The following is a 144,179-nucleotide window of genomic DNA, read 5'->3' as shown; positions in this document are numbered from 1 at the left end:
TCTCTGTGATTTACAGTGGACTGAAAAGTCATAGATAACAAGAACTTCTGCGGAAAACGTGGTGGTGTCATCTTAGTGTAATCATAGTTTTATACAAGTAAAACTTGGCACGTACAAAAGGCCACAAAAATATTCTGTATTAGCGATTTATGGTTGGCCAAAAATGTGAAGAGATACAAAAGCAGGAAAAGAACATTAACAAGATTGCAATTAGTTTAATTTTATTAGAGTTCCAGTGAAAAGCTTTTATTTTAGGCAAGAGTTGTCATCTGTATCCCTATTGCTTAGATTTCTCCAAACATCCTGTCCCAGGCCATATTTAGTGACCCAGGCTTCCTGAATGCCTTCCCAGAATACATTCTCTGTAACTTGTGTTGGAGAAGCTGTATATACTGTATATTTAAAATATAATCAATCCAAGAGAGTCAGTGCACTCCAAAATAATTATTGCTTGATGTCCGAAAAATAAATGTATTTAGTTAAATGTTGTACCTTCATTAAATGTAACCATATTGCTACACTAAGGCCTCGTACACCCGACCGAACATGTCTGCTGAAACTGGTCCGCAGACCAGTTTCAGCGGACAGATCCGACCGTGTGTACAGCCTAGCAGACAGGTTTCCAGCAGACAAAAGTTTTAAAGCAGGCTTTAAAACTTGTCGGCTAGAAACCCGTCCGTCCGACATGTCCGCTGGTTAGTACACCTAACCAGCGGACAGAAATCTCCCGCATGCGTCAAATGGATTCGACGCATGCGTGGAAGTATTTTACTTCCTGGTTTGCGGACGTGGCGGCGTCAACGTCACCGCCACGTCACCGCGCTGTCTGTCCGCGGGGATTTCGGTTTGATGGTGTGTACAACCATCAGACCGAAGTCTCCGAGCGGACATGTCCGATGAAAACGGTCCGCGGACCGTTTTCATCGGACATGTCCCCTTGTCTGTACGGGGCCTTAGAGGCGCCTCTCTTCTCTTGTATACTCAGTTTTGACATGACGATACTTGTATATCATGTCAAAATGTATTAAAACATTTTTGCTTGTCTTGCAAAACGCTCTCAAACCGAGTTACTCTGAGGCCTCGTACACACGATAGGTTAACCAGAGGATAACGGTCTGATGGACCGTTTTCATCGGTCCAAACCCATGGTGTGTAGGCCCCATAGGTTATTTAACCTTAGGTTAAAAAAAAGACAACTTGCTTTAAATTTAACCTATGGAATCCTAATCGATGGGAAAAAAACGATCGTTAGTAGGCATGTCCATCGGTTAAAAATTCACGCATGCGCAGAATCAAGTCGACGCATGCTTGGAAGCATTGAACTTCTTTCAGCACGTCGTTATGTTTTACGTCACCGCGTTCTGACACAATCGTTTTTTTAACTGATGGTGTGTACGCACGACGGACCATCAGTCAGCTTCATAGGTTAACCTATGACAACGGTCCTTCAGATCGTTGTCCTCTGGTTAACCTATCGTGTGTACGAGGCCTGAAACCAAGGGCCAAATCCACAAAGATCGTGCCTAACTTAATTTTTTCCATTTAAGTTACACTGCCCTAAAATTTCTACCTAAGTGCCCGATCCACAAAGCACTTACCTAGAAATTTTGGGCTGTGTAACTTAAATTCCGCCGTCGCAAGGCGTTCCTATTCAAATGGGGGCGATTCCCATTTAAATTAGGCGCGCTCCCGCGCCGGCCGTACTGCGCATGCTTGTGACGTCATTTTCCCGACGTGCATAGCGCGAAATTACGTTACGACGAGCTTTGTGGATTGCGACGGGTCAATAAAGTTGCGTCGGGAAAAAAAAAAGATACGGCGGGAAAAGAAAATTCAAAATTTAAAAAAAATTGCGTCGCTGGACACGAAGGTCTGCTTTTACATGGTGTACTAACTTTACACCATGTAAAAGCAGCCCTAATTTTGCGTATGCAAACTAAAACTTACGGAGAAAAAACGAAGCTGAAAAGCTTTGTGGATCTCCGTAAGTGCTAATTTGCATACCCGAGGCGGCATTTCGACACGAAATGCCCCCAGCGGCGGATGCGGTACTGCATCCTAAGATCCGGCAGTGTAAGTCCCTTACACATGCCGGATCTTCTGCCTAACTATGGAAAACTGATTCTGTGGATCAGTTCCATAGTTAGGAACAGGGATACGACGGCGTTACAGCAATTACGCCGTCGTATCCCTTTTGTGGATTTGGCCCCAAGGTTTTACTGTATTGCTGAATTCATATACATACTTATATGTTAAACTGGCATAGTACTTTATAGTAATGATTTGTAACACCCTAAATTCTTGGATCCTGACGATGTCCCCAGTCGACCTTCAGTGTTCCACGACATCTGTTTATGTCTGCAAAAATGGAAAAGGACGCAAACCTTTTCTGTTTTTTTTTCTGAGAACATATAGGCTCAGAACTTGGTAGTAAGCAGATGTAATTGGACTTCAATCTGTTATCATCCACCTTCCTAGAAACATACATTGTGCTTCAGTTTGGATCCAGTGAAAAAACTGATAGACGGATCCAGACTGAATGCCAATGTGAAAGAACTCTAAATCATAACCAAATTAATGATCTCCCTTCTATGTCTATGGTCGCCCTTAAGAACCACCTCTTTATTATTCTTCCACCTGACTAGCTCATTTCTGTGTATTAGAAAGACCATTTATCAAGAACAGAGGAAAACCGCATCATTATTGAGAGTGGTCTGCGGTTGTGCAGCTTGTTGACCAGACTATAACACAAACCTTTGCTGTCTCCTATTTGGCAGTTCTTGAAAAATGGTCTTCATTAGTCGATGTTTTGCTATTAAATGAGAAAATTATTCACTACAAATCAAAGGCACTTTTTCGCAAATGTAACAACAGTGCTAAGTAATGTGATAATTGCAGCCGTAGACCAGTCATGGCTGAAATAGTAAACCAAATCTTCAGGGATTTACAGACAAACATACCTGTGTAGATGAATTATATTACTAAACGTTACATTTTAGCAACTCGGAGAAAAGGGTATTGTAGGAGAACTAGAGAATTTCAGCGGTTTACTATAATGTTCCTATTCCTGAAATTGTGGATCAGAAAGGGCAGGATAGCAACCATGATCAAAGCAAACCCTGGGGTTATAGAAAAGTTATTTCAACAAGGCATACCCGTGCCCCCAAACACTCCTCCAGTTCTGTGAAATAGTCCACCAAAGTGTCCTGAGAAACCTAGACTTTCAGAATCATTCATCTTCTGGGTCAACTGCAGATTTTACTGGTCCTTTATTTTGACTTACCATATCCTGTAATGAAAGTCATCAGGACCAGGGTCGTCTTTAAGGGGCAGCTGCCCTGGGCCCTGTCATTGTTGTGGGGCCCAAAGCAGCTGCCTCATACCTGCCAACTATCCCAGTTTAAATTCCCTTGTCCCTTGAAGTTTTAGTCCTGTGCTGTGTCCTGATATCTCAGTGTGAAGTGCTGTTACTAATGCTGCCCAGCTCTGCCCTATTGTTGTGTACAGATGACTCACCTGCAGATCCATGTAAATAACCATCATTATATATGTAAATAACGGGAGCATTCATATGTAAATAGTGGCAGCATTTATATCCCAAAAAAGTACGCTTGTAAGACCGCTGCGCAAATACGGTGTGACAGAAAGTATTGCAACGCTCGCCATTTTATTCTGTAGGGTGCAATGCCGCGTACACGCAACCGTTTTTGATGACGAGAAAAATTTAATTTTTTGAATTGGTCGCCAAAAACGATCGTGTGTAGGCTCCAGAGCGTTTTTTTTGGTGAGAAAAATGGCCTTTAAAAATTTAGAACCTGCTCTGATTTTTCTCGTCATTTTTCGCATCGTCGTTTTTCTCGTCGTGAAAAACGGTCGTGTGTATGCGGCATTAGAAAACATATATATAATGTTTGGGGGTTCTAAGTAATTTTTCTAGCAAAAAAAAATGTTTTTAACTTGTAAACAACAAATCTCAGAAAGAGGCTCGGTCATTAAGTGGTTAAATTGCACCGCAACAAAACGAATGCATGCGTGTTAGTAGGGTGATCTGAGGTGTTGATTCATTAATTCATTAAAGTGGCACCGCTACGTGTCTACAAAAGCGAAGAGAATTTTTGTGCATTGCGGGAATACATGCCATTTTTTGTGCGTTCCCACATTGGACAAACATGAACCTAGCCTTAAATATTTCACCATGAGCTATATTTTTTTTAACTGTTTTATGGGCCATATTAATAATAAAAAAAATGCCCAGAATTGGTCTTTATTGCAGAACGGAGGAGACTGGATAGATAGAAAAGCAATCCTAATTGAAAGCAAGAATCCTGCAAAGCATAAATCATGCATTAAGTAGATTATAAAAGGATTAGACAAAAGATAATATACTCCATTAGGACGCAAATAATGAAAAGCTTGTTCATAAAATGATAAAGAAACCATTTCTCCGCAGGCTAATCTACAATTACCATCTTCCTCTTTTATTTATATTATATTTTATTGATGGTTTGATCATTTAACATTTTGTAATAACAGACTTACTGACGTTAATGTTAAAATAGAATGCGTAAACAGTTATTTACTGAAGACGTTCTCAGTTATTTTTGCAGAATCATTTTTTTCTTACTTTATCTTATCTCCCTGGAACATTACTAGACAGATGTTTATAAACTTGGAACAGAGAATAAAAGATGTGATTTTTTTTGCTTAATTTCACATTTTAAACTGGCCATACATTCGTTTTTATTATTATTATCTGCTTGCTGAACCGCCCGCCGTCGTTTAATGCCAGGCAAAAACATACTTGGGGGGGCACACCCTAAAAATGCAATTTTTTTTTAGTCAGGATGTTGCACCAAACGTTTAGTTAGTTCTCCGTATGGTGTGGGCATTTTTGTCCATACTCAAAATGGCGTCTTCGCTGCCGCTGTCTTGCATCTCACAACGAGGTCTGGACCTATAAATAAGGTGATTCACTACTACGCCCCATCCCATTGAAAACGTCTGTCTTATGACGAAACGCGGCTGGGTGGACATGTAGTGACGTCACCACGCCGAGGAGGAAGGGCTCTGTTCGCTTGCCGGCCGGCAATTTTTTACATGACTGATTTTAACTGTGTTTTTGTAAGTACAATTTACTTTTTTAAAATAAAATATGTTATGCGGAGTTACGCTATTTTGCATCCTCTCTGTTTACACATGACCATTTGGTGGAGCTTGTGGAAGTGAAGGAATCAGTTCCAGTAATCTGTAACCTGTGGGTTCATTACAACGCTAAAGGTCGCGGCTGGGCTATAGCCGACTGCAAACTGAGCTTGCCCCGTCTGGTAAGCGGTTTGATACCTGGTGGCGGATCTTCACCAAGAGTGTGCATTATTTATGAAAGTCACGGTGGTGGTTATGAGCATATCGCACAAGATCTACAGTGAAAGTTCCCCCCCCCCCCCCCGAGGACTGTATATACATGATTAAGAACTTTTAGTCTCAGTGGACTCTAAAAAGTTTTGGTGCATTGGCGCAGCTTTAACCCCTTGTTGTCTATATTTGTGCTTTGCATGCTAGCTGCTGACTATACTCAATTTGTTTTTTAACCTGCTGAGTATTTTCTTTGAATGTTACTATTTGACTAGCGCAGATGGTGCTGCTATAAGACCAAAAACAGTACAAAACAGATTATAGCGCACACATGCAAAAATGACATTTATCCTGCAAGGCTAGTTAACCACTTAAGACCCGGACCAAAATGCAGGTAAAGGACCAGGCCCCTTTTTGTGATTCGGCACTGCGTCGCTTTAACTGACAATTGCGCGGTCGTGCGACATGGCTCCCAAACAAAATTGGCGTCCTTTTTTTCCCACAAATAGAGCGTTCTTTTGGTGGTATTTGATCACCTCTGCGGTTTTTATTTTTTGCGCTATAAACAAAAATAGAGCGTCAATTTTGAAAAAAATGCAATGTGTTTTACTTTTTGCTGTAATAAATATCCCCCAAAAATATATAAAAAACGTTTTTTTTCCCTCAGTTTAGGCCGATACCTATTTTTGGTAAAAAAAAATCACAATAAGCGTTTATCGATTTGTTTGGGCAACATTTATAACGTTTACAAAATAGGGGATAGTTTTATTGTATTTTTATAAAAAAAAAATGTTTTACTACTAATGGCGGCGATCAGTGATTTTTCTTGTGACTGCGACATTATGGCGGACACATCAGACAATTTTGACACATTTTTAGGACCATTGTCATTTTCACAGCAAAAAATTCTACAAAAATGCACTGATTACTGTGAAAATGACAATTGCAGTTTGGGAGTTAACCACTAGGGGGCGCTGAAGGGGTTAAGTGTGACCTCATATGTGTTTCTAACTGTAGGGGGCGGGGCTGGACGTGTGACGTCATTGTTCGCCTTTCCCTATATCAGGGAACAGACGATCAATGACAGCGCCACTGTGAAGAACGGGGAAGGTGTGTTTATATCGGCGTTAGGCGGTCCTTAAGTGGTTAAAAACACCTGAACATATTCAAAAATACGGGGGTTTGGTCACACTATATGGTGATATAGTGCTAAGCCCACTTACTGCGACAAAGTACCCTAAATTAGTGGGTCCTAACCTAGTAATAACCTAGTAAACTCCTCTATATGGGAGAACTGAAGGGATTCCTCCTATACACTGGTGGCCACTAATGTGAGGTAATAAAGGGGGAGGGGTGCTCCAGCCCAAGAGACCTGGTCAGAGTCTATACAACATACAAAAACATACTTGGGGGGCATACCCTAAAAATGCTATACATCTAAGTTGGTGCTGCTGTAACGGTCACCACCGTTTACGACCTTCCATCCATCAACCACGACAGCTTATCTGACACTCCAACCAACAGGACCCGATCCATCCCATTTCCCAGAATAACCGAGACACACAGCTCTGGGTTCTGATTTCAAATGAAAGACATCTTTAATGGTACGCTCTCAGGGTTTTATACAGTTCAAGCATGAAAGGAACAAAGAGACTCTCCACTCCCCTCATCACACACTGGGGGCTTCCATACAGATTTTAGAGAGACACTTTGGCACCAGTCTATAATTAAGATGACCTAATTAGTACACCTGAGAAGTCACATTCCTTCTTAGACAGACGTTCTGTCTCCGCATACAGCTTGACAAGTTCCATTCCACATCTTATATCAATAGAATTCACACAAAGCAGCATCACACAATGAGAGGTCTTTCAGAAGCAGACTCAACTAGCATGTCAACAGTCTACACAGAGGAATGAGTCACTATTGACCGATTGGGTCAACATTAACCAACAACTTGCAATATCTCAAGATCCTGCAATATGAACTATCAGTAATGTCCCTTCTCATGTAATTTCTAATTACTATTTCTCAGTCACCCTATGCCCAAAAGGGACACAGGGTGACCCTAGACACAAGAGTGATTAGTGACGCTGGCACAGGAGTACCCCTCATCCTTCCAAAGTCTCTGTTTGGGACGGGTCATTCCGTTACATCTCTCCCCTTTCGGTGGGAGACTGACACAGGAGGGAACCCCAAACAGGTTGACTCCGAAGTTAGTCAGTAGTTCCAGTCCTCCAATGCTGATATCCATACCGGGCCTGATGAGATGACCTTCTTTGGGCTACAAATGGTCCACACGCTGCTGTATTTTATCTCTGCATCCGGGATGACTTGCGTGACTTATCTGCCACCAACTAGGGTTTAAGCCTCAATGTTTTAGTGCACTTTCTGCCTGGAAAACATCAATTTTTCTGGCCGCTGCTACAGCAGCAGCTGCAACAATACCTACTTTTTCAGGCATGTGTACATGCCTAATTTTTCTGGCCTCCGGTGCTGCACTGTGGCTGCAAAAACAAAACCCCCAAAAAAGGCACATACATGTGTCAATTCCCCTTCATGATCGTTACCTTGTTGTGGTGAAGAGGCTTGCGTATCACAATGAAGCGACCACCTCTATAAGTGTGTTGGCAATGGCAATGTTGGCACACCCCAGATGATAAGGTCGTTGCTTCATTGTAAACAGACCAAAAGCGATCAGCTGGAAAATTTTGCATAGAAAAAACATTAATTTTCTTTGTGATCATCTAAGGCAGGGGTCTCCAAACTACGGCCCGCGGGCCACATCCGGCCCGCCAGGCCATTTCTTCCGGCCCGCAGCGTGACTCCTTAGTCCACCTGTTAGTTGTGGAATCTGCGCTGCATATTCGCCCCAGGCAATATGCAGCGCAGGTCCCGCAATCCCTCCCGGCATCTCACTGTGTGTGTTGGCTGCTGGGACCACGGCATCCCAGCAGCCAATAAGGTGTTTAGGGCAGACCCGTTGCCGCCTCCCTGCTCCCGCCTCCCGCCTCGCTGTTAACCAGTAACGAGTGTGCAATACCAGCGGGGCGGGAGTCGGGAGATGCAGCAGGTCTGCAGTGCACAGCCAGTGATGGAGAGTGGAGACGCGCTGGACACATGCAAGGAGGGGGGCTGATACACTTGAGTGGGGGTGGGTTGAATGGCGCTGATGGGGCACAAACATCTGGGGGCTGATGACTCTGATGGGGACACACGTGGAGGGGGTCTTCAGACCGATTTGGACACAAATTTTGGGGGGCTGATGACTCTGCTGGGGACACACGTGGAGGGGGGGTTGTAGACTGATAGGGACACACATTTTGGGGCGCTTATGACTCTGATGGGGACATACATGTGGGGGGGGGGGCTGATGACTGATGGGGACATAAATGTGGGGGGGGGGGGCTGATGACTGATGGGACATAAATATATATATATGGGGGGGGGGGGGGATGAATATCTGTGGGGTCTGATGGGGACACAAATGTGGGGGGCTGATGATTTTGATGGGGACACAAATATCTGTGGGGTTTGATGGGGACACAAATGTGGGGGTGCTGGTGGCTCTTATGGGGACACAAACATGTGAGGAGGGGGGCTGATGGCTCTAATGGTGACACAAATATGCAGGCGGGGGTGGGCTGTGATGGGGACACAAATGTGCAGGGAGACTCGGATAAATGATGGGGGGGGCTCTAATGGGGACACCAATTTGTGGGGATAGCCTAATGAGTGATGGGGACACAGATGAATGGGGAGACTGATGGGGACACAGATGAATGGGGAGACTGATGGGGACACAGATGAATGGGGAGACTGATGGGGACACAGATGAATGGGGAGACTGATGGGGACACAGATGAATGCGGAGACTGATGGGGACACAGATGAATGGGGACACAGATGAATGGGAAGACTGATGGGGACACAGATGGATGGGGACACAGATGAATGGGGACACAGATGAATGGGGAGACTGATGGGGACACAGATGAATGGGGAGACTGATGGGGACACAGATGAATGCGGAGACTGATGGGGACACAGATGAATGGGGACACAGATGAATGGGAAGACTGATGGGGACACAGATGGATGGGGACACAGATGAATGGGGACACAGATGAATGGGGACACAGATGGATGGGGACACAGATGGATGGGGACACAGATAAATGGGGTCACAGATGAATGGGGACACAGATGAATGGGGACACAGATGATGGGGACACAGATGAATGGGGACACAGATGATGGGGACACAGATGAATGGGGACGCAGGTGGATGGGGAAACTGATGGGGACACAGATGAATGGGGACACAGATGGATGGGGACACAGATGGATGGGGAGACTGATGGGGACACAGATGAATGGGGAGACTGATGGGGACACAGATGGATGGGGAGACAGATGGATGGGGAGACTGATGGGGACACAGATGAATGGGGACACAGATGAATGGGAAGACTGATGGGGACACAGATGAATGGGGACACAGATGAATAGGAAGACTGATGGGGACACAGATGATGGTGACACAGATGGATGGGGAGACTGATAGGGACACAGATGAATGGGGAGACTGATAGGGACACAGATGAATGGGGAGACTGATGGGGACACAGATGATGGTGACACAGATGGATGGGGAGACTGATGGGGACACAGATGATGGGGACACAGATGATGGGGACACAGGTGGATTGGGACACAGGTGGATGGGGACACTGATGGGGACACAGATGAATGGGGACACTGATGGGGACACAGATGAATGGGGAGACTGATGGGGACACAGATGAATGGGGACACTGATGGGGACACAGATGAATGGGGAGACTGATGGGGACACAGATGATGGTGACACAGATGGATGGGGAGACTGATGGGGACACAGATGATGGTGACACAGATGATGGGGACACAGGTGGATGGGGACACAGATGGATGGGGACACAGATGGGGACACAGATGGATGGGGAGACTGATGGGGACACAGATGATGGGGACACAGATGATGGGGACACAGGTGGATGGGGACACAGGTGGATGGGGACACAGATGGATGGGGACACTGATGGGGACACAGATGATGGGGACACAGGTGGATGGGGACACAGGTGGATGGGGACACAGATGGATGGGGACACTGATGGGGACACAGATGAATGGGGACACAGATGGATGGGGACACTGATGGGGACACAGATGAATGGGGAGACTGATGGGGACACAGGTGGATGGGGACACAGATGGATGGGGACACAGATGGATGGGGAGACTGATGGATGGGGAGACTGATGGATGGGGAGACTGATGGGGACACAGATGATGGGGACACAGATAAATGGGGACACAGATGAATGGGAAGACTGATGGGGACACAGATGATGGTGACACGGATGTAAAGCCTCATGCACGCTGGAAGTTTAGCCCCGCTGCATGATGCTCCAGCGTTTAGGTGCCAGCAAAGAATATAGGAGCACCATCCAATCCTGCTGTCAGCAGTAAGTCAAATTCTATTCTATTCTTCTTCTGTGGATTTATTTATAAATTATGTTTCCGGCCCGCGAATATGTGTAAAATATAGAATGTGGCCCTCGAAGTAAAAAGTTTGGAGACCCCTGATCTAAGGTGATCATTAAAGCCTACTAGGCCAACAATGGGCCCACACTGCATAATCATTGTTTTCTGGGTCACTTAACTGTCACTGAACTACCTCAGCAGGACCATAGGCTTTGAAAAAACCCCATCACCTGCAATCTCCAAGACGTTCATTGACGTCAGTGAGGACAAGGAACGGGACATGGCTAGCTTGGTATCCAACCTTGTGTAAATGGGGAGTTTGCGGTTGTGCAAATGGACTGTTTGCGGTGCGTTAAACGGGGAGTTTGATCTGTCAGAGTTTGGTCTGTCACTGTGAACCCTAACCCTATTACAGACAGGGTTACAGATAGGGTTTGGGTTACAGATAGGGTTAGGGTAGGGTTAGGGTTACAGATAGGGTTAGGGTTAGGGTTACAGATAGGGTTAGGGTTACAGTCTGTAACCCTAACCCTATCTGTAACCCTAACCCTATCTGTAACCCTAACCCTGTCTGTAACCCTAACCCTAACCCTACCCTAACCCTATCTGTTACCCTAACCCTTACACTACCTGATCGATATAACATCATACTTGATGTTTTAAAGCACGTTATTCCAAACAATTTATGAATGTTAGGTGATTTATGCCCTTTATGGATTAAAAACGGACTTTACGACAACTACGTACCGTATTTATCGGGGTATAGCACGCTCCCGCGTATAGCGCGCACCCCTAAAGTTGCCCGAATTCCTGTGGAAAAAAAGATGTTTTGTACTTACAGTTTTGGTGTCTTGCGCGGCGTCCATCGGCGGCCTCGTCGGGTCCGGCGTCCGTCTGCGGCTTCAGGTGACCTCTTCGTCGGGTCCGACGTCCTTCTGCGGCGTCCTCGCGTCCTCCCCGCTCGTTTCCCGCGCCGAGTTTGAATACTACGCCGACTTATACCGAGCGCAGTACACTCCTGTATTGTCGGGCAGGCTCGGCAACTGTCGCGCTGACGTCCTGTACGCTCAGGACGTCAGTGCGAGAGGCGCCGAGACTGCCCGAAGATACACGAGTGTACTGCGCTCGGTATATGCCGGCACAGTATTCAAACTCGTGGCGGGAAAGCGGGTATCGGCGTATATCGCGCACCCACGATTTTGCCCTGATTTTCAGGGCAAAATAGTGCGCGGTATACGCCGATAAATACGGTAATTTTCCATGGGAGTTTTGCCATGGATCCCCCTCCGGCATGTCACAGTCCAGGTGTTAGTCCCCTTGAAACAACTTTTCCATCATTATTGTGGCCGGAAAGATTCCCTGTGGGTTTTAAAATTCGCCTGCCCATTGAAGTCTATGGCGGTTCACCCGGTTCGCGCATTCGCGAACATATGCGCAAGTTCGCAATCGCCGTTCGCGAACGCTAAATTTTAGGTTCGCGACATCACTATTAGTGATGTAGCTGGGGGCTAGTAGAATTTAGTTGAAAACTTTCTGTTTTTGGAACTTTTTTTGTTCTAGTAGGGTCAAATCGACATTTGCTTTCAACTGTTGTAACAAAAACTTTCAAAGTAGCAAAAAAAAAAAAAATTCTGACTGTGATTGTGTTTTTTGTTTGGGAAATATCAGACATACTGTAATAAGACCTGTTTATTACATCTGGGATTCCATGCAAATAGCAGGTCTGGACAAAAATTCAGGGTATCCGAATGAAATTAAACTACTCAATGGTGGCAAGCGAGAAATGCTTTGATGACAAATATTTCAATTTCTGTATGAACATTCAAATTAATTCCTATTGGTTTATGCCCTGGTTTAGTTTTCATTAAAGATGAATTCAAGGTACAGTGGAACCTTGGTTTACGAGTAACGCGATTAACAAGCGATTTGAAAGACGAGCAACTTTTTTAAAGAAATTCTGACTTGGTTTGCGAGTGTTGTCTCGCAAAACGAGCAGAATTCAAGCTAATGTGGCCTGCAGTACGGAGCCGGAAATGCACGGAAAGACCTGAGGACAGCTTGGCTGACCTTGGCAAACCTCAGAAAGACTCATGAACGGGGTCTTTCCGAGGTTTGCCGAGGTCAGCCGAAGTATTCTCTGGCCGTTTCCGAGGCTCTCTAGCGCCCCCTCGCCTCTGGCCGCATGCCGTATTGCATGCCATTGAAGTCAATGCGGAACAAATTATTTTAGTTTCCATTGACTTCAATGGGGGAATTCGCTTTGATATGCGAGCACTTTAAATTACGAGCATTCTCCTGGAATGGATTATGCTCGTAATCCAAGGTTCCACTGTATGGATATTTTTCCATAGTTACATTGGCCCAGCTTGGACCAATGTAACTATGCATATAACATAACTGTTCGATGCTTCTGAAAGCTGGAAATCATTTAAAGAGGATGTCCCCTGAAAAAAAAATATTAAAAGCCAGCAGCTACAAATACTGCAGCTGCTGACTTTTAATATCGGCACACTTACCTGTCCTGGAGTCCAGTGCCATCCGCAGCAGAGGACGAGCTATCGCTCGTCACGCTACTGCCCCCACCGCCATCCTCGGTGAGGGAACCAGGAAGTGAAGCGCTCCGGCTTCACTGCCCGGTTCCCTACGGCGCATGCACGAGGTTCGCTGCGCAGTGCTGACTGGCTCCCGCTGTGTTCTGGGAGCTGAGTATTTCCCAGAACACAATGGGGGAGGGGGGGGGGGGTCTGACGTCCTGCCCGCAGTCTACTCGCAGACTGTGTGGCCGGAAGTGGGTGCAAATACCTGTCTTTAGACAGGTATCTGCACCCCCCTCCCCCCCTGAAAGGTGTCAAATGTGACACCGGAGGGGGAAGGGTTCAGACGAGCAGGAGTGGAGGTGGAGGGTGGAGCTCCGCTTTAAACAGACACCGCTACTCCAGTGATCTCCACTAGCTTCCAGGTCCTATGCTGAGCTGCACCGAGAACACAGGAGGTCGACCACTTGGTACAGGTGCCATTCAGAGACTGCTTTGCATTTTCTTAATAAATGCAATGGGTTCTGTCATTGAATGAGGTGGAGAGGAGCGGTGTTGATGTCAGGCCTTCCTTCTCATCCAATTAACAAATGCTTTGCATCTATTGAGAAAATGCAAATCCTTCTCTGGGTGGTGCCCATGCCATGCAGGTGACCTCTTGTGCTCACAATGCAGCAGCTCAGTAGTGGTGTCTATTACTGTTATTTTCAACTTCTAGAAGGAACGCACAGGAAAGGCACATACACTATATTACCAAAAGTATTGGGACGCCTTCCTTTACACACACATGAATTTTAATGGCATCCCAGTCTTAGTCCGTAGGGTTAAATATTGAGTTGGCCCACCCTTTGCAGCTATAACAGCTTTAACTCTTCTGGGAAGGCTGTCCACAAGGTTTAGGAGTGTGTCTATGGGAATGTTTGACCATTCTTCCAGAAGCACATTTGTGAGGTCAGGTATTGATGTTGGACGAAAAAGGCCTGTCTTGCAGTCTCCGCAATAATTCATTCCAAAGATGTTCTATTGGGTTGAGGTAAGGACTCTGTGCAGGCCAGTCAAGTTTCCTCCACGCCAAACTCGCTCACCCATGTCTTTATGGACCTTGCTTTGTGCACTGGTGGGCAGTCGTGTTGGAACAGGAAGGGGCACCATAAAAAATTCCTGTAAGAAACAATAAAAACCCCTGAAGTGTCATTTTACATTTGTTCTCTCCCCTGGATATTCTGGCATTGCTCCTTCATGGAGCGAAAAAGTGTTTAAGATGCTAATTTGGCTTTAGTTCATATTTGTCGGAGAGACTTTAACACTGTCCAGAGATTTTTCTTTTTTGCATGATTACAAACCACAGCAACAAGCCAGAACGCCAGCTTCACATTTCGTTAACTTTACACGTCTGCATATATGAATTCCTGACATCTCAAAGCATAGAAAACACAGTATCATTTTTTAAAGGTTCCGTTTAAATTTTTTTTTTTAAAGTAATCATTGAGCTCCAGTCCAGTCCAATGATATTGCTTGATGAACAATGCCATTAATTTGCTGCAGGAAGAAGAAGACGTTTACTCTTGGCCAGATTCTCATACTTTTTCCGCGGCCATAGCGTAAGCCATTTACACTACGCCGCCCCAACTTACTGGAGCAAGTGCCATATTCCTCAAGCACCTGCTCCGTAGTTTGTGGATGCTTGGTGTAAAAGGCCCGGCGTATCCCCGCGTATTTCAAAGGGGGCGGCTTATATTTAAATGAAGCGCGCCCCCATTCCAATCGAACTGCGCATGCGCCGGGCTAAAAATCGAAGTGCGCATGCTCCAGTTCTCGGTGGAAAACTTTAATGACACCGACGTGTGCGTCATTGACGTAAAGTCGTATTCAAGAACGACTTAGGAAAACGACGTACCCGACGGGAAAAGACGACGCGGACCCGACGCCATACTTAACATGGCATACGGCGGACTGGCGTAAGGTTACCCCTCATATAGCAGGGGTAACCTTACGCTTACGCAAACGACGAAAGCGACTGTTACGCGACGCGATTTCGTTCGGGAATCGGCGTATTAGGCTCATTTGCATAAACAAATGAGACCTGAACGTAAACGCCACCTAGCGGCCGGCGGCGAATTACATTTAAGATCCGACAGTGTAAGTGACTTACACATGTCGGATCTTCAGCGTATCTATGCGAAAATGATTCTAGGAATCACTCGCATAGATACGCGGGTCAAAAAAGAGAGATACGACGGAGTTTCCTGAGATACTCCGTCGTAACTCTTCTCAGAATATGGCCCTCTGTCTCCTCACCTCCCTCTTTCCCTGTGATCACAATGGGGGTTATTTACGAAAGGCAAATCCACTTTGCACTACAAGTAAGTGCACTTGAAATTGTGTCCACCTGTGTCCATTAATGCTGCTTAACCTGCAGCCTACCTGTACCCATCAATGCTTAACCTGTGCCCCCCTGTGGGGTTTACATTAACTTTAACTTATGTGATGGTGATGATCATAGCTCCTCTTGTTTGTGTAAGGTTGTCCAAGTGCTCCTTCTTCATTCTAATTTTGTTACAAACTGTTAAAACACTTTGGCTAATTTTATTAGATATTCTCGGAAAGCAATGGCCAGATGTAGTCGTGTCCTGGAACAGCTCCAGGAGGAAACTTCTCGGAGAAAGTTTTTAGGGACTTAACCTACTGCACTCCAATCCCGGGAGAGAAACCACATTTTCATTTTAACCATTGGAGACTTTTCCCATTAGAGATTAACCAATACATTATTACCATAGCTAAAAGTCCATAGGTAAACCTCAAGTTTCAACCATATTCTCAACTCACACTTAGCATAGTAATGATGCATTGGGACTGATTTACTAAAATTGGAGAGCGTGAAACCTGATGCAGCTCTTCATGGTAGCCAATCAGCTTCTAGCTTGTTCAATTAAGCTTTGACCAAAAAAAATAAAAAATGGAAGCTGATTGGCTTCTATGTAGGGCTGCACCAGATTTTGTACTCTCCAACCCTAAAGCCTCGTACACATGATAGGTTAACCAGAGGACAATGGTCTGAAGGACCGTTGTCATAGGTTAACCGATGAAGCTGACTGATGGTCCGTCACGCCTACACACCATAGGTTAAATAACCGATCGTGTCAGAACGCGGTGACGTAAAACACAACGACGTGCTGAAAAAAATGAAGTTCAATGCTTCCAAGCATGCGTCGACTTGATTCTGAGCATGCGTGGATTTTTAACCGATGGTCGTGCCTACTAACGATCGGTTTTGACCTATCGTGAGGAATCCATAGGTTGATTTTAAAGCTATGGTTAAATAACCTATGGGGCCCACACACGATCGGTTTTGACCGATGAAAACGGTCCTTCAGACGGTTGTCCTCTGGTTAACCTATCAGGTGTACGAGGCCTAAATCAACCCCATTGCAACATAACTGTGATAGGAATGGAGAGGGCCTTGGAAGGGCACTGCAATCTACAGACATAAATGAGTCAAGGGTAGAATACCATAAGGTCCATTGGGTTAACAGCTAAGTGCACCTTGCTTATGCAGTCAAGGGGCCCCAGTAGATATGAAAAAAAAAACTGTATAGCTTTGTAAAATGTTCATTAAGACCCCTTTCACACTGGAGCGTATTCCAGGCGCTATAGCGTTAAAAATAGCGCCTGCAATCCGTCCTCAAACAGCTGCTCCATTGTCTCCAGTGTGAAAACCCGAGGGCTTTCACACTGGAGCGGTGCGCTAGCAGGACGGTAAAAAATTTCCTGCTAGCCGCATCTTTGGAGCGGTGAAGGAGCGGTTTACCGCTCCTCCACCGCTGCTGCCCATTAAAATCAATGGGACAGCGTGGCTACAACAGTACATTCTAGGGAGAAAAACCATTCAAAAAACATTGTTAAAGTGGTTGCAAACCATGCCTAGATTAAGGCTTACCTGTAGGTGTTTGCAATATCTCCTAAACCTACATGGTTTAGGAGATATTTGCCAAAAAGAATGCACCGATGTCTACAGCACATGCGCGCCGTAGACAATAGCGCAGGCGTACTGAGAATGCCGATTTTGTGAATGGGTAATGCCGGCTTTGCCACTCCGGCCAATCACAGCACCGGAGCAACAATACCTGGAAGTAACCTCCGGGGGAGATGCCTGCGGCCGGAGGGGGAGACAAGGACGGCTTCGGGGGATTCGATCTAAGGTAAGTAATTCATAATGAGCTAGTATGCTAGTCATATTAGCTCATTATGCCTTTGTCTTTCAGGTTTTTTATTTTTTTTATTTGAGGGTTTACAACCACTTTAAGTTTGGGCAGCACAGTGACTAAGTAGTTAGAAATTCACCCTAGCAGCACTAGGGTCGTTGGTTTGAATCCCAACTATGGAACTAACTGCATGGAATTGGAATGATCTCCTTGTGCCTGCATGGGTTTCCTCCCACAATCCAAAGCCATGCTGGGAGGTTAATTGGCTCCTATCTAAATTGGCCCTAGTATGTGTATGTATGGATGTGAGTTAGGAACCTAACATTGTAAGCTCCTTGAGGGCAGGGACTGATGTGAATGTACAATATACCATATTTTTCGGACTATAAGACACACTTTTTTCCCCCAAATGTATGGAGGAAAATGTACCTGCTTCTTATAGTCCGAATACTGACTGGACAGCCCCCCCTCCCCCGTCACCGCCATTTAACATACCGAGTGTAGCAGAACAGCAGCGGGCGGGCTCACAGGATCCACGGCGGCATGTCAGGAAGCGGGTGGCATGTCATCAGGGGAAGCGGGCGGCATGTAGGCTCGTGAAGCGGGCGGCATGTCGGCTCTGAAGAGGGCGGCATGTCGGCACTGAAGCGGGCGGCATTTCAGCTCTGAAGTGGGCGGCATGTCGGCTCTCAAGCAGGCGGCATGTTGGCTTGTGAAGCGGGCGGCATGTTGGCTCGTGAAGCCCCAGGAAGCATTGCGCCAATCCAGTGCACGGCGTCACTAAGTATTCCTCCGTGCTCCGTGCTCTCCTGAGTCAGCTGACCCCTGAGTCAGCTGACCATAATAGATTCACCTCATTGGTTGCTCCTTCACAGGCATCTGTACAGCATCTGGCAGCATACGGACTGCACTACACTTACCATACTCTATTAGTGACATTTAAAAAAACGAAATTACGATAATTTTCAGTAGTTAGGAATATTTACAGTGAACTGAATTCTGTTAACTGTTATTAAATATTTCAGTAAACCAATTGGGTCAGAATCTTTTTTTTCAAATTTTTCTCCTCTAAAACCTAGGTGCGTCTTATGGTCCGAAAAATACGGTATATGTAAAGCACTGTGTAAATTGACAGCGCTGTATAAATAACTGTAAAAAATATAATTAATTAAAGCAGAGCTCCAGTAATTTTTGTCCTTATTTAAAGTTAGCAGCTACAAAAAGTGTAGCTGCTGACTTTTAATAAACACACACTCACCTGTCCCAGGATCCAGCGATGTGGCCACCCAAACCCTTTGTTTTCTCCCGGTCTTCTCATCGGCAATACAACAGTGGCACCCACACACAACTGGGTGAGCACTGCACATGCGCGAGTCATGCTGTGCCTCCTGAATGGTTGGCCAATCCTCTGGGACCTGATGTGCCACAGAAGACTGCAGGGAGGGAGGGGGAGAGGAGAACTGTCAAAACTAGGTATCCACTCCCCCCTAAAAAAAATTACATTCCAAAAGTGGCATTGGAGGGGGAGAAGTGCTTAAAGCGGAACTTCTCCTCATGGGTGGAGCTCCGCTTTAAGTTTCTACTCTAACTGTAATCCTCTTTCATTTTGCTGACAACCAAATGCACTATTAAGTTGGGAATGTTGTCCTTAAGGCTTAAATAAAGGAAAGTCCCAAAATGGACATAACTTGAAGTTTTCAGAATGTGACCTAAATCACTGATACATGGAACCGAACACTCGGACCAATGCAGACAACTTTCCTGGCCTTTAGTAGGCTACGGAACATAAAGAGCCATCCTGTGGACCATTCAATGGCCAATGTTGCAGAACACCCTTTTAATTACTCTAATTTGAAAAGACAAGTAAGTCGGATAAAGCGATTATCGCTCCATTATCTAAACTGAAATCAGCAAAGTGAGACCTTCAAGTCATTGTTATAAAGCTGTTCAAATTGTCCTACTATTGACTAGATTGCTGGTTGAGTGGACAAATAGTGCAAAAGAGCAACTTTGTAATGTTCAGGTTAAGCTAAGTTTCCTTTTTAACTTTTAAGTCTGATAAACTGTTATATATTGTATACTTTCATTGAAGTGATTGACTCCTTTGAAGAGCCTTTGAACTGCCTTTTCCAGAGAGATTGGCAGGATAAGAGGAAAGAGCTGCATTTTCTCAGACTGTACAGGACACAGCTTCATCTTGCCGTGAGGGAGATCAGAGAGTGCACAGAGCTGTCCAGTGTGCACCATCACTGCTGCATATTGGCAGCCTGAGCAGGATCCCGAGTCCTGAGTTTAGAGGTGCCGACAGCCAGAGCCACTTGGGTGCAGAGCAGAGAGTGGACTAATCGATGTGTGTGACTGGATGGTGAGTTGCCATATCCCTGGGACTGGCGAGCTACTGCTGAGGGGATTTACTATCTGCTGCTAGAGAGACTGAGCCCTTTAAGAACTGACCATACAGACTAGCCTTATTGCTGCCTGCAGGCTTGAATGGGACTATTCTCATGTATACCAACAGTACAACTGGGCCCCAGCGCTAGCTGGCTGAAGAGGTAGGACTAAAGACTGTTTAATTACAGCTGCTTCACAGAGACCTTCACCTATTGCTCATGCAAAGAGGTACATCTCAGGGGACATTACACCATATCCTAGCCATTCTGCTAGAGTGCAGTCTAGACTAGATATAGTATTATTATTCACATTGCAGTTAATGCTTCTATGCACTCTTTATTGCTGACTTTGCTGATTCATGAGTTAATCCCAGTCTAGTGGTACATAACTCTATTCTAAGTTACTTGGCATAGTGATTATACTGTCAGTGTCTAGCAGACAGCCTACCCTCTGTGTGTTCATTTATGCTCAAAGTACTATTTATTATAACCCGTACCAATACATTGAGCTCATTTACCACTAAACATAGTTGGCAAGGTTAAATAAAGACATCAGTCTATCCAGGTCAACCGGTGTGGGTGTGTGTTCATGTCAAAAATCATTTTCTGTATCCCTGTATACTCTGTTTGTTAGGATACCCATCCAATAGTTTTTTTTAAAACATCAATACTTCCCGCTGACACCGATCATGGAAGTAAATTCCAATTTTATTGTGTGACCCCAGGTCTTCTTAAACTCCCTGAGACTGAATAGTTTATTAACTATGCCAGAATCATCATTACGGAATTTAAATATCGCTATCATATAACCTTTCAAGTGTCTCTTCTCCAGAGAGAATACATTTAAAACGGTTCTATACCACTGGCCTTTTTCCCCCCCTGCAAGGTAAAGTAATGTGCTAGTATGCATTGCATACTAGTACAATATGTAAAACTTTCTTTAAATAAAGCTGTTCCAGCTCCGCAATGTCAGCTCTGTAGCCGCTTCTCTCTTCACCCGTCTTGCTTCCTGGTTCACAGGCTCTGGCTCTGTGACTGGCAAGAGCCGCGATGATGTCACGCCCACTAGTTTTTTTACAAGATTGGAATACAACCTAATTTTTTTTATTTGAATATTTTGGTGTGGTGCTCCAATTTTTTGTTAAAACTATTACACTCACAACACGTCATCACAGATATCAATAAAATAGAACGAGTCCAGAGATAGATAAAAATGGTGAAAGGTCTGGGGGATAAAACATAATGAGAGCGACTTCAGGAACCTAATATGTACAGACTGGAGGAAAGAAGGGAAAGGGGAGACATCATTGAAACCTGTAAATACATCAAGGGGTGATTAGGGTTCAGGAAGGCAATTTTTTCCATATGAATCCAAAATCAAGAACACGGGGACATAACTGGAGGAAAGTTCAAAACTAATCTTAAAGGGGTTGTAAAGATAAAAAAAAAATTCCACTAAAGCTTCCTTTACCTTAGTGCAGTCCTCCTTCACTTACCTCATCCTTCAATTTTGCTTTTAAATGTCCTTATTTCTTCTGAGAAATCCTCACTTCCTGTTCTTCTGTCTGTAACTCCACACAGCAATGCAAGGCTTTCTCCCTGGTGTGGAGTGTCGTGCTCACCCCCTCCCTTGAGGGGGCGAGCAGGAGAGTCAGGACGCTCTCTACGTTGCTGATAGAGAAAAGAGATGTGTGTTAGTGGGCATCCTGACTCTCCTGCTCGCCCCCTCCCCCCTCAAGGGAGGGGGGTGAGCACGAAACTCCACACCAGGGAGAAAGCCTTGCATTACTGTGTGGAGTTACAGACAGAAGAACAGGAAGTGAGGATTTCTCAGAAGAAATAAGGACATTTAAAAGCAAAATTGAAGGATGAGGTAAGTGAAGGAGGACTGCACTAAGGTAAAGGAAGATATTTAGGAGAATTTATTTTTATTTTTACAACCCCTTTAAGCCTTGTACACGCGGTCAGACTACAAACAAACTTTTCCGTGGATTTTTGTCCGAAGGGAGTTGGCCGTAGCATACACACGTTTGGACTTTTCTGCAAACATTCCCAAAATGTTCCCAACATCACGTGGTTTTTCTTTTCTGCTCTTTACCGCCCTTTGGTCAACTTCTGCTATTGTTGGTTGATTTTAATATTGGTTCAGGGAATGCATATTTGTACTTCGGACAAAAGTCCGATGGATTTCTGTACATACGGTCGGACTTTGCACCATCTGACTTTTGTTACCGAAAACTTTGTCCGTTGACAGAGTAAACTTTTGTCCGTTGAAAACCTGAAAAAGTTTGTCCGATGGAGCGTACAAACGGTCGGATTTTTTGGAAAACTTGCTCATTTTGAAGTTTGTTGGCAAAAAGTCCAACCGTGTGTACGAGGCTTAAAGTGGAAGTAAGCCCTCCTATCGTTTTCAGCCAAGGAAGCTGCCATCTTGGCCTGTGTTTATTATGCAACTGCCATGATGCTGCACATGTGATCAGTTATGAAAGCAGCCATTGGATGGCTTGACCGTTAGGTTGAGAGCACAAGCAAATGTGACAGCTAGCATTTCCAGCATGCCGGGAATGTTAACTGTTTTTTGAAACTATCAAATCGATGGGTTTACTTCCGCTTTAAGAAAGTATTATTTTACTGAATGGGTAGTTGATGCTTGGAATAAACTTCCAGAAGATGTGGGACAGTCAAGAGTAAATGGCTTAAAACATGCTTGGGACAAACATAGATATATTCTCAGACAACAAAGTTAATAAAAAAACAAACAAAATCAAAACCAAAAAAAGACAGGTTGGAGCACTCTGTCTTTTTCTGCCGTTACTTTTCAATGTTTCTAACGTGAGATTTCGATGTGTGGAAGTAGCCCACATATCACCCTGATGCCCCATTGGAATACTATTTGTATAATTTTCAGAAAACCATTTGCATGTACTGTACCAGGTAAAATCCATCAAAGGCCCCTTTCACACGTGCGGACCGTATGTCCGCTTTTTCATCCATCCGTTTGCGGATGAAAAAGGGACATACATTGGTCCCTATGTAATTGCGGGTGTCAGCGGATTAACATCCGCTGACACCCGTAATCGTCCGCCTCCGATTTTGCAGACGGAAGAAAATCCTATTTTTTCTTCCGTCTGCAGAGCGGATCGGATGAACACAGACATACGGTCCGTGTTCATCCGCTCCCACCATAGGGGAGAGTGGAAAAAAGACAGGGCGGTCCCTGCACAGTGTGCGGAGACCGCCCTGTCATCCGCCGGCTCAGCGGGGATATACGGAGTGATCCCCGCTGAGCTTACGGACATACGGAGGCGGATCATTACTGATCCGCCCCGTGTGAAAGGGGCCTAAGGCAGCCATTCTCAACCAGGGTTCCGCCAAAGGATGCTAGGGGTTCCTTAAGCTATGGCTGATTGACTTACCATTTGATGGTGCCTGCATAGTCCCAGGGTCAACACCACTTGGTAGACCCAGTTGCATGAAGCCAAGGACCTTTTAGCAGGCAGTAGGGGTTGTATTCTGACCACCACTTTAAGGGTTGCATTCTTTCTACTGACCAGCAATGTAAAGATCATTTTTTTTCACTGACCAGTGACCACAAATGAATTGAATTTAGCAAGGGTTCCCCTGAGACCTGAAAATGATTGCATGGGTTCCTCTGGGGTAAAAAGGTTGAGAAGGGCTGATCTAAGGTTTCAATACCATCAAATCCACTACCCCCCCCCCCCCCCAGTGTACATTGCAACTTTACAGTAAGCCCCTTGGTGACAGTCTACAGAAGATGATGCCTGCATTGTGTGCAATTGCTTGTTTCTGACCCATAGAAGTAGAACATTGTCTCAGATATTTATAAAACCTATTCTCTTTAGTTTTGCAGTTCGTTTTTAAGGAAAGTTCCCTATTGCTTTCTTGGAAATCTGTGACCGCCGGATGTGGGGTGGAATGGGATACATGCTTTATGTATAACAGATCACATGTGTACTGGATTGGAATACATTAGATTAGAATACCGGAGTTATAGTCCCCCAGAGGAAAGCTGTTTCCCTGGGCTGTAATGTCCTCTAATTGGCTACCCAGCTGGCTGTAATTGCTGCCATTTTCGAAAAATACAAACTTTGCAGAAAAGGAGAACAGCTGGATTTCCTGGTTGCTAAACACTGCTAGTGGCTGAACAGTGACATACAATATAAATATGTTCTATGTACTGTATATATAATATAACTATATACAGCAAAAGTATGTAATCAGTCCAGGAACAATATTGGCCTTGGAAATTATTGTTATATATCAAAAAATATATATTTGTTTGCATTATATGTTTCGCAATAATATCAGATGTTTTAATATACATTTTAGATGCATTTTTTATGCAGTCAGAGTCACATTTAAAGCTGAACTTCATTTGGATATAAAAGCCACAAAATCATGCAGCTCTATATGTATTAATACAACATTGAATTCATTTTTGCAAATGCAAACAAAGAATGCATCTGAAAATGACTTGTTTTTAGCCTCTTGCAGTCTACTATACAGTTTGTACAGCAGAGTTGTGCTGCAATGCAAGGAACATGCTGATAGGTGGATAAAGTAGAGTAACAGGGAGATACGATCACCAGTGGACTGCTTTTTCTTTTTACTGTCCTACTGTCCAGTAACAGGGTAGGGGTAGGAAAGGGACATGTGAGTGCAAGTGAAACTGCAACAGAGAAACTTCAGTTGAGTTGAACTTTAGAGCCGGTTCACACAGGGGCAACCTATCAGGCGACTCAGCCACCTGACAAGTCGCGGTCCGCTCTATTCAATGGAACCGTTCTAATAGGAGCGACGCAAGTCACTCCGACTTAGAAAAAGGTTCCTGTACGACTTTGGGGGCGACTAATTTTCCAAGTTGCCTCTCAAGTCGTCTTGAGATCGCCTTGCCGATTTGCCCCCAAAGTCGTGCCGCCTGTGTGTGAACCGGCTCTTAAAGTGCATGTATACCCCAAAAAAAAATTGTTTTGGATACAGTAGGAAGGGTTAAAAACCTTACCAGTTTGTTTTTTGCTGTCTGTGTGCAATGTGGGGAGATTTCCCTTTACTTCCTAACCCAGAGATACAACAGGAAATCAGAAGAAATCTCCCAAAGTGTTCCGAATTACCCTGCTTAGAACAGGAGTCTCCATTGGAATTGTTTCCTGTAGCTCTTGTTCTGGGGAGCCAACTTTATAATTTTGACTTTCAGCCATGTTCATTCTCGGGAACAATAGGCACCAGTACAAATGGAGGGGTGAATCTACCAAATGGGGAGACAGAATTAAGAAAAAAATTGACAGAGTCTACCCCGGTGTTTCTCAACCTTTTATCAGTTGCAGCACCCTTAAAAAGTAGAGAATCTCAAGGTATCCCAGTCTAAAATGTAAAAATGAATGGTTCTTATCAACGGGCATGTAGCACCCTCTTGGGTAGGTGCTAGAGAGAGAATGGTTTTTGGGTTTCCCTGTCCAACAGGGGGACTGTTAGGTAAATGTAGGTGCTCTCTGCCTAACAGGGAGCAGTGATCCATTGATAGGGTCTGCTCAGTGTACTCAGATGCTGCTCATGTTGTCTGCCTGTTTTACACTGGTCCAATCGGATGGGGCATATTGGATAGTAGGAGGAAACCTGACAAATGGGAGCATAGGCATAGTTACAGCTCTGGCCATTGGCAGAGGAAGATGCCTCAAGGCATGCTGGGTGACTGTATATATGCCTAGAGCACATATGCTCGGGGTCTTCGGGTGGGAGAGCTGGGTCCCGGAGGGAGGGGACTGCTGCCCCTCCTATCTTCAGGCTGCCATGTATCCTTAGGTAGTTGACCTGAGGGCCAGAGCTGCAGAAGCTGCAACCCAGATGTCCTGCAGAGCTGACTAGGAGGAATACACGTCTATAAGGATCTGTTCCTGGCTACTATGAGCACAGATCTGCGTCTAGGGGCCTGTTCTTTGAGGGCTATCCCTTTAAGAAAATAAAGTCAGTGGACCAGTGTCAGCCAAAGAGGATACTGGTGAGGTGTCCAGAAGAAGAGTAATGCATTGAGTCTGCTGCCAGAGCAAGCAAATGACTTATTCTTCCACACACTATAGTGTGGTCTAGAAGGAAGTCAGCTATCCAATTTAATTTAATGGGGTCAAGTAAGAGTTGTCCTCATCTGTGCATACAGTAGTTCAAGTTGGAGTATCCCACTAATCCCTTCTCCTATCCACGTTCTACCAATAAATACCAAAAAAAAAAAAAAACTGTAGACTGGTCATTGGATAACGAGCAGAAGAATGTGCGGGTGAAAATACCCAAGTGTCTGGCTGCAGGATAATCAGAGGGAGGCCCAAGGAAGACTATCCTCAGCAACCCCTATTGGGGCAGTACTACAGGCAAACTCAGTTTGGGATATTGCAGATAACCAGCTTGATGAAATCAATTATACTTTAGAAGCCCCGCTTCTATCATAGGTCCCCCATCACATCACAGTCCCCCCTTCACATTAGTGTCCCCTCATCGCATCAGAGTGGCCCGTGAACATCAGAGTCCCCAAATCACAGAGCACCCTAGTCACACAGGGGAAGATTTACTAAAACTGGAGAGTCAAAAGTCTGGTGCAGCTGTGCATGGTAGCCAATCAGCTACTAACTCCAGCTTGTGCAATTAAGCTTTGAAAATAAAATCTGGAAGCTGATTGGTTTCTATACAGAGTTGCGCCAGATTTTGCACTCTCCAGTTTTTGTAAATCAACCCCACAGACCCCCATCACAGAGACCCCCATTTACACAGTCTCCTTTGCACATCACAGTCCTACCTTTTGGCTCCAGAGGTGCGAGAGGTGGAGGAGGTCTGGAAGAGTTGGTCTTCCATCCTCTGCTGAATGCTGGGAGTGGCCATGCGTGCCATCTGCCCTGGACCAGACTTATGTCTTGTCAAGGTGTGGGTGAGCTGGCTGCCATTACCATAGCAACAAATGACACTGTGCATCCTGGCTCTAGACTAGAGCATCGTTGATTGTTATAGAGCTATTTTTCTGGCCCACTGGCACCAGTGCATGCTGGCCCAAGGAAAACTGGGTTCTGTGCTCTCAAGGACCCAGATGGCACCCTAGAGTGCCACAGCATCCTAGTTGAGAAACACTGGTCCAACCCATTCCCACTCTATCCAAAGCTAAAAAAAAAGTTTTGCCCAGGAATGTACTTTAGGTATTTTTTGTCCATATAAGGCAAAGTAAAAGAGTAACTTAGCTTCACCTTCCTCGGTAGCATGTGCTCACCTTTCCTTGCTTCAGTGCCGCTCTGCTTGGCTATTAATGCCAAAACTAGAAAGTCCTTCATTAGCCTCAACCAAACATGTCGAAGTTTACATAGGACAACAATAAAGTGCCAAAATACTTTGACTGCATCCCCAAGAGCTTCTGCTCCCATTCCCAGAATACAAGAAAAAAATCATGGTACTGGGGTGTGGGGCATGGCATCCCAGGCAGGTGCCCACGTCTAGTCACTGCAAAAGAAAAGGTGCCAGTAAATTCCAGCTGATCCCACCACTCTACTAGAGCCAACGAGTTTGAAGTCTGTTAACATTAAAATGAAATATGTTATGATTATTATGTAGCACTCAGGCGGGTGAGTGACTTTACTAAATAAATATTCACTACAAGTAAGAAGTAAGCTTGCCCTTTAGGGCACAGAGTTTGCATGCAGTGCCCTTTGGGAAACGGCTCAGAAAATCAATCTGTATATCTCAGATTATATGTTTCTGTCACTTACTAAATATATTTCAGTCACGTCTTGGAGGGAGCATGGAACTGCAATCTGATCTCTGAATACCAAGTTAGTAAACAGGCGACCAGCCACGGTGTATGTTACATGGAACCTCGGACCGAACTTCAGAACTTTCAGATCCCACTAATGTTAAATTGTGCTGTGCAGAGCAGTCACGGTATGTAATCATAGTTAGTGTATCAATTATCTAAAAAGGGTAAAAAAAGTGATGATGCTCAAATAATAATAAAAAAAAATCATCTCTCTGTGTGCAACTGTTTATTCCTAGAATGTCAAAAGTTCAGTTTGCACAAAGAGCTTATTTATTGTACAAGTGAATGTAAACTCTGATGGTTAAATGTTTTTGGTAAAAGTTGTAATTGTTAATTATATGGTTCACACATCATGCAATGTCTTATTCTCTTTTTCTTTTCTTTCCTTTTTTTCCCTTTCTTTCCTTCCTTCCACTTACTTTATTTCTTTCTTAGTACGCACTATTAGAAAATCAGATGAACGATGTTCGTACAATGCTAAAAACAAGAATGCCATTAAAGAATGTGTAAACCCAACATTTCGTATTCCTGATATGTGTCTGCTGTGCCATGTACTTGAATGAGAAAGTATCCTGTTCTCTTTGTATTGCTTCCTTTGTGTGAAATCCCTGCTGTCCTGCCAGTCCGTCTGCTTTCCTATTATAAACTGACCACACAAAGCAGGAAAGAACAGCATGGTCAGTTTTCTAGCTGTGTTGAGAGCTCAGTCTGCTATCCTCCAAAGATCGAACCTATCCTGTCACCCCTCCCCCATAATGTTTTTTTTTTTATACATACACAAATGTTTTATAATTAAAAATATGTGCTGCTATGTTTTGCTGTTGAGTGCTATAATGCCTAGTACACACGAGAGGATTTATCCGCGGAAACGGTCCGGGGGACCGTTTCCGCGGATAAATCCTCTGGCGGATTTTGATCTCATGGTTGTACTAACCATGAGATCAAAATCCCAGCGGAATTCCGTCAGCGGTGACGTGTCGCGCCGTCGCCGTGATGATGACGCGGCGACGTGCGCGACGCTGTCATATAAGGAATTCCACGCATGCGTCGAATCATTACGACGCATGCGGGGGATGGATTCGGTCGGATTGATCCGGTGAGTCTGTACAGACCAGCGGATCAATCCGTTGGGATGGATTCCAGCGGATAGATTTCTTAGCATGTCAAGAAATTTTTATCCGCTGGAAATCCATCCCCGGGGACAAAAATCCGCAGGAAACAGATCCGCTGGATCGTACACACCAGGGGATCTATCCGCTGGAGCCGGTCCGCGGATCAATTCCAGCGGATCGATCCTCTCGTGTGTATGGGGCCTAAGACTACAAAACGTAATAAGCGGATCTCTCACACCTATAAACACTCTCTAAACATGTATTAATGTGCAAATTTATATTCAAAAAGTGGTGCTGCGCTCCCAAACACGAATGTGTTAGTATCCATTAGATATGTGCACACTGAAATATTTTCTTTCGGAATTTTGGAATTTTGGTTTCGTCCGAAAACTGTTTCGTTAAAAAAATGCGTTCGTCCGAAAATCAGAATAAAGGTTGAATCTGTCAATTGAAGGCTTATGGTGTCTGTCGAATGTTCTAAGAAGATTTGACGAAGCAACTAAACTGTACGACGCCGCAATCATTTCTAGTCGAATGCTCCGCCCACAAGCTATAGTAGAATTCTAATGTTGTATGACTAGTAATAATTATATTTATAAATTATTATTACTAGTCAACCAACATTAGAATTCTTCTATAGCCTATGGGCGGAGCATTTGACCATATAATGTCTGCTCGCGGCGATCGTGTCTTTTAAGCTGCTTCGGCAAATCTTCATGTCTCTATAATGTCGAATCTTTTCTCTCTATGTCGAATAATCTTAGACTAATAGAATTAGGTTAGGCACATTCAACCGCAAGTTCGATAGACACAGATCGCTATTGTCACCGTCATGTCGAATCTTCTATCTATATCGAACTGTTGTCGCAACTAAACGAAAATAAAGCATTTTTTATGTCGGATCTTTCAGATTTCGGATTCTGGGTGTGCGTTATCGTTTGTTAAAATTAACGTGAAAATCCGCGAAATTTGGACGAAAATGCATTTGGACGAAAACGAATGCACATGTCTAGTATCCATTTAAATCTGCTTGCATAGCAATTTTACAAATCAGCATATCATGTCAAACCATATATAACATTAACAAAACAAACAATGCATCAGTCCATAAAGTGTCCTTTGGTTTGCATATGCTCAATCTTTCATACAAAACAAGTTTGTGCTCACATATCCAAATGACTGCTTCCTTAATTAGTATTCGCCACTATGTACGCCAATCTTCCACATGCATTAGTGATAATCCCCTGATCCGATGTGCCCTCACCTGGGGGATAAGACAATCAGACAGTATTACCACGGATATCCTCCTGAGGAAGACACGTGACCCTATGGCGTAACGCAGAGGGGAGAAGCCAATCTGTCGTCACACCGAGGAGCGCATTGTGAGCATAATGTGGTAACACTGTCTGATTGTCTTATACCCGCACTGTGAGGACTGAATCCTTTTTGCAGTTTGGTGCCCTCTAAGCAGGGCCGGTACAAGGGGTGGGCGGAAGGGATGGATGCCCTGGGCGGAGCAATTTATTGTAGAAAGGGGGGAGCAGTGCTGGCAGTGTGCTGTTAATCTTTCTGGGTAACAAGTGACTGTGGGTACCGCCAGCCACCCCTACAACACTGCAGAGCTGCACCTGCTTGCACAGACATGCCAAGTGCGCTCCTGCACCCTGGTACAAGCAAAGGACTCGGTCTTTGATCCCCTGTCAGGCGGAGCCACAGAGTAATCTCCGCCCGACAGGCGCTTCCGAGTCTCAGCGAGGCGTGACAAGACGTCACTGAGAGGCTGGCCGGAAGGAGAGAAGACCATAGAGAGCTGCCGGGCAAGAGGAGAAACCAACCAGGCAGTCAATAACAAAGTAAGCACATCGGCATCTATGAATGAATGAATCGGCTAACTCGGGCAAAGAGGAGAGAAAGCTGAGGGCATTTCAAATCCCCAGACCGGTACAGCGGCGATACGAGCTGTCAGTGCAGGGGATTGCTGGACTCCAGGTTAGCAGGCCTGGGGGGTGGGGAGGGTGTCCAGTGCTCAGTTTGCCATCTTTGCCCTGGGCACCAGATGGCCTTGTCCCGGCACTGACTCTAAGCACCAGGAAAATTTGATTGTTTATACTTTGTGTTTAATAAAGATAAAGCACTATGTCCAGCTTTCTCTCTTTATGATTTGGGGGTGTGGAGATAAGTGTAAGGTCCCTTTCACATGGACTTCCCTAGCTCAGCGGGGGATCGCTCTGTTAATCCCCGCTGAGCAGGCCAATGACAGGTTTGTCTTTGCTCACTGTCTATGGAGAGATTGGATGAAAATGGACAGAATGTCCAGATAGCAGAGGAGAAGACATCAGGGTCTCTGCTGGCTGACTCATTTCGAAGGAATACCTTCTTCCTCAAAGGTCCAATTGACCTCTTTACTAGTTCATCAAAGAAAAACTGACAAACCAAAAAAGGGATAAAAGTAAATCTCTCTAAAGCTAGGATAAATCAACTCTTGGACAGTTGTCATTGCAAAGGGATTCCATACTGAACCATATCTCCTTCCCTCCTGTTCCTGTGACAGAGCTAACATTTTATATACTAATACTAATAACTAATTGGCACTTGCAGAAATTAAACATATCACATGCCAACCATCTCATGGCAGTGGGTATCTTTGTTGCATCATTTCAGGTAAGAATCCTTGGAAATGACTTTGAAATTAAACTATTGGGACCCATTCAGACTTAGCGTATTGTAGCCAGGTTGGCAATTTTTCAGATTTTTTTTTTACCTACCATACTTACATTGGACCAGCTTGACTCAATGTAGATATGCATATGTGATATATGTGTAAACAATACGCGGGGCGTGTCCGCGTCGTCGCCGCGATGATGACACAGCGACGTGGGCGGGCCTGCCATTTAAAGGCTTCCACGCATGCGTTGAAGTCATTCGACGCATGCGAGGGACGGCGGGCACTCGGACATGTACAGTAGGTCTGTACTGACGACCGTACATGTCCGAGCGGGCAGGATTCCAGCGGACGGTTTTAAAACACGTCCATGAATATTTGTCTGCTGGGAAAAGGCCCGGCGGGCAAATGTTTGCTGGAATTCGGCCCGCTCGCGCCTACACACGACCGAACATGTATGCTGAAACTGGTCCAGTTTCAGCATACATGTTTGGTCGTGTGTACGGGGCCTTAGGCGAATAAATGTATACATGAGCCCGGGGACCGGCTTACTTGACCTAAACTCAAGTGTACATATGCCCATTGAGAATAATGCGATTTTTTATCCCCAGCATTGATGGGCTTAGACAAAATGCTTAGATGCTGATCGGGGGCTTAAACCAATTTATTATTGATATCTACAACTTTGAAAATGGCCCTGGCCTAACCCTTTCTCTTTTTGGCAACCTAAGCTAAATCAATCAAAGACATTGGGCCAGATTCAGGTAGATTCGCGCAATATTTGCGTGGGCAAAGAGCAAAAATTTTTCTCTACGCCCACGCAAATATTGCGCTTTGTCCGCGATTCACGGAGCAGTTGCTCCGTAAATTGCGCGGGCGATATGCTAAACAGCCGGGCGTAAGGCTGCCTAATGTAAATGATCCCGCCGGGGGCGGGAATCATTTAAATTAGGCGCGCTCCCGCGCCGAGCGAACAGCGCATGCTCCGTCGGGAAACTTTCCCGACGTGCATTGCGGCAAATGACGTCGCAAGGACGTCATTTGCTTCTAAGTGAACGTGAATGGCGTCCAGCGCCATTCACGGTTCACTTACGTAAACGACGTAAAATTTGAACGTCGCGAGCGGGAAGCGCAGCTATACTTTAGCATTGGTTGCGCCTGCTATTAGCAGGAGCAGCCTTATGCTAAAGTCGCCGTACGGAAACTCCGTACCTTGCGTGCGCAGGGCCCGCGCAACTTTTGTGAATCGGTGGTAGTATGCAATTTGCATACTATACGCCGATCACAATGGCCGCGCCCCCTAGCGGCCAACGCAAGAATGCAGCCTGGGATGTGAAGGCATAAGGAGGCTTATGTCTGTCACATCCTAGGCTGCAGTCGGTGTAACGAGGTTCCTGAATCAGGAGCACTCGTTACACCGGAGCAAGTAAGCCCTTGCGCCGCGCAACCTATGGTTGCGCGGGCGCAAGTGCTTCTTGAATCTGGCCCATTGTTTGGCCAACAAACGTGGCTCAAACCACCTACCAATCTTAGCAAATAAACGTATTGAGCCTGGAATCGGCTTGCTTAACCTAACTTTTATGACACGTACACACGACCGTTTTTCATGATGAGAAAAATGTAATTTAAAAAAAAATGTTTTTTTAAAATGGTCGTGTGTATGCTCCAGAGCATTTTTCTCGACGAGAAAAATGTCCGATTTTTTTTTAGCACCTGCTCTATTTTTTCTCGTTGTTTTTCACGTCGTTTTTTTTTCACTTTGTGAAAAACGGCCGTGTGTACGCTTTAACGAGGGCGAAAAAACGTCCATGCTCAGAAGCAAGTTATGAGACGGGGGAAATTAGCAAAAACAGCCCAAAGGGTGGCGCCATTCGAATGGAACTTCCCCTTTATAGTGCCGTCGAACGTGTTGTACGTCACCGCGCTTTGCTCAAGCATTTTCTTTCCCGAACGTGTGTATGCAAGGCAGGCTTGAGAGGAATCACGACAAATCACGTCGAGAAAAACTTTGTTTTTTTGCATGACATGAATAATGGTCATGTGTACGCGGCATTAGGATTGAAGCCTAAATGCTGCAGCAGTTGGCCATTATAATTTTCTCTTTCTTTTTACAGAAACTATTTGAATTTTGACAATTAATTGCTGATCCATCTTTTATAGGTATGTCTTCCTTCTCCAATACATAATGATTACATTCCTGATTGCATATTAAATAAAGGTCAAGAAGGGTTGGCATGACAACTCATTATAGAAATGGCAGACGGAAGAACCTCAAAGATGTTACCTTGATCTCTTGTATCTTTTTGATTTTATAAAGGATTTTCAAATCTAATTGGAATAATTTATATTAGTGATTTCTGCTAATTTGCCAATTTGCTCTATTTATAAACAATGCTCTTTTGGTTTTTGATAATATGCAGGATAAAAATATGTATGAGCCCATTAACACCGATTACAATAAACAAATATACAGAACTGTTGTTCTGAAACCCAGAATTATAGTTAAAGCAGTTAAAATGAACTTTAACGTTGGGAAGGGTAGAGAGAATTGCCAGCAAAACATATTTTGTAGTTCAATTATAACCCAGGTGAAGGTGAAAATAATTTATATATGCTTTACAAGCCGTAGGCCAACACTTTCCTGTGAATGTCAGGGCCAGCTAATAAATCACTATCATTAGAAGCTTTTAAAATAATTGGAGTGGATTTGAAGAAAGGTACAACATTGGTATGGTACAGTACGTACAGTATGTACACAAGGGTATTGAGAACATTCTACATTAAGCTGGATTCAAATATAATTGTCCTCAAAAGAGAACATTCCCAACAGCCCAAAATAGAAAAAAATAGAAAAAATGGAAAGCCTAATTATAGAAAACCAATTTTTTGGAGTTATGGAAAAAAAAAATCCAAGTTGGGTTTTGTTTCAAAATGTATAGATTGACAACTAGATAAAAGTGAGATATATAGAAGACTGTGTGACAGTTTCAGCACCCATATCTAGTAACAATTAACCCTTAACGCAGCACAAAATGCAATAAAATATTGAGTGGTTTGGTAGCAGAGACGTTGCACATCTCTTATGCAAAATATTCTTCCTCCAAGCTATTTTTAAATTTGGGTGTACACTCCAGTCTATTCCCAGCATCTGTAAGATACCAAGAATGGAGCCCGGTGATGGGAACAATGTAACCCATTTGGAACTCCTCTTTAAGTTCTAGTGGGTCATTGTGCAGCTACACAGTCGGCACAAATTATATACCGTATTTATCGGCATATAACACGCACAGGCGTATAACACGCACCTTAATTTTAAGAGGGGAGTTTCAGGGAAAAAAAATGAATTTTAAATAAAGAACTTTGAAGCAAAAAAAGGGTCAGTGCCCATCAATGCAGCCTGATCAATGCCCATCTGCAGCCTCAAAATTGCCCATCAATGTAGCTTGATCAATGCCCATCTGCAGCCTCCCCATTTCCATGAATACAGCCTGATCAATGCCCATTTGCAGCTTCACAATTGCCCATCAATGCAGCTTGATCAATGCCCATCTGCAGCCTTACCATTGCCCATAAATGCAGCTTGATTAATGTCCATCTGCAGCCTCCCCATTGCCATGAATGCAGCCTGATCAATGCCCATCTCAGGGAGGGGGGCGGGATGAGCGCCATCAGATTACATACAGCGAGAATCTCCTATTTACTCGGCGGCCTCTTTAATGCAAAGTCCCGCCTCCTGGACCAGCTTATATGATAGACAGAACAGTGGTCCAATGCCGGCCCTGGAGACGTGACTTTCTATTACAGAGGCCGCTGAGTAAACAGGAGATTCTTGCTGTATGTAATCTGATGCAGCCCAAATTGCAGTATCGGCGTATAAAATGTACACACCATTTGCAACCAATTTGCAGGGTGAAAAAGTGAGTGATATACGCCAATAAATACAGTATCTCCCCCCTTCCCCGCATTGTGCCAAGAAGAATAAGGTAAGTAAGACCTGTGGAATTTATTTACACATGGCATCCCATCAAGCTTTACATTTCTAGTATAGTAATTGGCATAACTAGGTTACTCCTCTACAGAAACCCGGAATACTGATATTCATTAGTATCTGATTTTATATCAGCTAACAATATGGCACTGACTAAAATTCAGTGTTAGAGGAAACATTAGTATAAAGCAGGGGTCTCCAGACTTTTCAAACAAAGGGCCAGTTTATGGGCCGGATTGTGGCCAGCAGGGGGAAAAAATGTCCTGGGCCCAGCACCAGTAAGAATAAATATGGCCTCAAGGTTGGTGGTCAGTAGGAGGAGGAGTAGTGCCACTATCAGTAGGAGGAATAGTATCCCATCATTGATATCAGTAGAAGAAATAGTGCCCCCTTGTTGGTGTCAGTGGAAGGAATAGTGCCTCATATCATTCGGAGGAATAGTGCTCCAAGGGCCGCATAAAGGCTAGCAAAGGGCCACATCTGGCCCTCGGGCCGCAGTTTGGAGACCCTTGGTATAAAGCCATGCACATCCCATGTGGTTTATAATCCCGAGAACTCCCCATGAATCTAGAATGGTGTTGGCTGGGAGCCGTCTTCTCAGACCCAAACTTGAGGATTACATTGTAACTTACATTTTATGTCTCCATACCCAGATAACAAAGATACCACTAATATCTACAGCTTTGTGAAAACATGTTGGACATTATTTACAAAGGCTGGAGAAATCTCTAAGTGCTTGCTTTGGAAAACATAGTCATCTTATATCAATTCATTTTAAATGCACTGGCTATCCTATCAGGATGCAGGAACCCTGATGGAGAAGGCAGGCAAAAATAAAGCTGCCTGCAGAGTTTAGCAAGCTTTGATGCTTTGCTACTGCCTCCATTCACCACAAACTCACCTTAAACGCACCTATGACATTTACAGTGTGTTTACTGTGCAGTTGCAAAGTATTAAAAGTGATTATTTACCACTTTAGCCTTGTAAAAAAGAAAAGATCAACTCACAGGGCGTTTGAGAAGTGTTGCCTGCCGCAACATGAACGCCTGCAGAACACATCCTAAATGATCTTTAATGCTATAGGTGCGCTAATGCACTTTTAAGCTGCTTTAAAATTTAACACAAGTGTGAAAGAGCCCAAAGTGAGGAAAATGCCAATTTTTTTAGTTGCTATTGGTATACGAATAGAAGCAAAATCTAGCAATGGGGATTCTTGCTCCTGAGACTACAACAGCTATCTAATATGGCTTTTCCGTTTACTTCCTGCTGTGTCTACCAGACAGGAAGTGACGTTAAAGTGGAATTCCACCCAAAAGTGCAACTTCCGCATACTTGTCTCCTCCCCCCCTCTGGTGCCACATTTGGTACCTTTCGGGAGCCATGGCTGTGGCCGTTGACGTCACGGCTGGGGCTTCCTCCTCCTTCCCCTGTCACCGGGCCACTAGGAGAGAGGAGCGGAGCATGTGCATGTACAGTATGGGTTCCCGGGGTGAAGCCGCAAGGCTACACTGCAGGGTTAGGAAAGGGGATATCACCGCTCTAGGTGGGTCAAACAAAGGTAAAAACCTCTCCTCCAGTTTAGGATCCCAGGTGCTGGCAATGCATGTAACAATAAAACAGGAAGAAGTTCTGGACAGCCACACTCCAAAAAAGTTTTTGCCTTTTATTCAAAAGAATTAAATAAAAAATACATGCCACAGCAGAATGGACAGAAGACTGATGCGTTTCACACTGACAAACAGTGCTTAGTTTTGGAGTGCAGCTGTCCAGAACTTCGTAGGCAAGTTACGTCGGTCGGATAAAGCCTATTTTCAGGCGTATCTTAGTTTTGTGGGCACGGCGCACAGATACGACGGCGCATATTTGCACTTACGCGGCGTATCTCGAGATACGTCAGTGCAAGTGCTTTGTGAAGTGCTTTGTGAATCTGGGCCTTTATTCTTTGGCAATTTAGACTAGCACTCGGTTGCTAGTTTTTTTCTATTGGCACAGTTTTTACCTGTATAATATGGTAAAACCTGACAGAGGTTTTAACTAATCCCTACACTAGCCAAATAAAATAAAAAATGTTTTGTATTTAGATATACTTTAAATTCTCAGGCTGAGTTGGTGCAAAATGGTTTTCAGGTTGTTTCTGTAAGCAAAGCTTCAAATATTCTGTTTTTAATAAGTAAACCTCTATATTAAAGTTACACAATGTTTCTGTTGCGCTGTGGTCCTTGTTTGTCAAGGATTCATCTTCATACTTTACCTTAGTATTGCAATTTTTATGCCTGTGCTTTAATAATATTTATCAGATAAGAACAAGGTGCACATAGAAAAGAGGAGGAATATAGCTGAACGTAATAAGAAGTATTAAGGCATATAGCAGCAAATGTACCGCAAGTTGTGACATTTGAAGATACTTCATTCAAGAGGTAATTCTGCCTCCTCCACCATGTCAGTGTAATTGCCTCTATTCTGTTCTTGACTTCAACTGTATTTCTTGAATTGCCACTTCTTAGCACGCCACACTATATAGCATTATTAACTTAATTTTCCACTGACATCAGCTGGTGAAAATTGGATGATTCATGAAATGGGGTAATCATGATTAAAAAAATAATCTTTTCTAAGAAAAGGACAATCAAGTTGAGAGAAAGAACAGCAAAATGCTTTTGAGAAAACGTAAGTGCATGATCTCAAGGTTTGCTTCTATACTGATCTGGACGCAGCCTGCACTTCACACCCTCCCCCTAAAAAGAACTGAGAAATTATGCTCAAATATCTTCTAGACTTCTTTAAGATGTAGCACCCTCTACCATAGGTAGGTGCTAGAAGTGCAGCGTTGGTAGGTTCTATCAGTGCAGGTAAATTTAAGCAGGCCTATGCAAAGCTAGGCCTGTTTGTTTTTGATTTGGGAGCAGGGAGTGGTTAGTGTAGCAGTGGGTGTGACTGACATGTACTTCAGCTTTTAGGTGCCTCCCCTGCTTCCAGTGAGAATGTTCTGGAAGAGGGGAAGGGCTGAAATTTGGAGTGGCATGGAGTACATATGACATGCACAAAATATATAAGTATATAAAAACTCTTGAATGCTGAAAAAACGTGAATAAAATCACTCCGTGATTTGTGACAGTTTCTGCAGGGAATATGTCCTGACAGATAATTGCCACCACCTCAATGCCTGCTCACCTCAAAGGAAGACCCCCCCTTAGGTCTATTGGCAATTTCAATAATACTCCAAACAAAGATCAGCTCGATCATACAAGGATTACAGCTAATGGCTCCAGGATTACCAGGACTTCTCTACATACAAATAGTTTATATATGTATATACTCGAGTATAAGCCAAGTTTTTACAGCTGAAAATGCCACCCTCGGCGTATACTCGAGTCACCTTTTTGCGCCTGATCTCCCGGACTTTGGGGACCCGGTACCGGCTGGCCATAGGTCCCCTGGACCCCAAACGTAGCACACTTGTAGCCCCACTCTTCAAGTTTGTTGTCCGGGGGACCTACGACCCGGGGAGCACCGATTTTTCAAAGCCGGGCACCCCTTCTATAGACTCCCATGTTAAATGGTAATTTCTCAGATGAATTTGGGGACCCAGTACTGGCCGGCCATAGGTACCTTGGACCTGGAACTTGGCACACATGTAGCCCCATTTCTCCTCCAAAGTTTGTTGTCTGGGGGACCTACGGCTGGGGAGCACCAATTTTTTAAAGCCAAGCACCCCTTCCATAGACTCCCATGTAAAACGTCAGTCTAGTCATGGACACAGTGAGGCATGGACACAGTGAGGCAGGGGCACAGTAAGGCATGCACATGGACACAGTGAGGCATAGTGGGGCATGCAGATGGACACCCTAGGCTTATACTCGAGTCAATACGTTTCCCCAGTTTTTTGTTGTAAAATTAGGTGCCTCAGCCTATATTCGGGTTGGCTTATACTCGAGTATATACGGTACTTATATATTTCGTGCATGTGGACTTTTTGAATATTTTTATATGATCACTATTTGTCACTTATTCACTGAAGTTTCTTATGAATTATATATTTGAAGTTAAGCGCACTATTATTAGTTTTGTTAATTTTATATGTGGTGCCAGAACACATTTTAAATAGCTGCAGCTGCTTTTATATATATATATATATATATATATATAAAATCAGTTTATTATTATTTTTGAGTTTTATTCGTATCAGCGCTTTAGTAATCTTAATTTAAATTATAATTCAATATCGTTGTCTTCAAACTCAAGAAATTACGGTGTTTTAGCTCCTGGGCCAGTTTTTAAAAACTTTATCTGATCAAACTCCCAGAGTAATTTTGTTTAAGTCTGCTTAATTGAGTATACACAGGTAGAGGAGAAACTGATAAGAAGATTAATGCTTTATTGAACAGGAAAGGTATTGTGCACTTGTAATGATGTGATCACTTTTCTTTGACCAATTATTGTAAATGTATCACTGTATGGCCAGAGCCTAAGCAGATGTACCCTGGACATTTGTATGTGTAATGCCAGGAACTTACTTTATGTCTTTAAATTGTGTAAATCCATTTTGTTTTTGTTTTGAATTGAACGTGGAAGGGTTAGAACCCCTGTCAACAATGTTATTGTTGTATGTGGGGAGATTTATTCTCTTTAGTGGTCCTGGTAAGCATTGTTACCGGGACACAAAGTAATGGGAAATGCAGAATCTTTGAGTTGTTACAAGGACAGCAAGTAAAGACGAATCGTTTAATCGGGGCAACTTTTTTTGTGAACAACTTTTTAGAAAGGTATATTCCCTCACTGTTAGGAGATCACCTCTTATTTTCTTGGACAAGAAGTAAAAAGAAATCAACCTGACAGGCACAGATAGCAAAAAAATGTATTCCCTACTGTATTCAAAACTGGATTAAAAGTTATGGCTTTGCATGTACATTAAAGGAAACCTGGCATAATACATATTTTAAACCTTTCTAACCTTTGTATGAAAGTGCTGGTTGGCTTCAATACTTTTTAAGTGACCTGGCAGTGAATAATACCAGCATGCATATAATAAGGCTTGCTGCCCCTTTGGTTTGGTCCAGCGTTTTTGAGCATGGAACCTTGTCTGGGAGGTCCTGCCCCTGGGATTTTAAGTAAAGGGTAAGAGGGAGGAGTATTATTTGGTTGGCCCTGGGCCAGTGAAGAAAAAATCGAGTAGTCTGCATGACATTGAGAGTGTCCCCTCTTTGGGGGGGGGGGGGGGGGGGGGCTTGAACGCAGCTGGGCAATGAAAGTTAAAGGGGTTGTAAAGATACAATTGTTTTCCCTAAATAGCTTCCTTTACCTTAGTGCAGTCCTCCTTCACTTACCTCATCCTTTGATTTTGCTTTTTTATGTCCTTATTTCTTCTGAGAAATCCTCACTTCCTGTTCTTCTGTCTGTAACCTCACACAGTAATGCAAGGCTTTCTCACTGGTGTGGAGTGTCATGCTTGCCCCCTCCCTTGAGGGAGTGAGCAGGAGAGTCAGGACGCTCTCTATGTTGCAGATAGAGAAATGAGCTGTGTGTTAGTGGGCGTCCTGACTCTCCTGCTCGCCCCCTCCTCCCTCAAGTGAGGGGGTGAGCACGACACTCCACACCAGGGAGAAAGCCGCGCATTACTGTGTGGAGTTACAGACAGAAGAACAGGAAGTGAGGATTTCTCAGAGGAAATAAGGACATTTAAAAGCAAAATCGAAGGATGAGGTAAGTGAAGGAGGACTGTACTAAAGTAAAGGAAGCTATTTAGGGATTTTACCTTTACAACCCCTTTAAGGGTCCACGTCCTGGCTTAACAACTTGAACAGCATGGATCATCTAACACAGTGGACATCAACCCTGTCCTCAGGGCCCACTAACAGACCAGATTTTATGTATTATCTTGGGGAGATGCAGACTACAATACTGCAATCACTGAGCAGCAAATTATATCACCTGTGGTGTATTTCAGTTATCTTGCAAACCTGGCCTGTTAGTGGGCCCTGAGGACGGGGTTAATGACCACTGATCCAACATACAGCCAGTGAAGTCAGATCTACTAATCGGTATAGCTCTTCCAGGTCTTGGACTCAACAAGTATTGAAAGTAGTGGATCTGAATTATAGCAAGGCAGCTAGCATTTTGAATGGCATCAGCAATGTCTATTTTTTTGCTTGCATTAAAATATTTAAATTATTAGTAACAATAAAAAAAATAATAATAATAATATGAAAACATAAAACATAAAGAAAAAGAGCTAGTTTTTAAATGTAATGGCCAGGTTGCAATACCAGGTTTCATCTACAGGGGGTGCTGTAAGATGAATCTGAACTTCCAGTTGCTGTGATTGTGGGGAACCCTTTTCTTGTTACTTCTTGGAGTAGCATCCACATTTGGTAAAATGCAAGTGTACTTTGGAAAGCACATTCAGTCATATTGAGACAAAAATCAAGCCACATTGGTTGGTCTTCACTGTGTTTGTTTGTGAATTCCAGTAAGATGGGTTTTAAGTGGCTTGTATCTAGCAATTAGCAAACAGCAAGCAATTAGCAATCCATTAGTAGCATACTTAACATTTTATATCTGATTAATGCATTGCAGTGCAGATTAGAACTTAGAAAATACACCAGCTCTCTCTGGGAGTATTAGCCATTGTTTGCAGTGGGATATTCTGAATTTGTTGTGACTGACTTAACTTTTTGCCCTGGAATTAGTCTTGTGCAGTTGGTTGCCTGCTTGCTAAAACTCAAAGACAAGCACTTTCATGTCTATCAGGGGTCAAGTCCTGGGGAAAAAAGTGTGGGAACTCCCACCCAAGATCCACCCCCCCACCAAAAAAAAAAATGATACCCTCATATGCATAATTACTAAACCGCATGTTACTAAAAGCAAGTTCTTTCTAAATCCCGCGATAACTCGCGGCAGACCTCCGCAATGTCTCCTCGGAACAATGACAAAAGCTCCCAGGAGACATTGCGGCATCGAGGAAGTAACGGAATACCCGCACATTACACGATGAATCCATATACAGGAAGCGGCCAGTAACATAAAGGATTACTAAGGTTTGTCTGCCCCTGACAGTGACTCGAGCTGGGCATCGCCACTTAGTGAAGGATTGGCTCGGGCGGCTCGGCTGCTCTAGTCCTGCAAAGGGAACTGAGTTCCTGCTGTGAAAAAAGTGCAGGAACTCCGTTCCCACGTGTTCCCGCAGGACTTGAGCCCTGATGTCCATAGCACCACCCCATGTAGTTCTCTTAAGAGACAAGTGCCTGCATCCCAAATTGACTCGCACACAAGATGAGATCAAACTATACTCCGGTTTAAGTCCTTTACATCATATTTACTTGTTTTTTTTAATTTCCTCAGTTACTTCCTGGTTTCTTGCCTAGGCAAATTATGTCATACATCCCAGGAGTCTTCAGGAGGGGAGGAGAGGAGGAGGGGGTTTCTCAGCTAAGCGCACTCTCCTGCATGCATGCTTGAGCTAAGGGCAGGAGGTAAATGCTCTCATCCCTCTTCACTCTATCAAAAAAACGTTTTCACTACTCCCACCCTAATGAGAGTTACACCCGACCTGACTATATCTTCAGCACGCCTATACTAATAGCCAATTCTTCCTCTGCCTTGATCCACCTATGCCCATGGTCAGACCATAATATAGTTGTCTTTGAAACCTCCCACATAGGACTTGCTCCTACTTCCTTCAATTGACGCCTGAATGACTCGCTCCGGCTAGTTGTTTTAAAATCGAAGCTGTACTTACCGTTGTAGAGAGCGATCTTCTCCGCCGCTTCCAGGTATGGTCTTCGGGACTGGGCGTTCCTATTTTGATTGACAGTCTTCCGACGGTCGCATCCATCGCGTCACGAGTAGCCAAAAGAAGCCGAACGTCGGCGCAGCTCTATTCGGCGCCTGCGCCCCGACGTTCGGCTACTTTCGGAAAATCGTGACGCGATAGATGCGACCGTCGGAAGCCTGTCAGTCAAGAAGGAACGCCTAGACCCGAAGACCATACACGGAAGCGGCGGAGAAGATCGCTCTCTACAACGGTAAGTACAGCTTCGATTTTAAAACAACTAGCCGATTCCCCTAGACAAAATGAGCCTCAATCTAAGGGTAACAATTTTTTTGAGGGGGAACTACCGCTTTAAGACTTCTACTGCCCCAGGCCCTGATGGTTTTACGTCTTCTTACTACAAAAAATGTGTCCCCACTTGGCTCCTAGCCTCACAACTGTGGCGCTGTCACGTATGTGAACCCAGCCTCAAGGTCCACCGTATCAGGTGAGAGTGTGTCCACTAGGTGAGATGGTGGCAGCACTGAATATTATTATCCCATACTATTAGAACATTTATGAATTGAAAAGATTCGTTGATGGATCTTTTTTGCGCATCATTGAATTTTTAGGCACATTATTGAATTTGTTACACTGTTTATTATTTTTTGGGACTTTGTCAGTATACTTGTATTTTTTCACTTGTTTAGGACGTGAACACTGTGCACTTTATATTGATATGTTTCATGTTTATATTATGTAATTTGGTTTAACTGATTAGTTTTCACTTTGAATTCAAACGTACATTGAATGAGAGTTTAAACATAATAACAGCTAATCTGTATTTCTTTCAAAGTGTTATCTCTGTTCTGTCAGGCCTCATCAGTAAGTTAATGTAAATTTGTCCGTATTATCACTGAGAATAAAGAAAATAGTTTTGTGCTTGGCTTCTGTAATTGCCTGATTTACTCCCAGATGGGATGATCAGTATTATTGCAGTAATTAATAGGCCTTACTTAAACTCTCTGGGCCATATTCTCGTAGATCGGCGCATATTTACTCAGGTGTAGCGCATCATAGATGCGCTATGCCGGCTTAACTTGGAGAGAGCTCTCCCATATTCCCGTACCACATGCGTCCTACGTTGCGCTCGCGGAGCTGAAATGTGTCGGCGTAAGTAGGCGCAAGTGACGGTAGGAGGGATGTGGGCGTGAAGAATGCTAATGAACCGTGACCCCATGCAAATGATGTCCAGACCGAACGGAGCATGCGCCGGACGTGCCCTGCCCTCTGCGCATGCGCAAAACAACAGTAGTCGTAAATCCCTGCTGAGTTGGGCCGGCCCAGTGCATAAAAGCGTCACCACATGCGCCCAACGAGTGCAAAGTGACTCCATTTATTCTGTTGGTGGTGTCCGTGAGATTTTGCTCTTTAGCTTTGCAATGCCTGGACCCAGGAAGGAAAGGAGAAAAAAAAATGTCAGCCAAGATGAGAGGGCCATCATAGTCTCTGCCATGGAGAGATACGATTCAAGACTCCATGGTGCTGACAGTGGCAGCACAAGTAAAACAAAAAAGGAGGAGATCCTTAGGAAAGTGACTGCCCAGGTCAATGCCTTAGGCCATGAGGCAAGGACCCCCCAGGACATTCTTAAAAAAATTAATGACCTGCGTGGTGTGGTCAGGAACAAGATGGCCATCATTGCAAAGCATGCCAGGGGCACAGGAGGGGGGCCACCCTGTTCTACCCGGCTCACTCAAGAGGAGGAAGTGATTGCCCGCTGCCTTCGGAGGGAGCAGGTGGAGGGCCTGGAGGGCCATGACTCAAGTGAGCCACCCATGAGGACAGGTAAGTGTGTTTTCTCTTCTATCTGGTGTGTTGCATGTGTGGTGGGGGTGGTGGGTTATGTGACAAATGTGTGGGTCCACCAACATGTGAATGTTTTGTGTCATCCACAGGTGAGCAGGATGAAGCGGGGCCATCCAATGCTGCCAGTGGCCGTCACAGACCATCATCCACTGAGCAGTCTGCTTCTGTGACTGACCTCCTGGGAAGCCAACAGGCCTTGGTGGAGGGGAGTGGTCAGTCCTCCGCGCAGGAGGTTGTTGAGGAGGAGGTCCAGGAAGAGGTGGTCCAGGAAGAGGTGGTCCAGGAAGAGGTGGTCCAGGAAGAGGTGGTCCACAGCGAGCAGGAGGTCTTCCTTTTTTTGGAGGAGTCGCATGTGGTGGCAGGACCATCACAAAGCCCCCGCATCTCCAGCCCCTCAGGGTCCTCCAACACCCTCTCCAGTCCCTCCCATCCCATCCCCCTCATCTCCAGCCCCTCAAGGTCCTCACTCTATGCAAGGGGCATATCTTGGTGGAGTTGAGGCGCCTGTCCGACAGCTTGGCCTCCTCGGGAGCAGTACCAGATGCTCTCCAAGATGTGGCTGGAAACAGCGCAGCCACAATCACCAGCCTGGGTGAGCTGCAGACTACAACTGCCGAACTTGTGGGGGAGGTCAGGTGCCTGCGAAGGGCTGTTCAGGCCCAGACAGCTACCCAGGAGTCATTGCTCACCCGCATAGCACTAGCTTTGGAGGGCAGACAGGCAGGCAGGGAGGCACCTGGGGATGTTCCTCCACCTGGAGATGTTCCTCCACCTGGAGATGTTCCTCCACCTGATGCCCCAGCTCCCCCCAGGCAAGTGAGGGCCAGGAACCTGGGCACCAGGCGTAGCCCGCGCCGGGGCAAGTGATTATTTATTCTTCATTTGCTCTGGTTAAGAGTTTTATTTAATATTTTCTCTGGTTAAGAGCTTTTTTAATTATTTGCTCTGGTTAAGAGCTTATTTTATTATTTGCTCTGGTTAAGAGCTTTTTTTTTAATTTTGGGTGCTGCACACAGGCAGTGTTGCAGAGTACAGTGTGAATGGTGTGTGAATGTGGGGTGGTGACATTCCTGCCAGTAAGGGGGGTCACCCTCGGGCGCTGGTGATAAGTTCTCCCCAGGTCCGTATGAATGACGTATGAATGGACAGCAACATCATTGGGGCCTTGACGCGGCGTTGCTGCTCCTTAGTACCGTGCGGTGTACTTCGGTCTAATCCAATGTTCTGTGCATGTGGGGTGTGTGTTAGGGACCACAGTGGTGTGCATGCGTGCATTTTCTGTGTGCCATGTTTAATGTTTGTGTTTAACGTTCAAAGATTCGCTCCACGAGACATCTCCTGACTGCTGTACCATCAGCAGACGGGGTAGCCTCGGTTAGGGGGGGACATGGTGGTTGGGGGGTCAGGTCCTCACGTAGGTCAATCTGCAGGCCCTTTCTCACTGCGAAGTTGTGCAGCACGCAACATGCAGCGATGATTTGGCACACGAAGTTGGGGGAATACAGCAGGGTACCCCCAGTCTTATCCAGGCATCGAAAGCGTGACTTAAGGAGGCCAAATGTTCGCTCAACCACTGCACGGGTGCGTGCGTGTGCTTCGTTATATCTTCTCTCTCCTGGTGTTTGCGGATTGCGGAATGGAGTCATGAGATGAGGTCCCAGGGCATATGCAGAGTCACCTGGAAGGGAAAAGACAGGAGGATGTTAGTCATGCATGTGCCCCTCGTGATGTCTGCATCATGGGGGGGGACAGTCATACCTGACACCCATGTCACTCACCAACCAGCCAACTGTCCCCATACACATTCTGCTCAAATTGTCTTGGGATGTCACTTTGCCTGAATATAAAGCTGTCATGGCTGGATCCGGGGTGTTTTGCACGGACGTGCCATATGAGGCCATGTGCATCCACGATCACTTGGACATTGATGGAATGCCAATGTTTTCTGTTGCGGTATATGTGCTCGGTCTCGTGGGGGGGCTGTATTGCCACATGGGTACAATCAATTGCACCCACAGTGCGTGGGAAACCATCAATTAGGCAGAAATCTGTCATTGCCTTCAGCCGCATGTCCTCCTGGGTGGGTCTGATTATGTGGTGCGACATGCGTCGGAGTATTGCGGGGACAACTTGGTGCACGCATCTTCTCATGCTGGTTTGGGATATCCCAACCACGTCTCCACTGGTTCTTTGAAAAGAGCCTGTGGCAAGAAAATGCAATGTTGCCAGGACCTTCACCAGTGGCTGCACTGCATGGGATCGTTGTGTTGGGCTGGTGATGTCATTCTGCAGGGCTCTGGTAATTTCAAGGATGGCATCAGGGCTGAATCTATAACGGTGATACACATCCACATCAGCCATGCCAAAGAGGCTAATGCGCTGTGGGTAGATCCTCTCATGTGCCCTCCTACGTGCCCTCCTCCTTCTAAGTGCCTCTTCCTCCTCACACACTAGCAGTGCTAAGACCACGCCTGCCCCTGGCATGTTGGCATACGAATGTGTTGTCCGAAAAATTTGGTTGCTCAGCTCGTCCGGGATGGTGCTGCTGTATTTGCTTTTTTCAAGCTAACTTACTCAGGTCTGGAGCAAAGTTAACCGAGCTTTATAAGGGGTAACTTTCAGCCGGACAATCGTCTTACGCGCACAGCGCGTAGCCTAAGCCGAGCGTAGGTTCGGGAATCAGCGCATCTACATCATTTGCATATTTGAATACTAATTCTATGGCAGCCTAGGATGCCATCAGCTGAAATATACGCCTACGCTGCGTAAACTTAAACTAGTTAAGACGGACAGGAGTAGCCTGATTTCTGGCGGATCTGGTTCTGTGACTACGGCGCATAGATAGGACGGCGCATCTTTACACTTACGCCGCGCATCTCCATATACGCCGGTGTAACTTGTTTGAGAATATGGCCCTCTATTTGAAATACAAGAAATAAAAACATTCCTGAATGCCCTACAGAGAAAATTGTATTATGAGAAAAGTTTAGTTTAAATTGCTTACAAAGCTATATGTTTAGCGTAGATCCTTACATTCACCATTACAATAATTATAGAAACTATAGCCAAAAATAAAATTGCATTAAAACAGTACTGTGTTATTTATTTGTAAAATCCATTTTATTATACTACTGCATGAAGATGTAAGATGGCACAGGCTGTTGCAATTAGGAGTATGGGAAAATGTCCTTTGGTATGGTAATTTTGTATGCATGTCCTCAGTCATGTCCCTTGTTCACTGTTGTAACCCACATCAAGTTCCGCTGAAACTATGACCACTTTTTGGCAGTCATTTAGACGGGTTGAGGTTTGGTCAGTTTGACAGAGTTTATAATATTGTTGCTAAATTTAAAGCGAAACTTTACTGTACTAATAGAGCAACTGTGAGCAGACATCGTTATGTCTTTTCTGCAATAAAACAAACTTACCTTCCTGTTTGTAAGCTGCACATGCCTCATTGCTGAAATTAATGTTTTATGTAATTTTTGCCCGGTTAAGATGGCTGAAATTCCAAGATTAACTACTTGCCGACCTGCCGCCGTCATTCTACGGCGGTAGGTTGGCTCCCCTGCGTGAGAGCTCGTAGCTATACGTCGGCTCTCACGCAGGCCACTAGGCCCCCCGCTCGCCCCCGACACCCGTGCGTGTGCCCGGCGGGCGCGATCGCCACCGGGCACACACGATTGCTCGTTACAGAGCGGGGACCGGGAGCTGTGTGTGTAAACACACAGCTCCCGGTCCTGTCAGGGGGGGAAATGCTAATCCTCTGTTCATACAATGTATGAACAGAAGATCAGTGATTTCCCCTAGTGAGGCCACCCCCCCCCCCACAGTAAGAACACACCCAGGGAAATACTTAACCCCTTCCCCGCCCCCTAGTGTTAACCCCTTCACTGCCAGTGGCATTTTTATAGTAATCCAATGCATTTTTATAGCACTGATCGCTATAAAAATGCCAATGGTCCCAAAAATGTGTCAAAAGTGTCCGAAGTGTCCGCCATAATGTCTCAGTACCGAAAAAAATCAATAAACGATTTTTGCGATTTTTTTTTACGAAAAATATGTAGAAGAATACGTATCGGCCTAAACTGAGGAAAAAAATAGTTTTTTTAATATATTTTTGGGGGATATTTATTACAGCAAAAAGTAAAAAATATAATTTTTTTTCAAAATTGTCGCTCTATTTTTGTTTATAGTACAAAAACGAAAAACCGCAGAGGTGATTAAATACCACCAAAAGAAAGCTTGTGGGAAAAAAAGGACGCCAATTTTGTTTGGGAGCCACGTCGCATGACCGCGCAATTGTCAGTTAAAGCGACGCAGTGCCGAATCGCAAAAAGTACTCTGGTCTTTGACCAGCAATATGGTCCGGGGGTTAAGTGGTTAACAGTGGACAAAGATGTTGGTGCTTTAAGGTGAAAATCCAGCCAATGTTTTTATTTTAAATAGATTAGATAATGTGTGCTCAACCTGTGGCCCTTCAGCTGTTTTGCAAAACTACAAGTCCCATGAGGCATTGCAAGGCTAACAGATACAACCCAGATAGCAAGCAATTGTGCTGCTAATTTGAAAATGACTTGCTAAGCTATTGCTAGTTTTGCCAGGCTTCATAAGTTTGTTGCACAATTGCAGCAAGTCCGCATTGTATCAACTTTCTTTGCAAACAATTTGCAAGTCTGCTGCAAGTTCTGATTCAGTTATTTTGTGCAACAGTCCTCCCACCACAAGGGTCACTGTGTCTAAATTTTCATGCTGTACACTTGCAGAGCTCTTGCTGTAGACTCACCACTGCCACTTTCTTCTTGCTAGAGACTCACCACGCAAATTTTCTACAAATTGGAGAATTGTCAACTAGAACTTGTGCTTCAAGGGCTCTGAAAGTGTACAACTTGCCAATGAAAATGTGCAGCAAGTTAAAGGGTCACTAAAGGAAAAAGTTTTTTTAGCTGAAATGACTGTTTACAGGGCATAGAGACATAATAGTTAACTGATTCCTTTTAAAAATGATTAAAAATAGATAAAAAAACAATCATATAATGTGCCTGCAGTGTAGTTTCGTTTTTGCTGTTGTTTCCTGGTTCTCTGATGTACAGAGAGCCACTAGAGGGCAGTCAGCCAATAGAGAGCAGTGATACTTTGTCTAAAACTCCTCAGCACCAATCCAGTTTTGTTTTACACACAGTAATCACACCTCTTTGATTAGTGACCACCGTGAGAAATCTCCCAGTACTGTGGTTATCAGGAAACAGGCAACCAGGATGTGTCCAGAACAGAGAGGAATTACAGCAACATCAAAGCAAAAACGAACAATGAGGACATGAAACCAGGACTGCAGTAAGGTAAAGGAAGCTATTTAGCTAAAAAAAAAAAAATCCTTTAGTGACCCTTTAACAAGACTAATGCCGCGTACACATGATCGGTCCAAACGATGAGAACGGTCTGATGGACCGTTTTCATCTGACCAAATCGTGTGTGGGCCCCATCGGTTATTTATCCATAGGTTAAAAAAAGCAATCTTGTTTTAAATTTAACCGATGGATACCTAACCGATAGAAAAAAAATGATCGTTAGTAAGCACAACCATCGGTTAAAAATCCAGGCATGCTCAGAATCAAGTCGACGCATGCTTGGAAGCATTGAACTTCGTTTTTTTCAGCACGTCGTTGTGTTTTACATCACCGCGTTCTGACACGATTGTTTTTTTAACCGATGGTGTGTAGGCACGACTGACCATCAGTCAGCTTCATCGGTTAACCGATGAAAACGGTCCATCAGACCGTGCTCATCGGATGGACCGATCGTGTGTACGCGGCATTACAATTCAACACTGCCACAAATTTGTGGCAAGTTATACTTGTTATCTGGGAAGCATGACTCCCAAAGACAGAGGCATGGTGGAACTTTAAATTCAGCAACAGCTGGAAGGCCACAGAGTGCCGGTTCACACAGGGGCAACCCAACAGAGCGACGTTGCAAGGACGATTTGGAGGTGACTTCAGCGCGACTTTGAGCAACTTACAACGCGACTTGAAGTTGCCTCCAGGACAGGCGACTTTGGCTGTGGCCAATCACAGAATAATCAGCTCTGTGAGAGAGAGGGAGGGGTTTGCCTGGGTAAACTATTTTCTATTTTCTTTTTCCTGTAAAGTCACTTCAATATAATCGGAGATCCGACTTGGAGGCAATGTCCATTGAAATCTGTGGGTACAGGTTGCCTAGAACTCGCCTTGAAGTAGTACAGGAACCTTTTCTGAAGTCGGAGCAACTTCAGTAGTGTGTATTAAGACAACTCTTATTTACTTCGATGGCATTTCTTATATGCAGCAACTTGGGGCAACTTGAGCACTTACAAATCGGTTCCCAAGTTGCTGTAGTGTGAACCGACACTTAGTCCCAAAGAAAAATCTAGAAGCAAGAGGAAATCAAAACTTTGATAGCTGTCACCAGAAGATGTGTCTCTATTGGAAAATGTCTCCTTTATTCTTGCTCAGATCACATGTTTAAGAGCCCATTCATATCACAATCTACGGTACCCATTTTAATGTTGATGCGTTTTGGGGTGCACTGCCTTAGATAGTCTATCCAAAGTAAATTGGCTGTAATGCACCTCCATGAATTAAAGAAAAGGTGCTGTTTACAGTTTTTTGCAGTGCGGAGTAAAGCATCTATTGTAGTAGTTTTCCCTGCCCCATTAGTTCCTTTTCGGCCGCTCAATATAACAAGTGGTTTTATTGGCCAATAGCAAAATGTGAGAGAAGGAGTGGGTCAACCCTTAACACTACCTGGAATTGTCAAGACTTTCTTTTTATAGGTGCAGGTATCGGTGCCAGCATTGTACTTTTAGAGCCTTCAAGTGGTTGTAAACCCTTTACAACCACTTTTACCTAAAGGTAAGCCTAGATTAAGTTTACTTGTAGGTGCTTGAAATATCTCCACGGTTTAGCTCATCATTATGCCTTTGTCTTGCAGGTGTTGTTTTTTTTTTTTTTAAGTGGGTTAACTTCCTCTTTCACAATACCATTACACTATTGATAGATGCACTATAAAGTGTAAAGTGCATTTTTTTAAAAATTTAGAATAGAGTAGGGAAAGATAAAAACCATGACAGTTTATTTTTTACTGTCTATGTCCTGTTGAGGAGATTTCCCTTCAGAGGAGGGGAAATCAACTTTTAGACAATTGTTGCTGGAGAAGGTGTTCCCATTAGAAGACGTCCCCTCACTTCCTGTACTGTGAAGACCGAAAAACTTTCCAATTCCCATCACGTTCTGTCTTGGTGAACAAATAGAGAACAGAGGGGGTGAATCTCCCTAGTGGATATATATATATATATATATATATATTTTTACTATACAGCTATGAAGAAGCACTAAGGCATAGTGCGAAACGTCAGCTTTTCTTTTGTTGTGCTGTTTTTTGCTGTGGCATGTATTTTGTGATTTTTAATTAAAGGAGGAGTTTTTTTGGAGTGCGGCTGTCCCAGCTTTTTTCCTTCATCCTAATCCTCACTTAAAGTGGTTGTAAACCTTTGTGTTTTTTCACCTTAATGCATCCTATGCATTAAGGTGAAAAAACACCTTGCAGTGTCTGGCCCCCCAGCCCCCCCGTTTTACTTATATGAGCCCCGAATTTCCATGGACGCGATCCCGCTTCACTTTCTCCACAGCTTCATGGCTCTTCATTTGATAGATTGATAGCGGCGCAGCTATTGGCTCCTGCTACTCTCAATCAAATCCAATGACACGGGCACCGGGGGGCGGGGCAGAGTCATACACTTGGCGGCTATGGGCACCGATTGTATGACACAGGAGCGCGCCCGCAAGGTAACCCCCTTGGGAGAGAGCTTCCCTGAGGGGGTTATCTATTGCGGGGAGGAGCCGAGAGAGCCGCCGTGGGACCCCAGAGCATGAGGATCGGGGCCACTCTGTGCAAAACAAACTGCACAGTGGAGGTAAGTATGATATGTTTGTTATATTTTTTTCTAAACAGGAACCTTTACAACCTTTTTAACGTCTGGGTTCCGTTCCGTATAAACATTCCTAACTACTGTACTGTATTCTGGAAAAAAAGGTCTAAACACAAAACTCCAATGCAATAATGTTGTTTTATTTTGCAGAAGTCCAGAACACAAAAATATAAAACATAAAACAAAAATACTGTACTGTACTGTACTGTACTGGATACATATAGCTAGATTCAAGTACAATGGCCTTAACTTGCAGCGGCGTAGCTTAAGGCATTTAAGCTACGCCGCCGTAAATTAGCTAGGCAAGTACATGATTCACAATGTACTTACCTGCTAAGTTACGGCGGCGTAGCCTAAATCGGAGGGCGTAAGGGTGCCTAATTCAAATGTGTGTTAGGGGGGCGTGTTGTATGCTAATTGTGCTTGACCTTACGTTTTTCACGTTTTTTTTAACTGCGCATGCGCCGGCGCCTACATTTCCCAGTGTGCATTGCGGCTAAGTACGCCGCACGGGCCTATTGATTTTGACGTGGATGTAAACGACGTAAATCCCGATTCGAGGGGCGACTTACGCAAACTACGTACAAAATTTGAATTTCGACGTGGGAACGGCGGCCATACTTGACATTACTATTCCAATAGGGCCTAGCTCTAACTTTACGCGGCCTATCTCTTACGTAAACGGCGTAAAAGTACTGCATCGGCCGGGCGTACGTTCGTGAATCGGCGTATCTCCTCATTTACATATTCTACGCCGACCGCAATGGAAGCGCCACCTAGCGGCCATCCAAAATATTGCAATCGAAGATAGGATGGCGCAAGCTGGCGTATCTTAGATATGTTTAAGCGTATCTCTGTTTGAGCATACGCTTAAACATAAGTCGGCGTAGATTCTGAGTTAGGTCGACTTATCTACTGATAAGTCGGGTTAACTCTTACTGAATCTACCTAATAGAGTCTACGGTGCCCAAAAAGTAAACCTATACTGTACAGTAGATATTTAGAGTAACATTTTGGTCATCAAATCCTTCAAAGGGTGATAGTGATTCAGGGTCATCAGTGTCATCACTGAAATTGAAATTACCAGCATGGTCATCAGTATCATCATTGGAGTTACCAGCAAGGTCATCAGGAGTTGTAGATGAGGGAGAAGACAAGGAAATAATACTGCTTGCAAGAAGAAATCTGTTAAGCCCTGTACACACGATCGGATATCTGATGGAATCTAATCTGATGGATTTTTTCATCGGATATCTGATGAAGCTGACCTTAATCAGTCTTGCCTACACACTATCAGTAAAAAATCCGATTGTGTCCAAACGCGGTGATGTACAACACTACCACGAGCCGAAAAAAATTAACTTCAATGCTTCCAAGCATGTGTCGACTTGATTCTGAGCATGCGTGGATTTTTGACCGATGGAGTTCCATACAGACGATCGGATTTTTATCCATAGGAAAAATGTAAAACATGTTCTAATTTCTTACACCGATGGAAATAAAACCCATGGGGCCCACACACGATCGGTTTGTCCGATGAAAACAGTCCATCGGTCGGTTTTCAGCGGACAAACCGATCGTGTGTACAGGGCTTTAAGGTGCTCTGCTTCGTAATTTTCTTTTTTCGTCATAAAATTCACAATAACATTGCACAAGTTCCTTCATCTGACATTCCACTTTAGAGAACCTTTCAACATTTGGGTCCATACTCTCTAATTGTAATAAAGCTGCATTCACTTTTGAGAAAACACCAGCTAACCCCTTGACTGTGAACTTCTTTTGTACTTCTTCCACCATTTCCTCCTTTTCTTCCTCTTCCTGTTGTAAGTGCTGCTGTTAGATCTTTGATACTTAGCTCTCCCTCAACAAATTCCACTAATTCTATAATTTTGGTCACTTCAACATCTAAGTCAAGCATGTTAGCAAGTTGCACACTTTTTTGAGTTATAACTTCAACATCTGTTTCATTAAACTCTTTGCTATGTTTCATTAAACTCTTTGCTATTGTTCACAAAACCCCTTAAGCATTTTTCCCATATACCCTGCATATACTTTTCTGTTACTCGCTCCCAAGCTGATGCAATTTTTTTTACGCAATGTAAAATGTAAGCTTTCCTAAAATCACAAAGGGTAACTTCATAATTTTCAGTTGCTGCTACAGCTTTGGAAAAGGTTTTGTGCAAATAGTAGACCTTGAATGTTGCTATTGCACCCTGATCCATGGGTTGTAGGATAGCAGTTGTGTTTTTAGGCAGATACACAGACTTTACATCTCGTTGTAGGTGATCAATATGCTGGGGGTGGCCTGGGGCATTGTCAAGCAGGACAATAACGCTTGACCGAGGGTATGAAACAGTTGGTTGGTCATAAAATAAAGCTTGTGTCCTCCATACTTTGTTATTTGCATGATAATAAACTGGCAGTGTGTGCTTACTAACCTGCTTCAATGCATGTGGGTTCTGTGAACGATAGATGAGGAGCAGCTTTAACTTGTACCTAGCAACATTTCCTCTCAACAACAACAACGTGACCCTGTGTTTAAATGCCTTAAAATCGGGCGTTGTTTTATATCTTTGTGTTTGTAGGACCTTTTGTGCTTTTTTTTAAAAAAAAAGTCCACTTTCATCCACATTAAATATCTGCTCTGGACAGTAGCCACCTTTTTCGATGATTTTATCAAACTCCACCATAAATTTTTCAGCTACTTCCACATCTGCACTTGCAGCCTCCCCACTGATACTCTGACTAGTCATATGGCTTGATAACCTGTCAATGCTTTTACTGCCTCTTTCACTCTATCTTTATCCTTTAGGATTGTTGAAATGGTAGAATGTGCAAGTTCAAATTCACTTGCTATTTCTTTAACTTTCTTGCCAGCCTCATAGTCTTTAATGTTCTTATTTTTCATATCAAGATCAATAGATCTAGATTATTATTTTTTTATGTGTACTTACCCCCCCCCCCCCCCCCCCCCCCGTGGGGTAAGAGATTTTTTGCAGGCAATTTGTCAGGGCAATGGCTGATGTTAGTGCTTCAATCATCCCGGCACCATGGTTGGTATGGTGTCAGGATGATTGAAACACATTATTTATATCATTATATTGTAATATAAAATGAAATAATCAAACTCACCATATTGCAGAATCAGTCGGAGCCTTGAGTGTGTCACTTGCCCCCGTCGCTTGTCACTTGCCACTAGATGTGGATGTCACTTTCCACACTGCCTGCCACCAGATGGGGATGTCACTTGCCATGCTGCCTGCCACCAGATGGGGATGTCACTTGCCATGCTGCCTGCCACCAGATGGGGATGTCACTTGCCACACTGCCTGCCACCAGATGGGGATGTCACTTGCCATGCTGCCTGACACCAGATGGGGATGTCACTTGGCACTATGCTTGCCACCAGATGGAGATGTAATTTGCCACGCTGTCTGCTACCAGATGGGGATGTCACTTGCCACCCAGTCTGCTACCAGATGGGGATGTCACGTTCCACGCTGCCTGCTACCAGATGGGGATGTCACTTCCCACGCTGCCTGCCACCAGATGGGGATGTCACTTGCCACTATGCCTGCCACCAGATGGGAATTTCACTTGCCACGTTGCCTGGCATCAGATGGGAATGTCACTTGCCATGCTGCCTGGCACTAGATGGGAATGTCACTTGCCATGCTGCCTGGCACCAGATGGGAATGTCACTTGCCACGCTGCCTGGCACCAGATGGGGATGTCATGTGCCACGCTGCCTGCCACCTGATGGGGATGCCACTTGTCACACTGCCTGCTAGCAGAATGGGGATTGCCACAGTTACCTGGCTGCCACCCAAAAATAGCAGTTTGTCACTAATTACTTAAAATGTAAAATCAAGCTTCACCCCCCCCCCCCCCCCCCCCATAGGCACATGCGAGTGAGAGATGAGAGTGAGGACGGGCGGTGAGAAATTACTTCATTCTCTCTTTTCTGCACCTCTGTGTAGAGCAGTCTTTGCGGTCCTGTAAGTAAGGGCAGAACAACGGTGCGGGCAATGAGAGATGATGTAATCTCTCTCCCCGCCGCCGCACCGCTGGCATTACTTGTCTCCTCCGTGGCCCGGCAGCAGAGGCACCATGGCCCAGTGTTGGGCCGTGGCCCACAGGTTGGAGGCCTCTGCTGTACAGTACAGTAAGACATAAGACAAGCAAAAAGGTATACAGTATACAGAAGGCTAGAAGGGGCATTTAGGAGAACAGAGTATAGTACAGTACAGTGCATACCTGTAAAACAGCAGGCCGGGAGTGAGAACGAGGCAGATGCAGAGTGATGACATGACGTCATAAGTCTGAGCGGTCGCGGGAGAGCTGGTCGTAAGTCGGAGCGGTCGTTAAACAGGTAAGCCGTTAAACGGGAAGTATCTGTACATTAAAGGGTCACTAAAGGAAAACATTTTTTTTGATGAAATGACTGTTTACAGGGTATAGAGACATAATAGTTAACTGATTCCTTTTAAAAACGATTACAAATAGATAAAAACCTATCATATATTGTACCTACAGTTTAGTTTCGTTTTTGCTGTTGTTTCCTGGTTCTCTGATGTACAGAGACTCAGAGCCAATAGAGGGCAGTGAAGGTTTTGCAAAACGAAACTGGATTGGTGCTGAGGGGTTTTAGACACACCTCCTTGATTAGTGACCACAGTGAGAAATCTCCCAGTACTGTGTTGATCAGGAAACAGACAACCAGGAAGTGCCCAGAACAGAGAGGAATTACAGCAACACCAAAGCAAAAACTAACAATGAGGACATGAAACCAGGACTGCAGTAAGGTAAAGGAAGCTATTTAGCTAAAAAAATAATTTCCTTTAGTGACCCTTTAAGCAGTGTTTTTGTTGGACATTACAAAAATCATGGCTCCTGTTCCCTTTCTTTATTTAACAAAAAAAAATATCCTGGATCCCTTGAAATTTCCTCATAGAATGAAAGCCAATAGCTATTAGTAATAATGTAGGTGATAAATCACACTGGACAATATAGCTAAGGCTCCAACATTTCAATTACACGCAGGACCTCTTTATCGAGGTGAATACACACAGAAGAATGTGATGCAGTGTCTGATCACTGTATAGAAAATACAAGCTGTCATCAGCATTTCTAGCTCAGAATTGTATTAATAAACCACGTTTTTTCTTGCAGTCTGAGCCCCATATAACTGACTGCAGTTTGCTGCAATAGATATCCGCTTGGCTGTGACAGTGGTAGTAATATCATAATAACGTGTGTGAAAATCTCACGCTAATTATACTGCTGCATTTTTATTACTCCCTGGATACAAGGAGATAATGAAAAAATGTGAAAATGTAAAAGGTTGCGCTGTCTCATAATCAAAGAAAAAACTTGTGTATCAACTAGCGATAAATAAAGAGTTGAATAAACAAGTGTCCATGTGTATTAAAAATTATTCCATTCGTATTCCACTAACTGGATGTGCTATCCATCGTTCCCAGTGATAATAACGTAGAACAATCCAAATGGAAATTAAATTGGCCTCTTAGCCTCTTAGCAACTTCGATGATCTCTAAATTATAAGAGATCATCTAACGCATGGATGTTCAACCTGTGGACCTCCATCTGTTGCAGAACTACAATTCCCATGAGGCATTGGAAGCTGCTGACAGTTACAAGCATCACTCTCGAAGGCAGATGCATGATGCGACTTGTAGGTCTGCAGCAGCTGGAGGGCCACAGGTTGAGCACCCATGATCTAACGCATGAGGTAAGAAAAAAACGATGCCTAGCCACATCCTCTGTGTGTCTCCCAACCTCCAAGATGGATGGATGGATCCGACAGCTACAGGCTCAGCGTCCCAACACCTCTCACTCTGGACTCTGGCTCCACACTGAAAGTATATTCCACAACGTCCCAGCCATAGGCGTGCGCACAGGGTGTGCCGGGTGTGCCCAGGCACACCCTAACCACCCCATGCGCATTAGTGTTATCTTTTTGTATAGAAGCAGGAACATGGGAAAGATCTCCCTCTTACCGGATCTGCCATAAGAAAAGTGTTTATGCTCTTCCCTTTCACTGTGCCGGCAGGGAGAACAATGCATAGCTCCCAACTGTCCCTGATTTTGAGGGACTGTCCCTGATTTGAAACAACAGGCTCCTGCTGTGTCCAGTCGCTGGTGGCAGTAAATGTACGTGGGGCAGTCTCTAAGCGGTTAAAGGAAAATTGTACAATCTGCTATCGTACAAGAATAATTTCCGTGCTTGTCCGATCGGATAATATCGGATGAAATGTTGTGATCCGCTCTCGAAAGCTCTGTACTAACAATCATATTATCGTGAGTACGGGCCAGAGCTGCAACACCAGATTTTCCCTCTCTGAACAGAGTAGACTGGGGAGAGAGAGACGGGGGGGTGAGTTTAATTTCTGACTCATTCAGTTTTGTGTGTAGACTATGAGCTTGAGTTATTGAACTCTATGAACAACAGGCATTTTATAGAGCCTAAGAACAGAAAAGGTAATTATGTGAATAGGACATCTGCTAACTGGAAATCAATAAAAAAATATTAATGTTCAACAATTCAATTACAATTTGAGTTATGCTGTCCAAACACCATGTAGTGGCAGGGTGCCAGTTAATGAGGTTTCATATTTAATGCTCCGCAAGAAATGAAGATTAAAGTGAGGTGAAAATGTTGTTCAAAGATTTGTACATTTTTCCAAAGTTTAGAGAAACCAACTAATCACAACAGGGGCAAGTAAAGGTGAAATATGTCTTCCAGTGAGTTATCAGTCTTGGCAAAGCATTAGCATCCACTTAAGACTGCATTAACGCCTTGCCATTTTTTATTCAACCTTTTTACTATGCTTTTCATTATTAAGTCCAGAGCTCTTCGTCCTGCGGCTTATTATAATTAAAATGCTCATGATTTTATCATGCAGGCCATACTGACAGGCCAAAACTTTTTTTTAAGGAACAAGCAGACACAAAATAATAGATAAAAACACATTTTATAAAAGACTGTCCTTAAAGACTATTGAGTGAGTGTCTAATTAATAACAGTCATGCAGTGCTGTTATTATCATCATTATTACTAGAATTATTATAATGGCAACTATTTGCTCAGTGCTTTACAAAATAAAGAAAGACAGTACAATTACAATACTATCCAATACAAGAAGGTTAGGAGGGCCCTGCTTATTAGAGCTTAGAATCTGAAAAGGGAAGGGGCACGTGGTACAAAAGCTAATAAATATGCGGGAAAGAGTTGGTGAAGTACCGTATATACTCGAGTATAAGCCGACTCGAATATAAGCCGATGGACCTAATTTTACCACAAAAAAATGGGAAAACGTATTAAAAGGAGTATAAGACTAGAGTGGGAAGTGCAGCAGCTACTGTAAGTGGAAAAGAGGATCAACAATGTCCATCTGCAGCCTCGCTGTGCCCATTTGCAGCCTCACAGTGCCCGTTGTAGGGCTCACTGTGCCCATTGTATGCCTCACTGTGCTCATTGTATACCTCACTGGGCCCATTGTATGCATCACTGTTCTGATCTCCATACCTGATCTCCCGCTGTTTCACGCAGCCAGCCGGCTGCCGTACAGTGTAACAAAGCCCCGCCTCCTCCTCCTCCTTGTCCTTGTCCGTGATAGGCTGAACACTCAGTTTTCCAGCAGTAAGTCAGTGTTTAGTGTTCCGCCTACCACCGATGAGGAGGAGGCGGGGCTTTGTTCCACTGGATGACCGCTGAGTAGACTGACGTCACAGCACCAGGAGATCAGGTGCATGAGGCTGCAGATGGACACAGACTCGAGTATAAGCCGAGGGGGGGCATTTTCAGCACAAAAAAATTTGCTGAAAAACTCGGTTTATACTCGAGTATATACAGTAAATAAAACTACTGGGTTTAGGTGGTGTTAGGATAGGCTACCCTGAACAGATGAGTTTTTTTTACCTAAAGCCAGAGTAGGAGATAGCTGGACAGAATGGGGCAAGGAGTTTCAGAGGACAAAAGAGGCTTTGGAGAAGTCTTGAGGTGAGTAGATGGGAGTAGATGACGAGAGAGTTAAAGAGCAGAAGATCTTGGTCCTTGATGATGCAGATGATGCATCATTATGAAGGGCGCTGTGCAGTGGCGGTGTGTCTCTAGAGGGCGCCGGAGCGCCACCCCCTCTGGCTCTCGTACCGCCACTGATTACAATAACATAGATTCATGCATTGCATGAATCTATGTTATTGTTGCCGCTGCCGCCGACTATTCAGATGGCCGGATGGTGAGCGCCAGCCATCTGAATAGCGGCAGCTGGTTGGCTGTGTGGAAGTGCCTATCAGAGCCACTGGGCACAGTGGCTGCATTTGATGGGCACAGTGAGGCTGCAATTTTGAGCACAAGCCGCCACTGGCGCTGTGATTGCACCTTCTCTAATGGTGGGCCCATGACACCCTGCATGCACAGTATCAATCTATCAGATTAACCTGAAAAATGATGGCTATTTTATGTTAAAAAAGAAGTGTAAAGTTGAACTATGCTGTATTGGTGGTGCCTGCCTGTCCAGTGAATTATTTTTTTAAGAACAAAACCTCCTACAAGAAAATCCCCAGTGCCGGAAAACAAGCAAGATTGCTAGAACTGAACAAGCCTACAGCTAGCTACAAAACTCTAGGGCCCGGATTCAGAAAGAATGGCCTAACTTTCTGCTGGCGTAGCGCATCTCATATACGCTACGCCGCCGTAACTTACAGAGGCGAGTACCGTATTCAGAACTTGCGCGGTAAGTTACGGCGCCGTAGTGTAAATGGGCCGGCGTAAGCCCGCCTAATTCAAATTATCAAGGCAGTGGGCGTGTTGTATTACAATGAGCCATGACCCCATGTAAATGAGTGTCTGCTCGAACGGCGCATGCGTGCGCATGCTCAGAGTCACGTCACAAATACTCCCCAAGATACGTCGGCTCAATGCTTTGTCGACGTGAACGTAACATACGCCCAGCCTCATTCACGTACGACTTACGCAAACGACGTAAAATACGACGCTGTTCCGACGTTTCCGACATCCATACCTTAACATGACTTACCCCTGCTTTATGAGGGGTAAAGTTACGCCGGACATACGCCTTACGTAAACGGCGTAGCTAAATCTGACGGGCGCAAGTACGTTTCTGAATCAGCGTATCTTGCTCATTTGCATATTCGACACGTAAAACAATGGAGGCGCCCCTAGCGGCCAGCGTAAATATGCACCTAAGATACGACGGAGTAAGAGACTTAAGTCAGTCGTATCTTGGACAAATTCTGGCGTATCTGATTCTTTGAATCAGGCGCCGAGATACGACGCCTCACATTCGGACTTACGACGGCGTATCTGGAGATATGCCGTCGTAAATCCTTTGTGAATCTGGCCCTAGATTTCTTTCCTTCAGTATAACAGATTCCTCCATCCATGCTAACAGAGCAGATGGACAGATACACCCAGTGGGCTATTGAACAATAGATATTTGTGGAAAGAAGCAGCGCGCCAGGAAAATACTGAATTCTGGAATTACTGGAATTCAACCAGTGTATGGCCAACCTAATTGTTTACTGGCCTTCCCAATCTTATGATGATTTCTAATGATTTTTTATATTTTTATACTCTCAGTAAATGATTGTAATACCATATTAAGAGTTGCATTCGTTCTGGATACCGCTCCTCCCTCCACATTCTTGTACCAGCAAGGTAGCAGTCCAAACCCCCTGAGTAGGTCTATCATCTGTCATCACCACGCACCATTGGGGCCAACCTACTGGAAGCAATCCTTTCCTTACTCCCCATAATACCACCCACTAATTACCAGTGACCAATTAAATCAGTCCTGCACAGTCTCCAACTAAAACAACTTCACTTCTAATAAGCAGGAAATTTTTGGGAGCTAGTATAAAGATTATTTAAAGTGGAACTCAATCAACATTAGCTATTTGTATTCATTTTAACTCCTATGCTACTTGACTTAGTAAATAGATATAAAGGCATATCATATTTACTTGTGTTAAACTTAATTTTTTTCAGTTGCTTCCTGGTTTCTGGCCTAGGCCAAAATAGCAATCCCAGGAGTCTTCGCAGGCATTTTTATCTTTCATCTGACTGAGGGGGAGGGGTTTTATCAGCTAAGCACACCCCCCTGCCTGCATACCCGATCTAAGGGCAGTTGGGTTCCAGGAAGTAAATGCTACATGAATCATCTGCCCTTACTCAAGATGGCCACAGCCAGAAATGCTAGGGTGGTGTTTTTAAAAAGTTTCTCAACAAAATAAAGCATGGGGAGATGGATGGTTGGGATAGTTTGCTTTGAATATTAAAAATAAATAAAGAATCTTTGGTTTGTGGTGCTTAGATACAGTTAAATTCCCATTGAAGGTACTGCCAGCAATATTCAATGGTGCATTAATCTATGATTGAATGAATACATAACTGAATTAAAGGGTGTTTTTTACAACTGTTTTATGTGATAGGGACAGTACTCAGGTAATTTGCATCTAACTGTCAAGCTGGTCCTTTTAATGGTTTAGTTGGCTGATCACATGCATTAATAAAATATCCTAATGTATTTTTTTTCGTACACTTTAGGTGTAACCTCAATCAACCTGTATTATTTATAAATTGCCTATAAATTTCTGGACCAATGTCAATGCTATTAGGACATCATCTAAATATACAAGTTTAATCTCCCTGATCGATGTACTTGACCTCTGTCTGTCTGGTGAGATTGCAAAATCGGTTAAACTGCCTCAAACTAACAACTGAAAATAGTTTTCCTAACTCTGGGCCTTGATGCCACTCCAGGAAACTTTGATCCCATAGACCAAGATGGATGGCCTGTTTACATTATAATTATCTTTTAATCTTTATTGTACTCTGAGAACCAGTGCAAGCCACCAGAACATTTAGTTATTCTATGCAGACACATTGATTGCATGAAAGCAGAGGTGTTGATGTTGACCATGTGACCATCTGATCAGCGCTACATATACTGTGAGAAGTTTCGCCCTTAAAGGGAGCCAGTGACAAAGAAAAATACCCATGTGAAAAAACATAGATGGATGCTGCCATTCTGACTGCCAAGCTGCATGTTGTTTCAGGGGCAGTAACAAACTCATATAAGCTTAATTGTTATGACATTGCTCCTGCAGAAGTAGTATATGTGACCTTGAAATTTTGGTTATCCATCAAAGGCTTCTCATGCAGGCATTTTTTTTCCTAATGGATTCACTTTTACCCTATTTTTTTTTAATTATCCACTTTTTGGTAAATTCTAATGTCACTTATTAGAAACAGAAAAAGCACCATTACAATGTAAACTGGTTGAATTTGATGGGTATTGTGATGGAACCATCCAGTACCCAGCTTGGGTGCCTGCATCAAGATATAGCTTCCTCCAGTATGGACCCAGGAACCAGGTATTATCATTGAGCACCCAAGACTTAGCAACACTAGCTTAGATGCAAACTGGAACTCAATATTGCACAGAAATACAGTTTTTTTATACACTTTTATACTCACAAAAGAAGGTCAATCACCACATGAAAAATAAAACCAAATATTACCAAACACATCACACAATGGTTAGATAACGAGGTAGAGTTGGCACAGGGCTAATCCCATCATGTAGGAACCTTGGCCAAATTAGCCAACAGGCAGAAACAATAGGTGACTCAATGGATTCATTTAACAATGGGAATTCACACCAAAACAATGCTTTGATTAATCAGTGATCCCAGACTGTCCGGCAACAGTCTACGATAGTCTGAGACAAAACCTATACAATGTTCCAACAGTCTGAAAATGTGGAATTCATTTATCTTCATAGATCTCTGGAAGTATATTGTTGATAAACATTTCTGTCCCAAGTGAAGGAGCCTCTCAGTCTACAGGAGGGCCCCCCCTATTCCCTCTGACCTTTAACCTGTGAAGGATTAATATTACACCTTTACATCCACTCCAGAAAGGAAGCTAAGTTTGTCCTTTTTCAGAGAATTAATCCAAGCCTCACTCTCAGCATTCATCACGTGGTTGCCCATCATTATAGAATGATCTGCTCTCTTAAAAGCCAGGGCCCATAGTCAGTAGGCAAGAGGTCACCCTGCAGTCCCCTCCAAAAGCCCCTGTACTGGTTGGGTCTGTCACAGGTATATGTCTTTGTAATTATGTAACAATTGTTTATCAGTTCTACTATTAACAAAGCACCACTCCGGGCGCTGTGGCCTGCTATTTGTACTGTTCCTTCAGAAGTCATTCTCCCTCATCTGTGCTTATCATGTACCCGGTGCTGGAGGCCAATGGAGAGATGGCTTACCTTGCATCTAAGGCCTCGTACACATGACCGAACATGTTTGCTAAAACTGGTCCGTGGACCAGTTTCCGCGAACATGTTCGGTCGTCTGTACGGCCGACCGGACCGGATTCCCGGCCGAGCAGACAGGTTTCCAGCAGACAAATGTTTCTTAGCATGCTTAGCAAGAAACATGTCCGCTGGAACCGTCGGACATGTTCGGTCGTCTGTATGACTCACCGGACATGTCCACACGGCCGAAAGCCCTGATTTGACGCATGCGTGGAAGCATTGACCTTCCAGGGTCGCGCACATCGCCGCGTCATCGGCGCGGCCACGGCGCGGCCACGGCGCGGCCATGTCACCGCGTATCCTGTCCGCGGAAAATTTGGTCTGATGGTGTGTACAGCCATCAGACCAAATGATCCCAGCGGACATGTCCGATGAAAACGGTCCACGGACCGTTTTCATCGGACAGGTCCCGTCGTGTGTACGAGGCTTTGCATCCAGACTCCCCTGAAGGTGAGACAGGAGGAGCCAGGCTCAATGAAGCATAGGTCGCCTTCTTGAAATGGCTTTCAGGGATGTTCTGACAGGAGTGTTGTCAAATGAGATGTCCAGGTATACAGATGAGATGCCATGATAGTGTCTGCAGACAGGTGGCACCTGTGGAAAGTAGCAGGACTCAGGCAGAGCAGGAGTCTAGAGATAAGCCAGTTCAAAGCCAGGGCCAGGCACTGGGTGTGGACAAGAGCAAGTGTGGTGAGGAGGTTAGCCAAAGTCAAACACAGAAGAGCAGGATCAGAGGTCAGATCAGGAGCCAGGCAGAAGAAGGGTCCAGTGGCAAGCTGAGTCGGTAACAGGCATCCAGAGGTGCAAGGGGATCACAGGAACAAATGCACTGGAGAGAATCTGGCTCCCTTTTAAAGGCCGTTTGGTGCCAGCCCCGTCTGGCTGGGCGTGCACCTGGGGGCCTGCATGCATTAGTGCTTGCACCTGTTTACCAGTGCATGCCAGTGCCCAATTGTGCAAGCTGGCATGCATTTATGTGGCCATGTGAGATACTTGGAGGAATGCCAGGTCTTTGTGAGCTTCTACTGCAGATAGTGTCCTGACAGTGCTCAACAAAGAAGTAGCAAGCCACACAGCCAACATTGCCATATATAAAATTGGACTGGAAATTGACAACTGTGGTTCCAGACATTCTCAGCTGGGACACGCATGGCGAACAATGATCTGTCTCCTCTCCTAGTCAGTCCTATCTCCATACAGTTAGAACACACAGTTAACCTTTTGCTCGCCCCCTAGTGTTAACGCCTTCCCTGCCAGTGACATTTACACAATAATCAATGCATATTTATATTTCGGATTGCTGTATAAATGTCAGTGGTCCCAAAAATGTGTCAAAAGTGTCCGATCTGTCCATCACAATGTCGCAGTACCGCTAAAAATCGCAAATCACCGCCATGACTAGTAAAAAATAAATAAATATAAAAAATGCCATAAAAAATACATAAATCTTTCTATCTCCATAGTTTGTAGACGCTATGGGCCAGATTCTCATAGATCGGCGCATCTTTGAGCGGGCGTAATGTATCCTATTTCTGTTACGCCTCCGCAACTTAGATGGGCAAGTGCAGTATTCTCAAAACACTGGCTCCGTAAGTTGCGGCGGCGTATCATAAATAGGCCGGCGTAAGCCCGCCTAATTCAAATGTGGAACAGGGGGGCGTGCTTTATGTAAATGTTATGTGACCCGACGTGATTGACGTTTTTCACGAACGACGCATGCGCCGTCCGTGGAATATCCCAGTGTGCATTGCTCCAAAGTACGCCGCAAGGACGTATTGGTTTCAATGTGAACGTCCAGCCCCATTCACGGACGACTTACGCAAACGACGTAAATTTTTAAAAATTTGACGCGGGAACGACGTCCATACTTAACATTGGTACGCGGCATGTACACCACCATATAGCAGGGGTAACTTTACGCCGGGAAAAGCCTAACATAAACGGCGTATCTGTACTGCGTCGGCCGGGCGTACGTCCATGAATTCGCGTATCTAGCTGATTTACATATTTCTAGGCGTAAATCAGCGTACACGCCCCTAGCGGCCAGCGTAAATATGCAGTTAAGATCCGACGGCGTAAGAGACTTACGCTGGTCGGATCTAATAGAAATCTATGCGTAACTGATTCTATGAATCAGGCGCATAGATACGACGGCTCAGACTCAGAGATACAACGGCGTATCTGGATATACGCCGTCGTATCTCCTTTAAGAATCTGGGCCTATAACTTTTGCGCAAACCAATCAATATATTTTTTTTTTTACTAAAAATATGTAGAAGAATACATATTGGCCTAAACTGATGAAGAATTTTTTTTTAAATGTTGGTGATATTTATTATAGTAAAAAGTAAAAAAAAATTTTTTCGAAATTGAAACTCTTTTTTTGTTTATAGCGCAAAAAATAAAAACCGCAGAGGTGATCAAATACCACCAAAAGAAAGCTCTATTTGTGGGAAAAAAATTACGCAAATTTTGCTTGGATACAGAGTTGCACCACGCGCAATTGTCAGGTAAAGCAACGCAGTGCCAAATTGTAAAACATGCTCTTGTCAGGAAGTGGGTAAAATCTTCCGGGGCTGAAGTGGTTAATTTATGCGATGTGAATAGAGACATGTACCAAATATAAAGTAGGTGTTATCCCAATTTGACTTGTGGAAATGCACTTTAAAATTAAGAGGGATAAGGGGTAAAACCTAATATAAGGCCCCATACACACGATAGAATCCATCCGCAGATAAATCCCAGCAAATGGGTTTCTGCGGATAGATTCTATGGTGTGTACACGCCAGCGGATCTCTTTCCGCGGAGAAATCTCCTCTGGAATGGATTCCAGCAGATCGAATATTTGTTGTGCTGCACAACGAATCCATCTGCTGGAATCCATTCCAACGGATGGATCCGCTCGTCTGTACAGACTTACCGGATCCATCCGTCCAAAGGGATTCCCCGCACGCGTCGTAATGATTTGACGCATGCGTGGAATTCCTTATATGACAGCGTCGCGCCCGTCGCCGCGTCATAATCGCGGCGACGGCGCGACACGTCATCGCCAGAGGATTTCCGCGCGGATTTCAATGGGATGGTGTGTACACTCCATCCCATCGAAATCAGCGGATATCTTTGAGAGGATTTATCCGTGGAAACGGTCCGCTGGACCGTATTCGCGGATAAATTCTCCCGTGTGTATGGGGCCTATGTGTCTCAGTCTCCTGATTCCGATTTTTAGGAGTCTACTTCCGGGAGCGTCCACCCCTCAGCCAGCGGGCTCCCTGCCAAGATGTTGCTTATTTTTCATACCAGGCTATCATCTTGTATGTTGCAATGATCACTTAGCCCACTTAAGCAATTTTATTCTAGTTAGTAACCCACTCGCTCCATTATCCCACAGTTCAGACAAATGTGGTCTAAACTATTTTTTGTTTTCCATTGTGTATGTGACGGTATAGTATACACTGATGTAAATGTATCTAGTATATATAGAAAATACAACACGCCATCTGTATAAATATTTACTAGCTCTTTACAGCTTAAAAAAATTAAAAAAAGAAACTGTTAACAATTAAAAATAAACTTTTCGAACTTCTAGACTGATGAACATCATTATTATTTTATAGTCCTATAAAAAAGTAGATCTAAGTCCTAAATTAAAGCATTATTAAACCCAAAAGCAAACATGTATTATATACTGCAACCTACCAAGTCTTATGCCGCGTACACACGACCGTTTTTAATGTCATGGAAAAAAACACGTTTTTCTTGACGTGATTCCTCTCAAGCCTGCCTTGCCTACACACGATCGTGAAAAAAAAATGCTCGAGCAAAGCACGTTGACGTACAACACGTACGACGGCACTATAAAGGGGAAGTTCCATTCAGATGGCGCCACCCTTTGGGCTGCTTTTGCTGATTTCTTGTTAGTAAAAGTTTGGTGAGAGACGATTTGCGCTTTTCACTCTTCGTGCTTTTCAGTCTGTTACAGCTTGACGAATGTGCTATCTCCATTATGAACGGTAGTTTTACCAGAACGAGCGCTCCCGTCTCATAACTTGCTTCTGAGCATGCACATTTTTTTCCCGTCGTTAAAGCCTACACACGACGTGAAAAACAACGAAAAAAATTAGAGCAGGTTCTAAATTTTTAATCACAATGAGAAAAATGCTCTGGAGCCCACACACGGTCGTTTTTAATGACCAATTAAAAAAATTGCATTTTTGTCGTCATGAAAAACGTGCCGCGTGTACGCGGCATTAGATGTGATGGCTGCATTCGTTTTCATTTTTTAACTACTTGCCGACCAGCTGCCGTCGTCATACGGCAACAGGTCAGCACAATCCCGCGAACTGTCGTAGCTGTACATCGGTCCCTTTAAGCGGGATAGCAGAGCGCGCGCACCCGCTGCATCACGGGGGTGCCGATGCTCATGACCGCCGGCCGCGAGTGATAGCAGGCACAAGAGGCAGAACAGGGACACGTGTGTGTAAACACACACGTCCCTGTTCTGTTTTGTGAGGAAAGACAGATCGTGAGTTCCTAATAGCTAGGAACCACGATCTGTCATTTCCTCTAGGTCAATCCCCTCCCCCTACAGTTAGAAACACACATTAGGGAACACATTTAACCCCTTGATTGCCCCCTAGTGGTTAATCCCATTCCCTGCCAGTGAAATTTTTACAGTAATCAGTGCATTTTTATAGCACTGATCGATGTATAAATGACAATGGTCTCAAAAATGTGTCAAAAGTTTCCGATGTGTATACCATAATGAAAAAAATTGCAGCAGAGACCACTTTTGTAAAACAAAAATAGTGCGCTACCACATAAATTAGGTGAAAATGTGTTAATGAGTAAAAAACCTTAAATGAGAGAATATCTAGAAAAATAGATACAATGTCCTAAACAAGCAATTAGGGATCCAAAAAATGATCGGAGTAGCTTTACAATGCTTGGTATCCACAATTACAACGGTGTAACAGACTTACGCCGGTCGGATCTAATAGAAATCTATGCGTAACTGATTCTAAGAATCAGGCGCATAGATACGACCGCCAAGACTCAGAGATACGACGGCGTATCTCTTTTGAGAATCTGGCTCTTGAGTGCAAGGTGATTTTAATACTTCATTTTTATTTCCTTTGGTAGAACTCGATAGATATGTTTTTTTTTTCCCCACCTAACCGAGTGAAGCCATGATATTTGCTCATTACGTAAGCAGATTCTGCTTCCTGCTTATCTCACTGATAAAGTGTGACTGATTGACTTTCTGCTTTGCCTAATGATGCCGTACACCTAGATTACATCCGGTAGTCAGGGGCTGTATTATCTTTGCTAGCATATGACTGGCTTAGGGCCCATTCACACCTTTGCATATGCAGTAACACACATTTTTTTTCCTGGGTATTTAGGTGTATATTTGTATGTTTTAAGCATGTATTTCTTTTATTTTTTTACTTTATCACATTTTTTGCTCATGCATCACGAGTGAGAAACATTTAGCAAATAGATTGTCTGTGCTGCCAAAACATGAAACCGCTGAAGATGAAATACATATGTGGGAGCTGTTTTACAAGCCAAAGGATTTGTATTCATCGGGCCACTAAGGAAACACAGAGAAAAGGAGTCACTGCTCCAGGTGGATCTTTAGCAGACAAATCAAGGAACCTCCCAGGAATACAAGGTGCTGGCAATGCACTAGGCAAACATGGAAAAGTGGAAATGGATGGACAGCCGCACTCCAAAGGAACTTGAAGAAGTAGTCTTTATTAATAAAAACTGGACGTGCAAATCCAAATATACAGTCACATAAGGGGACAGCCGACGCGTTTCGCACACAGTTAGTGCTTATTCATGGCTTATTCATGGCTGGTGGATGTTAGAGACCTTGAGCTCCTCCACCTTCCATTTGAGGATGCCCCACAGATGCTCAATAGTGTTTAGGTCTGGGGACAAGCTTGGCCAGTCCATCACCTTTACCCTCAGCTTCTTTAGCAAGGCAGTGGTCATCTTGGGGGTGTTTTGGGTCTTTATCATGTTGGAATACTGCCCTGCAGCCCAGTCTCCGAAGGGAGGGGATCATGCTCTGCTTCAGTATGTTGCAGTACATGTTGGCATTCATGGTTCCCTCAATGAACTGTAGCTCCCCAGTGCCAGCAGCACTCATGCTGCCCCAGACCATGACACTCCCACCACCATGCTTGACTGTAGGCAAGACACTATTGTCTTTGTACTCCTCACCTGATTGCCGCCACACATGCTTGACACCATCTGAACCAAATAAGTTTATATTGGTCTCATCAGACCACAGGACATGGTTCCAGTAATCCATTTCCTTAGTCTGCCTGTCTTCAGCAAACTGTTTGGGGGATTTCTTGTGCATCATCTTTAGAAGAGGCTTCCTTCTGGTACGACAGCCATGCAGACCAATTTGATGCATTGTGCAGCGTATGGTCTGAGCACTGACAGTCTGACCCCCCACCCCTTCAACCTCTGCAGCAATGCCGACAGCACTCATATGTCTATTTCCCAAAGACAACCTCTGGATATGACGCTGAGCACATGCACTCAACTTCTTTGGTCGACCATGGCGAGGCCTGTTCTGAGGGGAACCTGTCCTGTTAAACCACTGTATGGTCTTGGCCACCGTGCTGCAGCTCAGTTTCAGGGTCTTGGCAATCTTCTTATAGCCTAGGCCATCTTTATGTAGAGCAACAATTCTTCTTTTCAGATCCTCAGAGAGTTCTTTGCCATGAGGTGCCATGTTAAACTAACAGTGACCAGTATGATAGAGTGAGAGAGATAACACCAACTTTAACACACCTGCTCCCCATTCACACCTGAGACCTTGTAACACTAACGAGTCACATGACTCCGGGGAGGGAAAATGGCTAAATTGGCCCAATTTGGAGATTTACACCTAGGGATGTACTCACTTTTGTTCCCAGCAGTTTAGACATTATTGGCTGTGTGTTGAGTTATTTTGAGGGGGCAGCAAATTTACACTGTTATACAAGCTGCACACTCACTACTTTACATTGTAGCAAAGTGTAATTTCTTCAGTGTTGTCACATGAAAAGATATAATAAAATATTTACAAAAATGTGAGGGGTGTACTCACTTTTGTGAGTTATGCCTTGTACACACAATCGGAATTTCCGATGGAAAAAGTCCGAAAGACTTTTTCCATCGTAAATTCCGATCGTGTGTATACCCAGATAGAGAACATGTTCTCTTTTACTCCGATGGAATTCCGATGTGAGTTTGGTCGGACAAAGGTCCGATCGTCTGTACGGGGCTATACTGCATATATGGATGCTGTCCACACAGAGGGTGAGGTCAATAATTTTGTTCTAAACATTTTTTTAAGAAGAAATATAATCTGAATCTAGAGAACAAAATTTGATGAAATAACAGAAGTTCTGAAATTCTCTTATCTGCTTTCCTGCTCATACTTCTGTGGAATTGTGGTGACATGCCCATGATAAAGTCAACAGCTCACTCTAATGCACAACAATGAATGGGTGGTCCACCAGGGGTGAACATTGCAACCAATTGTAAATAGTTCCACAGTAAAAACATACATAAGGTCTACAACCTCTCTGGACCACCATGTGGTCAAGAAATATGTCATGTCTTCAGGGAAGGACCTCTACATATATTTATTTATCTGTGACCCTGGAAATCCGTCCCTGCATGGGATCTCTTGTTTAGTGAATGCTCTCAGACTAACTTTTGAAATTTCAAACTCTGACATCTCCTCCGACTAAATAATGTCAGACGATTATTATTGTTGTTTACAAGCTATACAATATCCGCCTCCTCTGACTAAGGAAATAATTCAATACTTTAAAATAGATCAATAAAATCTCATCTGACCTTAGGAATATGTTCGTGTCAGAACTTGTTTCCAGGCTTTTTAAAATATGTAGCTATGTAACTGTCAGGAGAGTGACAGCTCCTGCAGCTATTTGTGGCCGATCGCATTTAGCTCATGATCATTCGCAAATAATCACTTTTGGACAGTTTTCCTACTGCAGGCATGTCCAAAGTCCGGCCTGGGGGCCAATTGTGGCCCCCATTCCAGTTTATTGTGGCCCCTCTGGTAATTTGGATATATACGGGAGGTGCAGGAATTGGGGCTGATCTGAGGACTGGAGGTGCAGGAACTGGGGCTGATCTGAGGACTGGAGGTGCAGGAATTGGGGCTGATCTGAGGACTGGAGGTGCAGGAACTGGGGCTGATCTGATGACTGGAGGTGCAGGTATTGGGGCTGATCTAAGGTCTGGAGGGAAGGAATTGGGGCTGATCTGAGGACTGGAGGTGCAGGAACTGGGGCTGATCTGAGGACTGGAGGTGCAGGAATTGGGGCTGATCTGAGGACTGGAGGTGCAGGAACTGGGGCTGATCTGATGACTGGAGGTGCAGGAATTGGGGCTGATCTAAGGTCTGGAGGGAAGGAATTGGGGCTGATCTGAGGACTGGAGGTACAAGTATTGGGCTGATCTGAGGACTGGAGGTGCAGGAATTGGGGCTGATCTGAGGACCGGAGGTGCAGGAATTGGGGCTGATCTGAGGACTGGAGGGAAGGAATTGGGGCTGATCTGAGGACTGGAGGTACAAGTATTGGGCTGATCTGAGGACTGGAGGTGCAGGAATTGGGGCTGATCTGAGGACCGGAGGTGCAGGAATTGGGGCTGATCTGAGGACTGGAGGTGCAGAAATTGGGGCAGATCTGAGGACTGGAGGTGGAGGAATTGAGGCTGCTCTGAGGACTGGAGGTGCAGGAATTGGGGCTGATCTGAGGACTGGAGGTGGAGGAATTGGGGCTGATCTAAGAAATGGAGGTGGAGGAATTGGGGCTGATCTGAGGACTGGAGGTGGAGGAATTGGGGCTGATCTGAGGACTGGAGGTGCAGGAATTGGGGCTGATCTGAGGACTGGAGGTGGAGGAATTGGGGCTGATCTGAGGACTGGAGGTGCAGGAATTGGGGCTGATCTGATCACTGGCGGTGAGGAATTGGGGCTGATCTGAGGACTGGAGGGAAGGAATTGGGGCTGATCTGAGGACTGGAGGTACAAGTATTGGGCTGATCTGAGGACTGGAGGTGCAGGAATTGGGGCTGATCTGAGGACGGGAGGTGCGGGAATTGGGGCTGATCTGAGGACCGGAGGCGCAGGATTTGGGGCTGATCTGAGGACTGGAGGTGCAGGAATTGGAGATGATCTGAGGACTGGAGGTGCAGGAATTGGAGATGATCTGAGGACTGGAGGTGCAGGAATTGGAGATGATCTGAGGACTGGAGGTGCAGGAATTGGGGCTGATCTGAGGACTGGAGTTGGAAGAATTGGAGATGATCTGATGACTGGAGGTGCAGGAATTGGGGCTCATCTGAGGACTGGAGGTGCAGGAATTGGAGATGATCTGAGGACTGGAGGTGCAGTAATTGGAGATGATCTGATGACTGGAGGTGCAGGAATTGGAGATGATCTGAGGACTGGAGGTGCAGGAACTGGGGCTGATCTGAGGCTTGGAGTTGGAGGAATTGGGGCTGATCTGAGGACTGGATGTGCAGGAACTGGGGCTGATCTGAGGACTGGAGGTGCAGGAATTGGAGATGATCTGATGACTGGAGGTGCAGGAATTGGGGCTGATCTGAGGACTGGAGGTGCAGGAATTGGGGCTGATCTGAGGACTGGAGGTGCAGGAATTGGGGCTGATCTGAGGACTGGAGGTGCAGGAATTGGAGATGATCTGATGACTGGAGGTGCAGGAACTGGGGCTGATCTGAGGACTGGAGGTGCAGGAACTGGGGCTGATCTGAGGACTGGAGGTGCAGGAATTGGGGCTGATCTGAGGACTGGAGTTGGAGGAATTGGGGCTGATCTGAGGACTGGAGTTGGAGGAATTGGGGCTGATCTGAGGCATAAGATTGTAGGATGTTAATATGCTTTTATTGCTGAATTCGTTTACAGCATTTACTTTAAAAAAAAAACATTTTCGTGATTGAGAGTGTGACGTTGACATTTTTTTGTTATAAAATCGCTTAATTTCTTTGAAAACATTTTTTTCCGGCACACTGTGCTCAAAAGGTTGCCTACCCCGGGTTTAGTAAATTAAAGTGGAGGTTCACCCAAAAAGTTAATTTTTAACATTAGATTGATGCTCATTTTGTCAAGGGGAATCGGGTAGTTTTTTTAAAATCGAAGCAGTACTTACCGTTTTAGAGAGCGATCTTCTCCGCCGCTTCTGGGTATGGGCTGCGGGACTGGGCGTTCCTATTTGATTGACAGGCTTCTGACGGTCACATACATCACGTCACGAGGCGCCGTATAGAGCCACACTGACGTTCGACTTCTTTCGGCTACTCGTGACGCGATGGATGCGACTGTCGGAAGCCTGTGAATCAAATAGGAACGCCCAGTCCCGAAGACCATACCTGGAAGCAGCGGAGAAGATCTATCTCTAAAACGGTAAGTATTGCTTCGATTTAAAAAAAAATACCCGATTCCCCTTGACAAAATGAGCCTCAATCTAATGTTAAAAAAAAAAATTCGGGTGAACTCCCGCTTTAAGTAAGTTGCTTGAAATCATCGATATGAGCTTAATAAAAGGGGATATACATACTTTTTTTATATATATATATAAATATAACAGAGTCATGCCCTTTGTAATGTAGCCAGAAATGTCCAATATCATTCCATATTTCATCAGACATCCTGCCCCTGTAACACATTGGCTCCGTATAGTAACAGCGTAATAGACTGTCATAGGCTCACAATAGTTAACTGAGGTGGGAGGGGCCCGAGAGACTCCTAGAGCACCACATTGATTTTATGTTCAGAACGGATAAGTGGCTGCTGCAAGAAAGTCCGGCTCTCTATCACACTGCCTGTTTATATACAAGGGGAGGAAACTGCAAGACCACATTCAGACAACAAGTCTACAGATGGAGATGCTGGCAAGATCCAAGGATTTACCAGTTCTACGTTCACGCTGAAATTCCATACTTCCCCGAATTTGGCTGCGACCATGAACAGCGAACAAGATGAAGCCATTGGGGGCTGACAAGAGCCTGCGGGACCCTAGAACAGGTACAGACAAAAAAATACAAAAAAAGTTAAACTGTAATTTTTAAACACAAGATTGAATAGTACCAATAAGTATTATTATTATTATAATACAGGATCTATATAGTGCCAACAGTTTGCGCAGCGCTTTACAATGTAGAGGGGGGTCAGTACAATTACAATACAGTTCAATACAATACAGAAGGGACGGGAGGGCCCGGCTCATGGAGCTTACAATCTAAAGGGAGGTAATTGAGAAATGGAAAATTGATTGCCTTGTAAAATGTGATTTAGCAGGCATAAAATAACTTTTAGCATTTATTCTGTACAATAATACTAACTGTAATTCAAAGTTAATTTAAATTAGTTAATTTATTTTATTTACTTAGTTTAAGTTTTTATGCCTTCTGTATATAAAGATTTGTAAACAATTAAAAAAATTCCAATAAAACAGTTGTTTGCACCAGTACAGATCAGCTTTACATTAAAGTAGAACTATGGGCAAAAGTTAAAATCACATTTATGCTACAATCTGTCACTAGTGCCCCCCCATGTAATATAGTTTTATTACCTGTTGAGCCTGATGGCAGATCTGTTATATTTCTACTTACTTTCACAGGGTGACAACATCATTTGTGCAGTAAAATCATTACAGAAATGTTGTCACCATTTGGACTGGGTAGTCTAGATGGGCATGTAGTTTTTGATAATTTTATTATTATTTATTTAAATATTATTGGTACTTAACTAGTGACCATTAATTTACGCAGCATTTTACATATGTACTGTACATTCACACCTTTCTCTGCCCTCAAGGAACTTACAATCTAAGGTCCCTACAGTAACTCACATTCATACATACACATACTAGGGCCAGTTTAGACAGGAGCCAATAAACCTACCAGCATGTCTTTAGAGTGTGGGAGGAACCCTGAGTCCCTGGAGGAAACCCACGCAGGCACAAGGAGAACATGCAAACTCCAGGCAGGTATTGCCGTGGTTGGGTTTCGAACCTGCGATCCCAGTGCTGCCAGACGGAAGTGCTGACCACTTATCCGATTTTTATTATTATTATACAGGATTGATATAGTGGCAAAAGTTTGTTCAGCACTTTACTCATCAAAGGGAGACAGTACAGTTATAAGACTACTTTCACATGGGTAGCGTATTATTATATATTATATGTATTATATATTTTTATTTTTTATATATATATATATATATATATATATATATATATATATATATATATATATATATATATAATATATTTTATGTATTATATATAATAATGTACGTATTATTATACAGGATTTATATAGCGCCGAAAGTTTGTTTAGCACTTTACTCAGAAAGGGAGACAGTACAGTTATAAGACTACTTTCACATGGACAGCGTATTATTATTTATTATTTGTATTATTATATATATTTTATATTATATGTATTATATATTTTTATTATATATATATATATATATATATATATATATATATATATATATATATATATATATATATATATTTTATGTATTATATATAATAATGAATGTATTATTATACAGGATTTATATAGCGCCGAAAGTTTGACAGTACAGTTATAAGACTACTTTTACATGGGCAGCGTATTATTATATATTATATATATTATATGTATTATACATTTTTATTATATATATATATATATATATATATATATATATATATTTTATATATATATATATATATATATATATATATATATATATATATATATATATATTTTATGTATTATATATAATAATTTATGTATTATTATACAGGATTTATATAGTGCCAAAAGTTTGTTCAGCACTTTACTCATCAAAGGGAGACAGTACAGTTATAAGACTACTTTCACACTGGCAGCTAGTTTTTGCGGTGCTTTAGTGCTGTTTTAGCGGCGCTTTTGCGTTTCTTACCCCCCCAAAAAAGTTAAAAACTCTAGTTTTACGCCGCTTTCAAATCGCTTTTCAGGCGCTTCCCATTCATTGCAATGTGCAGGGCATTTTGGGAGTGCCTAATACATCGCTTCCAACCCACCCCAAAGATGCTCTTTGCAGGACTTTTCGGAACGTCCCGAAGGGGAGGCGCTTTTCAGAAGCTATTCCTAACGCTAAAGCGCCTGAAAACCGCCCCCAGTGTGAAAGTAGCCTTATATAAGCAGGGGGCGCTGATCACCAGAGCTTACAATCTAAAATGGACTTTACATCCAAATTAAAATGTCACTCCAGTTAACACCTTTTAAAAAATATACAGCAACAAGGTTAAAACCATACAAGCTAAGCTAAGAACCCCGGTAGTGTCATATGGTTTGCCTTAACCCTATAGTGATTGCTTTTGCTGGACAACTTCACCCAACACTCCTCTTGTAAATGTGAAGAAAAATATAAATAGAATTTAGTGCTAGTCCACGCTGGTACGATTTCTGTCACACAAAATCGCATGAGAAATCATAATATTTTCAATGGTGCCTGTTGACATCAATGCGACTCTGTGCGGCGCAATTCTGGAAAAGTTTCCTGTGCTACTTTGGTGTGACTTCAGTGTGATCTGGCTCCACAGAATATGCTAACCACATCCAAATTCACAACAAAGTCGCCCTGCATAATAGCACTGAAATCGCATTGCAGTAGTCTGTGAACTGAGCCCAAAAGGATTCCCTATACTGTGTACTATCATTACAGGTATTAAGCCTACTCTGTTGCAAGTGTACAATATTTTTAGCAATACTAAGCGCTTCAGGAAATACATTTATCTTCATGTTCCCTACTCTAAAGGGCCCCAGGCTTCTTCGAATCCAGAGGTAGGCTTGGTGTTTTTTGAGTTTGTTACAGAAAAAAATGTTTTGGCCACATATGGTTTTTCCAAAGCTCAGGATGAAATTAAACACGGTGCAAAGAAACGAAACAAACAATATAAATACACTAAACATGAAACAGCAAACAAGTACTATACATAAACTAAAAAGAAAAAAGTAACACATACTATAAATAAACTAAAAAGAAAAAAACTAACAAGTACTATAAATAAATGAAAAAGTTACAAGTACTATAAATAAACTAAAATGAAAAAAAAATAACAAGTACTATAAATAAATGAAAAAGTAACAAGTACTATAAATAAACTAAAAAGAAACAAGAAGATGCAACAAGTACCATAAATAAACTAAAAAGAAACAAGAAGATGCAACAAGTACCATAAATAAACTAAAATGAAAGAAAAAAAGTAACGTTTTTTTATGTGTGCATTTGTATGGTGCTGTCAGGTCCAATCTGTTTTATGAACGAATAAAAAAAGATCTAAAAAAAGGATAAACAGATGTGAAAATTTACCCCTAAGGGTATATTCAAATCAGGTACAGTGGGACTGAGTTGGGCAGCTATTCCAGAGCAGTCTAATGCCGCGTACACACAATCATTTTTCGGGTTGTAAAAAATTACGTTTGTTTTTTAATGTCATTAAAAATGATCGTGTGTGGGCTTCAGAGCATTTTTCGGGTTCTGAAAAACGACAAAAAAAAAAAAAATTTGAACATGCTCTTTTTTTTAACAACGTTTTAAACTATGTTGTTTTTCGGGTTGTAAAAAATAATGGTGTGTGGGCTTTAACGACGTGAAAAACCCGCGCATGCTCACAAGCAAGTTATGAGACGGGAGCGCTCGTTCTGATAAAACGATGGTTTGTATTGGAGTAAGCACATTCATCACGCTGTAACAGACAGAAAAGCGCAAATCGTCTTTTACTAACACGGAATCAACAAAAGCAGCCCCAAGGGTGGCGTCATCCCAATGGAACTTCCCCTTCATAGTGCCATCGTACGTGTTGTATGTCACCACGCTTTGCTAGAGAATTTTTTTTTCACGATCGTGTGTAGGCAAGACCGTTTTAATGATCAAGTTGAAAAAAAACTTCGTTTTTTCTAGAGGCTGAAAAACGTAATTTTTTACAACCCGAAAATGATCGTGTGTACGCGGCTTTAGGCTTCATGTGCACGGGACGTTTCTACAACCTCTCCTGAACAATTTAAATTGACAGATAGCAACCCCTGTTTAAAACATCAGTTTTGCCACGTTTAGTGACGTTTCATCGCGCTTGGGTTTAGAAGCATTTATATATATATATATATATATATATATATATATATATATATATATATATATTATTTTTTTTTTCAAAATAGACAAAAATTAAAAACGCCTGTAAACGAAACGCAGCTAAAAGCGAGTTACCGCGCTTGGCGCTTGAAATGCCTCTAAACTCGGCTTCTGAACCCATTTTTTTGCATTCCAAAAAAAGCCTCTAAACTCAACTGCCTAGAAACGACTATAAATGACCCAGTGTACATGTACTGATAAGATAACATAGGGGAGAGTTCAGAAGCAGCTTAAAGTGGAGGTTCACCCGAAAAGTCAATTTTTAACCTTAGATTGAGGCTCATTTTGTCAAGGGGAATCGGTAGTTTTTTTTAAATCTAAGCAGTACTTACCGTTTTAGAGAGCGATCTTCTCCGCCGCTTCCGGGTATGGTCTTCGGGACTGGGCGTTCCTATTTGATTGACAGTCTTCCGACAGGCTTCCGACGGTCGCATACATCACATCACGATTTTCCGAAAGTAGCCGAATGTCGGTGCGCAGGCGCCGTATAGAGCCGCACCGACGTTCGGCTTCTTTTGGCTACTCGTGACGCGATGTATGCGACCGTCAGAAGCCTGTCGGAAGACTGTCAATCAAATAGGAACGCCCAGTCCCGAAGACCATACCCGGAAGCGGCGGAGAAGATCGCACTCTAAAACGGTAAGTACTGCTTAGATTTTAAAAAAACTACCCGATTCCCCTTCACAAAATGAGCATTAATCTAAGGTTTAAAAAAAAAATTCGGGTGAACTCCCGCTTTAAAAATATGCCCAACTGCTCCAAAATGGTCGTTTACCAGCAGCAGTGTACATGAGGCCGCGTACACACGAAAAAAATGCAAATCTTGGCAAAATCACTGTAAAACCGCGGCATAAACGCAGCACATGCTTTTCTGCAGCATCTCCATTGAAGTCTATGAAACCAAAAAAAGCAAACAAAGCACCGTTTTGCATTTAAAAAAAGTCCCTGACTCTTTCCAAATACACAGTGGCTGTAAAAAGCATAGATGTGAACGCGTCCCACAGTAACCCATGTGCACCAATTCAGTACCGGGCACTTACACCCCCTTCCTGCCCAAGCCAATTTTCATCTTTCAGCGCTGTCGTAAATGACAATTGCGCGGTCGTGCTACACTGTACCCAAACAGAATTTTTATCATTTTGTTCCCACAAATAGAGCTTTCTTTTGGTGGTATTTGATCGCCTCTGCGGTTTTAATTTTTTGCTAAATAAATAAAAAAAGAGTGAACATTTAGAAAAAAATAACGTTTTCTTTTGTTTCTGTTATAAAATGTTGTAAATGAGTACGTTTTCTCCTTCACTGAAGGGCACGGATAAGGCGGCAATGATGGGCACTGATGTGTGGCACTGATGGGATTTGATAGGCGGAACTGATGGGCACTCATGGGTGGCACTAATGGGCACGGAAAGGCTGAACTGATTGGTACTTATGGGTGGAACTGATAGACGGAACTGCTGGGCACTGATAGGCGGCACTGCTGGGCACTTATTGGCACTGATACGTGTCACTGATGGGCACTGATATGCGGCACTGATAGATGGCACTGATAGGCATCACTGATGGCACTGGCAGGCATTGGTTATGGGCACTGATTGGCAGCTGCCTGGGCACTGATTGGCATTTCCCTGGTAGTCTAGGGTGGCATTCCTGGTGGTCCAGTATGGTGGCCATCCCTGGGGGTCCTGGCGGCATCCTGGTGGTCCTGGGCAGGCATCCGAGAGGGGGCTGCGCTGATAAACAATCAGCACAGACCCCCCCTGTCAGGAGAGCAGCCGATCGGCTCTCCTCTACTCGCGTCTGTCAGATGCGAGTGAGGAAAAGCCAATCAACGGCTCCGTCAGAAGCTCTTTACCGAGATCGGTGTAGAGGTGTGTCAGACTGACACGCCGCACCACAGATTTCCGAGATGCGCGCCCCAAAAGGCACGCGGCGGCTGTTATCCTGCTGGACGTCATATGATGCCCAGTCAGGATAACTGAACCACCACCCAGCCGTCATTCTGCTATAGGCTGGGTGGGAAGTGGTTAATTGCGCTGTAGTGAGATTCTGCAAAAAGCAGCAAAAACGCATAGGTGTGAACCGAACCTTAGGCTAGGTTCACACATGTCTGGCTGCGATTTGCAGTCTGGGGTCCGGTGCGGTTTTGTATACCGGTTCAGGTGCAAATTTTTACTTGAATTCACACCTAAACCGGACACAAAATCACACAGGACCCTTTTCAGTAACGGACCGCGGCCACCCCAGACATGTGTGAACCGGCTTCATTGAAAGCCGGTCTGATTGACATGTAATGCAAATTGAATGCATTAAGAGAGCATCTGGTTCACGTATATGTGAGCTGAGCCTTACCACATGGAAAAGGCAAAATGCCTTGTCTCCAATATGACCGGATCACACCACCGGACACGGTGCACTGAGAAAAAGTACAGCATGCAGTGCTTTTCATCAGTGCAGTGCATGAACTTTATGATATGTTTGTGTTAAATCTCAATAAAGTTCCTTTTTAAAAAAAGTGCTATCCACTGAGCTCAGTGCTTCATCCCTGCGCTGAGCTCAGCCGGATCACACTGGACTATAAAAAGAAAAATTACGCAGCCACCCCATTTAAAGGGGTTTTCCACCTTTTTTTTAAGTTTATTAAAAGTCAGTAGCTACAAAAAGTGTATCTGCTGGCTTTTAATAAACTGACACTTACCTGCTCCACGGCTCCGCTCCTCGCCCCCCCCTCGCCGGCCGGCGTCTTCATTCTTAGCGTGGGCACCTGGCAGTGACAGCTTTCGGATTCACGGCCGGGCACCCACTGTGCATGCGCGAGCAGCAATGCGCATGCGCGAGCTGCGCGGCGCCGTCCGATTGGACAGGCACTCGCCTACAGGGAGGGGCTGTGAAAAGGCGATTAAGCTAATCGCCTTTCCAGCCCCTCGGCGGAAGGAGGAAGTGGGACAGGAAGTCCCCTTCTCCTGAAGCCCCCACTCCCCCCCCCCAATAAAATTACATGCCAAATGTGGCATGTAAGGGGGCGAGGAGTGGGTTAAGAGGAAGTTCCATTTTTAGGTGGAACTCCTCTTTAAGGTTTGGTAAGCTGAAATTTATCAATATTTTTTTTGAGTTTTATTACCACTTCGATCATTCACAGATGAAGGACCCCCCTAGCAACCTTCGTAGGAACCCTAACTGAAAATGAATGGTTTGTGCGTTTAAAATATGAAGCTGGTCTTTAGTAAATAGGTAATCACTGGGAAGTACTCAAGGTTCAATAATATATTACCGGAAAGGTATTGCTACAATATACATTTAATGGTCCCCTTATTCCTGTTAAGATCAGCACACACTGGAGGCAGGATATGATGTCCAGCAAGATTTATGTTGGTGTATTTTAACCTACAGCTTGTTCAGTACATTCTATCCATCTATATATATAGAGAGAGAGAGGACGATGTCATTTATGATTATTCTTAACACAGCATTTTACATTATATTTCTTGAAGTTTGTGCCCGTTAGACGATCGTCTATCAATAACAGAGATCGATACAACACTGGATAATAGATTTTGTAAAGTTGTATTCGACTAAGGTAGACACCTGGGGCTGGATTCAGATACATTGGCGTATCTGTCCGCCCGGCGTAACGTATCTGAGATACGTTACGCCGCTCTAACTTTGGGCGCGAGTTCTTTATTCAGAAAGAAATTGCGCCCTTAGTTACGGCGGGGGAACGTATGTGTTGTGGCGTAAGCCCGCGTAATTCAAATGGGGATGTAGGGGGCGTGTTTTATTCAAATGTGTCTTGACCCTGCGTTTTTTACGTTTTGTTTGAACGGCGCATGCGCCGTCCGTAAAATATCCCAGTGTGCATTGCTCTAAATGACGTCGCAAGGACGTCATTGGTTTCGACGTGAACGTAAATTACGTCCAGCCGTATTCGCGAACGACTTACGCAAACAACGTACAATTTCAAAACTCGGTGCAGGAACGACGGCCATACTTAAAGCGGTGGTTCCCCTAAAAATAAAATGTTGACATCGCATTTAGCAAATAAATTACAGTTAGAATCGGCTTGTTTTATTTAAATAATACCTCCGTACGTATCGTTTCCATTATTCGGTCCCACCGCCACTTCCGGGTACGATGCAGGCGGTGGGCGTTCCTAATTGATTGACAGGCATCCGAACGACGCATCCATCGCGTCACGAGATGCCGAAAAAAGCCGAACGTCGGTGCGGCTCTATACGGCGCATGCGCACCGATGTTCGGCTTTTTTCGGCATCTCGTGACGCGATGGATGCGTCGTTCGGATGCCTGTCAATCAATTAGGAACGCCCACCGCCTGCATCGTACCCGGAAGTGGCGGTGGGACCGAATAATGGAAATTATACGTACGGAGGTATTTTTTAAATAAAACAAGCCGATTCTAACTGTAATTTATTTGCTAAATGCGATGTCAACATTTTATTTTTAGGGGAACCACCGCTTTAACATTAGCTACCCCTCATATAGCAGGGGTAACTATACGCCGGAAAAGCCGAACGCAAACGACGTAAAAAAATCCGCCGGGCGCACGTACGTTTCTGAATCGGCGTATCCAGCTCATTTGCATATTCTACACTGAAATCGACGGAAGCGCCACCTAGCGGCCAGCGTAAATATGCAACTAAGATACGACAACGTAAGAGATTTACGCCAGTCGGATCTTAGCCTAATTTCGGCGTATCTTGCTTTCTGAATACAGAAAGAAGATACGCCAGCGCAGCTTTGAATTTACGCGGCGTATCAATAGATACGCCAACGTAAATTCTTGCTGAATCTAGCCCCTGGTATCTAGCGCCTCATCCCAAGAAATCAAATATTCAAAAAAAAGGGGGAGTTGGGAAGGGATTACTACAGTACTTACAAATAATAATGGAAACCATACATATATAAAATGATATAAATTTAATATGAACATGATTAAAAACCAAACATAACAGTTTGTTGAGTTTTGTTTAACATTTCCATTATGGTGGTCATGTAAGAAGAGTTGCGGGTTGAACAGAGATTGGATATTCGTATGCTATCCCGACATGTTTCACCTTATGGCTTCATCAGGGGATATACGAATCAACCAATAACTACAAGAGACTATACAGGAAAATAGAAAATACTGCATAAGAAAATACATAAAAAAATACATGTATTATTTGATGTATTTTCTTATGCAGTATTTTCTATTTTCCTGTATAGTCTCTCTGAGTTATTGGTTGATTCATATCTCCCCTGATGAAGTCATAAGGCGAAACATGTTGGGATAGCATACAAATACACATTTTTTTTGGTAATTTTTTATGTGTTTTCTATACAGGAGACTATACAGGAAAATAGAAAATACTGCATAAGAAAATACATAAAAAAATACATGTATTATTTGATGTATTTTCTTATGCAGTATTTTCTTTTTTCCTGTATAATCTCTACTGCATAAGAAAATAAATAACAAAATACATAATACACATTTATTTTTTTGTAATTTTTGTATGTATTTTCTTATGCAGTATTTCCTATTTACCTGTATAGTCTCTCGTAGTCTTGTGTCGGGAGGGAGGGGGGCGAGCTCAGTGTGGAGCTTGTCTATTCACAACACAGTTCTTCTGCTGTGTGGAGAGAGGTGTGTTTATTTCCTCCAATCAGCTTTCACACACTGTAGCTGCAGACTCTCCGCCCCCTCCTCTTTCATGCTAACAGATGAAGAAGGTTTTTAACACTATTTTGCCCTTTTGAAGGGGTGTAGACAAGAGAAGACTACAGATAAACAAGTACAACTTATGTAAGAGGGTTTGTTTAATCTCTGTGTATCATTTGAGGCTGTTTACTTCACTGGGTATAGGAGAGGATTTACAACCGCTTTAAAGTCTTTTGTTTGCCCTTATGATCCCATTAGAGGAATATAGTATGTGTATATTATGAACTTGTGAGGGGTGGTGGTAACCTCTACCCATAACTGAGTTGATTTTATATTTATGTTGTCAATGTAGGAGTTTTGCAGTCTATTCTTCTCTTGGAATAGGTGCAGAGGGTGTCTTAGGCTTGGTTCACACTACTGCATGCATGGGTGCGCTCGTGCGTGACACGTGCATTCCCACGTGTTGCATGTAGGGCAGAATATAGGCTGTCCTACCCGTGAGAAATTTAGGGAAAGAAGTCCCCGACCCTTTTGAAAAATCATGCAGCACCATGCGGTTTGACACACATGAAAACACATGGGCCCAGATTCTCGTATCTCGGCGTAAAACTGTGCGGGCGTTACGTATCTCGTTTACGTTACGCCGCCGCAAGTTTTACGGGCAAGTGCTTTATTCACAAAGCACTTGCCTGTAAAGTTGCGGCGGCGCAGCGTAAATCTCCCAGCGCAGGCCCGCCTAATTCAAATGATCCGGGTAGGGGGCGTGGATCATTTAAATTAGGCGCGTTCCCGCGCCGAACGTACTGCGCATGCGCCGTCCCTAAAATTTCCCGACGTGCATTGCGCAAAATGACGTCGCAAGGACGTCATTGGTTTCGACGTGAACGTAAATGGCGTCCAGCCCCATTCACAGACGACTTACGCAAACGACGTACATTTTTAAATTTCGACGCGGGAACGACGGCCATACTTAACATTGGTTGCCCCTCATATAGCAGGGGCAACTTTACGCGTCGCAAATCTAACGTAAACGTTGTATCTTCACTGCGTCGACCGCGCGTGCGTTCGGGAATTCGCGTATTTTGCTAATTTGCATACTCGATCGGGAAAACGGCGGAGGCGACACCTAGCGCCGAAAAAAAAAATTGCATTTAAGATCCGACAGCGTAAGAGCCTTACGCCTGTCGGATCTAATGGTTATCTATGCGTAACTGATTCTAAGAATCAGAAAGAAAGAATGCGATGTTGCACGTTTGCGACATGCATAGATGTGAACAAAGCGTTAATATACTCAAACACAATTTTTTTTAATTTTGTACTCATGGAATAGGTGCATAAGGAGTCTTCACTGTACTCAAACATAAACTTTTATACCCAGCATGTAGTTTGAGATTTATAGCGATGTGCAAAGTGCAGAAACCCATGGCAACCAATTATAAATCATCATTTACTGATATGACTGCTGTAAACTGAGTTCTGATTGGCTGCTATAGGCTCTTTGCATTGTATTGCTCTTCTAAGCTTTCATTGAATATGCCAGTATGTGGCTGCTGGGAGTGCATGTGGGGATAAAGATCATTCTGTGTTTAAATTGTCTGAACATTCGGACAAAAAACATTTCTGTGACTTTGCAGATCTGCATACCACAGGATCAGTGATTCAAACAGTTAAAGTCAGTATGTGAGCCGATCAGTGAGGCAACCAGCAGTTAAGTTTCACTTAAAGTGGTAGTAAACCCTTCCATATGCCCAGTGAAGTGACTGGCCTCAGGCGATACGCGGAGATGAAACACATCCTCCTACATAAGCTGTATCAGTCTTTTTTACATCTGTTCAAATTCCAGAATTTATAAAGCTTGTCTGAAAGTTCAGAAAAAAGGGGGCGGAGAGCTGAAATTACACTCTTCAAAGCTCAGTGAGGAGAGCTCTCAGGCCCCGTACACACGACCGAGTTTCTCGTCAGAATTCAGCCAGAAACTCGATCGGAGCCGTATTCTGCCGAGAAACCCGGTCATGTGTACACTTTTGGCCGAGGAAACCGTCGAGGATCTCGTCGGGCCAAATAGAGAACATGTTCTATATTTCCTCGTTAGTCAATGAGGAAACTTGGCTCACCGAGACCCTCGGCGGCTTCACAAGGAACTCGACGAGCAAAACGACGTGTTTTGCTCTTCGAGTTTCTCAGACGTGTGTACGGGGCCTGAGAGCTGCTTGGAGGAAAGAGAACCCCACCCCTACACACAGATCACAGAAACAGAGCTAAGGCTGTCAATCACCTGGAAGTCCCTCCCCTGTCACCATTTTTCTCTTGGCGTCAGAAAAACTTCTCAGAAGTGACTCATGCTGATTTCAGAGGAACAAAGTTGCAGAGAGAAATGACACTTAGAGCTCTGACAAGTATACACTATAGAGCAAGGGTCTCCAAACTTTCTAAGCAAAGGGCCAGTTTACTGTCCTTCAGACATTAGTGGGGCCAGACTGTGGTTATCGAGAGTAGAAAATGTCCCTGCATCCATGGAAATAAACAATGCTCCATCTTTAGTGTCAGTGGGCCATATTCTTAAAGAAAGTAGGCGGGCGGCGCGTAAGCCATTTACACTCCGCCGCCCCAACCTACAGGAGCAAGTGCTGTATTCCCCAAACACTTGCTCCGTAGTTTGGGGCGGCAGAGTGTAATTGGCCCGGCGTATCCCCGCGTATATCCAAGGGGGCGGCTTCTATTTAAATTAAGCGCGCCCCCGATTTTAACGAACTGCGCATGCGCCGGGCTTAAAATAGCCCAGTGCGCATGCTCCAGTTCTCGTCGTAAAACGTCAAAGACGCCGACGTGTGCGTCATTGACGTAAAGTCGTATTCAAGAACGACTTAGTAAAACGACGTACCCGACGGGAAAACACGACGCGGACCCGACGCCATACTTAACATGGCCTACGTGGGACTGGCGTAAGGTTACCCCTCATATAGCAGGGTTAACCTTACGCCTACGCAAACAACGTAAGCAACGGCATAAACAAATGAGACCTGAACGTAAACGCCACCTAGCGGCCGGCGGAGTAATTACATTTAAGATCCGACAGTGTAAGTGACTTACACATGTCGGATCTTCAGCGTATCTATGCGAAAATGATTCTAAAGAATCACTCGCATAGATACACTGGCCAAAAAAGAGAGATACGATGGAGTATCCTGAGATACTCCATCGTAACTTTACTCAGAATATGGCCCAGTGAGTGGAATTGTGCCCCAACATTGGTGTTATTGGGCCCCATTGTTGGCGTCATTGGTAGAAATTGCGCCTCATCATGGGTGTCATTGGGAGGAATTGTGCCCTTTTGTTGGTGTCAGTGGATGAAAAAGTGCCCGAAGGGCCAGATACAAGCAAGCAAAAGGCTGCATCTGGCCCCTAGGCCACAGTTTGGAGACCCTTGCTATAGAGGGATATGCTTTGTTTATATATCATGTGTAAGGTGTTATAAACCTTTAAAGCTGATCTTTACCCTCCCGAGGAAGATTCCGCCTCTCGCTTCCCTTCCTCTGCAGGAATAGGGAATTATTTTTTTAGTTTCTTTTTATCAAAAGCCCGCCTCGTCTCCCCATGCACATCACTCGCCTTAGGGGAATGACATGCACACCGCCCCCTGTGTCTCCTGGGATATGTACATCATATATCCCAGGAGGCATAGCCTTTCATTGTAGAACAGGAGGAGGGGGCGGGCCTATCAAGAGGCCCGCCGGCTGAGCCGAGAAGAGGCGGCAGGCCTCTCGATGAGGTCAGAGAGAACATGGTGGCGGGGGACCAAGCTGTGGTCAGGCATGAGATGATCTCAGCTGGTCAATGCTGGATCCACTGGATGGGCGAGTATATTAAATGTACAGATACCATAATCAGGTAAACGGGGAAAAAAATAAAAAATAAAATGGGGAGGTCGGCTGGAGTCCCTCTTTAACCACTTTCATACCAGGCACTTACGCACCTTCCCGCCCATGCCAATTTTCAGCTTTCAGCACTATCGCAATTTGAATGACAATTGCGCGGTCGTGCTACACTGTACCCAAATGAAATGTTTATAATTTTGTTCCCACAAATAGAGCTTTCTTTTGGTGGTATTTGATCACCTCTGCGATTAAAATTTTTTGCGCAAAAACAAAAAAAAGACCAAATTTTTGAAAAAAATTACGTTTTTATTTTTTTGTAAATAAGTACGTTTTCTTCTTCAATTATGGGCACTGATATGGCGGCACTGGTGGGCACAGATGAGGTGGCACTGGTGGGCACCGATGAGGTGGCACTGATAGGCACCGATGAGGGGCACTGATGGGCACCGATAGGCGGCACTGATGGGCACCGATAGGCGGCACTGATGGGCACTGGGCACTATTTGGCGGCACTGATGGGCACTCATGGGCGGCACTGATGGGCACTTATGGGTGGCACAGATGGGCATTGGGCATATATGGGCACTAAGTGGTGGCGCTGATGGACACTGGGTGGCACTGATGGACGCTGGGTGACACTGAGGGGTGGTACTGATGGCATTGCTGGGCACAGTCAGTGCCCATGTTGCCAGTCAGTGCCCATTTGTGGGCACTGATTGGCATCGATTGCATTAAAAACTTTTTTTTATTGTTTTTTTTTGTTGTTTATATGTATTTGTGCTCTATTGAGCACTGGGCGGCACTCCCTCGTGGTCCAGTGTGGGGATCCGAGGGAGGGCTGCGCTGATAAACAATCAGCGCAAACCCCCCCGTCAGGAGAGCCTGCAACATAGAGAGCGTCCTGACTCTTCTGTAGTCCAAGGGAGGGGGCTAGCACGACACTCCACACCAGGGAGAAAGCCTCGCATTACTGTGTGGAGTTCTAGACAGAAGAACAGGAAGTGATGATTTCTCAGAAGAAATAAGGACATTTAAAAGCAAAATGGAAGGATGAGGTAAGTGAAGGAGGAATGCACTAAGCTATTTAGGAAAACAAATTGTACCTTTACAACCCCTTTAATAAATCACATATTCAGGTAAAAAAATAAAAAAAATTGCAATTAGTTGATTTGCTGATTTACAAATGAATCTCCTCATCACAACATCAGGAGGGGTTATGAAGAAGGGAAACTACTAAAAATTCATAAAGGAGACGAGAGATCTAAATTACAATGAAAGGTCAGAAAAATGGGCTTGTTAAAGATTACTCAGAAGTGATTTGTTTAAAAAGTATGTACTATCCAGCCAAAATCTTTTTTTCAGTTTTGAATTAGGTAGAGAAAGGTTAAAGCCCTGTCAGTTTATATTATGATGTCTGTGTCCCTTTGGAGACCTTTCCCTTTTCTTATAATGGAGATGTAACAGAAATTGTGAGATAAGCTCTACAAATTGAGGGAAAATCTCAGTTGTTATTGAAACAGGTGTCCCATTGCAAGATTAGGATCTAGGATGTGGTGGTCAACTAAGGCCTGAGAGGTTTAGTCCTGAAAGACTGATCTTTGGGCCAGATTCACAAAAGGGATACGACGGCGTTTCTCCTGATACGCCGTCGTATCCCAGTTTCTATCTATGCGACTGATTCATAGAACCAGTTACGCATAGATATCCATAAGATCCGACAGGTGTAATAGTTTTACACTGTCGGATCTTAGGATGCAGTACCGCGGCCGCCGCTGGGGGGAGTTTGCGTCGTAAACCAGCGTCGGGTATGCAAATTAGGAGTTACGGCGATCCACAAAGCTTTTTCCCGTCGTTACGTCGCTGCGAGTGTTAGTTTGCCGTCGCAAAGATAGGGCACCTTTTACAAAGTGGAAAATTACTCCACCATGTAAAAGTATACCCGTCTTTCCCGCGTCGCTTTTGAATTTTTTTAAACTTTTTTCTTTTTCCCGGCGCAAGTCTTTTTTTCACGTCGCGATTCACAAAACGTTGGCGCGTCGTAATTTCGCGCAAAGCACGTCGGGAAATTTGCGTCGGGAGCATGCGCAGTACGTCCGGCGCGGGAGCGCACCTAATTTAAATGGTACCCGCCCCATTTGAATTGGCCCGCCTTGCGCCGGACGGATTTACGATACAAATTTCCAGGTAAGTGCTTTGTGGATCGGGCACTTAGACAGAAAATTTGCGGCGGTGTAACGTAAATTGGTTACGTTACGCTGCGCCCGGGCTACGTGAATCTGGCCCAAGGTCTTTGGTACAGCTCAGGGTGTCCACCGGAAAAGAAAACTGGGAGGCTGGAGAGTCCTTAAAGTGTAGTTAATTGATTTAAAAACAATAATTTTCTCAAAAACAGGTCAACAGTTGGAAAAGAAAACAGAAAATTACTTAATTTATTCTGCGGTTAAAAAAAAAAAAAAAAAAGATTTTCCCTCCAAAGGAGGAAAAAACACTGCGCTAACAATAAATCAGAATAATATTGAAAGAAGACCACACATGTGTGTGGAAAAAAGCTGCTAGTACCAATACTCTAAGGTAAAAACAAACATACAACCCAGGTACAGTGCTGTGCAAGTGATAAAGTGAAACAGTATACATGTGGCAGTAAATTGATCAGCATGCATATAACATGATTGATGACATATAAAAAATAAATGAATAAAGATAAACAACGTCCAAAATTAATCCAAGAAGAGGTTAATAATGATGAAGTTCATAAGAAGTGATCTGTGGCAGAAATACATTTTGTGTGAACGGAATTCCACCACCAAAAGGACACCAACTCGTGTGTTGTAGTCTCCTTACCATAAATATATGAACACCGTTACAGTGGTCATAGCAGGCACAGGGATGTTTTAAGTCTTCCCGGACAGACTATCTCCAGATGAGAGTGCTGGGGGAATCAATCCATTAAGCTCGTTCCAATAGGGGTGTGCTGGATTCAGACTCACATGGAATAAGAAATAAGGGGGGATCCCATAGTGTAATACCGTATGAAAAGCGGTTTTATTAAAGAATAAAAATGCACTTACATTTAAGAAGGCAATCAAGCGCGGTGTATATACAAAAAAAACGGCGTCTCCTCTGAGCCGTCTCCCTTCTGCTGAGCTCCGTGTAACGTGTCTCTGTCGGTAATTGCGTGGGTAATGCGTGATGACGTTCCAGCTAGGCCACACCTGCGCGTTTCGTCATCAAAAGGACGTCGTCGGGGATAGGCTGCGATTACCCTAAGGGGTGGGAACATGAAACCTTCTGTCAGGAACCATGAATCAGACCAAGACAAAAGTACAGTTTTTAAATCACACTTGTTTAATAATAATAATAAAAAGATAAACAGAGTAAGCGTAGTCAAAACATAGCCAGAGTTCAGGAACCGGGTCGGATAGTCAGCCAAGCCAAATGTCAGAGAGCCAGAGATAAAGGTAGTAGAACAGCAATCAGGATCTGGAGCCAGAAGGAACGTCAGCCGAGCAAGTCTTCAACAGGAATGCAGGAGATAGTCTTTGTGATGTTGACCAAGGCAAAGGCAGAGAGCAACGGAGCTGGAAGGCCTATGTAGGCAGGACTGACGAGCAGGATCATCAACAGGTGGGTCACCATGGAGAGATAGGAGCTGGTAATTAGCCGACAGCTGAGCGGCCAGCTCAGGCAAAGAAGGGCTGAGCACAGCCCTGACACCTTCCAAGTATGTGTTTGGAAAAAACTTGTCTCCATGCAAGATAAAGGTGGTTGCTCTTGATACCATGAGGTTTCAATCCTGGGTCCTCATCGGCATTCTCAGGAGGGTGTATAAAGTTGGTATATATACCATAGTCTGTGGGCCTATGGGTGGTCTGATCTGCAGAGGCATGCATTGTAATATGTTACGTGCAGTCAGGTGATGTCTTTGAGTCCGGCTAGATACCTAGTAGATGGACCTGATGACATCTCTGCACTGCACCTAACATATTAAAAAAAGGCGCCTCTGTCGATCAGACCACTCAGGGTCGGGACAAGGGTTGGGCAGGAGGGGAAGTTGCCTAGAGCACAGTAGAACAAGGGGGGGGGAGAGAATAGACACAGGGCGGTAGACCCATTCAACGGCATGCTGTACCAGTGGAGGAGGGGGAGCAGTTCTGCATCCTTGCCCTGCATGGACACTAGATGAACCTGTCCTGGTACTGAGACCACAAACAAGCTTTTTTGCAGTCTACACTGCCTGCTCTCCCCCATGCCCGGGGGGTGGACTTTCCCCTGGTGTATTCTCATCTATGGGGATATGGACTCTGTTTTGGTCTTAAAGTGATTCTAAAGGTTGTATTTAAAAAAAATTAAATAACAAACAAACATGTTATATTACCTGCTCTGTGCAATAGTTTTGCACAGAGCAGCCCCGTCCTCTTCTTTTTTAGTCCCCCACTGGTGGTGCTGGCTCCTCCCCCCTTCCGAGTGCCCCAAGTAGCAATCCTCTTGCTATGGGGGCACTCTAGCATTTACACAAGGACCATGGCTAGGCCCGCCCCCTGCTCTCTCCTCAATGGCTGACTGGCTGTGATTGACAGCAGAAGTAGCCAATGGCTCCCGCTGCTGTACGAGCCATTGAGGAGCGAGAGACCCAGAAGAGCCGCTGCTCTCATGCACATTGCTGGATCAAGATGAGGCTCAGGTAAGTATGGGGGGGGCTGTGATGGGAGGGGGAGCTGCACCCAGAAGGTTTTTAACCTTAAAGTGATACTAAAGAGTGATACTAAAGAGTTTTGCTGGATCGAGATGGAGCTCAGGTAAGTATTAGGGGAGCTGAGAGGGGCTGCTGCACACAGAAACAGAAGGGATATCAGGATTTCCAAAATCCCTCCTGATCAGCATCATATTTCCAGGTCCCGGGTGCACGTTGGGTTAGAATAACAGCCAAGGAATTAGCATTTATCTTATAAGGAAAAATAATGACAGTTCATGACAGGTTTCTTTATCACACAAATCCATTTGTGGCTGACAAACAGAGACTTGGGTTTACAGTAAAGGCTTGGAGGAAAAAGAAATGTGTTTTTTCTCAACACAATAATATATTATATGACCATGTTAGATGAGAGCTGTGATTAGCTGAGTTCTATAGCCCACTTATGACTAAGGATCATTTTTATGATCAGAATTATTTGAGCCTGAAGGCTTTCAGTGGTTTCTTTTTTTATGTTAACTCCAAAACACCATCTAATGGTCCTTTATTCTGCTGCTAGACATTAAAGCAGTATTATACCCGAAAACAAAAAATAAATATATTGCAGCTTACTGATTCTTAGATGTGGTAGCTGCATTTGTTTCCTTTTTCGCTAAGCTTTTTTAAGTCTATTTTACCTGATGATCCTGCCAGTAGGTCTGTTACTTTTCAACTTCCTTTAACCACTTAAAGCGGAGGATCCGCGGTATATCGTTTTTTTTTCTTAATAGTGCATTGATTGTTTTAATGTTTAACAATTTGGTACTCACGTGTTTGAGGTTTCTAATGATCCCCAGTCTGAATTGGCCAAAAACGTAAAGTTATAAAAATCGCTGCCGGAATTTGCCATTTTGCTTGTGGTCATTGTGAAGCCCACAAGCAAATACATCCGGGAAGCGGTGAATGCTCGTCACGTGACCTGCTTGACGAGTCACGTGACGAGTGAAATCCCGCGAGATTACGACGGTCGGCATTGTGAATTGTCTCCTGGGATGCATGACACTGTGCTCCCAGGAGACATTGGGGCGCTGGGGAAGCGAAAAGACCCTCCCACTCCCGCGGGAGGGATACCAGGAAGTGTATCCAAATACTCCAAATTCACGGTAATTAAACAGAATGGGAAGGCTGTCCACAAGATTTAGGAGTGTGTCTATGTGAATGTTTGACCATTCTTCCAAAAGCGCATTTGTGAGGTCAGGCACTGATGTTGCACTCTAATTCGTCTCAAAGGGTTGAGGTCAAGGACTCTGTGCAGGGCATTCAAGTTCCTTCACCCCAAACTCGCTCATCCATGTCCTTATGGACCTTGCTTTGTGCACTGGTCCAAATCATTTGGTGGAGGGGGGATTATAATGTGAGGTTGTTTTTCAGGGGTTGGACCCCTTCAAGTGAAGGGAACTCTTGAGGCGTCAACATACCAAGACATTTTGGACAATTTCATGCTCCCATTTTTGTGGGAACAGTTTGGGGATGGTCCCTCCCTGTTCCAACATGACTGCGCACCAGAACACAAAGCAAGGTCCATAAAGACATGAATGAGCGAGTCCTGACCAAAACCTGATAGAACACCTTCGGGATGAATTAAAGCAGAGACTGCGAGCCAGGCCTTCTCACCCAATATCAGTGACCTCTCAATGCGCTTCTGGAAGAATGGTCAAACGTTCCCATAGACACACTCCTAAACCTTGTGGACAGCCTTCCCAGAGGAGGTGAAGCTGTTATAGCCAAGCCAACTCAATATTGAACCCTACGGACTAAGACTGGGATGCCATTAAAGTTCATGTGCGTGTAAAGCCAATACATTTGGTAATACAGTGGAACTTTTAGGCACCTACCTACAAACTACTTGCATGGAAAAAAGAAAATGCATAGTGATTCAGCATTAGGTATTGACTCATCTTCCAGGAAAGAGCATATAGTACGGTATCAATAAGTACTATCAAGTAGCACGTTATATTTGTCATTACAAATCAGAGTCCTTGGAGATGGATTTAGGTCTGAACATCCTGGGATGAGACAGATCAGACTCGCTGTTCTTGTATAATGCTGTATACTAGTTCTGCAAGGTTTGTGGTTTGTGTCTAATTCTGCTCTCGGTATTTGCAGTGAGATTTTTTCCGCCTCGGTGGGGGCCACGGTCCAGCTTGTTAAAAGCAGAATGAAAAGGTTATTATTATGAAAGCCTTTTTACGATATTGCTCAACTCCTGTACAAAGATAGAAAATTTACTCTGGAATCAGAAGTATGTGTTTTAGGAAATTCCCAGTACTGTACACTACTTAAAGTACTGTACACCCCTCGGAGGTATGAATTCCTAAATCTAGACAGGATTCTTTAAACGTGTTGTGTCCGAGTTCTGAAAACATGTAACAATTTAATGACTTTATTCAAATTATACAAAGCCATTAAATACTGCAAATCAATACAGGCGTACCTCCCAACCGCCCATCATTTGCCAGGCTTGCCCCTCTTTTGGAACCTTCCTTAGTTGCCCCTCTTTTTGGCTTGATGCAAGGATCCATATAACAACATGTATAAATGGATGTAAACCTGATTCATGAAATTTGAGCTGGGCACATATATCTGCAATATTTTGTTATCTCTCTTCAATGAGCTCAGTCCCGTAGCTCTCTCCTGAGCGGTTCCTCGGTTATCAGCCTGATAACTCCTGACACATTTTCAGACTTTTTAGACAAAAGCAGCCTGAATCTTCTGTCTGGGAAGGTTGCTAAAATAGATTAGCAGGGAGCAGGTCCTAATACAAAACACCTCTGAGAGTCCCTGCCTATGATGAGAGGGGATGTGTACCTTTACTCCCATCAGCAATGTTAGCTATCTTGACTGTATGCCCAGACATTACACTCTGTGTTAACCAGGAAGAGAAAAAATCTCCTAACAGGATCTGAACTTTCTAAACAGCATATAAATGTGAAGACAGCAGATAAGACTTATGTAGGGAGATTTGGTTCATCCCTGTGTATCATCTGAGGCTGTTCACTTCACTGGGTGTATGGAGGGTTTACATCCCTTTAACTATTAGTAATGGTTTACTGAACAAAGTTATTCTATTTATTATTTTAAAAGCCAAAATAAAGAAAAAATAGAGTTGAAAAAATTGGGTAACACCAATCAGTTTTTGGACATTAATCCTCATGGTCCAGGACACTGGAGTCATGGAAGGGGCAGGCATCCTGTAGTAAACGGGGTCTGCTGCATCCCTCCCACAGCTCTGTTCTCTCTACGGGCTAAGCACAGCACAGCAATTATGTCACTACTACCATATTTATATGGTAATATCTGGGTTTACAAAACATTGGATGCAAAGTGGATTTACAGTAAATCCTTGGAGGAATATACAGTATTTCAGTGACAGCTTTTGTGCCGAGAGTTCAGTTCTTAAATGTCACTTACATTGAAAGGTCGAGGGAAGAATAAAACCCTAAAGCCCTGTACACACGATCGGTTTGTCCGCTAAAAACCGACCGATGGACTGTTTTCATCGGACAAACCGATCGTGTGTGGGCCCCATCGGTTTTATTTCCATCCGTGTAAAAAAATAGAACATGTTTTAAATTTTTCCTATGGATTAAAAAAACGATAGAAAAATCCGATCGTCTGTGTGGAAGCCTATCGGACAAAAATCCACGCATGCTCTGAAGCATTGAATCAAGTCGACGCATGCTCTGAAGCATTGAACTTCATTTTTTTCGGCTTGTCGTAGTGTTGCACGTCACCGCGTTTTGGCACCATCAGATTTTTGACTAATGGTGTGTAGGCAAGACTGATGAAAGTCAGCTTCATCGGATATTCGATAAAAAAATCCATAGGATTTGATTCCATCAGATATCCGATCGTGTGTACAGGGCTTCACAGTTATTGTCAGCATGCCCCGTGAAGACAGTTAAAAAAATAATTGGCGTCATTCTGCTAGCTTTGCCAAGTGGCTTTGAACCTGGAACTATGCAGGCACCATCAAATGGGAGGTCAATCAGCCACAGCTCAAGGAACCCCTACCAACGTTTGGAGTAACTCTGGTAGAGAATGGCCAACTTAGAGGAACTCTGGTAGGGAATGAGGGACCTAGAAGGACCCTGGTAGGGTATGGCTGACTTAAAGGAACTGTGGTAGAGAATGGCTGACTTAGGAAAACCCTGGTGGGGAATGAGTGACCTAAAGGAACTCTGGTGCAGAGCGGCCAACTTAGCGGGTCCCTGGTGGAAATGGCTGACCTACAGGAAGGGTGGTAGAGAATGGCTGACCTAGAGGAACCCTGGTAGAGAATGGGTGACCTAGAGGATCCCTGGTAGAGAATGGATGACTTAGAGGAACCCTGGTAGAGAATAGATGACCTAGAGGATCCCTGGTGGAGAATGAATGACCCAGAGGAGCCCTGGTAGAGAATGGATGACCTAGAGGAACCCTGGTAGAGAATGGATGACCTAGAGGAACCCTGGTAGAGAATGGATGACCTAGAGGAACCCTGGTAGAGAATGGATGACCTAGAGGAACCCTGGTAGAGAATGGATGATCTAGAGGATCCCTGGTGGAGAATGGATGACTTAGAGGAATACTGGTAGAGAATGGCTGATGACCTAGAGGAATACTGGTGGAGAATGGCTGATGACCTAGAGGAATACTGGTGGAGAATGGCTGATGACCTAGAGGAATACTGGTGAAGAATGGCTGACCTAGAGGAATACTGGTGGAGAATTTCTGACCTAGAGGAGCCCTGGTAGAGCATGGCTGGCATACACAGACTGGTTGGTCGGATCTCTAAAATCTCTGAAGTGTTGTCAAGAAAAGTGCTTTCTAAAACCCTTTTTTAACCAAACTACTATATGACATTAGCTAATGTAGAAGTACAAGTTTCAGAAGATGGTTCTCAGGATATAATTACCGCTTGCAGGGTGCTCTCCATTTAGAGGAGAGAAGCATAAAGCTAAAGTGCTTCATCATCCGGAGAACAGAAACCATCCACCTCTGCAGAGAACATTACAGGACGTTTGTACGCAGCTCACAGAGAAGTTGATCTGGGGGAAGTAAGTGGGAGACAAATATGCTGCAGCAAATCGTTAACACCAGATTCTGATAACTTCCTCTGTATTCCTCTGTATTTCTAGTTATAGCAGGCGAGAGTCATGACACTAATCATTATGGAAGAGACAAAAGCTGTCTATTTTAGTCATTATTTTTTAATACTGAACCATGAGCAGGTATAAAAAAAAATATTTTACATAAAACTAGCAACTGAATTATGTCTTATTTATATAAAATGAAGAATTATACAAAAACGGTAACAGGAAGACTAAGGGTGGCCATGCACACTTCGATAAATGACCTATTTCTTCTCCATCAATCTTTTCCAATCTGAATAATTGATCCATTGTCGACATCCCATTCGATCGATATGCCACATGCAGGGAAGTGGATTCCAATCAACAGTTAACATAGTTTATGATTGTAAGTTATTGATCATTTCTCTGCTTCCACCATGTATCTGAATCAGGTAATACCACCACCCAGGTGTACTTCAGATAATGCAGGATAACTTTCAGTGACCCCCGGATCCGTGAGAAATCAAATGAGACACAGAAACAGATTTGATTGTGTTCATAAGATCTCTAACCTTTACTGAACACCACAGTGGCTTATATGCAAAAGAAAGAAGGGAGGAGCTGTGTTTTAATGCATAGGATTCTAATGCCCCGTACACACCATCACTTTATGTGATGAAAAAAAATTACGTTTTTAAAAACGTCACTTTAATTGACCGTGTGTGGGGGAAAACGTCGTTTTATGTCTTCTAAAAAACGACCAAAAAAAATTGAAGCATGCTTCAATTTTATGTGTCGTTTTTCAAAACGTCAACTTTTACTTCACAGAAATTGACCGTGTGTAGCAAAAACGTCGTTTAAAACGACGTTTTTTCATCCGTGCATGCCCAGAAGCTACTTATGAAGCAAGCTTCAATGGAAAAACGTGGTGGAACGTAACCTCGCTTTGCTAGAACATTGTGAGAAAAACGATGGTGTGTAGGCAACTTCGTCTTTGAAAATTGAAGTTTCAAAAACGTCATTTTTTACTTCACAGAAAATGTCGTTTTTTTTCATCACATAAAGTGATGGTGTGTACGGGGCATTAAAGTTCTACAAACGCAGTACTTTCTTATCATGATTAAAACGGCTGAATTTAGTTTAACAAGAACTAGCTGATTTTTCTTACACAACAGGCTGCTCCATGAATCATCTTTAACCGCAATGACTTGCAGCAGGGTGTGTTTTTATGCAAACTGTTAGTTAAGCTAATTATGTCAAAACACATATTGAAAAGTTCATTTCTACTTAAATAAAATGGAGTCAGTTATTTATACATTTTATTACAATCCCATAATCGTATTGATTGAAATATGTTCGTATTCATGCTGGCAATCAATGCTAAATCAATGACATCTTCTGCCCTGTGAGCACCTCCAGCGGCAGTGGTTTGCTATCATCAGCGGGACAGGGAACCTGTCGGTGCCGATAGCGGATATTTTCATGACTACTTATACTAATGAGAATGCTCCCGATGCCGATATTGAATGGGCACAAATCCAAATCCAAATTACATGTAAGTTCTCCCACCGCTCCTGTGTGTGTGTGAACCCAGTAAGGAAAGGAAAGCGCCATGTAGTACAGCAATAGGCAGTTTATTTAAAATTTTATAACAACTCACAAAATTAATATCTAGTCAAATCCATAGCTGCAGTGTCCCCGTTAGGGTTGCCACCTCATCCCTTTAAACCCGGACACATATGAATTACACAGGTTCTGAGGCTAATTTAATGCAGATTAGGCACCAAGTAAATTTAATTATCACCTTAATCAGCCTCAGAACCTGTGTAATTAATATGTTTTTGGTTTAAAGGAATAAGGTGGCAACCCTAGGCCCCGTCCTGCCAAAGATAGCAAACCACGACCACTGGAGGTGCTCACATGGGTGGAGTAAAAGTTCCAGGACTTCTGTGGGTTGAACTGCAGCCCTTTGAGCACCTCCAGCGGCGGTGATTTGCTATCATCGGGTGCCTTTGTGCAACGGATTCCTCTTTCCTAGTGGGGGATTTCTCCACTGATTCCCGCTAAGCAGGTGGATGACAGGCCCTGTCTGCTCTGCTGTGCAGAGCTGACACAGACACAGTCCAGCTCTCCTCTATGGGGAGATCGGATGGAAATAGGCTGCCTGTTGATTTTCATCTGATTCTATCTGATCTGCCAGTCGAAAGGAAAATAGGACCTCCATCCGTCTGGATTTCACGGGCAGGATCGGATTAGATAGCAGCGGATGCCAGCGGACATAGGTCTGCTGATATCCGCCACACCTCCCAACTTTTTAAGATGGGAATGAGGGACACCTATCAGCAAAAATATGCAGGCATAGGACACACCCCTTGCCACGCCCCCTTAAAGGAGAATAAAACAAAAAAACAAGATTGGTTAAACCCACAAGTGCTTTTTTTTTACCAATACTATTCCTTTATATTGGCTTTTGGAATTTACAAATGCAGCAATTTAGAAATCTGATGAAAGGTTTAGCACTGGAAAACACTTTTTTATAGATAAAAAGTGCATCTTATAAACATCTATATAGATCAGACCAAAATGAGGCACCAATGAGGAGGAATGAGGGACAGAGGGACATTGCTCCAAATCAGGGACAGTTGGGAGCTATGGAGGAGACTGCAAGGTCAGATCAGGTCTGCCTGAAAAAATTACAGATGGATCTGGTCGGACAGCTCGTGTGAAAGGGCCCTAAGACTGAACTAACTAGCACTAAACAAGAGGGGGGAGGGACAAAGGGAAAAAACAAAATCTCATAGTGAACAAGTTTTGGTGGCCCAATAACCCAACTAGATGTTGGCATACTACATCTGATGCGGTTCTGATGTGAATGAGCTCTTACTGGTATTAACAATTATTCCACAGTCAAATGTCACTTCTTTGCAATGTGACAAGCGAGGTCCGGTGTGCACACTGTTTTATATAGAGACTGTCCCCAAGTATCTCATGTCATGCGTGTATGATGAGTCCGTTGCTTGTCCCAGCCGTCTGCATCGATGGAAATCAAATTAGAAGCATCTCATGCAACAGTTTCATTTCGTAAGACTCTATAAGTCTAAAAGGAAGCAGTCCATTTTCTTATAATAACAAATATTCTCAGGAAATCATAAAGAGCAAAACCTCCCACACTTCTAGTCAGTCTGAGAAGAGACATTACCAGGCGCACACCCGTCTCTCAACACAACCAAGGTAAGAGCTCACTAAAAGCCTGGGGTCAACTTTCTATTCTTTATAGGATTCAGGTTTTCATGTTATCACTTGCTTGTGTTTCTTCTGCCACTGTCAGGAAGACAGCACAATAGGGTTGGAGCCTTTTAGCCTAATTTTAAAGCAATATTATATTGTTATTATTGGTCGAGAATACTTTATTTATTTTTATGATTGCCTTGCATGCCTAGTGCCTTCATTTCCCATATTGCAGATCTTTTTGATGCCTCCTCTCTTTCTGAAACTCATTTGATTTGTGTTTTCATATTATTAGTTCACCTGTACAGAAAAAAATGAAAAAGTGAACTAACACCATGCATCCGCCCCACCACCGATCCTTGCTTTACTTACCTCCGGGGATGCTGAGCTGTCAGTGCCCACACAGCCAGCCCAGCGGTCCAGGGATTTGAAATCCCCACTCATCGCGCCCTCTTCTCTGTGCAGTACCCAGGACAGACCACAGTGATTCTGATTGGTCAGCATCTGCAACTTTTATTGCTCTCAGGCTACTTTAAATCTTTATGGGCCAGATTCACAGAGCAGATACGACGGCGTATCTCCTGATACGCCGTCGTATCTGTTGTTCTATCTATGCGACTGATTCATAGAATCAGCTATGCATAGATAGTCATAAGATCCGACAGGTGTAATTGTTTTACACTGTCGGATCTTAGGATGCAGTACCGCGGCCGTCGCTGGGGGGAGTTCGCGTCGTAAACCAGCGTCAGGTATGCAAATTAGCAGTTACGGCGATCCACAACGGTTTTTCGCGTTCGCTACGCTGCCGATAGTCTAGTTTCCCGTCGCAAAGTTAGTCGTCGTTTTTGGTGCCCTAACTTTAGTCAGCAAGCGTATTGCTGTCTAAAGTATGGCCGTCGTTCCCGCGTCGAAATTTAAAAATGAACGTCGTTTGCGTAAGCCGTCCGGGAATACGGAATTCGGCTACGCGCGTCGCCGTTCGAAAAAATGACGTCACGGCGCGCAAAGCACGACGGGAGTTCGGAAACGGAGCATGCGCGGTAGGTCCGGCGTGGGAGCGTGCCTAATTTAAATGGCACACGCCCATTTGAATTGGCCCGCCTTGCGCCGGAGGCCGCCGGCATAGGTTTTCATTGCAAGTGCTTGGTGAATCAGGCACTTGTGATGAAAAATTGCGGCGGTATAACGCATCTACGATACGTTACGCCGCCGCTCTTCTATGTGAATCTGGCCCCAAATTCCTTTATTTTGCTGCTGTGATCTGACTTCCCATTAGAGAGTGGTTACGTTCATTCTCCATGGTCCTGTCCCACTGTATGTAGGAATGTATACCTCCCAACTTTTGAACTTTAGAATGAGGGACACTTAAAGTGGTTGTAAACCCCCCTTTCACCTTGCACCTACATGTAAGCCTAGATTAAGGCTTATCTGTAGGTGCAAGAAATATCTCCTTAACCTTAATCAGTGTCCATCAGTGCTGCCTACCAGTGTCCATCATCACTCTCAATCAGTGTCCATCAGTGCCTACCAGTGTCCAACATTACTGTCAATCAGTGTCCATCAGTGCTGCCTATCAGTGCCTACCAGTGTTCATCAGTACTGTCAATCAGTGCTGCCAATCAGTGACATCTATCAGTGCCCATCAGTGCTGACTATCAGTACCCATCAGGTCCGCCTATCAGTGCCCATCAGTGCCGCCTATCAGTGCCCATTAGTTCCACATATCAGTACAGCCTCATCAGTGCCGCCTCATCAGTGCAAGCCAAATGTTTATCACAGACCCCAGATCAGCGTGGCATATGTAGAGCCCTGTTCCTCCTCCCACCTTCTCCTCCTGTCTGTGTACAGGTAAGTATCACAGCCGGGGAGGAGGCGGGTTCAGCTCCTCTGCACTATGTGAGAGGCAGTTGGCCGTGAGTGATGATGGCTGCCAAATAGAGATGTGCTGCCGGGCGGAACTCCAGACACAGCACAAGCAGATCTTACTGGTGCCCGCGGCTTGTGCGCTCCTGCTGGGCAAGTCCCTGGATCCAAGTGCTGAAACCGGCACTGGGCTTCACCCCTGGACTTACATCAAATCCTGGGACCGTCCCAGCGAATCAGGGACGGTTGGAAGGTATAGGAATGTTGCCACCCTCTCCTGCTCACTGCTGAGATTAACTATGAACTATGGGATTTGTAACGTGCATAGAAAAGAGTACATGACCGCAAGTAATGTGTACTGCTCGTTCCAAAGAAACAGATGTGAGGGGAAAAAATGAGAGGCTCGGGAGTTTACAGACATTACAAGGAGGCAGTAAAAAATATCTCATGAGAACAGATTACAAGATTACAGGATTACAAATTTAAAGTGAGTGTAAATCCCCTACATATTATAAACAGTAAAGTCTGAGAGCTGATTGAAGGGTAGAGACACCCCCCCCCCACACACACACACAGAACACAGGAACAGAGCTGAGGCTGTGTTTACCGCCCCCCTCCCGACCATCCGGAAGAGCCCTTGATATTAAAGGTACTTTTTTTTTTTTTTTTCGCACAGAGTAGCCCTGATCCTCCTCTTCTACAGTCCCCCGCTGGCACTCCTGGCTCCCCCCCCCCCCCGCTGAGTGCCCCATAGCAAGCTGCTTGGTAAGGGGGCACTTGTGCATGTTCTCTCCCAAGCCCCTCTCTGTATGTCCATTGGCCGCAGAACAGGGCTCGGCTCCACCCCCCCTCCATCCTCACTGACTGTGATTGACAGCAATGAGAACCAATGCCTCATGCTGCTGTCTGTGAGCCAATGCTGGATCGAGATTGGGCTCAGGTAAGTATTATGGGAGCTGGGGTGGAGCTGCACACAGAAGCTTTTTTCTCCTTAATGCATAGAATGCATGAAGGTAAAAAAACGTCAGCCTTTAGAACCACTTTAAATTATACTTTAATCTCTTGCTGCCCATGTGACACCTATGTGTGGCAGCAAACGCCCACGTGCTGCATATATTCATCAATAGGTGGCAGAGCTTTCTGTGCGGAGATTGCACAGTGACAGAGCTGTCAAAGACCGCTCTTGGTCTGCACTAATGATTGGGAGTCGTTGGAACCGCCTCCCTGAACATGTGACCACTGTGACAGCCAATCACATTGGTCATATGAGTGGCCGATCCTTCTCATCCCCCTGGGCACATAGATCCCATTAGGGCTCGACTAGGACAAAAATTTGGCCCTGGACTTCATCCAGACAGGCCCACTTTGACAGGTCTCTCCCATGGCGGCCGGACACCCCCCGTACCCCCCCCCCCCCGGCCACCCAAGCCCCCTCTCCCCCTTCACTAGCCACTAGCCACTAGCCGTTCTACTTTATTAGAGTAGAGTGGCTGGTACTGGTACTCTTATAGGCAGTACCAGTGGGGAAGCTAGACATTATTTCACCCGGGGCAAAGAATCAGTTTGGTGCCCCCCCTTATGAGACAAGGTTAGGCAGACGTGAGAAACTCCCAGGCCATAGCTGTTGAGTCAGCTGTCTGTCCCCTCCCCCATGTTCCTCTGTCGTCCCCCCTGATCCTCCCCCTGCTCCTCTCGTCCTCCCCCTGCTTTTCTGTTCCCCCCAGGTGAGCGATGCGGGGAGGGAGAGGAGGTGAGCGCTGCGGGAAGGGAGAGACAGAGGAGCGGAGGGGGCGGCGGTCCACTGTCATTGAAGCCGGCCCACTGAGTCACCGGCCCACCGGGAAACTGTAGTCCCAATGCCAGGGCTGGGCAGGAAGGGCTTAACAGATCAGAAGGGAGCAAATAGGAAGTTTAACCTTATGACACACAAAGGATTTATGGTATGGGGATATCTATAATTTTTTCGCTAACTTGTGTGTGGCCTTCAACATTCTGAGATAAAGTCTTATTCACCGAATGCATACAAAAATCTGTATTTATCATATTCGTCATCTCCAATATTAAAATATCTTTTATCTCTGCAGGTTACATTGCACAATGGAGATGATGCAAATTTAGCCTCTACATATCCCACCATGAACAACAGCCTGGTCCCGGATCTGTATGGTGGGCCCACGTCCCCAACTAATACCACCCACCTCACTGAACATAAGATCTCAGTGTTCTTCAGCATCGTTTTCATGACCGTGGGAATTACATCCAACAGCCTCGCTATAGCAATACTCATGAAAGCCTACCAAAGATTTAGGAAAAAATCCAAGGCCTCGTTTTTGTTGTTCGCCAGCGGCTTGGTCATCACGGACCTCTTTGGCCACCTCATTAATGGAGCCATAGCTGTGTATGTCTATGCATCAGATAGGAACTGGTCAAAATTCGACCACGCCGATGTTCTTTGCAGTATCTTTGGCATGTGCATGGTGTTCTTTGGACTGTGTCCGCTGTTGCTTGGGAGCGTCATGGCTGTGGAACGGTGTGTTGGAGTCACTGAGCCAATCTTTCATTCTACCACCATGACATCAAGGCATGCCAAAATCATCTTGACTCTTGTTTGGCTGTTTGCCATCCTGGTGGCGTTGCTGCCAATATTGACTTTGAGATCTTATCACATCCAGGCCACTAAGACGTGGTGCTTTCTAAAGACGGAGCAGATTGAAACCTGGATGGATCAGTTTCATCTTCTGCTGTTTTCATCTCTGGGGTTCTTGTCTCTGGCCATCTCTTTCTTATGCAATGCAATGACTGGAATAACATTACTGAAATCTAGGTTGAAAAGCCAGCAGCACAGACAAGGCAGATCGCACCACATAGAGATGATAGTCCAACTCCTGGCCATCATGTGTGTCTCTTGTATTTGCTGGACTCCGTTCTTGGTAAGCTCTCATGCACATCAGGATGCGTTTTTGTGTATTTACGACATTGTCTGTCATCTCTTTGCCAGATTTTTTTTTTTTTTTAAAGAAAACCTGTACTAAATGCAATATTGACAATATTGAAGTCCTTGCTGGTAGTCTCTGGCATCAATATTTTTTGAGTCACTGACCAACTGAGCATGAAATTCATGAAAATAAGGCATCATTCTCACGGTTGTAAAAAAAAAAAAAAAAAAAACATATACAACTGTTTCTTAACCACTTCAGCCCCGGAGGATGTGGCTGCTAAATGACCAGAGCCAGTGGCGGCTGGTGCTCAAATTTTTTAGGGGGGTGCAAACAAATAAAAAAAAAAAAAAAAGAAGACAATTGCAGCCTCACTGTGCCCATCAAAGGCAGCCACTGTGCCCATCAAATGCAGCCACTGTGCCATGCCATCAATTGTTGCCACTGTGCCATCAATTGTCGCCACTGTGCCATCAATTGTCACCACTGTGCCATCACTTGTCACCACTGTGCCATGCCAAATGCAGCCAATGTGCCATCAAACGCAGCCACTGTGCCATGCCATCAATTGTCCCCACTGTGCCCACATCAATTGTCCCCACTGTGCCCACATCAATTGTCCCCACTGTGCCCACATCAATTGTCCCCACTGTGCCCACATCAATTGTTCCCCACTGTGCCCACATCAATTGTCACCACTGTGCCCACATCAATTGTCCCCACTGTGCCCTGTAAAATGCTGCCAGTCAGATTGCCCCCCCCCCGCCCGGCACTTACCTTTTTGGGGTTCGCCAGCCTCCTTCCACGGTCCCTCGATGTCTTCTGCCGCCCTCGATGACGCTTCAGCCAATCAGGTTACTGATAACCAGAATCAGTGAACCTGATTGGCTGAGACGGCCGTCAGTCTTATCCAAGGGACGTAGCCCACTACGGTCCGAGGATAAGACATCCGGGAGCTGAAGGGCTGTACTGGCTCTGATAGGCACTTCCGCACAGCCAACCAGCTGTCCTTATTCAGATAATCGGCGCCCAATGTCCGGTTAGTGAGTGTATGTTATTTGAGCGTATGTTAAAAGCCTAAAGGGCCCGTTTTTTTTTTTATGACTACATGGGGGGGGGGGGGGGGCGGCGCCCGGACGCCCCCTATGGATGGGCCGCCACTGACCAGAGCACTTTTTGCCATTCGGCACTGCGTCGCTTTAACTGACAATTGCGAGGTCGTGCGACATGGCCAGGGCAGCCATCCCAAATTTTGGGGCCCCTTACACAGCTTTAGGCAGGGCCCCCCTGGAGCAGAGAACCGGGTTGCTGACGGAAAAAAAAACAAGTGTAATCTCTCCTGGCCTGGGACCATGGGGCCCCTTACAGGTGTAATGCAAAAATAAAAAAAAACAGAAGGGGGGCCAGCCGGGCCCCTTACAGGTGTAATGCAACAAAAAAAAAAATGTGAGGGCGGCCAGGTGTAATGGCTGTACCCCCCTGATGGCGGCCCTGGACGTGGCTCCCAAACAAAATTGACATCCTTTTTTTTCCCACAAATAGAGCTTTCTTTTGGTGGTATTTGATGACCTCTGCGTTTTTTATCTTTTGCGCTAGAAAAAAAAGAAGAGCGACAATTTTGAAAAAAAAAAACACAATATTTTGTACTTTTTGCTATAATAAATATCCCAATTAAATTTTTTTTTTTTTCTCAGTTTAGGTCGATACGTATTCTTCTACATATTTTTGGTAAAAAAAAGTTATAGCGTCTACAAAATAGGGGATAGTTTTATAGCATTTTTATTATTTTTTTTTTTTTACTAGTAATGGCAGCGATCTGTGATTTTTATCGGGACTGCAACATTATGCATAGGACACTTTTGACACAGTTTTGGGACCATTGGCATCTACACAGCGATCAGTGCTATGAAAATGTACTGTTTACTGTAAAAATATCACTGGCAGGGAAGGGGTTAACACTAGGGGGCGATCAAGGGGTTAATTATGTTCCCTAATGTGTGTTCTAACTGAAGGGGGGATGGAACTTCCTAGGGAAGATTACAGATCGTGGTTCCCAGCTATTAGGAACTCACAATCTGCATTTCCTCAGCTCACAGAACAGGGACGTGTGTGTTTACACACACATGTCCCTATTCTGCCTCTCGTGCCCAGAGATCGCTCGCAGCCGGCGGTCATTACGACCGCCGGTCACGAGCATTGGCACACCCACGATGCAGTGGACATGCGCACGCCTGCTAGCCTGCTTAAAGCGACCGACGTACAGCTACGATGGTACGCCCAGTGGAGCCAACCTGCCGCAGTATAACTTCGGTGGCTGGTCCGCAAGCGGTAAACCAGTTGCTGACGGCCCACAGTACATGTACTGTGAACGGGCGGCAGCTACAGGCTAAGCGACGTACCCGTATGTCACTTACCACATGCATACTTGTGCGCTCCCTGGGGCTCCACAGGACACAGTGGATTGCAGTTGCCGCAACTGGGCCAATTTGATCGCCCGGGTATCATGTGATCGCTTTGTATTAACGTGATCACAATATCAACAAAGCTGTTATTAAAGTGGAGGTTCACCGGTAAATTGCTATTTTTACCATTAGATTGATGCTCATTTAGTCTAGGGGAATCGGCTAGTTGTTTTAAAATCAAAGCTGTACTTACCTTTTTAGAGAGCGATCTTCTCCGCCGCTTCCGGGTATGGGCTGCGGGACTGGGCGTTCCTTCTTGATTGACAGTCTTCTGACAGGCTTCCGAAAGGCTTCCGACGGTCGCATCCATCGCGTCACGATTTTCCGAAAGTAGCCGAACGTCGGTGCGCAGGCGCAGTATAGAGCCGCACCGGCGTTCGGCTTCTTTCGGCTACTCGTGACGCGATGGATGCGACCGTTGGAAGTCTTTAGGAAGCCTGTCGGAAGACTGTCAATCAAGAAGGAACGCCCAGTCCCGAAGACACATACCCGGAAGCGGCGGAGAAGATCGCCCCTCTACAACGGTAAGTACTGCTCGGATTTTAAAACAACTAGCCGATTCCCCTAGACTAAATGAGCATCCATCTAAGGGTAAAAAAACATTTATGGGTGAACTCCCGCTTTAATGAATTCATTCAAAACAGCTGTGTGTTCCTATGCTGTGATTGGCCCACAGCTATCACATGATACTTGGGCTAATCACAGCACCCTTTACCATGTGATTAGCTGTTTCCAATCACTAGTAATGATAGTTGTCATTCAAGACAGTTGAAAACTTTGCTGTTAAAATGATCATCAATGTAACAGCAAACAAAGTGTAAAAATAAAAATGCCTGATCACCCCCCCCCCCCCCCCACAGTAGTACAGTGTAAGGTGGGGTCCCATTGCCTCCTCACCACCTATCAATCATCTTTAAAAAGTGATCTGAATGTGCCCATCCTCTCACAAATCTTGATACCCATCTATGGTCAGGAAAAGTAATCTCCCACCGTGTATCAACACCAATTAAATTGCCTGGACTGGGAAGCAATAATAATGTTTTATTGTCTATGGGCACCTCCTCCTAGTCATTTTTCCCGGGAACATGGAAAATAGTTTAGGATTTTATTTTCTCCTTGCACCAAATTGTTTAAGCAGGAGATCTGTTTGTTTGGATCGCTTGTCTTGTAAAAGTTTCTAACACTCCGGCCTTTCCAGGCGTGGTCGTATTTTGGTGTGCTTAGAACTGGGACACAGTTAGGTTTGTGTATTGCAATGAATAATGTTGGGAGCCGGGAGGATAAGAAAATCTTTATACTCAGCTGAGGGTTTGCACATCACACCCTCTGCAGGCGTCCTGAATACCTTCCACCTCTCTCTTTTAGCCAATCCTGCATTTCCTGCGTGGTCAGATAATTATCTATAAAAAAAAATCGTATATATTTTGAACGGCTTATTTGTCTGACCGGGAACACTCTGTACATGTTTAAAATTCCAGCTGACATAATACACTTTTCAATTTATAGCCTGAAAGTACAATACAAGAGTATCCAAACCCAAGAACAAAAATGTAATACATTGCACCGTACCAGTCCTTAGATGTGGTGGCCGGGTGTACAGTATGAAGATGGATTTACATTGTTGTGCTGTGAAAGTGTGCAAAAACACATAGTTGTGTGCTGTAATGCCATTCATTGTTAATATGCATTGCAGCGCACTACAACACAAAGTAGTGCACAACTGTGTGTTACGTTGCGCTGAATTGAAAAAAGTGCATGCGCCAATTGTGGTGCTTTTTAGTGTCTTAGGCAGCCCATTTAACCACTTAAGACCCGGACCTTTATGCAGGTAAAGGACCTGGCCAATTTTTGCGATTCGGCACTGCTTCGCTTTAATTGACAATTGCGCGGTCGTGCGATGTGGCTCCCAAACAAAATTGGCGTCCTTTTTTTCCCACAAATAGAGCTTTCTTTTGGTGGTATTTGATCACCTCTGCAGTTTTAATTTTTTGCGCTATAAACAGAAAATGGAGCGACAATTTTGAAAAAAAACAATATTTTTTATTTTTGCTATAATAAATATCCCCAAAAAATATATAAAAAACATATTTTTTTCTCAGTTTAGGCCGATACGTATTCTTCTACCTATTTTTGGTAAAAAAAAACGCAATAAGCTTTTATCAATTGGTTTGCGCAAAATGTATAGCGTTTACAAAATAGAAGATAGTTTTATTGCATTTTTATTAATATTTTTTTTTTTACTACTAATGGCGGCGATCAGCGATTTTTTTCATGACCGCGACATTATGGACAATTTTGACACATTTTTGGGACCATTGTCATTCTCACAGCAAAAAATGCTATACAAATGCATTGTTTACTGTGAAAATGACAATTGCAGTTTGGGAGTTAACCACAAGGGGGCGCTGAAGGGGTTAAGTGTGACCTCATATGTGTTTCTAACGGTAGGGGGGCGGGGCTGGACATGTGACGTTGTTGATCGTGTTTCCCTATAACAGGGAACACACGATCAATGACAGCGCCACAGTGAAGAACGGGGAAGCTGTGTTTACACACACCTCTCCCCGTTCTTCAGCTCCGGAGGACCGATCGAGGGACAACGGTGGCGATCGGGTCCACAGGACCCGCGGCCACGGAGCTTCGGACCTGCGTGCGCGACCCCATGGCTGAGCTTAAAGGGCAACGTACAGGTACGTGGATGTGTCCAGCCGTGCCATTCTGCCGACGTATATCGGCGTGAAGGGGTCCTTAAGTGGTTAAACAAATGTGTGGAAAAAAAACTAGCACACCATAATAGAACCTCAACCCTTCATTGAGGTCATAAATGTATATAAAAGTATAAAAATTATTTCACTGATGTGTCAGTTATAGGTAACATATTTGGACGCCATTCAGTGTGGAGCATGTTTAGACACCATCACCATCGTTCATATGGGGCATGTTCAGGCACCATTCACCATCCTGAGTATTGAGCATGTTCAGGCACCATTCACCATCCTGAGTATTGAGCATGTTTGGACACTATTTACCATTCTGAGTATGGGGTATGTTTGGACACCGTTCATCATCCTGAGCATGCCTTTGGCATTAGGGTGTGCACCCCAAAGCTCAAACACACTCTACCGATCACTCACGATATTCATTCAGAAAGGGAAGGGCGGGGTAAATGGCATGTTTACTGGCCTCTTCCCCCACTCATCCTAAAACATCCGCAGCAACAACCGGTGCTAAAGGGGGGAAGCTGGCAGTGCTGTGGGGGGAAGGAGTGGGAGCCAGGTCAGTAGGGGGAATCTGTTCTGCACAGGGTGATTAGGGTGTGTCTGGGCACACCTGGCACACCCTGTGCGCATGCCTATTTGTTGCTCCTATGCTTTTGAAATCGACATCTGAAAAGTCCGGTATTCTTGCTAATATAGACAAAGGAACAAAAACATTTCACAAGATGAAAGCAAAAAAAAAATCCATGTTGCTTCTGAAATAATCAAGTATATACTGGTGACCTGAATGTGAAGAAGAAAATGTTGAAGCGAAGATGAGAGCCGGTTCATTTGTGATATTTAAAGCAACCTTTCTTCTCTGATATTCTAATTGAAGTTTTCTGGTACTTATCAGAAGGGTTTGCTCTGATTAATAGATCTTCAAGATTTTTTCTCCATGTAAAGTGGTGGCTGTTAAATTTCAGCACAATTTAGGAAAATAATTGAGCCTGTTCATAATTTTCTTAAAGCGGTCCTCCACCCTAAAGTGGAGTCCCGCTGATCGGAACCCTCCCCCCCTCCGGTGTCACTTTTGACACCTTTCAGGGGGGAGGGGGGTGCAGACACCTGTCTAAAGACAGGTATTTGCACCCACTTCCGGCCACACGATACGGGCGAAAGACGGGCATTCCGTCACATCCCGTCTGTCGCCCGTTGTGTGCTGGGAACACTCGGCTCCCAGCACACAGCGTGTGAGCCAATCGGCGGGCGCAGCGCGACTCGCGCATGCGCCGTAGGGAACCGGGCAGTGAAGCCGCAGCGCTTCACTTCCTGGTTCCCTCAGCGTGGATGGCGGGGGGAGCAGCAGAGTGACGAGCGATCGCTCGTGCTCTGCTGCGATCGGCGCTGGACTCCAGGACAGGTAAGTGTCCTATTATTAAAAGTCAGCAGCTGCAGTATTTGTAGCTGCTGACTTTTAATATTTTGTTCCCATGGCACATCCGCTTTAAGTCTCTTGGATTAATTGTGGGTCTGTACAAGTGGTATTCTATCTGAATTTGTACATTGTCTCCAAAAAGTTAACACTGACATTCCATGTACTAAAAATACAGATGGGAAACCATCTTTACAAACCCAGAAATTGTATTTATTGAGCTTTGCAGATCAATGCAGGCTCAATGCAAAGGTACCTAGAAAACAATTGTTTGTTCCTTGCATTGAGCCTGAAGAATGCATGAATGCAGCACTCTCCACATTGACATAAATGCAGCACACATTAAATTCCCATAAATGCCTAGTTGATCAGCGCGGGGAACATTACAGCTTTCATTTGAATAGCTGTGTGTTCCCCGCCACGCCTCGTCATATATAGCCCCTCCCCTTGTCCGGGCACTTTGATAGACAGATCACTCATCCATTGGCGGGGGAGGGCTTGGCTTGGCTTTCTCTGTGGAGACACATGGCTGCATTTCTGGGGACATGGCTGCATTTGTGGAGACACATGGCTGCATTTGTGGGGACACATGGCTGCATTTCTGGGGACACATAGCTGCATTTCTGGGGACATGGCTACACATGACTGCATTTGTGGGGACACATGGCTGCATATGTGGGGACACATGGCTGCATATGTGGGGACACATGGCTGCATTTGTGGGGACACATGGCTTCATTTGTGGGGACATGGCTGCATTTGTGGGGGGACATGGCTGCATTTGTGGGGACACATTTAAAAAAAGTATCAGTAATCGGTATCGGCGAGTACATGAAAAAAAGTATCGGTACTTGTACTCGGTCCTAAAAAAGTGGTATCGGGACAACCCGACTTAAAATGGGGGTTCACCCGAAAACATTTAACATTAGATTGAGGCTAATTACGGGAAGCACAATCGGGTGTTTTTTTTTTTAAATCAATGCAGTACTTACCGTTTTAGAGATAGATGTTCTCCGCCGCTTCCGGGTATGGTCTGTGGGACTGGGCGTTCCTATTTGATTGACAGGCTTCCGACCGTCGCATACAGCGCGTCACGAGTTGCCGAAAGATGCCAAACGTCGGTGCGGCTCTATACGGAGCCTGCGCACCGACGTTCGGCTACTTTCGGCAACTCGTGACGCGCTGTATGCGACGGTCAGAAGGCTGTCAATCAAATAGGAACGCCCAGTCCCACAGACCATACCCGGAAGCGGCGGAGAACATCTATCTCTAAAACGGTAAGTACGGCATTGATTTAAAAAAAAAAACACCCTATTGTGCTTCCCGTAATTAGCCTCAATCTAATGTTAAAAATTTGTTTTTCGGGTGAACCCCCACTTTAAGAGTTCCCTTCCCTGGAACTAAGGAGCCAAGCCCAACCCCCGAAAAACAACCCCCACACCATAATCCCCCCTCCATCAAATGATTTGGACCAGTGCATAGAGCCAGTATTGGCTTTGCAATATTCTGGGGATATTATTGTCCAGAAAGTAAAGGTGTTTATTAGCAAAAATTAGGCAATTTTGTGATGCAACGAGTGTAGGGAGACAGACGAGCTCCAGGCAATACGTTTCAAAGCCATCATGCTACACGTGTCATTAAATGTGCCAGACAGCGGAGATCAAACAGAAAATTGTATTTGTCAGTATCACATTAGCTGTCTATTAGTGGAGTCATGCTGGGAATTGTACTGACGTTGTGCAATCTGTTCTGCGAGGGAGAATAGGAGTGGCGAGTGTGTATACTGCGATGGTCAGAAACAGCGCCTGTAGCACAACAATGACTAGAATGTGACTATAGTGTGCTCAAGATGTTTGAAAGGCTATTGTGTGAAATTCCATTTTAGCTACCGTATTTATCGGGGTATTGCGCGCTCCGGTGTATAGTGCGCACCCCTAATGTGAACTCCTGGAATTCCTGGAAAAAAAACATTTTAGTACTTACAGTTTTGGTGTCTTGCGTGGTGTCCATCGGCGGTCTTGTTGGGTCCGGCGTCCGGCTTTCGGTGGTGTCCTCCCGGCTTCTCCAGCGCTGTCTCCCTGTCGAATCGCCGCTTCCCGCGCTCAGTTTGAACGCCTCCGCCGACATATACCGAGTGCAGTACACTCGGCTACATTCGGCCAGGCTCGGCTTCGCTCGTGCTCACGCTCTGTGACGTTTATGCGTGAGCCAAGTCTGGCCGAATGTAGCCGAGTGTACAGCACTCGGTATATGTCGGCGCAGGCGTTCAAACTGAGCGCGGAAAGCGGGTATCGGTGTATATCGCGCACCCACGATTTTGCCCTGATTTTCAGGGAAAAAAAGTGCGCGGTATACGCCGATAAATACGGTAATATTAAATCTTTTATTCATATTTATTTTTTCCACATTTACATGCAAACTATATCATACTGCTGGGGGTGTGTACAATTGTCACCTTTTACAGCAGTTACTCACATGCATACCTCCCAACATTTTGAGATGGGAATGAGGGACACCTACTAACAAACATATGCAGGACTAGGACACGCCCCTTACCACATCCCCTTAACCACTTGCCGTCGCCGCACCGTCATTATACGTCCACAAGGTGGCTCTCCTAGGCGAGACCACGTAAATGGACGTCCTGCCTTTTAGCCGCCACTAGGGGCGCACGTGCGCCGCCGGAGGCGCGCGCGCCCCCCGCTCGCCCCGACCCGGCGCGATCGCCGCCGGGCACACGCGATCGCTCGGTACAGAGCGGGGAACGGGAGCTGTGTGTGTAAACACACAGCTCTCGTTCCTGTCAGCAGGGGAAATGCTGATTTTCTGTTCATACAATGTATGAACAGAAGATCAGTGTTTCCCCTAGTAAGGCCACCCCCCCCCCCCACAGTAAGAACACACCCAGGCATACTTAACCCCTTCCCCGCCCCCTAGTGTTAACCCCTTCACTGCCAGTGGCATTTTTATAGTAATCTAATGCATTTTTATAGCAATGATCGCTATAAAAATGCCAATGGTGCCAAAAATGTGTCAAAAATGTCCGAAGTGTCCGCCATAATGTCGCAATACCGAAAAAAAAATCGCTGATCGCCGCCATTACTAGTAAAAAAAAATATTAATAAAAATGCCATAAAAATAGCCCCTATTTTGTAAACGCTATAACTTTTGCGCAAACCAATCAATAAACGCTTATTGCGATTTTTTTTACGAAAAATATGTAGAAGAATACGTATCGGCCTAAACTGAGGAAAAAAAATGTTTTTTTATATATTTTTGGGGGATATTTATTACAGCAAAAAGTAAAAAATATTCATTTTTTTCAAAATTGTCGTTCTATTTTTGTTTATAGCGCAAAAAATAAAAAACGCAGAGGTGATCAAATACCACCAAAAGAAAGCTCTATTTGTGGGAAAAAAAGGACGCCAATTTTGTTTGGGAGCCACGTCGCACGACCGCGCAATTGTCTGTTAAAGCGACGCAGTCCCGAATCGCAAAAAGTACTCTGGTCTTTGGGCAGCAATATGGTCCGGGGGGTAAGTGGTTAAAGGAGAATGAACCAAAAAAAAAAGGTTAATTTAAATCCACAAGAGCTTTTTTTACTATTATTCCTTTATATTGGCTTTAAAAATGTACAAATGCAGCAATTTAGAATTTGGATGAAAGGTTTAGCACTGGGAAACACTTTTTGAAAGATAAAAAGTATATGGAAACTAAAAAACATATATGGAATACATATACAATATATGGATCAGACCAAAATGAGGGACAAACAAGTGGGAAAGAGGGACAGAGGGACTTTGCTCCAAATCAGGGACAGTCCCTTGAAATCAGGTACAGTTGGGAGCTACGCACATGGTTTCATTATTTTATTTTTATTACATTATAAAAAACTGTGAAAGCACCCCAGGCAGCTTTTTTTTTAATTCCCCCCACCAATGTCACTGTGCAGGCCCCATACACAATGGGGGTCAGATCCACAAAGAAAATACGCCGGCGTATCTATAGATACGCCGCGTAATTTCTAAGATCCCCCGTCGTATCTTTGTTTTGTATCCACAAAACAAGATACGACTGAATGAGGGCTCGATCCGGCTGGCGTACGTCTTAGTACGCCGTCGGATCTTAGGTGCATATTTACGCTGGCCGCTAGGTGGCGCATCCGTTGATTTACGCATAGAGAATATGCAAATGAGCTAGATACGGCGATCCACAAACGTACGTCCGGCTGGCGCATTTTTTTACGTCGTTTCCGTAAGGCTTTTTCCGGCGTATAGATTTCCCTGCTTTATGAGGCGTACGCAATATTAAAGCGGGAGTTCACCGAAATTTTTTTTTTAACATTAGATTAATGCTCATTTTGTAAAGGGAAATCGGGTGTTTTTTTTTTAAATCGAAGCCGTACTTACCGTTTTAGAGAGCGATCTTCTCCGCCACTTCCGGGTATGGTCTTGGGGACTGGGCGTTCCTATTTGATTGACAGGCTTCCGACAGGCTTCCGACGGTCGCATACATCGCGTCACGAGTAGCCGAAAGAAGCCGTACGTCAGTGCGGCTCTATACGGCGTCTGCACACCGACGTTCGGCTACTTTCGGAAAATCGTGACGCGATGTATGCGACCGTCGGAAGCCTGTCGAAAGCCTGTCAATCAAATAGGAACGCCCAGTCCCGAAGACCATACCCGGAAGCGGCGGAGAAGATGCATCTCTAAAACGGTAAGTACTGCTTCGATTGTAAAAAAAACACCCGATTCCCCTTGACAAAACGAGCCTCAATCTAATGTTAAAAAAAAAGTTTTTTGGGTGAACCTCCACTTTAAGTATGGACGTCGGGCCAGCGTCGAATTTTCCGTTGTTTACGTTTGCGTAAAACGTTCGCGAATGGGTCTTTGCGTAGAATTACGTTCACGACGAAAACATTGGCATGCTGCGGGTTAATTTGGAGCATGCGCACTGGGATACCCCCACGGACGGCGCATGCGCCGTTAAAAAAAAGTAAATTACGTGGGGTCAATAGGAATTACCATAAAACACGCCCACATCTTATCTATTTGAATTGCGCGCCCTTACGCCGACACAGTTACACTACGCTGCCGTAACTTACGGCGCAAATTCTTTCAGGATACGGAAAATACGCTGAAAATTACGGCGGCGTAGTGTATCTGAGATACGCTACGCCGGACGGAAAAATGCGCGGAGGTACGTGGATCTGGCTCCGGCATACCACCCAACTTTCAATCTATTAAATCTTCTGTTCTTGTTGTTTTAACTTTGGATAGTAAAAAAAAAATTCTGCCAGTAAATACCTTATACAGCCCACTTCCTGTTTCTTGTCCGGTCATTAGTCTAGTCTATGACATCATGTACCACTCTCTCCCACGAGAATTTGCCAGGAAGGGGGGGGGGGGGGTTAGTCATAAGAGGGCCAACGAGAGCTGCAGAGCTGGAGGTGTGCCTCTGTGTGTCTGTGTAAATCCAGGAAGAGAACAGCTGCCCACAGTTAAAATGGCTGCAGCCAGACTCAGTGGTGGGAGATTAGCTTTTTTTCACGTTAGCGTTTTTTAGCTTTTTTAGTGGTCAGAAAAACAGCTCCTGAACGCAATTTTAGGGCGTTTAGACAACAGCCCATAAACTCCACTGCTGATAAATGGACACATAGAATAACATAATAAAAAACGCCCAAACTCCCAAATAGGGAAAATTTATGAGCTTCAGTGTGCACGAAGCCTTAGGCCGCGTACACATGATAGGATCGCCAGAGGAGAACGGTCTGAAGGACCGTTTTCATCGGTCCAAACCAATCGTGTGTAGGTTATTTAACCTTTGGTCAAAAAAATGAGAACTTGCTTTAAAATTGAACCAATGGACGCCTAACCGATAAGTCAAAACCGATCGTTAGTATGCAAAAGCATCGGTTAAAAACCCGCGCATGCGCAGAATCTCCTGATACGCCGTCGTATCTCTGAGTTCCGACGGTCGTATCTATGCGCCTGATTCATAGAATCAGGTTACGCATAGATCTCCCTAAGATCCGACGGTAATAGTGACTTACACCGTCGGATCTTAGGCTGCAATTCTAGGCCGGCCGCTAGGTGGTGATTCCATTGCGGTCGGCGTAGAATATGCAAATGAGTCGTTACGCCGATTCACGAACGTACGCTTTACCCGTCGCAGTAAATTTACGCAGTTTCCGTAAGAGATACGCTGCGTAAAGATAAAGCTGCCCCCTAGGTGGCGTAGCCAATGTTAAGTAGGCGGGTCGTTCCCGCGTCAAAATGTGAAAATTGAACGTCGTTTGCGTAAGTCGTCCATGAATGGCGCTGGATGCCATTTACGTTAACGTCGAAACCAATGACGTCCTTGCGACGCCATTTAGCGCAATGCACGTCGGCAAATTTTAGGGACGGCGCATGCGCAGTACAATCGGCGCGGGAACGCGCCTAATTTAAATGATCCACGCCCCCTACCCGGATCATTTGAATTAGGCGGGCTTGCGCCGGAGGATTTTACGCTACGCCGACCCAACTTTTACAGGCAAGTGCTTTGTGAATCAAGCACTTGCCCGTAAAACTTGCGGCGGCGTAACGTAAATGAGATACGTTACGCCGCCGCAGAGATGCGGCGATTATACGTGAATCTGGCCCAATGGTTTTACCGACGGAATTCCTCTCAAGCCTGCCTTGCATACACACTGTCACACAAAAGTTTGGTGAAATTTTGACTGCCAAGAACGCGGAGACGTAAAAGACTACGACGAGCAAAGAAAATGATGTTCAATGCTTCTGAGCATGCGTCGAATTGTTTCCGAGCATGCGCATCGGGATTTTGTATACACGATCAGAAATTCTGATCAGTTTTTTGCCTGACGGGCAGGGCAGGACTTAGGGTGGGGGGGGCCCCTGGGCTTGAGTGTTGAAGGGGCCCCCTGGAGCCGAGAATTGGGGGGGATCGAAGTTGTTGAGCGGGGGGGGGGCGAATTGAAGTTGTTGAGCGGGGGGGAGCGCATTAAAGTTGTTGAGCGGGGGGGTATTTTGCAGTTGTTGAGGGGGGGAGTGCCTCTCACCTGTGCCAACAGCCGGGGCCACAGACTGTCATTAGCCCGGCTGTCGGCTTTCTTCCCTTCAGCAGCCACAGTCCTCCACACACCACTCCGGTTCCTCCTGCTTCCGTGCTGCCTCCTCTTGCAGTGCGGGAAAATTAACCCTTTTGCGGGACTGCGGAAAGAAGCTGTCTGTGCGGGAAAGTCCCACAGAATCCGTGCGTGTTGGGAGGTATGCGCAGGGCCGCCATCAGGAATTTTGGGGCCCCTTGCACAGCTTAAGGCATGGGCCCCCTGAAGCAGAGAACCTAGGGGGGTGGGGGTGCTGCCGCCTGAAATTGAGAAGCGTGGGGGCTGCCGCAAATTGAGAAGCGGGGGGGGCCTTTACAAAAAATAGAAGAAATAAAGAAGAAAACAAATATATATAAATATATGTAGCCATCCGGGGCCCTGGGGACCTCTGGGCCTTTTAATAAAAAAAAAAAATAAACCTCTGGGCCCTTTAATAATAAAAAAAAAAACATTTATAAAAAATACATAAAAAAAGGGAGGTTGCCAAACCCGGGGGCCCTGGGGACCTCTGGGCCCCTGGGAACCTCTGGGCCTTTTAATAAAAAAATAAAAAAATAAACAAAAATAAAAAAATAAACATTTATAAAAAAAATAAAAAAAGGGGGGGTTGCCACATGGGGCCCTGGGGACCTCTGAGCCCTTTAATAAAAAAAAAAATATATATATATATATATATATATATATATATATATAAAAAATGTAATTTTTTTTATAAAAAAATAAAAAAGGTGGGTTGCCATCCGGGGGCCCTGGAGACCCCTGGGCCCTTTAATAATAATAATATAAAATATATATATATATATATATATATATATATATATATATATATATATATATATTATATATATATATATATAAAAATAAAAAATATATAAAAAAAACATTTTTTTACAAAAAATAAATTAAAAAAAGGGGGGTTGCCGTCCGGGGCCCTGGGGGCCTCCGGGCCCCTGGGGACCTCCGGACCCCTAAAAAAAAAAAAAAAAAAAAAAAAAAAATTTTTTTTTTTTTTTTTTTTAAAGGGGGCCCCCTATTGGGTGGGGCCCCTGGGCTTGAGCCCAGTCAAGGCCAATGGTAAGTCCGGCCCTGCTGACGGGGGGAAAAAAGAGATCCTGCTCTCTATCTTTTTCCAGCAGTTTTCCTGTTGGACAAAGTCTGATGGAGCATACACACGGTGGGGATTCCCGACCAAAAGCTCTCAGACTTTTTCCAACAGGAAAACCGATCGTGTGTACGGGGCATAAGTGTTGCAGCAAGGGTTAAAATAACTTATGTTGCCAGTCCCTGGAAAAGCTGACTAGTTTGCTGAAAGATTTTTCTTGTCTATGGTTTTAAAAGCCTGTTCACATTATATGGCACAGTGGTAATGCACGCGCCGCAACGCTTTTTAGTCTGCGTTACGGCACCCTGCTACCCGAAGCTCATTTATTCGGAATAACTCCAAAAAGCAAAGGAAATGGTTCTTTCTATATTTTTTCACAGTGGTACAAATCATGCATTGTGTTGCACTGCAGTGCGCCGTGTCTTTAGCGCAGATATGTTGTGTAAGTGCTTTTGGAGTTCTTTTTAGAATAAATGGCAGTGCAAATACAGAATGCATTCCGGTGTTAATGGGGTTGTAAATAATTTTTTTATTCCAAAAAATAACAAACATGTTATACTTACCTCCACTGTGCAGCTCGTTTTGCACAGAGTGGCCCCGATCCACGTCTTCTGGGGTCCCTCGGCAGCGGTCTCTGGTCCTCCCCGCAAGAACTCCACACATTCATGCGAGAGAGCTTGCATAGTGTGGAGTCCTTGCGGGCACGTTCCTGTGATACAGCGAGTGGCCATAGCAGCTCGCTGTATCACTCGGCCCCGCCCCTCGGCGCGCCACGTTATTGGATGTGATTGACAGCAGCGCCAGCCAATGGCTGCGCTGCTTTCAATCCATCCGCTCTAGCCAATCAACGGCCAGGCTGAGTGGTGAAGAGGATGTCGGGGGCAAGCACGGGACTTTCGAGGGGTCAGGTAAGTATAACGGGGGCCTGTCTGAAATTTTATCTTTGCAACCCCCTTAATGGCCCGTTTTCTGGTACCTGTTACAACCTCCATTGGTTCCCATTAGGGTTGTCCCGATACCGATACTAGTATCGGTATCAGTCCCGATACCAAGCATTTCCCTGTACCAAGCAGATGCTCTGATGCTTCACCCGATACCTAGGTAGTCAGGGAGGATCGATGCGGCCGGGGGAGTTACAAGCACCGATCTTCAAGTATAGATTTCAATAAAGCCTGACAGCTTCTCCCCAGACCCCCCCCCCCCTTCAGCTGCTTTAGTGAAATCTATACAGCGGTGATCGGTGCTTGTAACTCCCCCCAAAGCCGCACCGATCACCGCTGACTGCCCAGGTATCGGGTGAAGCATCAGAGCATTTGCTTGGTATCGGGAAATGCTTGGTATCGGGACTGATACCGATACTAGTATCGCTAAACCCGGCTCCTACCTTTTCCAAATGAACAGAGTCAGTGATCACTGATCGTAACCTGTTTACGCTGCTTCAGTTTATGAATGGAGAGGAGCCTCTGTCTCCTGTCCATTCATTTTCAGTGCAGCTGAGGCTGCTGAGAAAGGGACCGGGGAATCCGTGTCCTTAGTCCCTTTCTCTTTCTCAAAGGGGAGATGTCAGAGGTCTGTTAAGACCCCTGATATCTCACCAAAGCCCCCCAACAGGGCTAAAAAAAAAATTGTAATAAATAATAAAAATAAAATGAATTGTAAAAAATAATAAAAATGTAAATAAAAAACACACTGACACCATCCACCCCCCCCCCCCCAAAAAAAAAACATAAAAAAAAAAATTGTAAAAAATAATAATAAAATACTTACACATGTGCCACTGTCACATGCAACGCTGTATCCTGGCCTAGGCCAACAAGGCCCATTCCTAGGGCAGCACTTTGCAGGGGGGCAGCACGGAAAGAGTCCCCACTGGATTGTGCTACACTGTTAGTCTAACGCAAGCTGCTTCTAATTTTGACTGTCCTATCAGCCTGGACCACAAACCTTCCTCACTGTACTATATTTTTTCTGCTGCACCATTGGCACGGTTATATCTTCTTAGGCCTCGTACACACGATAGGTTAACCAGAGGACAACGGTCTGAAGGACCGTTTTCATCGGTCAAAACCGATCGTGTGTGGGCCCCATAGGTTAAAAAAAAGCCAACTTGCTTTAAAATTAACCTCTGGATTCCTAACCGATAGGTCAAAACCGGTCGTTAGTAGGCACGTCCATCGGTTAAAAATCCACGCATGCTCAGAATCAAGTCGACGCATGCTTGGAAGCATTGAACTTCGTTTTTTTTCAGCACGTCGTTGTGTTTTACGTCACCGCGTTCTGACACGGTTATTTAACCTATGGTGTGTAGGCGTGACAGACCATCAGTCAGCTTCATCCTTCAGACCGTTGTCCTCTGGTTAACCTATCGTGTCTACTAGGCTTTAGTCCTCCATTAAATTATTAGAAATTTGTGCTTAAAGTAGAACTATAGGCAACACTTTTTTCCCCATTTTGGATAGAGTAAGGGAGGGTTATAGCCCCTGTCAGTTTATTTTTTACCATCCCTGTTCCATTGCAGAGATTTCCCTTCACTTCCTGCCCCATAGCCAGACAGGAAGTAAGAGGAAATCTATGCAAATTAAGGCAATCCATTGCCCCTCCCAGACCCTAAGAACTATAGTGTCCCCAAAATGTCAGGGTGGGTCTTAAACGGAAAGTGGTGTGGCCTTGACAGGAAGGGGTGGGTCATATTTAAATTAGGGGGTGCACAAATTTAGTCAGGCCTAGGGCAGCACAAAACCTTAATACACTACTGGTCACACGACATAAAAAAAAAAGTATCGGTTTCGGCGAGTACTTAAAAAAAAGTATCAGTACTTGTACTCGGTCTTAAAAAAGTGGTATCTGGACAGCCCTAGTTCCCATTATTCTCTACTATAAAACAATTTGTGCAACAGGAAGCTTGTCATTACTGATAGCCTGTGCTTGTCAGCACTATACTGTAAGCTTAGTGCACATTAAGAAGATCAAATGCATGTTGTAGTTTGAGAACTCCCAATAATTAGCACAGGAGACACGTTCCAGCGGATCAGGAATTATTAATTGCATGGGCTCCCAAGAATGTGGCTTTATAAGGTCTGAACATTTGTTTAAATACTATATATAAGGGCCAAACCCCTGTCATTCTCCTAAACTGTATTGCCTCCAGCAAGTACGTCCTTCCTGGAATGTTCTGCTACCGGCCAAAGTAACAGTCACAGCTTGCAGCAAATAGGATACAGGGAAGATATATGTGGCATCTTTATTGAAATGTGCAGCTATGCCCAATGTAGAGAACAAGTGAAGCGATGGAAAGAGAGAGAAGTCAGAAGTGTCAGCTTCAGAATGCATAGGATGCATTAAGGAGAAAAAACACGTTGGTTTACAACCCCTTTAAGCTTTGGCATTAAACATGAAAGCTGATTTTTATTTTTTGCAGAGATGCACCTGTCTTTGTACTCTCCAGGTTTGGTAAATATAAAAATCCAGCTGTGGCCGAGTTAGCGATAAAGCACTGCTCGTTTTAGCAGCGCTTTAGTGCTGATTAAGCGCCGCTTTGCTGGCCGCTAGTGGGGTGCTTTTAACCCGAAAAAAGGGGTTAAAAACGCCTGTGTTGTGGTGCTTCTGAAGTGCTTTTCAATGGGCAGGGGCACTTAGGTAGTGCTAAATACATCGCTCCCAAAAATGCTGACTTTTCCTAACGTCCAGCAAGCGCACAACCCCAGTGTGAAAAGTCACACTGAAATGAATGGGAGGTGGTTTTCAGGCAGGCGCTTTACAGGCTCTATTTCTAGCTCTAAAATTTCTGAAAACCACCTTAGTGTGAAAGGGTCTTAAAGTGATTGTATATTTACCTCCTCTGTACAGTTGGTTTTGCACAGAGCAGTCTGGATCCTCCTCTTCTCGGGTCCATCTTTGTTGCTCCTAGTCCCTCCCTCCTTTGAATGCCCCCCCCCCCCAGCCAGCAGCTTAAATCACAGCTCAGTGTATCCATTCACATACGGAACCTCGACCTTGCCCCAACCCCTCTTTCCCCTGATTGGCTGGCTGACTTTGATTGACAGCCAGGAGAGCCAATGGCGCCGCTGCTCTGTCTCAGCCAATCAGGAGGAGTGTACTGGATGGCTGAAGGGAGGAGAGAGAAGAAGGCCAGGTAGGTAATTGAGTACTCACAAAATGAAACTGACAAAAGGCCATAAACACAGTGCATGGACATGCACAGAACGCGTTTCGGTGGTGCACCCCCTTCCTCAGCCTAGCTCTGAGGAAAGGGGTGCGCCCCCAAATTAACAGGGAAACCAACATAAGAAGAATGCATTGACGTGGTCTTTCTGCCTAGTATTAAGGTTATAGGTGGTACATTATGCTCTTAGAGACAGCATTTAGTTATAAAAAGAATTGATTTATATAAATGTACTGTATTTGCTGGCGTATAAGACTACCTTTTACACTTAAAAAAACTGGCCAAAAAGCAGGGGTCGTCTTATATACGACGGGTCAGCTGCTCAGATGCCTGCTGGATGTGCGGCAATACTGTATGTAGCTTTGGCTACATACAGTATATACCGCTTAGCCAATCCCGATGAGCGATGTATTCAAATAAATACAGAGCCTGCTTGGATTGGAGTAACAACCTCTGCCAATCTGAGCAGGCTACATACAGTAGCCTGCTCGGATTGGCTTTGAGAGTCAGAGAGGCGTGGGCTGATGATGTTACAACCTCTGCCAATCCAAGCAGGCTTTGTATTCATTAATAGAATACATCGCTCGCTGTGATTGGCTCCAGCTCCAGCAGAAGAAGAATATGGCTCCAGAAGAAAGAAATATGAAGCATCGGAAGCCATGGAAAGGGGGGGGGGGGTCGTCTTATACGGTGAGTACAGGCAAAAAATCGTAAAAAAATATTAAAATTAGGGGGTTGTCTTATATGCCCGGTCGCCTTATACACCGGCAAATACGGTATATATTTATATATATGTAAACACAAGGGCCCCATGAAATAAGACATTAAATGCTCACCTTTCCATCAGCCTTTGATGCTTTCTCAGCAGAATCTGAGTGTTTATATCCTGGTCCTCTGCATGCTGTGGTTCCTTCCACCAACCCCTAGGTCACTGCAAGCCACGATAGTGGTATAGGAACCATCAGATCGAACCACAAAATTCAGTAAAGGACTAGGAATCCAACATTTCTGATAGTCTCAAGTTTCTTCAAGTGGCCGATTCTCTTCACATCAAGACCAGCATCATATACGATGGGAGAAGTTAATATTAAAATTTTTAGCGACACAATGAGAACATGTAAACTCCATGTAGGTTTTGTCCTGGTTGGGATTTGAACCAAGGGCTTTTGTACAGCTAGGCAGAAGTGTCAACCACTGAGCCACTATGCTCTAGAGTAGGGAATAAGGTAAGGCATATTTGATATTTAAACCAAGAGACCTGGTGCAGCAAAGCAGAAGTGATAACCACTAGAGTAGCAAATAACGCAAGGCAAGGTTGGGATTTGAACAAGGCAAAGAAGGCACCTAGAATTGCCTTTCAAATGCTATATGCAGAAGGAAATAATGATCACGGCTTAAATGACTCAGGATTATGGGTATTCAGTTTTTTCTTTTATCATTTTTGTTGAGTAACACATTTTACAAAACTTTTATTTCTCGAAGGGAAGGACGTTGTGATGTTTTATGTCTTGATATGAATTATGTCAGAGAACAAGCATTGTACTCGGCACTGTTATAAAGCATCAGTGGACAGAGCGTAGTGCATAACATAAATTTATGGCCAAATGTTTAATGATGGTGACAGCTAGTGGATCATTACACTGTTCTGTTAGTCTCAGGAGAGTGCCTCCTAATTATAATTTAAAAAATAAGAGTGAATGAGATACTTTTCATTTACAGATGCTCGTTATTGATTGCATGAAGGACATTTAGAGCTCACTTATGAACATCAAAGTAGGAAACTTATGTTATTGACTATAGCAGCCAAAAGAAATTGGAATAAGGCAGAAGGGGCCACACTGGAAAAAATAACGCTAAAGATCCAGTTCACTTCTAGTCTATTCACATTATTGTTTATCAAGCCCTGAGGAAATGGCCATTCTTGGACTCCCAAAATGCAATAGACTCTTTTTGGATTGTCCCCCTGATTTTATCTTACTTTGGAATAAAGTTGTATCTGGACATCGTAGCAGTGGTGTGGTGCTTCAATTTCCATTTTGGTTCTCTTCTAAATAATAACATCAATCAAGGCAGAGAGCACAGGAAATTAGCAGCTTGCTGGTTTTCCGAGAAGGTCAACAGTTTTTTTTTTTGCCCTCGTCAAACAGATATAACAAAACCATTGTGTATTTAAAAGGGAGCAAGAGAGAAGTTTGTTGTTAGCTTTATTTACCGTAAATGTAATGTATTTGCACACCGTTATGGGCATTTTTAACATGTTATTTCATGCTATCTTACGTATGCAAACATGCATTGTTAACCAAAACTTTTTTTTTTTCTTAATTTTTCTTTATTGTTTTCCAAGAAATAAGCATATCTACAGATTTATATGTTTACATAGCTATAGTTTACATTGTCTGGTACAGTTACATTGTATTTCTACATATAGCCAAGCATATTTCATTTAAATTCCTTAATTTACCCCATCCCCTCCCTCTCTTCTCCCCCCTCCCACCCTCCCTATTAATATTATAAATTTATTTATAAAAAAGTAGAGGCAGATATCTTGGTCTAAATTATCTTTTGTTTGGTTGACAGGGGGTACAAAGAAAAGGAGTAGATTAAAAAAGAGCGCGAAAGGAGAGATAAAGAAACACAATAAAGGAAAGAGGGTCCAATCTCAAAGACCTAGAAAGGGGATCCAGCATATCCAAAGCTGGAGAGAGCGCTATTAGATTAATTCATCCTTGTCATTCAGTTTTATCGTCTACTGGAGTACAAGGGGGTTTGTAATCCCCCTATAGAGACTATCTCTCTACAGATATTCCCATTTCTGTCAGCCAAGGCTCCCACACTCTTCTAAATCTGTTGTAATTTCCTTGCTTAATAAAGGCCACCCTCTCGCACCAAATCAGCGCATTGATGTTTTCAACCCAGTTCTCGACTGTTGGAGGAACATGCGCTTGCCATCTCTGTGCTATTAGCTTCCGAGCTTGGAAGAGGCACCTAAGCACGCTTTCCAGTGCTCCTGCAGGTATTCTATGCTCTTCCGTGTCCCCTAGTAGACAGGTTCTGACCTCCGGCTCTAAAGAGGTCTTAAAGATCTTATTAATCCTATTTATCACTTCTATCCAATATCTAAAAAGCTTGGGGCATCTCCAGAACATGTGGATAAAATCTCCAGTTGCTTTGCATCTGGGGCATTCATCGTTTACATTCCAGCCCAATACAAACATTTTTTTAGGGGTGTAATAGACCCTGTGCAGTAGAAATAGATGGGACAATCTCTGCGCAGGGGCAATTGACACCAATGTTCCTCTCTGTAAGATTTGGTTCCACTGCTCAGAGGTTAGCAATCCAATGTCTCTTTCCCATCTTTCTCGACTTTTAGAGACCCCAGTTTGACTTATGGCTTTAGCCCCCAATTTCCCGTACAGTACAGAAATTTGACCTTTTGTAATATTAGTCTGAATCATTTTAAGGAGCTCAGGGGTATGGGTCCTAACCATCGGATGAATCTTGAATTGGGTTTGGAGGGCGTGCCTGACTTGTAAATATTTAAAGAATGTTTTATTTGGTATGTTAAATTCACTCCTCAATTTCGAAAATGTTTTAATTAAGTCACCCTCATACATATGTAATACCCGTGTTATCCCCTGATTCTCCCAGATCTTAGGGATTTCAATATCTTTAAGTTCTGTCAAGTTTTCATTATGCCCAAGGGGGGCATACTCGGTTACACCGGTATATCCCAGCAAAGCTTTAGTAGTTTGCCACACCTTGTTGATTAGCTTTACAGTTGGGCACTGATAGTGAAGTGAGTCTGCCTCCAGGGCTTCTATTAGGATTTTATGTGGGGATCTTAATAGGATTAATCTAAAGTCGTTATTGCCCGAATTTTGAATACCACAACCCACCATGTGTTGCAGCTGAGATGCCAAAAAATATGTTCTAGGGTGTGGGACCGCCATCCCCCCCTCCTTCACCGGGAGCTGCATAGTCTGCAATCTAATTCTGGCCTGGCCTCCCTTCCACATTAACTCCCTGAATAATGTTTCCATTCGTTTGAACCATATTTGGTTCACCCAAATTGGAGAGTTGTGGAGAACGTACAGTATCTGGGGTAGCCAGATCATTTTTATCAGGTTGCATCTCCCAGCTACAGAGAGGGGGAAGCGGCCCCAAGCATCCTTCTTTAATCTCAGTCTCAACAATAGTGGAGCTATATTATTAGTGGTGTACTCCTTAACTTCACTAGTGATCCAAACCCCCAAATATTTCAATTTTGTTGATATTTTCAGCTGGGGCATTTCAGCGATTGTCTGAACCCCCAGCGGGTCTAATGGGAGTAGGGCCGATTTATCCCAATTCACACTCAGCCCCGAGAATCTTCCAAACTCCTTAATCATTTGGACCACTGTGGTCAACGAGCTATCCACATTTCCTATAAAAAACAGGACATCGTCCGCAAAAAGCGATATCTTGTCCTCCTCTGTACCCCTTCTAAATCCTTGTATGTCTTTATTTAATCTGGTTTTAATAGCAAGAGGTTCCATAGCAAGTGCGAACAGGAGCGGTGAAAGGGGACAGCCCTGTCTCGTCCCTCTCTCAAGCTCAAATATATCTGAGACTTCACCGTTGATTTTAATTTTTGCTCGTGGTTCGCTGTATAGGAGTTTGACCCACTTAATAAATGTTGGGCCAAATCCAAAGCTTTCTAATACCTTCCATAGGTATGGCCACTCGATACTATCAAAAGCTTTAGCGGCGTCTAAAGCCAGCAGAGCTCTAGGACCCTCGTTCTCAATGGGGATCTGTATATTTAAGAAGACTCTTCTGATGTTTTTGCTAGTTGACCTGTTTGGAATGAATCCTGATTGATCCGAGTGGATAAGGCTCTCAATACACTCTTTTAAGCGGTCTGCCAATACTTTGGCAAGGATTTTTGCATCTGTACAGAGCAATGATATTGGACGGTAGGAAATCGGGTCTAGTTTATCCTTTCCCTCTTTATGGATTACAACAATCGTTGCCTCCATCATAGAGGAGGGAAGCTGCCCCTCTAAAAAAGCACTTTTCAATGTCTGAAGTAATTCTGGTAGCAAAGCTCCACCAAAGCGCCTATAGATCTCTATTGGGAGGCCGTCCGGGCCAGGTGCTTTGTGGCTGGACATCCCCGCTACTGCCCTCTGTAATTCTTCCAATGTGACTGGAGAGTCCAACCTTTCCCTATCTTTATCTGATAGTGTTGGAGTTGGGGTTCCCTGGAAGAAAGTTTCCATTCCTTCGTTTCCTCCCCTTGATTTGTAGAGAGATTTATAAAAGCCGTGGAATATTTGTCTTATCTCATTACCTTCCGTAGAGATATCGCCTGTTAAGGACCTAATTGCCAAAATATTTGAAGAGGGGGAGTTGGCCCGAGTCAACAAGGACAAAACTCGCCCCACTTTCTCCCCCTCCCCAAATTGGGTTTGTCTTTGAAATATTCGATGGTTCTCTGCCTTTCTCATAGTAGCCATTTTATAGACCTTCTGTTTGTCGAGCCACTCCCTTTGCCTGCTTGGGGACGGGGTCTCAATATATCTTTGTTCGGCTACCATCACTTCCCTTCTAAGGTCCTCCTCCCATATCCTAGACTCTCTCTGTACCCTTGCCACTCTCTGGATTAGCAAACCCCTCAAATAGGCCTTAAGCGAATCCCAGACCACTCCAGGCTTTGCCGAGCCTGTATTTATTTCGACATATTCTTTCAGGCTATTTAACAGCTCCTGTGAGTCTCCCAACAGCTCAAGCCAGTATGGACTAATTTTCCACTCTCTTTGAGAGGTGTTCTTACTCCTCCTAATCACTAAGTCCAATGGTGAGTGGTCTGAGATTCCCCTTGGCCCATATTCTATCTTCTCAACCATGCCCAGAGCCAACTCGTTTCCTAAGGCCATGTCGATTCTGGACAAAGTAGCATGGGAGCTAGATAGACAAGAATACTGTCGGATACAAGGATGTCGGGTACGCCAAATGTCCTTTAATCCCATCTCATCCAGAAATTGGGCCAGTCGGCTCCCTTGTTCCATATTTGAATCGTATGTCGAAGGGAATCTGTCATAGGCTCTGTCTAGCACTTCATTATAGTCTCCCACTGCTATTAAGGGAATGTCAGTTTTGTCTAACATAAATTCCACCAATTTCTGTAGGACATCAAACTTAAATGGGGGGGGGATATAAATATTGGCGATGATATACTGCTTATTTTCAATAGAGCAGGCCAGGAACACATACCGCCCCTGCTCGTCTATCCAGCTTCTCTCACATGTAAATGGCACACCTTTCCCCACCATTATGCTCACTCCTCTCGAATATGAGGAGTGTACAGAATGGTAGCGAAACGGGAATTTTCGTAGACCCAATTGGGTCATCGTGTCCTTAGTCAGGTGTGTCTCCTGTAAGCAAAGTATCCCTGGCCCCCTTCCCTCCATTGAGGCCAGCACCAGTGCTTTCTTAGTGGGGTCCCCTAACCCTCGTACGTTCCATGATTTAATCCTCAAAGCCATGGACTAAATAAAGTAGTAATGACATAAAATAAGATAGCCTAACATAGAGCAGCCGATTTTTTTCCCATCTCCTTCTCTCTCTCTCTCTTTCCCCATCCCTCTGCCACTTAACAAAACCAAGACCTCTCCTCTCCTCTATGATGACCAAGATGCCTCTTTCCCCCAAAATTCCCTCCCACTTTTCCCCTCCCCCCTCCCAACCTCCCCCCTCCCCAATCCCCCCTTCCCCCTGCCCACCTGGGCTTCCCCATAGGGTTTCACCTGTGGCCTCACCACCCTCACCTAACCGCACCCATACTCCCATTCTCACACTTATTCGCCTCTCTCCCTCAGCAGAGAAGCGAGAACCTCTCATCTCCCCCCCCACCCCCATCTCCCTAGTCAAATTCCGAGCCTCCATCTCTCAGGGTCGGAAAAAGAGAATGTCTGCTTTCCCCCCCCTCCCCAAAGAAGGAAGAAAAAAAAAGAAGAAGAAAAAAAAAAAAAAAAAAGGGGGGGGGGGGGGAAGTGAAGAAAGAAGAAAGGAGAAGAGGGACTCCACAGTTGATCAGATTAATCCAGTTATCGATCAATTTTTCAACCTACGTAAATTGGGGTCATTAGCATAATAAGAGTGAACATAGTGCACCCCCACCCCCCAATTAGTTGGGTAAACCAATTATCTGTCTATGTGATAGCTCAGGCCGACTGGAGCCTCTAATAATATATAGATAAACATAATATAGCTATAAAAAAATAAATAAAGTGCCAATCAATTCAAAACTACACCCTCTATAACCCAATTAACCCCCATCCCCTTACAAAAAAAGGGAAGGGTACCCCTCCTTCCCCCCTCCCCCACCACCCACCCCCTCTCCCTCTCCCTGTAACAAGAAGAGAGAACCTCAAAATAGTGAAATGTTTAGTGCCATTAATCTTATAGTGCAAAAGATTTTTTTTCCTTTTCTTTCCCTTTATGCCCAATCGTACTACAAAAAAAAAAAAAAAAAAAAAAAAAAAACCCCAAACAAACTAATTGTCTGTAGATATAAGGGCTTAAGAGCTCAAATAGATTGGGATCACTGGCAATATACCAGTGAACATTATATGGCTATATAAGTAGCAATAAGTGACAATAGGTACGTATCACACCCTCCCCAAAAAAAAAAAAAAAAAAAAAAAAAAAAAAAAAAGGGGGGAAAAAAAAAAAAAAAAAAAACTTTTTCTTTCCCTTTCCCCTCCCCTCCCCTTAATATATATTTTCCTTGTCTTCAAAAACCTCCCCCTCCCCCCTCCCCTTCCCCCTCTAAAAAAAAAAAAACAAAAAACAAATAAAACAGAACGACAAAGAATAAATAAATAAAACACCCCCCCCCCCCCAAAAAATAGTGAGTCATTATAGTGTTGTTATTCTGTAGTATTATTCTCCTTGTATAATCAATCGAATTATGAGGAGAAAAAAAAAAAAAAAAAAAAGGAAAAAACCCCCACAAAATAGTGAGTCTTTATAGTGTTATAGTGTTATTCATCTTATAGTGTTTTTCACCCTTTTTTTTTCTTTTTGTAGACGATTAAATTGTGAGAAAGAAAAAAAGGGAAATTATTTCCGTAGCGTAGCCACTCCCTAAAAAAAAAAGGGAAGAAAAAAGGGAAAAATAGTGGCCCCTTCAACAAAAAAAAAAAAAAAAAAAAGGGGAAAAATAGTGTCCCTTCAAAAAAAAAAAAAAAAAAAAGGGGGGGGAGACATATAGTTATGTTGTAGTTATGTTGTATTAATGTCTAGAGATCCTTGCTGTTTGCCTCCAGCCATTGTGCCACCTCTGCCGGTGAGTTGAAAAAAAGAGTCCTGCCCAGGGCTGTAACCCGTAGCCGGGCCGGATACTGTAAGGCATATATCACCTTGTGGTGCTGTAGGGTGCGTTTTATTTGTGAAAATTCAGCTCTGCGTTTTTGCAAATCAGGGGAGAAATCAGGGTAAAATGAGATTCTCACTCCCTTATACATAATATCTCCCATTTCCCTGGCTTTTTGAAGCAGAGTGACTTTATCGCCATAATAAAAAAACTTGAAGAGTAATGATCTAGGGCGGCCTCCTTCCTGCAGGGGTTTGAAGGGAACCCGGTGAGCCCTCTCAATAGAGAAAAAGGGTGAGAAAGTGGCCGGGCCAAAAATTTCCCTGAGCCAGCCCTCCATGAAGGATATGGTGTTGGGCCCTTCACTCCGTTCCGGGAGACCGATAACTCGAATGTTATTCCTTCGAAGCCTGTTCTCAATTTCGTCTAATTTAGCTGCTTGTTGGTTCGTTTTCTCCTGTAAACCCCTGAGTTCGTTCTCGAACGGATACAGGGTATCCTCCACTGTGCTCACTCGTTCTTCCAGGGTGGTAACTCTTTCAACGGTTTTGCGCATATCCTGATGTATTGAGACGAGCTCATCACTCAGGTTCTTTAGCTGGTTATCAAAGCCCATCATGTATTCTTTACAGTCATTGACCGCTCGCAGGACATCCCTCAATGTGGGCTCTTCTACTGGTTCAGGGCCGGGTAAGGTAGTAAGGTCAGGTATCACGGGCGTAGCCAATGCAGCCGCGGCTCCGTGTACCTCCCCCCCAAGTCCTTTAGTAGTAGTCAGGGCTTTAGTTCCAGTTAGATTTGTGGGGTTGGTTGATTTGGGAGCCGCCGACCCCTGACTTTTCCTAGCCCCCGATGAACTTGCGGAACCCTTGGGCTGTATGGCTGGTGGTGATGGACCTCCTTTAGTGGGCGTTTGGGATATGGGCTGAGATGGGTGAAAATAACGATCAAGTTTAGCCGCTGCAGCCTGGCTACCCTTCTCTTTTCCCCTAGTGGACCGTGTGGTAGGGGCTCCCTCTGAGTTTTGCTGGTCCTCAGGCCCACGTTTATTAGTCATGGTAAACATGGAGGAAAAGAGAGACACAGAAATACAAAACAAAATGCCCCTGCTATAATAAGAGAGAAGGGGAGGGGGGGCAGATCTCCCGGGGGCTCCCAAAAACTATCAAGAACCCCTGTATCACCAAAGTTCACCCCCTTGGGTTTAAATGGACTGCCGATTATAATATGCACAGGTAGTTTGTATAGCTTAAGCACCCTATACTCTGTCTAGCAGTCTATGCAGCAGGCAACTTAAATGCAAAAAAAGAAAAAAAAGCCCCAATAGAGTTAGTTGTTTCCTTTTCCCTTGCTCTTTGCAGAAGATAGTCTATTTATTAACAATAGGGAAGAAGCACACAGATTCAGCAATGTTTCTAATGCAATGGGCAATAAGCGCAGAGAGCCATCAAAGAGCATTGAATACTTGTCCCTGCACGCTTCAGAAGTTGTCTCCTTACCCTCGTATGTGATGTGATTCTTTCCTCTTTTCCTTTATGTCTTTATGCAGTCCTCTGGCAGCTCTAATGATAGCACTGACGGCGTGAATCGTTTCCTCCAGCTCACCTTCCCAGCTCCCTGGGATCTCTCCCCCGCTCTCAGTGACTCAGTCGGGTCCCGATCCTCGCTGTGAAGGGAAACAGCACCCAGCAGCTTCTTGTGTGTACTCGAAATCTCGCGAGATTTCACGGGATCTCGGGCAGCTCTGTGGTTTCGAGTACCTCCGTACACCCCTCGATCCTCCGCTCGGTGAGGACTGCTCTCAGTCTCTTCCAGCCCCAACGCCACTCCACGATCTGGTAAAGGAGCCCAACGTCCGGAGGCAGAGCAAGAGTGCTCCAAACCTCCAGTGTCCGTGCGTTTACTAGGTAAACCAGCAGTGTCAGCAGCGGTGTATAGGAGCACAGAGAGAGTTCAACAGGAAACAGCGAAAGGTTTATATATTAGACTCGAACAGCCCAAATAGCAAAAAAAAAAAAAAATATAGTACTGATCAAAAATGCACTATGATGCTTTAAAGTCTCAGCTCCTGGGGGGGATAAGGGCTCAGACCAGGATCCGAGTTTAAGTGCATTATATCGGCATGGTTTTCAGCTTGACAGGGGGGGAGAAGGAGGCTCTCATCTGCTCACTCCGCTCACTCCAACACCCTCACTCTCACTCCCTCCTGCATCCGGCCACGCCCCCAAGAAGAAGGAACAATCCTTGACCGTTAACCAAAACTTAGGGTGTTATTTACTAAAGGTTTTCCAGTCCAGTTGGAGGGTCTAGGAGGGATTTGTTGTCACCAGAGAACCTGTATTATTCAGGGGAGCTCCTACATAAAAAAAAAAAAAAAAACTTTAACTTGTTGACCTGTATGAGTCTGTGTTTTCTAGTCTAGATACTATGTCTGTGTGTTCTTGACTGTTAAGACCACCCACAGCCGTCTCTGTCACACTGTGTTGACCTCTGAGCCTTGTTGTTGAAGTTCAGAGTACACAGATAGTCTGGCTTTCTTTTCCTACCGGTTGTGTAGTACTGTGCGGGTCTGCTTAGGGATCTCGACTCTCTGGTGGTCCAGGCTCCAGTTAGATTAAATAAACCTTACCTGACCTACTCATACACCACCAGCACAGTGCTGCCATTAAAAATATCTGGTGCCACCAAAGAGTCCATTAGCCCAGGTTCACACTGGGCTGCGGGAGTGAAGCCGTGCAAGTTCAGCTGAACTTGCACGATTTCACTCCCGCTGGCAGTCCAGATTTCGGCCGCGATTTCAGAGACATCTGTGCCGGTTTCTGCACAGATGTCAATGTAAATCGCGGGCCGAAATCGCAAAGAGTAGTACAGGAACTACTTTTTGAAATCGGTGCAGCACCGCAGATGCGGCGTCGCAAAGATTAGGACGGTGCCATTGCCGACAAATGCAAATGCCGCCGATTTGAGATTTGACATCTTCAATCGCATATCAAAACGTACCAGTGTGAACCAGGCCTTAAATCTGTGTTCATGTTTAGTAGACAATCAATTTAGGAGAGCATTAAATCAAATCTCTTCTCAAAACAACATAGTTGTAAGATTAGGCTCACACTTGAGCTTCTTCAGCTGTATTTTAGCCACTTCAGCTCTGGAAGGTTTCACCTCCTTCATGACCAGGCCATTGTTTGCTAATCGGCACTGCGCTGCTTTAAAGCGGTGGTAAAGCCCGCTTTGTGATTTTTACCTACATGTAAGCTTATAATAAGGCTTACCTGTAGGTAAAATGAATATCTCCTAAACTAAAATCACACATTTAGATTGCGCCTGAGTGGTATGTCTTAGATAGTCTCCTTCATCAGGTCAGGGGCTAGACCCCAGTTGTGGAGTAATTTTAGGCCTTGTTTTAAGGTGGAGGATGGCAGTGGTTTTGCCCTGGTGGGTGATAGAAAGCTTGGTTGGGAAGCCCCATTTATATGGGATGTTGTGTTTTTGGAGGATTTTAGTGATTGGGCCAAGCTCTTTACGTTTCTGTGCTGTGGAAGGGGGGACATATTTCTAGCGGCCCTTAATATTTTCACTTTGGAATGAAAAAAATTATGCGAGTGAGGACATCTCTCGGATTGTCTGCTGCAATGTGTGGTGACTTTAAGATCCTGTGGGCCCTGTCGATCAGTAGGTCTGGTCAGACAGGGAGGGTCCGAGAACTTTGAAAAGACCTTGCAGATATTGTGAGAGTTCCTGAGGGGGTACTGATTCAAGGACAACACAGATTTTTAGATTGTTTCTGCAAAAGCTATCCTCAAGATCTGCTAGCTTAGATTGAACACGTTGGAGCTCAATCGCCTATTTACGATGGGCATCAACTAATTCATTGTAAGCATCGGTGAAATCTGTGAGTTGTCTCTCTACCTTGTCAGTGTGATCTCCTAAATTGTCAACTTGCAGTTGGATGTGGGAGATTGATCTGGAAAGATCTTTCTGTATGTCTTTCTGCAGGGTCATATGCATCTGCTTCAACGTGTGCCCAGACACTGCATTGTCAGATATAGGAAGGTCAGCAAGAGAGTCAGAAATCTCCCCATTCTCATCATCGTCATCATCATCATCATCATCCTCCATCTCTCCCCTGTCATTATGAAAGTGCAGTGACTTTTTCCTTATCAGGGGGCCACCTGGCTTGGAGAAGCAAAGGGTGATGTAGCAGCCCTCTTGTTTCTATCCTTGCTGGGCATAGTCATAGTGCTGGAGTGCTCCATGTGAAGAGGTTCAGGCTGTGCAGAGTGCTGCGGGGAAGCACATGTTGCTACCTGTCCTTTCTGCCTGGTTGCCATCTTTGGTTCCATGCACCCGCAAGCTGCGGATTCCGGCGGCTTCTGTTTTGAGGACATAGCTGCAGGGTCCCCAGGCAGAGCAGAGCTGGTTCGGGTGGTTTGCGGTGGCAGAATCGGCGTGTCAGCACTGCTGTGCCCTCTGTGTCAGCAGAGAGTGCGGCTCAAGCGGCCATCTCGGTTTGCGGCCAGGCTCTGCCCCGCCATGTTACATTTACAAGACTTCTTTGCAATGTGCTTTTTATACTCTGAAGGTTATTTAACATTTTCATGTTTCTTTTTCTTTTAGTTCACAATGGCCAACATTGGATTAAAGAGATATGGTTCCCAATCCCAAGAGACTAATCGGACAATTCTTTTCGCCCTTCGAATGGCCACGTGGAATCAAATACTTGACCCATGGGTGTACATCCTCTTGCGGAAGACAGTCCTCAAAAAACTGTTCAGGATTGCCAGCCGTTGTTGTGGGGTGGAATTTATCGATTTACATGCTTGGGAATTCAGCTCCATCAAGAATTCTCTGAAAGTTGCCACCATATCAGACTCCCCAAGCTGCACACGAACAAACACATTCAGCATCTCCCAAAAATCTGATACAGAACAAAAATGTGAACTCATTGAAACAAAATAAGCCATTTTTAAGGGACAATCTGATTCTGCTATTGGCTGGTGTTGTATAATATGAGCAGTGAGGTGATGCATCGTTCATTGATGATGAAACTAGTCCATCCATGGTAGCTGAGTGATATCTCACCGGAGATAGACAAGACAATATCAGTACCAAATAAATTGTTTATTTGTCTTACAGTATTGTATGTCAAACAACAGTATCCTAAAATGGGTCACGTGAAAGACAGTTACTTATAGTAAATAATTACTAGAAAGACGAATATCATAGTTTGTCTAATCAGAAGCCTAGAAAGGGTCAAACAGCAAGAATATCAGATGGCCTGATTCAATTTATCCCCTTTGGTTACTCTTTAGCAGGTTGTATCTAGGATAGGGTGACCAGACATCCCTGGTTTCCGGGGGCAGTCCCTGGATTGAGGACACTGTCCCCAGACCAAGTCTATCCCTGGATTGGATTTGAACAGGGGCTGGGGCAATTTCAAAGACAGTCAGTGCATAATTAATAAAAAAAAATCTGACTTACACACCCCTTCTCCGCTACTCCTACTAGCTTAGGGGGTCTATTTTTTTCCATTATCTGTGCCCCTTTCTGATGATCACGTGCTGGTCGGAGTAGAGGGAATATTTCTTCAGTTTTGGGTGCATACCCGCTCAGCTCCGCTCGCATGTTCTTCTGCCTTGGCTCAAGTCCCGGCCAGCCGCCTGCCTGCTTATCTCCTTGCCTTCCTGGCGGAGGAAGATCTTCCTCCGCTTCCCACCCAGTAGTAGCCGGGGCCCGGAGAGTAAGACTTGACAGACTGTGAGGCGGGCGGTGGCGGCAACGGGCAGAGAGTCGCTGATTGCCGCCATTACTAGTAAAAAAAAAAATATGTCCCCGGATTTCATTTTAAAAATTTAGGACATATTTATGCCAAAGATCTTCCATCTTGGTTGTGCGACTTACCCATTGCCTTCTTGCCTAGGGTTTTAGTAGCAGTTGGAAATCCAAAAATTGAAGACTCACATTTGTGAATACTGGAATTTACTAATAATCTGTGATTTCTCATTGGCTATTTTTTGAATTCCAAAAGATTTAGTGAACAGATACAGTATAAGCTTGGAATACTTCCCAAATACTAAAAAATATTAAATAAAGGTCATGAGCATATTTCATAATATAGAGCAAAATTTGCTCAGAGAAACCAGCGACAGTAAATCTTATACTCTGGGTCAGAGACTACTGAACAGAGCAATTGCTTATGACCAGTTTAAGGGGAAACTATATTATTTTACCAATTTGGTTTATAAATATGTACAGTATGTGAATGTGAACAGCTTTGTGTAAATACTGTATCAATGTGTGTTAATATTTTGAAAAATTATGTGTTTGTAAATAAATGTGTACATGTAAGCAGCCATATTTCCGCATTCTATACGCAGGCTCTGCTTCCTGCTAAGTAATGCTGCACAGTGATTGTAAATTACTGCTTCTGTCTCAAGTACAAGACCATGGGTCTTATCTGACTGACAAATCAGTAGACTATCTGTAAATCTCAGGGATTTTTTTCTCAGAAAATAGGTACAGGAACCCGACCACGACTTCTCAAACCCCCACACACCCTCCAAAACGCACCGAATGGTGGGTGTGGTCAAATTTTACTAACAGTAGGTGGATCCTAATGCACTCCTGGTATTTAGAGCCCCTTTAGGTAACAAGTGTAGAGTTGGGGGGGGGGGGGGTTAACACACAGAGTGCAGAGTTTGGTGGTGCGCTATGTACATAGGGTAGAGTTCAGGGGTGCTCTGCGTGCAGATTACGGAATTCAACCTTTTTCCACATCTCAGTTTCATCCCTCTGCCAGCTCTGACCTCTACATACAACCCCCCTCCAATGCCCCATCTTTCCTCCTCATTATAGGAACCACCATCTTCCACGTGTCGCACTTTTGTTGCTGTATTAAGCTGAAGCACCCAGCTGGCTCTAGTACCTTTTGCACACTGTAGGTGAGATCTATAGGGATATCATCCAGTAGGGGTGTTGGCATCTGTACTGCAACCTGGGCACCTGCATCTCCCTTGTCCTAGCCATTTTCCCTCCACCAGTGTCATGTGATTAATTAGTGTTATGAGGTCTCAGGTGTGAATGGGAAGCAGGTGTGTTAAGTTTGGTGTTATCGCTCTCACTCTCTCATACTGGTCACTGGAAGTTCAACATGGATGCTGTGCAGGTGCCCAATGTCCTGCTTATTAACAGATGATATCATTGGTTGTTAGGACACTGGCGGCTAGAAAGTTGTAATGGTACACAATGAAAACCTGTGGCATTGTGTAACTCAAAGGCAAGCTTGGACCACCTTGTATTTTTTGGCCAATTTTAGGCATTTTGCCAAGGCACCCCTGAAGAACCATGGAGGCAGTGGCGTATCTAGGGTATGGCAGCCATGGCAAGTGCCATGGGTGCCATATGAGGGGGGCGCTGGTGAGTGGCTGGGCAGCAAGACACTTACCAGGGTCTGATGGTCTCTTCTTCCCTCCAGGTTTCTGTACAACTTTAAGGCGACTTCTAGGCAACTTGTAGGCAACTTGTACCCATTGATTTCAATGGTGAACTTTTTTTGAGGTTAGGGCAGGGTCATCAGGGATGGGCCCAGGGGTGGGGTCATGGGCCCCATCAGGTAGGCTGTAGGGGCCCCATGATATCTAACAGTGGCCCGTGTCTCTGGTGAGCAGCGAGTGGGGGCACAGACTCTGGCAGTGGCTGTGTATGTGCAGCCATGCAGTCAGTGCAGTCATCATTCTCAGTCACACTGTGTGTGGGGGGCACTGGGGAGCAGCAGAGAAATAGTCCCATGGAGGTGGGGAAATGCTCACACATACTGGAGCTGGTCATATTAAGTTAAAGGCTCTGTGCTGTTACACGGCTGCCATGGCTGACCTGACCCCTGTCTAGAAATACTTATTGTCTGGCACACTGCTTTAAGGGGGAACTCTGCAGACTCTGGGGTAAAGGGGGACACTGATGTAAGTGGGATCTCTGGACTCTGTGATAACCAGAGACCCCCTCACATCAATGCCCCCCCTACATCTCAGTCCGCAGAGATCCCCTTTGTGTCAGAGTCCCCCCCTGACAATGTATATAAAGATGACATCAGAGTCCACAGCATTCTTTAGATTAGATTTCCCAGTGTGAAGGGTAACTTTGTGGATTCTGATGTAAGGGGGGCTCTCTGGGAACTCTAAGGGGGGAACTGTGATATAAGATGTAACACTATTGACTCTGGTGTAAGCTTGACTTAGTTTTGTTTGTTAAGGTTATCTGAAAGATGTTTTTTTTGACAGGGGCGCAGTTTCAGTGCTTGCCATGGGCGCCATTTTCACTAGATACGCCTCTGCATGGAGGCACCCTGTTAAAAAAAAATAAAAATGGCCTAGACTATGGCAACTTAATAATCTTCCAGTGAGATTCTGTAATAGCTGAAAATCCCAAGTCTCACATGAGGGTACATCTGAACAGTGCTATGGTGTCTTCTTACAAGATATGGAATCCTCAGGCCTTGTACACACGGTCGGTCCAAACCGATGAAAACGGGCTTAAGTTCAGTTTCATCGGTCAAATCCGACCGTGTGTATGGCCCATCGGTCCGTTGTCCTTCAATCCAAAATTTTAAAACATGCTTTAAAATCGAACCGATGGACTGCTGCCCGATCGGTCCAAACCGATGGTTAGTACAGAAAGCATCGGTTTTAAAACCCGCGCATGCTCAGAATCAAGTCGACGCATGCTTGGAAGCATTGAACTTCGTTTTATTCAGCACG

General features: G+C 44.4%; 1 protein-coding gene across 1 annotated transcript; it reads left to right on the top strand.

Annotated features, from left to right (window-relative positions):
* The first annotated feature begins 76,334 nt into the window (after nucleotides 1-76,334).
* On the top strand, nucleotides 76,335-140,828 carry PTGFR (prostaglandin F receptor). The gene is made up of 3 exons (XM_040360643.1): nucleotides 76,335-76,609; nucleotides 107,248-108,093; nucleotides 140,044-140,828. Exons 2-3 carry the CDS (start codon nucleotides 107,299-107,301, stop codon nucleotides 140,383-140,385), a joined length of 1,137 nt encoding a protein of 378 aa, XP_040216577.1. The 5' UTR covers nucleotides 76,335-76,609; nucleotides 107,248-107,298; the 3' UTR covers nucleotides 140,386-140,828.
* The last annotated feature ends 3,351 nt before the right edge of the window (nucleotides 140,829-144,179 follow it).

The sequence above is a fragment of the Rana temporaria genome, chromosome 7, assembly GCF_905171775.1.
Source record: "Rana temporaria chromosome 7, aRanTem1.1, whole genome shotgun sequence".
Taxonomy (NCBI): Eukaryota; Metazoa; Chordata; class Amphibia; order Anura; family Ranidae; genus Rana; species Rana temporaria.
The sequence above is the reverse complement of the archived record's forward strand: the minus strand, read 5'-3'. Positions and strand labels throughout refer to the sequence as shown.

Coding starts and splice junctions, on each gene's coding strand:
- PTGFR (XM_040360643.1), top strand. CDS start 107,299: ATGAACAACAGCCTGGTCCCGGATCTGTATGGTGGGCCCACGTCCCCA. Junction 108,094..140,043: donor TTTGCTGGACTCCGTTCTTG/GTAAGCTCTCAT, acceptor TTTTTCTTTTAG/TTCACAATGGCCAACATTGG.